Raw genomic sequence first — 144,179 nt, forward strand, 5'->3', positions numbered from 1 at the left:
CTTTAGTTCGTTGCGGCTACGACAACCAGCTCATGTATAGCCATAACTGATTAATTCTATATTTGCATGTACTTTGTCATATGATTCGTTCAAATCGTGCGGTTCCTCATCACTCTGCTCAAAATTAACGTAGCCGTTTCTCTAGGTATCTAATTAGGTGAAGTATCCTGTTTTCTGATGTAACGCTCACTGCAGAAGTTGTCTAAGCTAGATTTGATCCAGTGGTCACAATAGAGATTTGGACCGAAGCGAGTCGCCATTCCATTGGTGTAACCTGCCCTAAAGGGCGAGTGATGTCAACGATTTCAAAGCATGCCTTAGGTGCTTCAATTCTTTTGCCGGAACTGTACAACTCCATTACAAAGCAAGAGTGTCTGGTTATTTTTTGGCTATTGTGAAATCGCGCCATTAATTACCTGGTAGGGTACATCACCAATTTCCCTGTAGACGCCAAAGTGCACCGCCGTATATAATATGGTGCGAATACGCCTCAGAACATTAGTTGTAGCACTAAATAATCATATACTAAAAACAAAGCATAAATCTGTTCGTAAACCTGATATGAATAGAAAATTTACAAAAGAATAGAAATGGGTCGAAGCGCAAGCGGCAGGCATTCCATATCAGTTACTGGAAGCTTAGTGCTGCAGTTGAAAAGTGCAGAATCATTGCATTTTGCCGGCGCTAACATATGGGGCCGAAAAGGGAAGGTTGACAAAGAAGATCTAAAACAAATTAGGGACCTTGGAAGAAGTGATAGAATGAAACGTCTAAGGCACAAATTTGATAGGAATAGAGTGACTTGAAACAAAGAGCAAACGGTGACAGCCGAGATTCCCTTTGACATTAAGGGGAAGGGGGGAAATGGAGCGGGGTAGGCAAGTAGTATGTAGTGTAGGGAAATGCTGCACAATTGACGTTACAGAATTGGTCCAAGGGAAGGGAAGCGCCCCAGAGGACAGCAAAAATTAGGTGAGGCGATTAAATTCGGAAATTTGCAGGCCCAAGTTGGGACACGTAAGCGCAAGACAGAGGAAATTGGAGATCACTGGGAGCGGCCTTCGTACTACAGCGTACATAAAAATGACCATGCGATAATGATTTATACTTCCAAGAGGAGCCAAGGTTATTTTCGGCTTCTCTTGTGGCGTTAGGATACCTCGCCCCCGATTTAAAATACGGTCTACCCAGATAAAAAAAAGTACACAAAACGCTGGTTTAGAGCTTCAAAAAAACAAAATTTACTGAGCGAATAAAGCTTTTCATGCAAACAAAGTACAATTGACCTGTTATATAATGCAGCTTGTTCAATATTTCGCCGATACATGTCTTGCATTTTGGTGCATGCTGGCAATGTAAAGAAGTGCACGAAGGTCTGGTGTTGTCTCAAACACGTTAGTTTCTGCAATTACTGATAAATGAGGTTTGCGTAGATGGTTTTGCTTATATGTCATTCCGCCTTGTCAATAGGTGGCTTTGAGGTGCAATTGCCAAGCACGCAAACCTGAAAATAAAAAAAAGAGTTCGTAAATACTTCAAGATGTTTTGTCCTATTGCCTTTACTATTCATGACAGAAAAACAATATAACATGCTATAGAACATGGCATGTAATGTTGACTGCAAGACTGAGCGCACATATAAGACACCCTGAACACACGAGGACAAGTTACAATCAATTGTTTGTTCCAGCCAATGCACTGTCGATTCATAAGCTCTCTGGAGAGGCACTTCTTCAAGCGAAAGTACGAAGCCCCATCCATTACAAATCTCGCACGTGTCAGGTTCAGTCCTGCTGAAAATCAAGCACTGTCTCTACGAAACAATTGACGCCTGGCGTACTGGGATACTGAATTGCTTTTTTTGTAATGAAAGCTTCGTAAGCCAACCATTCCGTATTATTTTTGCATCTGCCAATAATATTTTTTCTCGTGAAACCAAGCCCCGTATTCAGACTGTGGCTTAATATCTCCTGCAGAAGGTGAGGAAGAAAGCTGGAAGGGACAGCGCTGAACTCCAGTGACCAATGGAGAGACCTTCGGTTATGACTTACCTGCACAAGACGTCACACAACCTCAAGAACATCGCAAACAGGCATCACACCTATACGTTGTTCTCGTCCCCAAAGAATTTCTAAACGCGATTATGACAGCAAACGAGCTTGCCAAACGAGTCATGAATGGCCCTTCGTTAACTGCTTGCTGAGGAATATATATTCAGTTCCCATGACGCGTGGGAGCGCTCATATCTGCCAGATTGAATGGTGGCGTTTATGTCCGACTTAAGAAGCATCCTCTAAAATCTTATAGCAAGGAGGACCAGTTTTCGCATTTGCTCGTCCATATCGCGGAGTTTGGGTGGAAGGCGAGGTTATGTGAGACAAAAAAAAAATTGACAGATTTGCAACTAGTATCACTCGGTGTAATGGTATGCACAATGTTGAGCTTGATTTTCTGAAAGATTTCATCTCAAACGCGCAAAACCTATAATTGATACGGAGTGGCACTTTCGCTTGACGAACTTGCTTGGCCCATGCACGCGATGAAGCTCATAAATTGGTAGTGTGTTGTAAGGAATAAACAGTTGACAGCAGCGCTTGTCCCCGTTCGTTGCACGTATGTTTGTTTAATCTATGAGGTCTTACTTTCGCAGTCATTATGTCAGACTAACTAGCCCACCAGTTTCTCATTCTGACTACTTATCATAACCATCCAGATACTAAGTGACAAAGCTAATATTTAATGCAGTTGTCCAAACACTTTATGGGGAAATTCAGGTCGGAGATTGCTTTTGCCTTATTTGCATTTAAATTTTTCTATGCAACGATTTGTACGTCACATGTACAAGATCTCGGGGAGGCGTGTGGCGATAACATTTACATCTATGTTAGCATTACCTTCGCTGTTTGTCATCGTCAATTTTGGTTGCACACACATTGTGGCACGACATCAGCTACATGGGCCATTGTCGGTACATGTAGCCACGTACGTTTATTTCGGCTTGCAGCGAAGCTGGCGTCGCTTCGAAGTGAGCGGCGTCACTCGGCGTGTTCCAATCATAGACGCGCCTCAAACATACTGCGGCGCAAGGTATAAATACGGGACCACACTTGCGCTAGCTCAGTCCGACGAACGCCGTAGGCGCGCTTGCTGTTTTCGCCGTCACCGATTTCTTCGCTCGATTTAAGGCACAAGTTCGCCCAATGAACTCTCTTTAAATTTACCGCCGACGGAGTGTCGTTTTCTGTGTGCCTGCAAGCCAGCCAGCTCGCGGTCTCCTACGCGGCAATATATTAAAGTAGAGCTCACTAGCATGGCGCGCATCACATAGAGACACACGCAGTTAACGGGCTCAGGCTACAACAAGCACCAGTTTTATACCGATCCCACATGGGCATTTGTCTACAGACGTGAACTTTGATTAATCTATAGATAGTCCATAGAGTGTCTATAGACTCATTTTATAGAGTAGTGTATAAAATGTGTAAGGCCATAAGTTCATAGACTGGTCTATACGAATAGGCTATAGAGACTTGTCCATAGGCATGTCATAGACGCCGTGATAGCATGGCAAAACACGAAAAAAACGCACACGCTATACAAAGAGTAAACAAAACTAAACAAAAAAGACACCGGAAAAATAAAACAAAACAATACAGAGTGTTCAAGACAGACCATAAATGTCGTTACACGCAAAATAACCCATGTGAAAATGCAAAAGAGGAAGCACGGAAAGCACGATCACTAAAACAGCATACTATGTTACCAAATATTTAGGCGTAACGGAGTCTCCCGATTGATACAATTGAAGGAAAAGTTATAGGGCGTGACTCAGGCACATATTTCGGCTTTGGGTGAGTTTAACAGCCTGCCTCGTCAGCCTCTAACTAAGTCCACGCCCTGATAGCTGTTACCAAAGGAGCATGTGCCGGGGGCCCACCCAGACCTGTGCTGGCGAAGTTGCAGAAATATACCGACCGGAGTTCTATAGCTGACTGCAGGACAGAGGTCAGTATAGCCGGACTACCTCTGTAATCCTAGTGATTTGTGCTTTCTAGGGTAAACCAATTTCTTCTGGAGGGATCGACGGCTAGGTTTTCGAAGATCCTGGAATCAGATATTTCATCTGCGTGTTTTTGTGTTTCGGTTTTTTTTTTCCTGCGTCTATTCGTTTTACACCGAAACGCCACATCCACGAAGGAGAGTGAGGTCACTTCGCTGCACCTATAACCTCCGTTCAGTGTTGGTTTGTTAGGTAACACAAGTAAGAAATATTTGTGTTCAGCAACTGCGACAGGAAAGTTGCAGAGCCAATGTATGTAGTTCGTTTGTGGTACACCCGCGAGGTCGTGTACATAGATCGCGATTACATATGTTTTGAGCACAATTATGTTGTACATTTGTATCTTTAGGCACTTCCAAAAAAATGTGCCAAATGAACCTGGCTTGTGTCGTCTGTGCAGTTTATTAAGTTACCTGTACGAGTGTGTGTATAATGCGAGACAAATGTAAATGCGAAATTTCTTATGCGATAGTGGCGACCCTCGTAATAATGTAAAGGTTGACTCACCTTTTTGTTGCCGCAATGCACGCCATCGACGGCAGCGATAAGCATGTTATCTCCTTTACGGTTAATGTAGCACTTCACGATGCACCGACTCATGTTGTACGCCTAAACAAATAAATGAGAACACGTGACAATTACCCATGAAGGACAACTCTTCAAAAACAAAATCTATAGGGTGTGTACGGATAGGGTGGCCCCGCAAAGGCTAGCCAAGCTCATTACCGAAAGAAATGAATAAATACAACGCAGTGCAATAACCAATTTTACATCCTGCGGCGCTCAATTGTGTGGGCTCTGATTACCAAACGTCGTGCGTATAATAGTACAATCATGCAGTGTAATTTTTTTTCTTTTAACATCTTGGCTAACGAAATAGGAAAAATTATAAATAATTCTGAAAAAAAAACGTCCCGTAGAGCATGGAATTGTTCGTTACCTATGTGCTATTTGTAAACTTCTTTGGCCTCAATTCGTTGCTTACTGAATTTGAGAAATGGTTATCTACTCCGTCGTAGCACACTGTAATTGTGTTTATTTAAAAAGTGTTCCTAACGCAATCGTACGAGTCTTCAGAACGTAAACTAGAATCAGCTCACTGTTTCTTAGAGCCGCTCATGCTACATTCTATAGCTCTTTATTGCTTGGAATAGAGTGCTTTCTGCACTTTAAAAACATTGCTACAAGAAGTAATCGAAATTACTTCCATGTAACTGCCAGGTTTGGCTAAGTTGACGTGGGAATATTACCCGCACCGCCCCCAGACCAATGTTGCTCTACGAACATTTAACGCATTTAACACATGTCAGTGCACTCTGCAAACATGCCGAATATCGGCAGCATAGGAAAAATGACAAAAAAATACTTTTTGTGTTTGAGTGATGCCAACGCAAAAAAAAAGAATCATTTGGTGTCGGCATGCTTGGCAGCATTGCTTCCCCACATGCTATGGGAATATAAACCGAGATTCAATACTGTGACTCTCTCGTCGAGATGGCGCGCCGCCTTGCGCAGCTTCCACCTCGACGTCCAGCTCTGGGCTACCCGGCAAGCCTGCGAGGCGGCGAAGAGGCAAGAGCTCGACGTTCCCACGTGCGAGGCCTAGGCTCCGCCAAGTAAACTGCTGGTTTCAATAAAAGGCTGTTCCTCCTTATCCTCAGTTGTTCTTCGTACCCACTACCAACCAAAAACACACCACTGCATCATGTGAAGCATTGGTGACTGCGATGGTCTGCGAGCTGCAACTTTTCTCATAGCTAGGCCAAACGGAAAGCCACCCAGCGCTCCCGTGTACACCATTTTCATCGGCCAAAGAGGAATGTACTGACAACCAGCGTGCTCCAAGCCTTTCCTCCTTCCTCGCTTGTAGAAACTGGTGCAGTGCGTCTCCAATGAGTGGCGATCGGCGAACTTGTGTGTTTCGTTACATTATTTTAGTGCCCTAGTGTCCACACAGCCTCTGCAGTACACACAAGATGTTTCACGTGGCCAACTTCGATGGCCTCCGTGATACAGGTAATGTTGTCAGTTTAGCGTTTTTAGGTATATTGAGCGACTCTTGAGGTCTGCAGCGCAAAAAATGTTCATGTTTAGCGACTTGCGACGCCTTCTAGTGACATGATTACACAATGTGGCGGCATTTTATCACTTTCAAAGTTGAGAACATTCATTTCAAAAGCGATTTCGCGAATGGACTTTTTAGTTCAACATCTACACTTTCAAGCACCTACCTGTATGATTACCACGCTTACGGTGCCTCACCACATTGATTCAACGCCAACTCCACTGAGGGAGCGAGTGTTCTTTAGTTTAATAATTAACCTTTACCAACAAGATGGCACCACGTTTCCAACATTTCGCTGAAAGACCATATAGTTTCGCTTTTGTAATTCCACTTTTCGGCGAGAGCTGCAATGGAGCTTTCATGCACATGATTGCTAGCTGTACAGAATGCCGAAAATGAAATGCATCCAGCAATTCAGAGACTGTGTCCGAAGGACGCGCGTTTATGTGACTGCGTCTTGTAAATTGGCGCAAAGTAAAATTTGGCAGCGTGAGCTTGTATCCAAGCGCTACAGACTGCGAAAACACACAAGAAGCACCAAAGTGCTGCAACACCTGCTCGTTGAAGCAGTCGCACATCTTGTTTACATGAGGCTACGGCACATCGTCTGGGGCAGCTGAAGGTAGAGCGACGCTCTTTATAGTTGAACGTTGCAGTATTTCTGCGGCTGATCATCCGTGACATCTGATAAAGCGATTGTATTGCCCAAGTCCTAGAGGAGGCGACTATAAAATGTAGCACACGAAAATACGGTCGCAGTCAGCCCCTCAGAATGTGCGGTACCCGCATATTAAAGTGGTTCTGGAAGAATATTTTGCACTGATACAGTTCAGGATAAGTATAATGAGTCTAGTAGCATGATCCTGACAAAGCACCCGACAACGTTTTAATTTATAGCAGCACAATTACCGGGTAAATTTGTGACGAGCTTTCTTTCGCATTGAGTGCTAGAGGTATCAGTGCAGCAAACAAGAACGCTCTCAAGGGAGACTTGAGGCTTAAGCTGTGGGAATCGCGAAGGAATCGACATGGGCAATGAAAATTTAATGACCACAATGTATGATGGCATGTACCGAAAACTCAAAGCAGAAATCTCGAACCTGGTTCTAATTTCCGGCGTAATTCATTACAGCTAGTAGTATCTGCAACTTAGGCGGGCGAATGTCCTTGCACTCTCCAGTAGCTGATTAATGAAACATAATACTAGTTTTCTAGTTCACCTGCTCCTCAGCTCGCTGAAAAGAATTTACGTAGCACTCTGGGCGAGGGTGACGACCCACAGCAAACTTCGTGGCCTTGCTGTATACCATGGCATGCTATATCTACAATTCTCGATCAGTGATCTGAACAAAATACCAACTTTAGGCTTGCAAGGTGAGCTGAAAGCTGCTACAAAGTGGCTGTTCTATATGCAATGCATACAAACGTTGTAAACAAGGCCTGTCCTTCTTTTAAGTTTCGGCTCCCGTATATGCAAGCAGTGAAAAAGCCTTAGGAGGAGAAACGTGCTGGCCGGACAAAACTTCGTCAAGGCTCGAGCATTTCCCTGCTGCACTGATACGGAACTTTGCGTAACTTCTTCCGCCATTTCTATCTAGATGTGAGTGCTCGCAATCTGCGTCTAAAGGATAACGTAGCATCCCCCGATGTACTTGGCGACGTTAACGAAAAAGTGCGCGAAAAAGACGTAGATGAGAAAGAAAGATGACAAACATGGGCGCTACTCGCAACTAACAGTTTAATTCAAAGAAATAGAATACGCAGAAAACAATGAAAGCAGAGCAACCACCCTCTCTAATGTGCGCAACAAAATGAAAGCAAAACACAGGTGGCAACAGGAAACCTGGCTAAACAAGATTCTTAATGTCTGTCATTTCAACTGCATGTGAGACATCACTTCAGAAATTAAAACTGGGGAGGAAGTGCCTGACCAAATATGAGACGAAAGAAGTGTATATGTAATTCCAACCCGATAAACTTTCACATAACTTGAAAAGAGCTCGCAAGTCAACACAGCGTCAATCTAGTTTTTTCAACGCCTTGTATTGTCAGCAATGTGTAACCTTCAGAACAAATCACATTCAATGTCATCCGGATCACCGGACCAATTACACCGTATCCACGTCAGATGTTGAGAATGAGAAGCCCTCAGATTGTGGATGCGTTTACGTGGGAAAAACTGGATATTGCTTCACCGGTAGTGCTAGAGGTAACAATAGCGGCTTTAGGAAATGAAACGATAGTCAAGTGGCTGAACTCTACTAATAGTAAACGGAGCATGCACACCCATGTTTGCCGGCACTACTTTATTGAGGAACGAAAACACCGAAAACAATCACCGCACAAGTACCCTCTACAGATGGTTAACCAGCGAAGCTGAAAGTTGCGGCCCCGATGGTTAATTAAACGACGGATTTTGTAGGGTGTGGAATGATCGGTACGCAGTTGCTGATGGCGCTCGGCTGCGAGAGCCTGGTATTGTGCCCCGATGCAGCATCGTCACGGCGAAGACGAGCTCGTTCCGGTTCTGGTCGCAGCTTTGCCGATCGAAAGCTTCCTGCTCCTCAAGAGTACGCATGACGTGTGGCCTACCCATTTCGGAGCCGGAGAGAAACTGCTGTGCACGCGTTCGGCTGTGACGGTGGGCAACGACGTCACTATTGGCGCAACCAATGTCACGCCTTTCTCGTTCTCTTCTTTATTTTTCGCGCATGTGTATAGGATTGCGCCAAGGTTGTTTTCGGCGTAGAGGCGACAGAAGGGCGGACAGACGAATTGGCTAGCCATATACAGCTTCTCTTTAAAAGAGAACGAGAAATAGTTGAAGGTCATTTTGTAAAGAATCCTCATCTTTAGCGCGTTTTAATTAAAAATGCCAACTTATTTAGGAAGTCCAAATGCGCACAAATTCTCAACAACGTTTCTTCTACGGATATGGTGACTGTGGAATATGTCTGAAATCTACAAATAGCGTGGGTCAATATGTCACACTTTAGCGTATCCTTTGCTTTTCCTATATTGCTAACTCTTTTATCTAGCTTTTCTGTAGCCGTTAGAAAGAAAGAGTGAACCTGAAGCGTGAGAAAGTTTATAAATTATTTTGTGTAATCAGGCTATAATCAACGTCATTGTATTAACAACGTATAGACTGTGACACCGATCAGTAGCTCATCCCTATTAGGGTAACAATAGCGGTGCACCTCACACAATCATTTTTTAGAAGTTAAAGCTAAGACAACACTGTAATAGTTTAAATTTGATATTGTTACTAAATGAAAGTGACTCACCTTATCTGCTTCTACATAGTTGTAATTTCTGTAAACCAGTTTACAGTACGTTTGACGACTTGAAACCTCCCCAGGAAGCTTGTTTGAATGGATTCCTATTTTTAAGGCGTTTTTCACGCTTAAACATCTATATGCGGGGCGACTGAAAAAAAACGTTTAACTCACAAATATACCCATCATGTGATGTTTGGAAAAATCATACTTGTAAATATTCATCACTTCTCGCTGACAGCAGGGCGAAAATTTGTACATATATGGGTTGATGAACTTATAGCTCATCATGTAGCCTTCTTCATATGGGCAGTCTGCCGATCCAATGTGTCCACTAGGCCACGAACTGGCAGAGTCTCCGTCGTGTGCGCACCCAAGACTGGAAATAGAAAGGTGAATAAAAACACGATACGTTATTTCACGAAGCAATCTGTTATGAGCAATAAAATTTGAGGGAGCCTAGATTAAAACATTTATTGGGTGCTGTCCATCGCTTTTAGGCAACATTTTAATGGCCAACTCAAGCGTAATCGCTTGAGCATGTAGTTTGATTTGCATATTCATTTTCATTTTCTGACATTCCATTCCATGCCTCTAGTGTAGGACAGCAGAACTGGTGCTTTTTTCGTTATAAGTTGTGTATCCTTCCCGTCTTAATTGATTTGTTTTTAATTTACCGTGTTCTAGTGTTTTACACATTCCTCATTATTGCACCCTATGTGACGTATATTATTATGCATTGACAATATTTTTCTATAATCTCTAGGCCCAAAGAACACGTACATTTGAGCGTCTAGCGAATTTTCGGAATGTTGGTGTACTTTCCATCTGGTAGGCAGAACCGCGGTTAAAGATGCATTGCAAGAAAAATGCTGCAAATGGAAAGCAGTGACGCCGAGCGGCTCTAGGGAGACACCTATGGAATACTAGCACTGGAAGAATGGCAGTATGAACGCACAAACAATGAAAGAGCTATCTTTCCACTCCACTCCAAATGTGCTGTGAAAAGCAGCTCCCTCTTTTGCTGTTCTTTAAAAGGCCCTTATACCAGACCCATAGCAAATTTAGGTAATACGCTCGAAGTTATTACGTGTCCTCTAGGGCGCGTTCTGCCGCAAAAATTGTTGAAGTCGGCTCATTAATAGCCGAGATAGAAATATTTCAGTGCCGTGAACCCATGAGTTCGCGGCACTGAAATATTTCTATCTTCAGCAGGCGGGCTCCACTGCATAGCGAGACTCCCCGTCGACTCGCCTCGTCTAGGCTTCGCAACCGAAATTCCTTCCATGCGTTCTCCCAAGCCGGACCGCCAGGATCGTGTGACACATACATGACGTGCCCCGCCTTCAGTTTTCTTTCCTCGCTTTGCTTTTTTTTTTCGGCGCAGCGCACTTCCGCTGGCGGCGTTGCGGGCGAGCTATTCTCTCGTTCGCGCAGCGCACCATTTTACGCGCTGTGCAGAGGGAATAAACTTTATTGTACGAAGTAACTCCGTGGGGTTAATCTCGGGTGGAGCCTTCTTATAGAGCCCCGCTGACCGTTGCGGCTCGCCGTGCACCAGGACATATGATTTGCGGTATAATCCAGTGCTACAGGAAAACTGAGACAGAACAAGCGGATCCCAGAGCAAAATCACGTGCCGGAGCACGGTAGAAAATGGCATAGTTTCGGTATCTGTGCACGTGACCGCATGACCATGGGAACAAGCAGACGAAGCGGAAGCACATATCTCTTGCTTCGGTGCGAAGTAAAGCAAAAAACACGCAGACATTTCGTTTGTGTGTTTTACTATTTCTCTAAACTTCAATTCGTCAATTCAGGCAACAGATCACACAAATAACAGTCGAATTGACGGGTCACGAATAATTGTCGAAGTGACGGTTCACCATGAGCGACGTCACATTGCGGACTCGAGTACGGAGGCGCCGGGACGCGAGCACGTCATCCTCCGACTTTGAGTGCAGCGGCCGCGGGGAGAAAGAAAAATGACTTTTGGTTTAAATTTCACATCCTTCCGCGGCGCGTAGTGATGTAATAGTCTGCAGACAGGATCGTTATGCAATGTATGCTCTGCGCTTGTCAGTTTAATATTGCCAGACCGGGCGAGGAATCCTTTAAGAGGACGTACAACAAGAGCTTCACAAACCAAGTGTGGCGCATAAATGTCTACAACTGCTGCCCGAATAAAACAACTTTCGCCCATCCCTGACACCAGTATGAATCGACTCAGGCATGTCTGTGGATATGTAGCTCAAAGGAGACCGGGCTGGTGCCTGAGCAAACGCATAACATGTGTGCTGACAACATCTGTGCGTTCTTATGCTTGAAGTAATTCCGAGGGGGACGTTTCCTACACTTCTGCGGCATCTTTATGCATTTATTTTTTAGTTCATGTATCCCAGGCCAGAACACTCAAGCCAGAGGCTACCGAATACAATGAGCCTTGCATTTCGAACAAGAAACTCTTTTTGATAGGATGGTGTGTGCACTGGTCAATCATTCTAGAAAAATAAAGCACCACTCAACATCGTGGCTGTTACCACAGACCATTGTTCGCTATCCTGTACATGAGGCGACGAAATGTCTTCGTACATCTATCATTTCATTTGCCATCACTGTCTCACCATACTAATAGTTGTTATTATGCCATGACTTCCGTTTTAATTTTGCTGTATGACTTCGCAAATTACTGTAGGAGGTGCGCCCAAACCTTTAGATGGTGAGGAAGGTAGAGAAAAAAGCTGAGCATCTACGTAAGACCATCAGCATCAGTAATTTCTTTACACTACATATTGGCGTGTGTGGACTGCTGAAGTGTCCAATTTCAATGTGTCATTACATTTGGTTTCGTTGTCAGTCATGTTGTAAGACCCCTGGTATGGTTTCCTATAGAATCTGTAATTTGTCTTCGCTTTTCCTAATGTTGAAGCATTCCCCCTTACCAGGACGTTGTCGAAGACTGCTTAGAATTGTTGTCTTAGTAAATGTTCTTCATTTCTACGCGTAGAGACAGCCGCGGTGTCCTGCTTCTAAATATTTATTTTTCTTTATACCTCATTTTTAAATTTGCGGCTCATTTCGCGCTTAAGACGACTGGAACGATTAAAAGAAATGTATTGTATCAACCGCCATCATGTCTTGGTTTCATTGGCGGTTTGCTGCTGATAACGGGGTAGCATGTTCTATTCATACACGCTGTATTCGGGTACTGACGGGAGTAGAACAGCATAAGCTCTTGTTACGTGCTTTGCTTATCTATTTTACAACTCGAAGTGGTTGAAATTATTCGAGAGCCTCCCCGAAAATGCCTGCTATAGCCGGCTGTCTGCAATAAAACGTAAAGCCTGCAATTGATGATAAAGGCCCGAAAAGTGAACGCCTTTGCTAGTAGTGCCCAGGAAAAGCCAAAATGCCCAGTGCTCACTAACAACCGAGATAACCGTTCGAAATACGAGGTGCACTGCTACTTCACTCGCCTAAAGGACACTGTAGATAAATGAAAACACAGATCGCTATTGAGGGCCCATGGTTGAACCCGTATATTTACGACTGAAACTTTATCCACATATTTAACATTCACGACTTATCTTTTCTCACACATCCAATTCCGTTGGCACTATAACTTGTACTTGCAGAAGATGTGCAGCCTCTACAAGGCGTTAACCATATACTTGCGCAAGGTTTCGTAAGTAAAATGGCTATATTTTTAACATAGCTTCTGGAAAAGCAAGAGATGGGTTGGTTCCAAATACTTAAAAGGATGATATATGCTGATATAAGGAAGGCATTGTCTTCAGACTCGTGTTAGTTTATTCCACCTTCTAGTTCGGGAGATATTGCATCTATACTTGTGAAATAAACTGACTAAATAGCTTCAGGATGGACTGTATCTTTGATATTGTTACGGGAAGGAAGAAGCGTTCGTCTATTTACAGGTAGCTTTTAATGGCTGAGCCAACAAGCGTAGAGCATCGATCCTGCTAAAACACTTCTTCGTCGTCTCCAAGACCACCATCAGCGTCGTCTTCTTTCCACATTACCGACTGTGACATCACCCCCGTCGGAAAAAGCACCTGATTGGTGCGGCTCATCGGTCGAAGAAAGGTAAGGTTTGAGACGGCTGACGTGGATGATGTCAGAGAGGGGTGAAGGCACCGTGGCATTCAGCGGAGACACTTCATATGTGACAGGGGTCACCTGGCGAAGGATGCGGTAAGGGCCATAGTATCGCGAGAGGAATTTCTCGGAAAGACCAACATGCCGAGCTGGATACCATACTAGCACTAGAGAGCCTGGTTCGTAGTTCACGTCGTGATGGCGCTTGTCGTAACGGTACTTCTGGCGTGTCTGGGAAGCAGACAGACGAATGCGGTGTTACGTTTCGCCTACGACGCGCGGTATAGCCGGCGCGGATTCAAGGGACGCCGGGGCTTCGTTCAAAGCAGCGGACATTTTGGCCCGTTCGGAGCGGCCGCGACGCATCCCCGCCGAGCGCGTCCCGTCATGTTCAGTGCCACGTGTTTTTGTGTGTGCGTGTGTGTGTGGTGCCCACGCTTGTCAAAGCGCGGCAGCCGGGGAGAGGAACTCTCCAAGTGTGAAGCGAGGAGGTCTGACCGGCGCCGGCCCAGCTGATGCGTCACTACACTCGTCTCTACATGTCTCTCAGTCCGTCCGTGCCTCGCTGTCACGTAGTCTCATCTCGTGACCTTCCTTCTTGCCCGCGACGCCAAGAGTATAAAAGCAGCTGCCCCCGGACGCCGAGAGAGAGGCTCCGATTTCTTCTGTTGAGTAACGTGCTCTCCCGTCTCTCCACTTCGGTCGACCTGACCGGCCGCTCTTTTGCGATGCTAGAATAAACAAGTTGTTCTGTTAGCAGTCGACTCATGCTTTGCCAGGACCTTCGGATGCTTCCAGTGGTGCCCCAGGCCGCCAGGCCAACGCTACCCTTGGGGCTTGCGACCCAGTTGCAATAACGGGCGTCAGCACTGAGGTTCCAACAGCGGGCAATCTGGCGTGCTTGGGTCGCTGTGGCTAGTACATACCGAGTGTACTCTGTCGGCGAGTCGAGCGTGGTCGAGAGGAGTGTCTCGAAAGGGAAAGTCGGCTCACGGCGGAAGAGGAGATAGAATGGTGAATAGCCAGCTGTGTCGTGGCGCGAGGAATTGTAGGCGAACGTGACAAATGGTAGAGCAATGTCCCAGTCGCGATGATCGGAGGAAACATACATTTCGAGCATGTCCGTTATTGTGCGGTTCAGGCGTTCGGTACGACCGTTAGTTTGAGGATGGTAAGCGGTAGTAAGTTTATGTTTAGTAGCACAGGATCGAAGTAGGTCGTCTGTGACTTTGGCAAGAAAGTATCTGCCACGATCGGTGAGAAGTTGACGAGGTGCACCGTGGTGCAAGATAACGTCGTGAAGCAAGAAATCAGCGACGTCTGTAGCGTAGCTGGTCGGTAGGGCTCTAGTAATGGCATAGCGAGTTGTATAGTCCGTAACGACGGCAATCCACCTATTTCCATCCTTGGATATAGGGAATGGTCCAAAGAGATCAAGCCCAACGCGAAAAAAAGGGTCGGCCGGTATATCCAAAGGCTGCAGCAGTCCGGCAGGAGGCACAGCTGGTCTTTTTCGGCGTTGACATGACTCACAGGCAGCAACATAGCGCCGGACGGTGTGGTTGAGACGCGGCCAGAAAAACCGTCGCCGAATTTGGTCATAGGTCCGCGTGACGTCAAGGTGTCCAGCGGTGGGAACGTCGTGCAGTTGCTGCAGTACAATCCTTTGCAGATGAGACGGAATGACGGTTATGAGCTCGGGCCCATCGGGGTGCATGTTGCGGCGATACAGGATACCATTTTGTAGCACGAACATGTGAAGGGATGGGTCAGACAGAGCAGAGAGCAGGCGTTCGATAATGGGGCGTAACGACTAGTCGCGTCGTTGTTCAGCGCCAATATCTTGCAAGGCTGAGAGGGAAAGAACGCAGATCTGTGCGACATCCACTAAACCGTCCTGTACATCGACGGGATGACGAGACAGGCAGTCGGCGTCCTGATGTAGACGACCCGACTTGTAGACCACAGTGTAGGTGTATTCTTGCAGCCGTAGGGCCCAGCGACCTAGGCGGCCGGTGGGATCCTTGAGGGAGGAAAGCCAACAAAGGGCGTGGTGGTCGGTTGTAACTGTAAATGGTCGTCCATATATGTAGGGTCGGAACTTGCCCACCGCCCAAATGAGGGCGAGGCACTCGCGCTCAGTAATCGAGTAATTGCGCTCGGCGGGAGAGAGGAGGTGACTGGCGTAGGCGATAACGCGGTCGTGCCCACATTGGCGTTGAGCTAAAACTGCGCCGATTCCGTAGCCACTGGCGTGAGTGCGGATTTCTGTCGGAGCGGAGGGGTCAAAATGGGCGAGTACAGGAGGTGTAGTAAGCAGCGTGATGAGCTGCGAGAAAGCAGATGCTTATTCAGAGCCCCAATAGAAAGGAACGTCTTTCTTCAGGAGGTCAGTCAGGGGACGGGCAACATGGCCGAAATTTTCCACAAACCTGCGGAAGTAGGAGCAAAGGCCCATAAAGCTGCAATCATCTTTGGCACAAGTTGGTACAGGGAAATTCTGCACAGCATGAACTTTAGCGGGGTCGGGGCGAATGCCTGACGAATCGACAAGGTGTCCGAGCATAGTTATTTGGCAGTGACCGAAGTGGCACTTGGACGAGTTGAGCTGTAAGCCAGCGGTGCGAAAAACAGAAAGAACAGATGAAAGTCTTTCAAGATGAGTCGCAAAAGTTGAAGAGAATACGATGACGTCATCCAAGTAGCACAAACAGATGGACCATTTCAAACCACGCAAGAGCATGTCCATCATCCGTTCAAAGGTCGCCGGGGCATTGCACAAACCAAATGGCATTACTCGGAACTGATATAGGCCGTCTAGTGTGACGAATGCGGTCTTTTCACGGTCCATGTCATCCACGGCAATTTGCCAATATCCAGAGCGAAGGTCTATAGATGAAAAATAAGTGGCACCGTGGAGACAATCCAGAGCATCGTCAATGCGGGGAAGTGGATACACATCTTTCTTGGTGATCGTGTTTAGATGATGATAGTCACCGCAGAATCGCCAGCTGTTATCCTTCTTTTTGACGGGAACAACACGGGACGCCCATGGACTGGAACAGTGTTCAATAATCCCTTTGGCAAGCATCTTGTCAACCTCGCTCTGGATAACTTGTCGTTCAGAGGGCGACACCCGGTATGGGCGTCTGCGAACAGGTGCTGCATCGCCGGTATTTATCCGATGCGTCACGACCGTAGTTTGACGCAAAGGGCGATCTTTCAGATCGAAAATGTCGGAGTAGGACTCGAGGAGGCCACGGAGCTGTGCGGCTTGTTGGGTGGAGAGGTCCGGTGCAATCACCTTTGTAAAGTCATCGGTCGGGGCTGATGCAGAAGGTGCAGAATGAGCAGTGGTCGAAGACGGCGCAACAGATAGAGCGGAAATGTGGCACTCGTGCGTTGGTGACAACGTGGCAAGAGACATGCCTCGAGGAACTACTTGCGGGCACTGTCCGAAATTTAGGATCGGAAGACATGTCTGATTGTCCGCAACAGAAACGATGGTGTGTGGGAAGGAGACATTGTGAGAAAGCAGGACTGACGTCGCGGGAGTGAGGACATAGTCTCCATCAGGTACAGGTGGGCTGGCTAAAACAGGGATGAAGGTTGCTGCAAGAGATGGCAGGCGTATAAAATCCGCGGAACAAAGCTGAGCTGGAGCTTGAGCAGGAAGGTCAATGGGAACAGGTAGGGGTAAGTCAAGTTGTACGACACCGGCGGAACAGTCAATCAGAGCAGAATGGGCGGACAAAAAGTCGAGTCCGAGGATCACATTGTGAGGGCAACGTTCAAGCACACTAAACAAAACGGACGTGTGACGACCGGCGACACTGACACGAGCAGTACACATTCCAAGCACAGCTAGAGTTCCACCATCGGCGACCTGGAGCAGTCGAGTCGGAGCAGAAGTAAGTACCTTTTTCAAGCGCGTTCGAAGCTCCGCACTCATGATGGAAATTTGGGCTCCAGTGTCGATGAGTGCTGTAACGGGCAAACCATCCACGTCCACGTCGAGATGGTTCCGATTAGTAGGCAGGGTCAGCAGAGGAATTTCAGGCCGGTGTTCTAGAGCAGCGTCACCTCCAGGAGCTGCCCCAGTTAGTTTCCCGTCGGAGAGCGGCGACGGTAAGCTGGGGATGGAGAGCGACTCAGCTGGGGCGAACGGGAGCGTTGACTATGTGGTGATGGCGATCGGCTGGTCGCGGTGGCTCGAACGTTGTCAGGTGCGTCTTCAACCTCGGTGGAGAGTGATGGCGGGCGAGGATTTAGTGGGGAGCTGCGGTAGGCGGGAAAGCTTGGTCGTGAGTGGGCTGGCTAGGAACTTCGACAGTGGCGAGAGATGTGGCCCACACGTCCACAGTAAAACAGATGGGTCTATCGTCATGGGTGCGCCATTCGGCCGGGTTGCGATAGCTCGGATATGGACTGTATTGGCTCCGGCGAACAGGGGTAGTGGCAGCAGACGAAGCAAAGTCAGGACGGCTGGCGGAGCAGATGGATGGAAGACCTACATTCGCAAGTTCTTGGCGAATGACCGACTGAATGAGTGACACAAGCGGCCGGGAATCGGCAAAGCACTGCGTCACAGGCGTGGCAGGAGACGCTGCTTCGATTTCTCGCCGAACGATACGGACGACGTTCTCGGAGGAGGTGGGCTCACGCGGTGGACAAATGTCTTCGCACGTCGACGAAGCTGCGGTATTAGGTAGACGCGTAAACTGTTGAACTATGCGGCGACTCTTCGCGTCTTCAAAGCGGCGACATTCGTTAATGATTTCATTGACCGTTGTGATGTTCTTATAAACAAGCAGCTTAAACGCGTCGTCCGCGATGCCCTTTAAGACGTGGCTGACCTTGTCTGCCTCTGCCATATTGTTATCTACTTCGCGGCAAAGAGCGAGGACGTCCTGGATATAGGCCACGTACGATTCAGTGGACGTCTGTACACGGGTCCCAAGGTCCTTCTTTGCAGCACGTTGGCGGCCGACGGGTTTGCCGAACAAATCCCTAAGCTTCTGCTTGCACTGGTCCCAACTCGTAATCTCTTCTTCATGTGTTTCGAACCAGACCCGTGCTGTTTTCTTGAGGTAGAATATTACATTAGTCAGCATAAGCGTGTTATCCCACCTGTTGTGTGCGCTGACCCGTTCATAATTCTGTAACCAGTCATCGACGTCAACGTTGTCAATCCCGGAAAACATGCCAGGGTCGCGAGGCTGGGCCAGGATGACCGTCGGGGGCGACGACGGGGCCGCGGTTGAACTGTCTCCTTCGGAAGACATGGCGGCCAGGTTACGTCCGCTGCGGAACTCCGTCTTGCTCGATTACCCCGCACGTCCACCAATGATGTTACGGGAAGGAAGAAGCGTTCGTCTATTTACAGGTAGCTTTTAATGGCTGAGCCAACAAGCGTAGAGCATCGATCCTGCTAAAACACTTCTTCGTCGTCTCCAAGACCACCATCAGCATCGTCTTCTTTCCACATTACCGACTGTGCCAATATGAAAACATTGAACAGCAGCATTTTTATAATTACAATGAATAACCGCGATGCTTTTGAAATATTGCTGTGACTATGTTTGTGATCATGACCAGTGCTTAGATAGAGTACTCTTGCATCTCATTTTAGCTACATCAAATATCTGCACTTATACAGGAGAAGAGGACAGGCTTGGTTAGACGTTTGCAGGAAACCGATTTCTCACTATAGAAACACCTATAGCAGTTTGTTATTTCTTTATTTACTTAGGTACCCATTAGCATGCCTTCAAAGCAAGAACGAGCTACAGAAGGGAGGGGTTAAAAAAACAATGCATCATAGTCTATAATACATACATTATTCTTCAACCACATATTTAAATACCGAGACGCTGTGACTGGTGATGAGGGACGTCGGCCGATTCCGTTTTTTGCAGTCTTCATGATGAATGAACGGGAATACAAATTTTTGTGTCAAAAAAGGGACGTGAGCATTATGGTGACGGTTAGCGCAACACGGCCGATGAGTTGGCTCACTAAAAAGTTAATTTTTAAGCTGTGCCTAATGAAAAATATTGCGGAGCATGTATAAACGGGACGTTTTCCTCCGCAATGAAAGGTCGGAAAGCTTAAAGTGAGTTTCATTGATGATATGCTGGAAAAATTGGAATTATATGATAAAATGAAACGCGTACTACCATCTTGCGCCGAGTCCACTTCATTAATAAGAAATTCTTCACTAGCATCCCACAAAGGTGGTCCATGTTGAAGTTTAGACCTTAAAATTTCCTATTTATTGTTAATCTAAGAGATGACGGTGTCCTTAAAAAGCTGTGGCGTAACAAACCTGTCGCGCGATTAGCAAATAATAATATCGCATGTTGACCTCATTTTGCCCAGACAGCTAGATTAGCACTTATATTAGGTCCCCGACACTTTTAAGAAATTACTTTATCTAACACGGAACCCACAATGTTATAAAAAGGAGGGTTACAAGTTGCCCATTTTCTGAATATTCTCACTACTTTAGAAATTTCAGCATTCAAATGCATTTGGCATACTTTGTACCAGTTAGTGATAGTGGTAAGATCGGACATAAGTGCTGTAATATCAACTGCGGAAAATATAGCGTGATAAAAGACGCACTCCTCAGCATACAGCCTAATAGATGATGGAACTAAATTTCTCATGTCGGTAATGAAAAATTAAAAACAGAAGAGGACCGAATACAGAACCCTTCAACCGCCCCCCCCCCCCCCCTGATTTAGCTGCACATGAAAGATACTCAAAATTGCTAGCTGTCACAAATTGCGTATTGGTAAAAACAAGATTTGAATCAATTAATTCCCTATTTGTTATTTTCCTGCATTCAAACATAGCATTGCATGAGAGAGCAGAAGAAATCCCTTCCGAAAATCTGAGAATATAGAAATGCTGAAACATCCCTTGTCAAGAAAAGCGAAGAGTTCACCAGTAAAACAAATTAGTTGCGTTTCACATGAAGCTTATCTATGAAGTCCATGCTGTTTAGCTGCAGAACATTAAAATCAATTTCAGGAAGTCAACTAAACTGGAGTAGATTCTACCTCCTTAAAGCTGGCAGGGGGATACTTTTCGGTTTTACAGGTCGAACGTTAAGAGAAGAAAGAGTTTCAACGTTCTTTCTCACCTGTGCGCGAGTTCATGTGCGAAGACGAATACGCCGTAATAACTGCCGACTCTTTCTTCGGCCATCCCCACTTTCCACTTGGTACAAGCTCCAGCGATATAGGCGAAGCCTGAGTTCGAAGAAAGATTATGACGTAGAAAGGAATTATGACGTAGAAGAAGTGCAGCGTTCATTCATGAGATACCACAAAATAAAAGAAACATTCGTGGAAATGTAGCAGCTGGAAAAAATTTAACCACACTGAGAAATACGAATAAAACAGGTTATACTACAGTCACGAGTCATCAATTGTGCATGGAACGGATACCTGATCTCGGCATATCATGTCATATAGATGCACTTGTCCGTTGTAGGCTGCGCGACGAAACGATGACATTTAAACTTATGCGGTCTGAACTATATTTCAGAAATTACCGGATACGGGGGGGCGGGGGGGGGGGGTGTGCTTGAGAATTAAATTTGTTGGCAGACCGGCGCGTGGAACTACTGCCATCTGCTTGCAGAGAAGGCACCAAGTATCTTAATAAGTGGCCTAAACCTTTTCTCTTGATCGCCGCAACCTTATCCTTGATGTCAACCTAAGGGCCATGAAAAGCTGCGCAATAATGTGAAATACTACGGGAGGGCTGCGACAGTATAGGACTATTGCGAGAACAGCGCAGAAGTCCACGTGCTCCTAAGAGATCAGAGGGCGAAAACAGACCTTATTAGCTATTTCATCGTATAGCGACTCTGACAACCGTTGTAATACTTATCTAACAAAAAACATTTGTTTTATGATGTTTGGCCCGATATTACCGAAATGTCTGATTTAAAATACATATATCAAGCATTTATGAGCTTGGCTTACTGCACCGCTGCGGGAAAATACGTTCGTAATTTCTTGGCCCTAGACACCAAAGAAACATAACCCTAGTAAACAAAGTATTGGCTTCCTGTACTATGCACGTTTCAAAACGTTGCAGTCTCTTACTAAAGTAAAATTATGATAAAATTTATGGTTCTAAAAAGAACTACTAGAAAGACACTTGGATGAAAATGCAAAAGACTTGCCTCCAACGCTATGCTTCAACACATCGTTATCCCAGTAAGACATGTTCTTTCTGAAATGTAACAGGTGAAGTAATGAGGTAATGATAACTCGTCAGAAGCCATCAAACTAATTTTATTCACTCGCTAAGAAAAATAAATTAGCGCTTACACAGACTATAACTTGGATAAACCGACCTAATATAAGGTACTTGTATAAACAAGCATCCAATTCGTGGCTGGCTGAAGCTCTTGGTGTCACGAGCTGAAATTAGCGATTATCATAATCCACACAGACTCAAACACAACTAGCATAACCATCAGCGTTAACTTTCGTAGCGAGGGCATGATTAGAACGAAACGATCGAAACATTCACGACGTAATTGGCCAGTTGGCTGAAGTGATCTAGGGATGACCTGGCATTGCACACGAGCAATATGAGGATGCTCAATGGGAGGTGTTTCAGGCACAGCACGCGTAAGATGTTCTGATGTAATGTAGGTGAATTGTCTTAGACAAGTTGCTCGAGATAACTCAGGGATCGTGAAAGATCGCGGTCACCCAGTTTTTGACTTGAAACAAATTTAAAGAGGCTCACAGATCTAACTTGCCAAAACCGATGTAACGACATGATATAGCATTATCGCCTACATCTTTTGAACGATTCCACTCACACACGTTAAACGTTCATATCGTTGATAAGACAACGTAAATACCACAACTTAATCATGCGTGTGCTGCGTCCGCAGATACCGCCTTTGTGGCGCCACGCGCAACGAAATCGTGTGCGAAACCTAGCCGTGCGCCCAGGGTTGAGGGAGGCGCAGCTCAGAAGTACGTTTGTTTGGCCTAGCAGAAGCGGTCTGGTTTGAGAAGCTGCGATGCTGCAAGAAACGGGTTAGAACTTAACGGGCCGGCCAGCTTGCGACACTAGGCAAATCAAATGACATGGGTTTTGTCCCACTCGGAGCGGAGCATCTTTGATGAAAACTTGAGTTATTTAGTATGGGCCGTTGTTCACTAAACCCATTTGACGTGAACTTGGGTCTCTGCATGCGTGCCACTGGGCTCGCACCAGTATTCAATGAGGCTATTTCACAACAGTTTAAGTCAGTGAGTATTTTTGGCTGGGAATCTGCAAATCTTCAATCAATAGAAAGTATAGGAAACTAATCAGGTGCAGGGGGAATCAAACCAAGTGAAATATATTTGCGTTTTATGCCTAACTCTATATATACACACGCTTACTTCTAGGCATGGCCGGCACATCACACAGCGTGTCCAGAGGAATGCGCTGCAAAGAACTCTGTTGTACATACACCAAAAACATGGCGTGTCGCTGTGGCGGCAACAGGATGTACCGCTACTTCAATGCTAATCCCATTAACTTCGCTATTCATGGTGAGATTGATTCTGTGGGATTTTTTTTTAATTTCTCCGAAACCGCTTGTAACTTTTACTTGCTGCAGATGTTGATTTTCTTCTGACTCCTATTTTGTGCACTAAGATGTAGCTTAATTACACAGATTTATCATGTCTAAAAGGCGCAAAGCAATTATCGTTCGAACGAGTGCATTCATTTTGCTTATCGTTGTTCTCGTGCTCCACAGCCACGTTTCGACAACAGTCATCGAGTATTGTAATGCAGTAATGGACGACAAGGGCGTGCCAGGTGGAAAGTTTTGCTTTCTCACGCCGCCCATGTAGCAAGCCGTCTTTTTCAGAATCTTTCTTTATATTTGAAGAATTCATACCAGCAATTATTTAAAAGTAAATTTTTTTACGGTTGTTTCAGCACCGAGGTCGCCCTTAATACGCGTTGCAATACCGAGCGTTCCACACCAACGGCCAGCAAAAATCCCCCTAAACCTTGTCAAGCAAAGCAGCCTGAAGCAACGCCACGCGCAATTCAAAGCAGCTCGCGAATCGCGTGTGCTCACTATATCTACGTCATGCCTCTTTCCACGAGCAGGTTAGTCTATCACCCAATAATCTGAAAAGCCCTCTTTCCAAGATACGATAATTCACCACATTTGGCGCCGACCAGGCCTTCCATCCGTCATGTGTGCGGCCCCCTTCTAACGCGTTACACGCGTAGTAGAGCTGGCCGTAAGCTGTCTCCTCCCCACATAATGTCACAGTGCAAGAATCCTCTTAACCATGACGATGTACACATTGGGGAGTGGGGCCGCATCGCCGAAGGACCGGAGCCAGACTCTGTGGCTGCGCTTTGTGCCCCACATGAGCCACATCCATGAAACTAATGCAGCCACCACAAATTCACTACCGGGTATCACCACCGCCAAAAGTGGACACGACTCGGATATTGTCGAATATATTAACACCATGTTATGTTCTTTTTGGAATCCAAGCCAAATCTGCCTCCCAAAGTTAGTGGCAGTATATGCAGATTGAGATGACTCGTATCTGTACTGCATCAATACGAGAGGATGGCCCTTAGACAACGTTGGGACCGAAGTATATATATATATATATATATATATTGTAACCAACAGTTACAACAGCCGTTTCTAGGAAAACTGATTTATTCCGGGCGAACCTGTGCCCGTCAAAAGAACCCGACTGAATACTCAACAGCAACCACAAAACGTTCCTCGAGCTACGCTCCTTCGAACGTCGTTCTCTTCTTTTTGTCGCCTCCTGTCGCGTACCCGTCCGATTCTCGCGCACGAGCCGCCGGTCTGTCAGCACCGGCCCAGCGTTGCCTTGCGGTGCTTTTCTTGACGCTTGCGGTGTGGCGGCTCTTTTAAACGCAGTTAGGATGTGGCGGTCGTCTTGTGTTCTCGCAATGCTGGCGGCATTAGCCCCCTCCGAAGAAGCATCGTCCCGATGCGTAGAAAAGGCCTATAGAGAAGCGAACTGCTTGAAAAGGGCAGTGGTCAGGGGATGGCTGGTGCTAGGCTTGATAGTACGTGTAAATTCCGGTTGTCAATGCCTTTCATGGTAAGGCTTCATTCGTACTACGTGTACGACCTCTGGGCGAATCCTGCGTCGTGTGGAGCAGACTTGGCCTTCAGGAGTTACCTCGTAATTTACGGGACTTAGCCGGCGAAGTACTCTGTAGGGGCCAAAGTAACGGCGCAGTAGCTTCTCCGAGAGACCGGGCGTACGTATTGGCGTCCATACCCACACTTTGTCTCCAGGGTTGTACTGTACCTCTCTTCGCCCTAGGTTGTACCGGTTTGCGTCGACGTTTTGCTGTTGTATGATACGGTGCCTTGCCAACTGCCGTGCTTCTTCTGCCCTTTCTACATACTCACTAGCGTTAGGGTCGTCTTCACTGCTGTTGTTTACAGGTAACATCGCGTCTAGTGTCGTTGTTACTGTCCGACCGTAAACAAGTTCAAATGGCGTGAAATGTGTCGTCTCTTGTACTGCAGTATTATACGCAAAGGTAGCATATGGTAGAATACTGTCCCATGTCCGATGCTCGATGTCCACGTACATTGAGATCATGTCAGCGAGCATTCTATTGAGCCGTTCAGTCAGGCCGTTTGTTTGCGGATGGTACGCTGTGGTTTTTCTATGAGCAGTATGTGTTAGTTTCATAACAGACTGCATCAAACGGGCAACAAAAGCTGTTCCTTTGTCTGTTATGAGTACTTTAGGTGCGCCATGTCGTAACACTATGTGTGTGACAAAAAAGTGAGCCACTTCAATGGCGGTTCCTTTTGTAAGAGAAGAGGTCTCAGCATACCGGGTCAGATAATCGGTTGCTACCACAATCCACCGCTTTCCTGAGGTTGAAACGGGAAATGGTCCATGTAAATCCACTCCTATTTGTTCAAATGGCGCTGTTGGTGGCTGTATCGGCTGCAGAAAACCTGCTGCTTTGAGTGGCGGTGTTTTTCGTCTTTGGCAATATCGGCACGATTTGACATAGTGCTGCACTGAATTCATCAACTTCGGCCAGTAATATTTCTGGCGGATTCTCGCCAGAGTCCTACTAACGCCCAAGTGGCCAGCTGCAGGATCATCATGGCAAGCTTCTAAGATCTCAGCTCGCAGCGATGATGGTACGAGAAGTAGAAACGTCTCACCACTGTGCTCGAAGTTTTGTTTGTAGAGGACGTTGTTCCGGAGGACATACGAACCCAATCCGCGAACGAAAACTCGAGGCACTTTCACTTGTAGACCCTCCAGGTACTCGATGAGCAGGAGTAATTCCGGATTAGTACGCTGATGATGAGCCATTTCCGTTGTATTCACAGCCCCAAGAAATGGGAAATCTTGCTCGTATTCAGGTGACGTAGCCTCGATTGGTGCGCGTGATAAGCAGTCAGCATCATTGTGCTTGCGACCGGACTTGTAAATGACCGTGATGTCATACTCCTGTAGACGTAAACTCCATCGAGCGAGTCTTCCAGAAGGTTCCTTGAGGTTCGCCAGCCAGCACAATGAGTGATGGTCGCTGATGGCTCGAAACGGTCTGCCATATAAGTATGGCCGGAACTTACTGATGGCCCATATAACCGCCAGGCATTCCTTTTCTGTAGCTGAGTAATTTGTCTCGGCTTTCGATAAGGTACGGCTTGCGTACGCAATGACTTTTTCTTCTCCATTCTGCCACTGAATAAGTATGGCACCGAGACCAACGTTACTCGCGTCGGTGTGGATGTCCGTTTCGGCATTTTCATCAAAATGGGCAAGTATAGGAGGACTCTGCAAACGCCGTCGTAGTTCAGAGAAGGCGTCTTCTTGTTCTTTCTCCCACACAAAAGGGACATCTTCTTTTGTCAGCCGCGTGAGTGGTTCGGCAATTTTAGAAAAATTTTCTACGAAACGCCTGTAGTAGGCACACAGTCCCAGGAAACGTCTAATAGCTTTTTTGTCTCTTGGCTTCGGAAACAGTTCTACTGCAGTGATCTTCTCAGGATCGGGGCGGGCGCCTTCGGCACTGACAATGTGTCCGAGAAAGCGGAGCTCACGAAAGCCGAAGTGGCATTTTTCGGGTTTTATGGTCAATCCCGCCGTGCGAATAGCATCGAGAACTGCTCTGAGTCGCTGCACGTGCTGCTCAAATGTAGTGGAGAAGACCACCACATCATCAAGGTAGACGAGGCACGACTGCCATTTCAGTCCGGAGAGAACAGTGTCCATCATCCGCTGGAATGTGGCTGGCGCAGAACACAGACCAAATGGAAGCACCTTAAACTCGTATAAACCATCCGGTGTCACAAACGCTGTTTTTTCGCAATCTAGCTCGTCCACTTCAATCTGCCAGTACCCGCTTTTGAGATCCAGAGAAGAGAAGAAGTAAGCATTGCGTAGTTTGTCCAAGGTGTCGTCGATGCGGGGGAGTGGATAAACATCCCGCTTCGTGACGAGGTTGAGTTTCCTGTAGTCAACACAAAATCGTAGGGTGTTATCCTTATTTTTGACTAGGACTACTGGAGATGCCCACGGACTATTGGATGGCTGTATTACATCGTCCTTGAGCATTTCTTGTACTTGACTTCTTATCGCTTCTCTTTCCTTTGGAGCTACTCGGTACGGGTGTTGGCGAACTGGTCTTGCAGGTTCTTCGACCACAATGCGGTGTTTTGCGACGGGAGTACGACGGACTTTCGATGAAGTCGAAAAGCATTCTGCAAACTCTGTGACCAAGTTCACAATCTCATCTCTTTGTAGTGATGACAGCTCTCGGTCGATGTCGATAGAAGTAAGGACACTGTCTAAAGTGGCAGAAGCTGGTGATGCTGCATCGAGGGTGGACACATCCGCAAATTGTGCATAGTCCTGAAGAGACGCTATGGCTGTTCCCTTCGCCACTTGTGCCTCATTGCCAAAGTTAGTCAAAAGGACGTCCGCATATCCGTTACGCAGGTGAAATAGGCCTCTTGCCACGCATATTTGCTTTTCCAGTAGCAGCCCGATATTTCCGTCTGCTAGACCCTCATAGTCACGAAATACGTCGCTCCTTACAACGACAGTCATACTGCACCGTGCCGGCACCGTCACGTCTTCATCCACAATACGGAGAGAGGAAATATGTGGCTGTTCTGTATCAGAAATGGTAACAGCATTTTCTGTGGAAAACAACACGCGTGATTCTTGCAAGTCGATAATTGCGCCATTCGTTCGCAAAAAGTCCATGCCCAGTATCAGATCACGGGAACACTCAGGGAGAACAATAAAGCTGCTGACGTATGTAAAGCCTCGAATTCCGACTCTTGCTGTGCACATTCCTACGGGGTCGACTAAGTGTCCCCCCGCTGTACGTATTAGAGATCCGGTCCAATGGGTCAATACCTTTTTTCAATTTTCTGGCGAGTCCACTGCTAATAACTGAAAAGTCCGCACCAGTGTCTATCAACGCAGTCACTTCGAAGTCGTCGATGATGACGCGCAACTCGGAAGTAACGGCGTCATCACTGCACTTGTCCGTCGTTTCGTCACTGCCGTCGTCTTGTCGGATTGGCGATGGAGGGCCTTCAGTGTTCCGGGTGTCAGCGGCCTTGCCTCCACAGGTCGCTGGCTCTAGTTTTCCCGTCGCGGACTTTGGGAGCGACGCCTCGGTGAAATGGAAGCGGGACGCGGACTGGGCGACCTATAACGCATAGGCGCTGCTGATCGAGGTTCGTGTTGCTGGGGGTTCCGAACAGTTTGGCGCGTAGATAAAAATGCCTCAATCTCATAAGGGCGCTCACCGTTTCGAGGGCAAGGCGCATTCATAGAGAAGCCACGCAGTCCTACTCGGCGATACTGGCATTCCCGGTATAGGTGACCAGCCTCTCCACAGTGGTAGCAGAGGGGACGCCGGTCTGCAGTGCGCCATACATCACTTTTACGTGGGCTTCCTTCTGGCAAGGGCTGCACATTGCGAGGGAGTACCTGGGGTATTGTGGCCGTTCGTCCAAAGTCGGCGCGTCCTAGGTCCTGACGTAAAGCTTGGGCGTACGACATCCGCGGCTGACGCTCTGGCTGTGCGTGGGGCCGTACCTGAGGCTCTGGCTCACAAATTACTTGCCGGACTTCTTCGCGTATGACGTCAGCAAGTGAGAACACCGTAGGAGGGCTTTGGGCCAGCTGCAGTTTCTGCAGCTCTTCCCTGACGACGGACCTCACCATTTCGCGTAGGACGTCCATGTTGTTGGGGAGCGCTCCTGGCCCAACGTCAAATGATGCGACGCATACATCTCTGTTGTACTGCCTCGCACGCTGCTGCAGCGTCTTCTCCATCGTCGTCGCCTCTGATCGAAATTCGGCTACAGTGCGGGGCGGATTACGAACCAGGCCGGCAAAGAGTTCCTGTTTCACACCGCGCATTAGGTGCCGCAATTTCTTGTCCTCAGCCATGTTTGGGTCGGCTCGGCGGAAGAGGTGGGTCATGTCTTCAATGTACATGGTCACACTTTCATTGTTCCGCTGGTTCCTCGCCTGAAGAGCGGCTTCTGCCCTCTCTCTGCGGTCCGTGCTCGGGTACGTAGCTAACAGTTCTCGTCGGAAGTCGTTCCATGATGATAACGACGCTTCGTGGTTTTGAAACCACGTGCGTGCAGATTCCTCTAGCGCGAAGTACACATACCGCAGTTTCTTTGTCTCGTCCCAACCATTACACCTGGCGACACGCTCGAAGTTTTCGAGCCAGTCCTCGGCATCCTCGAATATGTCTCCGTGAAAAGATTCTGGCGTCCGAGGTGAGTCAACGACGACGTGAGGAGGGATTACTTGGGTAGCCATCGCACTGGTACCTAGGCTGACTGCCGCCGCTTCCCTTGGTGAATCGGCGAGAGGACCAAACTCGGGGGCCTCACCTCGTATGCGGCGGCTCGTGCGTTGGTGGAAACTTCGGGGATCCGGGCTACCTTCCCTGGCGTGTGTGGGGCTTGGAATAATACCCCGCACCTCCACCAGATATGTAACCAACAGTTACAACAGCCGTTTCTAGGAAAACTGATTTATTCTGGGCGAACCTGTGCCCGTCAAAAGAACCCGACTGAATACTCAACAGCAACCACAAAACGTTCCTCGAGCTACGCTCCTTCGAACGTCGTTCTCTTCTTTTTGTCGCCTCCTGTCGCGTGCCCGTCCGATTCTCGCGCACGAGCCGCCGGTCTGTCAGCACCGGCCCAGCGTTGCCTTGCGGTGCTTTTCTTGACGCTTGCGGTGTGGCGGCTCTTTTAAACGCAGTTAGGATGTGGCGGTCGTCTTGTGTTCTCGCAATGCTGGCGGCAATATATATATATATATATATATATATATATATATATATATATATATATATATATATATACACATATATATATATATATATATATATATATACAACAGCATTGCGTCATTGCATAAGAACTCCCTGTGTTCTGCGTAAGCCAGTCTCCCATTATGTGTTGTAGAGTAACATGTAGAATGCTGTCCAACGATGTTGCCTTAGTGCCGAAGGTTTGAGAGCTTAAGATGCGGGCACAAGGTACTTAATGTTCTGCTTCAAGAAAAATTCTTATCGGTTGATAGAGACGCCCTATGGTGAAAAGTAAGAGGTGTGGAAAATGGCCCTACCAGTAAACAATTCCTGGTTTAACTGAAATATATCAGTGTTCTCAAAAAGGTAATGCTCGCTTCTTTTAATGACATGCCAATGCTTGCTGTTCATTTCCTAGAGGTACCGAATCTAAGGTATTTGGGGTAGTTAGAGGACAAGCAAACCTGGCACACAGGTGGGATTGAGAGGATGAAGAAGACATCTGAAAGTCACAGAAAAGCTGATTCCTTTGTGGCTCCCTAGGTCACCGTGCCCTTAATTGCCATGTAAGTTGGAATCGCATCCGTGTATGACCATGATTTGGAAGAAACACCAATGTGATTTTTCAGAAAAATTACAAAGGCAGAGATTGCTAGGAGGGAAAGGCTGGTGTCTTCTAATGTATGTAAGAATATGTCAGTTTCAGAGCTCAATACGACTCACAAAAGAGTGTCTCTGCTTATGCGCGAAAGCTGAATCACAGCCTTAGGCGAAGATTAAGTAAGAACAGCGAGTTAAAAAGAGCATAATACGTTCAGTAATCTATGATGCCAAATGTTTTGATCACAGACAATACAATCACTGTTTATAGTAGAAGTAAAGAAAATTGTTAACACGCCTTCAGACTTTAGGACCCTAGGTATTTACCTTCCTTTACGCATTACTCAAGTACCAGCGAAACGATGACTTTCTGCCTTACGCTATAAACAAAATTTGCTGTATACGAATACTAGAAGGAAACTGGAACACTCTGCAGTATAAACTAGCAGGCCAACTATTCTGTTAAAGCAAGTCTTTCCTCTACAGTTACAAATTTATATAGTATACTATGTAGATTTTCAACATTAGAGGAAACACTTGCTCTGTCGTGAACTAAACCACTGCGACAGAGACTTGAGTCTGTATGAGGAGACTTTGTGCGAGCTTCCAAAAGGTGAGATGCACAAGAAGTTCTGTTATTTATTACCAGTGGTCATGAACACCTTTTCGCAATTAGAGCCCAACAAGTTCTACCGGTAGTGCTGGATAGCTGTATTGATTATACTAAGCCATCTCTAGCCTCTCAGTGTAAACTGGCTGAAGTAGCGGTCGGCGGCTGATGCCTTATTCACCTCGGTACACAAACATGTTAAATGGCGGCACGCCTGTCACCACCTTTGCTGCGCAGTGTGCACAGTTTTCGCTGTAAATTATATACCAATAATTGATTATAGTTACTCAAATAGCACATAAGCACATGTTGAGCGTGCACTTTAGATGCGTACATTTTGTCAATCATGCATTTTGAGTTCAGTGCTGAATGGTAGAGTAAGAAGAAGATTGAAAGTGTCATTGGGAAGTGTCCCCAGTAAATATATGTAGTATGCAGTCATGTCATACATACCCTGTAAGCAGGAATACAATGTCAGAATGTTCAAAGTAACTTTTCTGTGCAACATAGTCCTTGAATTTGTCTATTGTTGGTCCATAATTAATATTTTTTGTCGCTTTGTAACCAGATATTTCCACCATGTAAGCAGACTCGTCAGAAAGCTGAAACAAAAGAAAACCCACGTCTTCATAACGACGCAAGCTCAGCGCCATATACATAAACGAGGACCATCAGAAATATTAGACAGGACTGACACAGATGAATGCATGAATGGGTGAGGTTAGCGGTTTTCCGCTAGTCCGAGTTCCTCAGAAAATACAGCTGAATATCTATGTTGGGCGCGCAAGTGATTTCTGCCTTCTCTGATATTTACATTCATTATAATTGATAGTGTGCTAATAGGAGAAATGCTCTGAATATTTAGTAAATAAGAGAATGCGACCAGCACTTGCTTTATTGCGATTGTAGTAGTGTGACTAAATTCACAGGAGTTTAAGTTCAGCCTGTTTTCTCGCTCCCCTAGAAAGAGAACATTGAGCTTGAACATTGAGCGAAATGAGCTTTTCATGCAACTAGGCATCGTCTAAATAAGCAAGCATAGCTAACCAGCTAAACGTACCGCATTGCGGCGCACAGATACACTAATGTTTTGCCAGGGGGATTATCAGAAATGATAGGCCGCTTCTATTTGACACAACCAGAACGAAATTAAAAGGAGCAAATAAATGAACAGAATTTCGCGCTACCTCACAAACTATTTATTCCAGAGCCGCTCAGGTACCCGGTGTTATCAGCTGCCATTCGTTAATATTTTTGCAGCTCCGCATCTGGAATTGTATGTCTAGATGTGAAGACCATATGCTGCTGATATCGTCGTCACACACAACCCTTATCGGGTGCGGAACTTTCCTCTGGCCCTTTATGGACTTGAGTCTTGTGAGGCTCAGAATGCTTGGCAAGACATTGCCCTGTTCGGATATCGAGAAGGGCTGTGCCTGAGAAGCGCAGTCAAAATGTCAAAAAAAATTTAGGAGAACAGGTGGCAAAGAGCACCAGCATTTCTGCTTGATGCTCTTTGTCTGATCAATATGTTGAAACAAGTGGGAACCACATGGCGTGTGCTGGCTTTGTCCTTGGGCCCGCACAAGTTTCAAATTGAAATCGGTGTGACAAGCCACTTAAGTAAACGAGACGGCTACAAGATATAAAACGGAAACCATTGTTTTGCACGTGCAATTGCATGTTGGGATTAAAATCACAACTGGCCAAATCAGGCACCATGATATGTTGGTTGGGTCAAGTGGAACTTGCATGGGCATGTGGCATGCAAATTCAGTGGTGATGATGAGCCACAATGAAGCGGAGTATATTGTTACTCAGCAGAAGGCCCTAGCCGACAGTCAGTCCTCGGCGGATAAATCTCCCGGCCACCTCGAGCCCGCCGCGCATGTTGTTTGCCACGCGCCCGCTTCGCTTCCTAGGCAATGGCCTGTCCCAGCCAGCCGCCGTTCTCCTCATCTTTCTCGATGTCGACGCTGTTACAGACAAAAGGAATGCCTGTTCGCCACGTGAAGGGTCAGGCATACCGGTGCTCTAGCGAAAAGCAAATGATAGAGTAGTTCTTAAAAGCATGTTATTCTGATTTCTAAAAAATCACAGGCGATTACGATGCTCCCTAAAGCAAAATTTGAACGCAGCTGTTTACTTGTTTCTGTTTCTCGATGTACTCACTTGAGCGTGGGTGTCACGTGGGTACAATTCACAGCCTCTGCTGCAGACGAACCTCTGCTCACGCAGCGCTGTGTTTCAATATAATGTATCGATGGGCAGGTTCGACACATGCAAGCGGTGAACAGAGGACAGTGCACCACCCTGGAGTAATGTCGTGGCAGTCGCCGACGTAGAGCCCGTGTTGCGCCGTACTACTTTTTTTTTCTCACTATTTCGCCATACCCCCCTCCACCGCTTTGCCCCTGATGGTTCCGCTGCACCACGGTCTCCGCATCGCTCCTCGCGTTCGCTATCGCTCTCTTTCATCAACCACTGCGCCCCGCTTACGCTATTTCATTGTTAGCTGTGCTCGTTTGCTCGGTTACGTCGAGGGATGTCGACGAGTGACGCCAACGCTCAACGCAGGGACGGGTTCCTCAGAGATGTGCTCTAAACATAAAGAAAAATGAAGCTGCGGGAAGCACGCAGCATGCCGTCCGCTATGAAATCGTCACGCATACTTAAGCAGTGTTTCAATCTGAAAGCTACAGATTAATTTATTTAAAGCTAAGTGGTCATTTGAACCAGTGCGTTTGTATTCTACTTATTTGCCCAATAGTGGGCAACGCTCTGAACATTTTGAGAAGTGCTTGATAGTCTTTTCACGCTTTTACATTTTTCTTCATATGGCTCTTTTTCAGGAAAGGTCTGATTGCATAATACTTTTACTGCGCAAAAATAAAATGCAATGAGTATGTCATGGATTTCGCAAACTTCTTTGCCCTGCAATGTAACAATAGTTTGTTATCCTGTCTGTACATGTTTGCTACTCTTCTCCCGTCCCCGTGCCATTTGTACCAAGAGTACTGAGATTGACTACGGGAGAGGAAATCAAACATTTAATAGCACTTGTTCTCTTTATAAGAAATACGTGTAGGGTTAGCTTCAAGCTTCCTACTGCGGCTACGACTATATGACACAATAGGATGACTTACAGACACCCAACTTCAGTAATAGCTCGGTTCGCTCATTCATATTTTGGTTTCTAGGCAAGAGTCCTGCATAATTTGCATGTGTAACCTACCTAGCCTAAAACGCGTTCCGGGGATGTCACTGGAATGCTAGCATGGGACGTTCTTAACATGTGGTATATATTCTGTTCTGCAGAGATCTCCTATATATTAGCTAATCAGAGGCCCTAAAAAATAAAACTATTCCAATGTGTTTGTATTCCAATTTCCTGACGTCAAATATACGTAACGGATGATGCAAACAGCGGGTGGTGACTCGCAGCGTTGCCTGAACAGCCCAATTAAACGCTGTCCTCCTTTATAGGAGGTCACTTTTGTTTGCTTTGAAAACAAATTACATTGCCCGTGTTGAGCGATTTTTTTATCTAATTGGCTCAGTGGGTGAAAAAAGTGATACCGGTGTCTGCGATGGGACCGCTTAGCCTTACTTAGCTTGCGGGGGCTTGTCAAAAATTGCGGCGGCGTGCCACGACAGATAAATATGCCACTAAAACTAATCCTGAGCAAAGAAGAGTTCGCAGAACGATATGTGGTATACATGCCGAAAGGCTTCGATAACGTTATATGGTCACGCAAAAAGTTTTGTCATATGCAAATAAATCCATGATCTTTGGCATGTGAGAGTAGCCAGTGTCTGAGCTATCGGCGGCAGCCATCTTCTATACCTTTCGGAACGGGGGAGTCTCCGGCTATTCAGAAGTAACTTCAGTTTTTTTTTTAGCAAATGAAAGCACCTCTGACGCGTACACGTCACTTTGACGCAATGAACTTTCACAGTTTTCTGCCGTCGAGCGACAGACAGGTGTGTGGGTTAAGCCTGGAACATTTTGACCATAGGGAGAGGGCTAATGGCGAAGAGGCGTCGAATCATAAATAATTATTTAGCTTTTGTTTGGTCGAATCAAGTATAATCAGCGTGAAATTAGTGTTTTCAGTGTTTCCACGTTATCGGTGTTTCAATCATAATCGGCAAACACATAATCAGTGGTTTCTTGACGTCGCGTAACAGACAGGCGAAGTGGGGGTGGTCCAAAAGAGTTTTTGATCAATTGCGCAGGGCCGATTGCAGAATTGGAATAGAACAGTTTGGAATAGCTTTCCTTTATAGCACCCCTGCTCTAGCTTCACAGATACCCAACGAAATCTAGACTGCTTTAAAAAGGGAATGCTTAGTTACGAAGACGAAATTTGAAGACAGCTTCATTCGCAGGAAGCATTTCCAGTGAATGAGTGCAGTGTGGGCGATACTAGTATATTACATATATAATTATATTTTCAATGAAATACTAAGATTGCTTCAAATATAAATGATATATTTCAATGAATTCCTGTCGCATAAGTACATTATCCAAACCTAGACGGGATGCAAAGTGCGTAATTGCTTCTACCCATCTAGCATTCGCCTTGTGCTCCCCCTCTCTGAGAAAGCTAAAGATTTGAAGGATGAGAAATTACGGAACTAATAGGTTCTGATAGCAAGATGGTAGCCATAACAAAGGTGGTAGTGACATAAGCATCCAAGAACGATATAAAACGTTACCGTTGTGGTCACAGTGATTCCAACAATGGTCAGTTGGACCCTTGGTTGGACCATACTTCGGTAGCGTAGATTGGCCTGTAAGAAGAGAAGAACGTCTTCTGGAGATCAGTTATTACTCAGCTACTCAATACATCGCGACAGTACTACGAAAAAAAGAAATCAATAGCTGTTAAGATGACCAACAGAATAAGCATACTTTACTAAAAAATTCGCCAGCACGTTACACTAATGTAATATCTCAGGTCGAAAGCCGGCTGCACACTGGCTAATGCGTCGACTCGCATCGTGAGCTTGCTGCTTTCGCAGTTCGGATTCTTCAGATCGCTTTTGAGGCTTAGCCGCGGCTTCGCACGCTTGTATAGAGCAGTCAGGCTCGCGCCAACAACGTTTCTCCTCAGCATTAGTTTGTATGTTTTAGAGTGGGAAGTTAAACGTATGCTGTTTTGTGTGTTGTATGGGTGAATTCAATAAATGGATCCAATCTTACACCGTGCACTTCACTTTGCTGAGTGCTTTTTGTAGCCTCAGCTTTAAGGGGGATTGAGCCATTGCTTACGGGCGTAATAACCATAAATAAGGTTAAGTGTGTGTACTTTTTTGTGTGTACCACTCGACTAGACGCGGTACTTCTGCATTTGTATGCGTGATTTGAATGAATTGATACACTGTATGCTTAACTTTGATGAGCGCTTATAGCTTTTGTGTTACGAGAGGGGTGAGCCGTTGCATAATTAGGTTGCTGACGGGGGGAGTGGTAGGTTCCTTTGCTGATTATGATAGCTTTCGCACGATTAGACCAGACGAAGCGTTTTTATTTCAAGGCCATCGGTGGCACGAGTCACTTAAGCCTTCCACCTATCGCGACCCTGTGAAAGTAGATATCCAGCGAAGCTGTGGCAAAATGACCACTACAAATGCTCAGGGCGACATCTATTGCTTAATTTATGGTTGGGATGCTTACCTTGAGCTTGTTCTTTATTCAAACGCATACTCTTCTGTGCGTTGTGCGGATGATTTCAACGGATGTATGCATTGTTCTTTTCACTTTAGCTTAGCGTTTGTAGCCCCTGTCCCATTGAGGCGTCAGTGATTGCATTTTATATTCAAAATTTTTATGTGCACTCTATGCCGCCGTTGTAGGAATGTGCTACCGCTATTATCATCAGCAATGGCTTAAGCGTCGTCATCTTTTTCCACGTCTGACTAATTAGCGCACCTCGGTGCAACCGCGGGAACGTGCTCGTGCCACAGGTCCCGCCTTCGTCGCATTCGTCATATGCTTCCACAGCTGGCTCTGTTTCCAATCGTCATTCCAGCGTAGAATATCAATTGTCTTAGACGTCGTAAGGATGAGCCCGCGTTTGCGAGTGCATGAGCCGTTGCCTAAGGGGGTATGAACCATCCGATATTTTATGTGATGGACAGATTTAATTTCGAAGCAATTTCATTTTGAAGGATCGCAAGTGGCAGTGCAAGCCGGATTCTGCTTACCCCGCCACAAAGCAAACTCGAAGCATCGAACGCAAGCGACAGCGACAGTCTGCTGCCGTACTGTCAGTAACGTCGTTCTTTCTGCCGTAGCCGAACGTGTGTATAACACCATTAGAAAGAGAAAGACATCAATTGTCAAACCAATTCAACCATTCGTCAAAACAATTGCAGCACACGATTCTCCAGTGGAGGTCCTTGCGCCAAATATACGGAGCTTTAGATTAGTAGTTCCGCACATTCCATTCCAGCTACAACTATGGGAAGACCACGAGTAGTGCGTACTCCTTCGGAAAAAGCTGCCTACCACGAGCGTGAGCGAGAGTTGGCTCGTGAACGGGATCGTCGCCGTAGGGCCTCCCTCACGCGCAATAAAAAAGAGAAAGCACTGGGAGAACCACAAAAAGAAGCACTCCTAAAGCATGTTCACCACGCGAAGCATGTACAAGCAAAAATGAGGAGAAACAATGGTGAAGCAAAAGATTTAAGTACATTTTGCTTGCGAAGTTTGACTTGCATTGTATAACACTCGGTAGAACTAAGACAGCTTCGCTGTTCAACCGCGTTCACGGGCTGGAAGTGGCGGTAATAGTTCCTCATTTACGGGGGTATGAAACATTGCTGATGATGATAGGTACATGTATTGAGCTTGTTCTGTTTCAAAACGTACGCTGTTCGGTACGTTGTATGCGTGATCCTGATGAACGCATGTACTGTTCGTTTAACTTTGTTGATTGCTTGTAGCTTCTGCAATACGAGTAGGATGAGCCATTGCATTTTTGCTTACATCCTAGGGATAAGCCAGTGCTGGTAGGGATTACTTCTGCTCATGGACGGACATGAAAAGTGCCGACCACAAAGAGCCCAATATCTTCGCTGTAAAAAAAGGCCTCTGTAAGCGTTTAGCTAATATTGTATTGTGTCATTGTACTTACTACATGCCAGTCCATTCATTGTAAGGCCACAACAGCTGAACTTCTATTACCATACACTGCCACGAATTATGTTTCTTCAGTAGACCTGAATTATCTGCTGCACACATTGCAAGACCTGCCTAATTCCAGCTCTTGCTAATCTCCGTTAACTTGGCAGCGGCATGGGTTTATCGAATTTTATTCACCGGCAACTTGTTGCCATTGCGCTGCGTGATTAGCTTTCCGTGCCGCCAACAGCCTCGCGCCTGGTTAACTTAAAGTAATTCTGTAAAGTATTTTTATTACAAATTTGTCGTGAAAGAAAGGACGATAGCGTAAAGGGAAGGACTTTGATATAATTATTCAATTGCGTAATCAGACATGAACTCAACGACGCAAATATAGCTTGTATATTTATGGGGTATTGTAGGTAAAAAAAACGCATACGAGATAAAAGAGTACTGTGAAATGAGATTGCATTAAAGTATACTGTATCATATGTACGCAAGAATGAGGAGCATATTTGTGGGCTAATCTCACATTGACAGCGCTAGAATAAAGTATGCTGGTGCAACCTTTTCCGAAAGACGAAGGAATCAGCTTTGTTGCTCATATCTTTAGGAAGGCAATTAAAAGGCGAATGGCATGTTGCAGTGCGGAGGTATTCTTCAGAAATGCTTGACCGAGCACGATAAGCCTGAAGTTTATAATTGTGAAGCGAGCTTATTGGCGACATCGTGGTAAATCTTGTGGGAGTACGTTATAAATCTCCGGTATCGGAAGCAAGGCGACCAGGATGTATTATATTATTTACAGAAAAGTCAAAATTTGGTATTTTTATGTGCCCCCGTAGGACGTCTCACCTAAGTTCTATTCAAGTAGTGTTCAATATTTAGCATAGTATAAATTCCACATTCGGTAATTCAAAATCCAATTCCGCTAATTCGATCATTCAAAATAAAGTAATCATTATGAATGGCGATCAAACCAACTGCGTCAGAAAAAAATATAAGGCTAACACTAGTTGCTCGATAAGGATAAGCCTTATATGTTTCAAGGTTCTGGTTTCTTTAGGACAGTTAATATGAGTCTGAACTTCAACTTACAACGCAAACACCAAAGGCGGACCACAAAAGGAAGATACTACCAACACTGGCGCGGTCTAACCTGGCTAATCACAGCTCCTGCTAATCTCCACTAACATATCACCTGCACGGGATTTATAGAATTCTATTCCCTTGCAACTCGTTGTCGTTCCACTGCGTCATTATGTACCCATTATTTACCAGAATTATGTACCAACTAGGCGCAAATGAAGTTTTACTGAAGTTCATATGAGTGTTGGTGAGAGATTATAGGTATAAAAATTACTGTTTTTTTATATAGGGGAGAAATGTTTTTGAATTTCAAACTAAGTATTAGAAATCCACGAACCATAGTCTTAAAGAGAAAATGTGCTTTTGAAGTTGCAATGCACATTGGGACTGTGGTCTACGCCGATTCATTCTAATGCATCAGTAAACACCTAGTGTTGAGTTAAAACTGCAAAACTAGAGTTTATTACAAGCAAAGACAAGGTCCCTGTGCAAGCAAACAGTCAGGAAGAGAAAGTAAATTGTTCCCTTTCGAAGCTGTGTTACCGAAAAAGAAACTAAGAAACTAGTAGTTTGTTATTAGCGGCTCTAACACGAAAGTTAAAAAAGAACCAGGCTAAGGACGGGTGAGTAGGAATTATAGCATTGACTGACTTCCCGGGTTGTGACGAAGCAGAGACATTATGAATGATGTGAGGTGTTCAGCAAAGGAAATTGGTTTGATGTTATTGAGGGGCAAGGTCGCTCTCTAATATGATATTATGATTAAAAAATGTAAAATTAGTCACAAGAAGCTAAAGTTGTCACTCTAAGACATAAAAGTTATATAATTTAAAGCCTTTGTACACACTTACTGCATATTATAAATAAAACACGCTGTGTTGTATGCGATACACTATAAAGTTCGTAGATTTTAATCAATTCCTTCATAATATCTCAAGGGTATTTAGACTGAGGAGCGGTATTTACCGTCAACGGTGCTAATTACATATAGTTAATTATTTCAAGAATTACACACAAATATTCTGCAACACGGTACTACCTCAGTTTCCTTAACAAATTTTATGGGCAAATCAGTTTAATTCGACCGTGTGTAATAGTTCAAAATAAATGCTCTGAAAAACGCTTAATACGTTCCTACAGGCAACAACTCATGAAACGTCTTGCGGAATTCAGTAGGCTCACGTAATGTCGCATTTATTTTTGAAATAATATTACATGGACACGAATAACTACATTGAGAAAAAGCTTCCAGGTTGAATTCATGCCTGAATGCATACAACATGATCGAGTATGGGTTCGTCTTGTATATCATCGCCGAGATCAATTAGGCAATCTCTCGATGTGAACGAAGTTGTATTATTCTCCTTTATGTCGGAAGAAATATAGCACTACTTTGCTGTCATATTGGGATTTGTGAAAAAGTGACACTGTGTAAAAAAGAGTTTTCAATTAATTAGTAAGCAGCTATCACTCACTTCGGATTGTTGAGTTTCTTGTAAAGTTGTTGAAAGATTAAATGCATTCCACACGAATTCATTATTGAAATTTACCACAATCATTAGGCGAATTAGGTTTCTATAGTTTGACTTGACGAAGCTCACTCTGTCATTTTATAAAAACTATTTGTAAAGCTATCAGCATAGGTTGCAACTTCATCGCTCCAGTTCGGTTTCCCTGAGGAATATTTCGCCAGCCGCAAGCACCAGAAACAAGCTGTCTAGGAAGAACACAAATAAAACTAATCAACAAAAGAATGAAACAATAAAACTCAGAAAAGCCATCAAATAGACCTTTTGCAATTGGCATGCAAATTGATTTAGCACACAGCTCGTGCATACATGACTCCTGCGTTGGCCCGCTACAGTGTTTGTAACTAGACGCCATCTTTATACACGTTGTAAAACTTGCATAAAGAATTGCTGTAGTCTCCTTAGATTAAAAATGCGGATGGCATTACGGACTGGATTCATTTATACCTGTTGGCACATGCAACAGACCATTCTATGCAGATTCGAAAGCAAGAACCACTTAGGCAATGTTTGTGAACTTTTTATCAACATATTTGCCAGTGGCTCCAGCGAAAACGTGGTTTGTTCAACAGGTGACGAGGATGAGATACGGGGGTATTGTGCTAATAAGGTGATCCCGTTTGGGACGTCACAGAAATGGAAAGCAGAGGTCAGCGAGAATAAATGGCGCAGCCAATGTTAATCCTAGTACGCGACGTGCACATGACGGCATAATTGAAGACATAGAACTAATATCACTCATGGGCATCATGAGTGGAGTGACAAAGGTTGTTGTATAGTGCTATCGATGTGCAAGGACAGAAGCAAGCCAATGTTCTTGCTGTTGTCAATCGCGAAATGTGCGTGTTTACAAGCAACTTTTCCAGCTCGAGAGAAGCCATCTTCTAAAACGCATGAACAACTTCTGGAATTGTTTTAACCGCAAGTTGAATAAAGATCCCAGTAGTCTGTTTAGAGGTAAGAACTTCCCAACAGGAAGCAGCATGAAAACAATATCATCGCGGACTATGTCGCCTATATTACATGCACGGGCTGGGTCTTAAACACAGCGAGACCAACCTGGTAGGTGACGACAAACGTCCTGCCGACTACAAAGGCCGCATTATTCTGGCGAGGGAACAACCACCTATTAAAATTTTCTTAAATTTGTATTCAGTACATAATATAGCGGATCCATTGAACTTAATACCTAGGTTTTTGAATATAGCATGCTCTAGTAGAACACAGGGACGCAGGTTTGGGGAAGAGCCGAAGTGCCGGAAAATAATTGCATCTGCATAAGTAATTCCTTCAACCTCCAACATTCTATCACCACCTACTAACCTAATTCATTTAGTACCTATATTTCTACGTACCGAATTAGCCATAACGGCGATGTACCGGGCAATTCTTTTCTCTCTAAACTTCAAGCCCAAGCAAATTTCGTAGTCAACCACAACATGTACTTCTGGACGTATGAATACAGGTATACGAAGTCCTGTAAGAAGATAAATGTCATTAGTCCAGACGCTTGTTCTAATAAAGCAAATGATGCTCACAATATGCACTCACGTCATGAAATGCAAGTGGCTTGCAATATGCCATAAGAGAAAGCCATGAAAGAAAACTGATATACCTGACCACAGAATTTCCTTGTTTAAGAAGTCTCAGTTTAGCACAGAATGTAATTTTTTTGTCTGATCTGTATCCCTGTTATCTATTTATATGAAGAATGATCCTTGGTCCATTGTTATGGCATCAGAAAGATCGCTACCGCAAAAAGTATGTAGACATCCTGTGTTCTTAGAAAAAGGCGCGTAATGTAACAAGGCACCTAATTTGTGCGTAGAGTGAATATGTGTTTTTATTTCTGTAAATACACTGCATAGTAATACTTGCTTTCTAACTCAGTCACACTTTATTTTAGTGAATTTTACTGTTTAATTTAGGATTCATAATGGGTTCTGGATTTCATTTCAACCATATCGAATTAGGATTATTTAGGCATATTTGACAAAGAAGGTAAAAAAAAGAAACGCAAAATGTCTACAGAGTACGCTTCCAATAACGCGCGGAAAAGAACCATCGATAATGCATGACTCTAAAGTATGCAAAGAAGCCATGGAATGTTTCATCGAAGGAAATTCTAGATCTACATTGCAATGCATGCATATACAATGAACTGACCATACAATGTGGCAAGTAACACTCATATGCATTTCTGAACTGGTTTGCGGAAAAACTGCTCACCGGTGTAGAAAATCAATCTTGATTCAGGCTCTGCTCTTGCGCTGATGTTGGGAACTCCTTTGATTGTAAAAATAGGTGTCATACAGTTTGATTAAGATCATGCATTTGTTGATTAGCTTAGCTTGCACCATTGTGTCCCTTCAATGTGTACAAGCTTCATTCAATGGACATAGTTTAGTTTGTAACTAATAGCTTTCTTACAAGAAATGTTTAACTAAGAAAGGAAGTATACAGCACTACTTCTCGAAGAATAACAGTTGTAATAACTGTTCATATGAGTACAAAGAAGCATTAAGAATTCCCAAGTAAAAACATTAATTTATCAATCACTAGTTTTAGAATTGAACCAATTTCTTTTATTTTAGAGGCGCTCCTGTGATAAAATATTTCCGAAATGCACGATTCAACCAAAAATTATAGTTATTTGAGGAAACCCCGCCTTCTGGCTACTCTTTTGCACATTACGCGTAGTTATTTAAATGTACATCGTATGTCACACTTTTGTGATTCCAAGCGTAAATCATCGCACCGTGTATAAATTCCGATCTTTATGCACACATGACGTTATTACCATAGTCCGGGTGTGGGGAGCCATCTCCATTTTGGGGAGAGACCTCGTACAGCTGGTGAGCGAGCTGACCACCTTCGGACCTCTCCATTCCTTCCACAGGTTTTATCCGCAAATTGCCTCCGAGGACACCCTCCTGAATTAACGGGAAAAAAGAATGTGCATTCAAATTGAACTCATTTAATTGCACGGAAATAGTTCATAAAGCTGTCGAAAGTACAATGGTAATATTACGTTAATCTGTAGTAGCTCGTGTTCGCGCGCATGAGTATTACTAGCTGAGGGTTGTACTACAATTTGTTAGCGGTTTGCTCTATTGCTGGTCTGCAAACCATGTCGCTGTGATGTGGGGTTCGCAGTACTCTGCTATGTTTTAGGCTGTATGCTTCTTCTCGATACTGTTAGCATTTCAAAACGTGGCTTCCTCCGTCTGTATGTCCATCCGTTTCGCAACGCTCTTGTCCTGCTACTGCCTCTATCATAGGTAAACACTATCTCTACATTCTAAATTCAGCTTAATAAAGTACTTGTAATAATGATTATACTAAATGTTTATTTTAGTCCACAGAATACAATAAAGCCGAGGATAGTTGGATAAAATATATATGTATTTTTTGTGATTTGAAGGGCTACCGTCCCTCATTAATCAGGCACGTGAAGCTTCAGCATAACAAATTTGAAGAGGTCAAACCACTTACCTAATTTAAGAAAAAAGACAACTATAATTAGAGTGATGTCAACCTTATGCGGCAGCCGAATATAACAAACACAAATAATAACATGTACTTAACCTTATACAACTCAATAACAACAAAGAAGAAAGGGAGTGAAATAAAGCCAAGGAGAAATCATTTGTCGTGTTTGAAAGAAATGTAGAAATAATAAGTTAAAGGAAAGAAAGCCTTAAAGATGTCACGCATCCCCCGCTCTAGCCATGAGTGGTGCATGCTAACAGACACATGGCTAATTTTTGCACACAAGCACAAATACCAAAAAAAGTGGCCGCGACAATTTCGCCATGGTAGCTTCATTATTGAAGCACAACCTGCGCTCATTGGAAGATCTGGGTTGAGTTCCCCACTTACGGCAAGTTATCTTTTCGTGCGCGTTCATTTCTCTTCACCATATAATTTCCACGCGTTAAACAAAAACTAAAAAATAACATCTTATGTGTTTTACCTGGCGTTGATGTGTTTTACTTCGTACGATTGTATTAGCAAATCCGTTTAATTGGCGACGCCAGGCAATAAGCTCGCGTAATATGGGTAGTGGCTAATGAACCAGCACTCGTTTAAGTGTTCCACACACAAATAGATACTATCAATGTGTCAGGTACAAGAAAATGAAAGTTTAGCGTCCAGCCGGCGGTGTTGCCGCCTTGGTTTTCTCTTTATGCACAATTGGTTTTGTTCCTACAAGATTACAGGTTATTTCCAAGAAATCCCCGCCAAAGCACTCCGTACAAGTGGTTAACCAGGGAAGCTAATAGGCGCAGCCCCGGTGCGTGTCACTGGGTTAATACTCACTGTTCATTAAACGACCGCTTCAATAGGCCATCGAATTTTCGGTACACAGTTACTGCTTGTGCTCGGCTGCACGAGCCTGTTCTTGTGCCCTTGCTGCAGCTTCGGCGTCGCGTACACGAGCTCGTTGCCGGTACTGCTCGCGGCGCTGCTGATCGAAACCTTCCTGCTCTTCAGAATTACGTACGACACGTGGCCTACCGCTTTTGGAGCCGGATAGAAACTGCAGCGCGTGGGTTCTGCTGCGATGGAGATATATGGCGCCCCTGTACGGGCGCTGGCTATCGCGCGCCTCTGGTTATCATATTTATTTTCGCGCATGGACATGGGGTTGCGCCGGAGGATTTTGCAGCATAGTGGTGACAGATGGACGGACGGACGAATGAATGAATCGGCCGCCCATCTACAGCTTTGCTGTAAAAGCACGAGACGTGGTTGGCGACGCAGTAGTATAACTGCTGCCAAACTACGTTTGGTCAGTGCCAGTCTACAGGCTTTTATGTTGTGATGTTGTTAGGATCGTCACGTTGCAAAGTGTGTGACGCGAGGAAGATGGAGGAGACGGTGCATGATGAGCAAACACACAATTATATTAGACGGCACGTGAACACGAAAAAAATATCTTAAACTAGCCCCACACATACACGGTTGTTCGTAAACAAGACAAATATAGTCTCACGAGGTTGCGGTAGAAGTACGGACTGTGGTGAGGCGTAGAGTTCTTGAAGTGGAACACTCGCTCGTCGACTGATGACCGGCGTGGTGGTAGAGCAGACGCAGCGGCACGGGGCAGGAAAAGGTGGACGGCCCACAGCTCTGTGGACGCGAACAGGCCACTCTGGAGTCTCGAGCAGGCCCCAGGCGCTCGTTTTGATGACGGACGCCTGGTCACCCGAACCACGCGCGTAGAAGTGGGTTCGAGGCTGCAGCAGGCCGTTCCGGGGTCTCGTGCGAGGCAACGACCTGAGGCGTTCCCAGTCCCAAAGACGGACGCCTGGTCAGGTGAACCTCGCCAGGAGATGTCGGTTCCGAAGGCCCGGTGGCCCTAGTCGCGCCGGCGTTCGAACGATCTCCGTTGCGCGAGCCCCTTCTCATGCGCTGCACGAGCCTCCCTCGTTCTTTCTTTTTCTCTTCTTGAGGACCGCCGCAATGTCGTCTGCTCTTGCGCTCGGTCCTTTTTGTGTACTTCTTCACATATGTGTACCCTACTGCTAGTATCGAGTAATGTCTATAAGATACGTACAATGCTTATGGCATCCTCTTCAGACAAATCCACAGACGCCATCTGTTCTTCATCATGGTAAAGATATTTCTCCAATTCAGCCCCTTTCGTCTGTAGGAGAAAGTTAAAAAAAACTGTTTCAATAGTGCACAAGTTATTCATCTGAATGGTAATGAAGCAATTAGTCTATGAACTTGCACATCGTCAAAGAAAGCCATCATCCAATAAATAATAAATACTCCGGGAAAGATGTGCACCAAGATGGCGTCAAAATTAGTAGAAAAAATGTGCTATGATTAGGAAGTGTGGAAAGGTCATCAAGCCCTGCATTGCATTAAAACTAACTTAATGAACAGTAAATGACATTTTTTGAACTCCTTCCCTAATTGAAGACGTAGTCAATTCTATTCAAGCAGCAGTAGTAGTGCAGATGCATAGACTAAAATAAAATTATTTCATAAATACAAACAACAAATACAGCTTCTTTATTGAGACATCCATCAATCTAAGAGCAAGGCGTTAAAAAAATAATGCACGCACAGGCGAAAGTCTGCGAATAGAGATCATGACACTCCAATGTGGACGCATTTATTTCATATGTTATTGGCATATTCCTGAATAAGTATAACAGTGTTCGGTACCCTTCATGATCTGAAATTGTCAAAAATATCTCAAAAGTGAAGTAAAGACAATGTACTTACGCTTCTCATATAGCAAACGCATCATACATTGAGTTGGCAGCAGTGTGGATTGGTGAGATTGGCCTCGGGTGGGGCAATATATACTTTAATTTTCGTGCTGTTTAAAAGCTTTGTATACTCTGCCTCAAGAAATTGGGACGGACATGACACGACTAGGTGAAAATAATTATTACTGGGTCCGAGGTGGTCTCACAAATGACATCCCAGAAGCAGAATGCTCCCGAAATTCTGCACACTATAGACATTTCCCTAATGAAAGAAAGCAACAAAATTCCAATAAAGAAAGGCGTCAGGCAGGGAGATATGATCTCTCCAATGCTATTGACAGCGTGTTTACAAGAGGTATTCAGAGACCTGGATTGGGAAGAATTGGGCATAAGGGTTAATGGTGTATACCTTAGTAACTTGAGATTCCCTGATGATATTGCCTTGCTTAGTACCTCAGGGGACCAACTGCAATGCATGCTCACTGACCTGGAGAAGCAAAGCCGAAGGGTGGGTCTATAAATTAATTTTTAGAAAACTAAAGTAATGGTAAACAGTCTCGGAAGAGAACAGCGGTTTACGATAGGTAGCGAGGCACTGGAAATGGTAAGGAAATACATCTACTTAGGGCAGGTAGTGACGGCGGATCCGGATAATGAGATCGAAATAATCACAAGAATAAGAATAGGCTGGGGTGCGTTTGGCAGGCATTCTCACATCATGAGCAGCAGGTTGCCATTATCGCTCAAGAGAAAAGTGTGTAACAGCTGTGTCTTACCAGTACTCACCTACGGGGCAGAAACCTGGAGGCTTACGAAAAGGGTTCTGCTTAAATTGAGGACGACGCAACGAGCTATGGAAAGAAGATTGATGGGAGTAACGTTAAGGGATAAGAAAAGAGCTGATTGGGTGAGGGAACAAACGCGAGTTAATGACATCTTAGTTGAAATCAAGAAAAACAAATGGGCATTGGCAGGACATTTAATGAGGAGGGAAGATAACCGGTGGTCATTAAGGGTTACGGACTGGATTCCAATGGATGGGAAGCGTAGCAGGGGGCGGCAGAAAGTAAAGTGGGCGGATGAGGTTAAGACGTTTGCAGGGAAGACATGGCCACAATTAGTACATGACCGGGGTTGTTGGAGAAGCATGGGAGAGGCCTTTCCCCTGCAGCGGGCGTAACCAGGCTGATGATGGTGTTGATGATCTAGGGTGTGTGGGGAGGTGTAATGGTTCGTAGACTTTTAGAAATGTGGTTGTTTGCTAGAAATCAGGGGTACAATCAGGACTCGATGGCTACCAAAAGTCAGTGGGACGCCTCGCATTGGGCACTCATAGGAAGACTACAAATGAAGGTGTGCAGGGCGATATCGGCTGGGCAAGTTTTGAATTGAGGGAAGCTCACAGTAAAATTGATTATGAAGAACGACTGAGGGCTATGGAAGAAACGAAATGGCGTGGGAGAGCGTTGAGGTATTTTTACGGGAAAAACTATAATTTACACTGGAGGAAAAAAACTTTGAAATTTACCAGCAAGTATGGCGCTTGTAGAGTGAGCAACACAGCGAGAAAGTGCGCCAAGCGGAAAGTCAGAGGGGCTGAAATGTTCTCACGGGTGGCGGCAATGGAAAAGAAAGCTGCCATGAGTAACTGCTTACGAAGAAGAAAGGAAGTCAGGAAAGAAACAATTTAGGCTTGCTCAAACGGAAGCTCATTACTTTTGGTAGCGAGATAAGGATGCCTTAGAACATGAACCTATAGAGCGAGATATAAGAAGGAAGAAGAAGCATGTGATGCGGGCGGTAGAGCTAGGGAAACGGTGGAGCGTGTTTTACTAGTCTATTAAGATATGTGCCCAGCGGTTGATTTAGGCACCACTGGTCTGCTTGAAACCTTGGGTTAATTGAGAGCAGGGGAAGGCAACATGTCCGCAATAGAGTTTGGCAAGAGGCGATTGGAAGATTGGTGGAAGAGAAGTATGGAAACGGACAAAAACGGAGACGTACAAAAAGAAAGTTCACAATGAGAAGTGAGAAAATTTGGCTATGGGAATTCATCGTGTGTTTTTTTCTTCTTTCACCTAGGTAGGACATGCGACAGTATAATAACAAGTGCTTGCTGGCGCAATCCACTGCTCCATTCCAAAGGGGACGCTCAAAACATCCATCCCTCAATCTATCTATCCATCCATGCGGCTGCTCCCGCACTCTACGCAACAGTGAACGGCAATGTAGTGGATAGTGTTCCATCTTCAATTTCAACACGTCTTCAATTTTTCACTATCATTGTGCTTATTTTGAATGTTGGGTGAGCTCCAACGCTCAAAAAAGTATTGTCTAGCGCAATGTGCGGGCTTCATACCAGACATAAGAGAGCAGTATCAAACAAGTCAACTTGCTGCTAAAAATGACTCATTGCAAAATATTTTCAACACTATTGTATTTTACAGTTTTTAATAAAAATGCGTTGTGTGTCATCATTCAGAATCTCAGAAACTAGCTAATTATTTATTATCAAATCACTGAAATTGCTGAAAATAAATCAGACCTAAGCTCAAGCATTTTGCCCATCCTCGTGCCATAGCCTGAACCTCTTCAGCACGTCGCGAAGAAGCACAGCCACAGCCTGCACATAGCTTTACACAGCAAGGTTTGTTGAACCAGATTATGGCTAAAGGAGTAAGCATCTCCAGAATTGTTCATATATCTGGCTGAGTACACAAGAAATTTAGAGAATGACAGGTACCAGCTTCATCGGAGCTAGTATTGTTGTTCTTGTACCGGAAAAGCTCACCAGCTAGGTATAACTTGGCGTTGTGACCTTCATTAATCGACCATGCATAAAAAAATGAGGACCCTAGCGGTTCATTAGAACCTGTTTTAGAGCGCAGCTCTCCTTACCCCCTTATTCAGAAATGCATCATAACTTGAATCCCATGCTCGACTTAATATAAGTGATGCCGGTCGCGCACGCGCTCACGACGCTGGTTTCGTTTCCTATGGCTCGTTCACGACCGGCGCCCAATAAATCAATAAATCAAGCGCGGGGTCCAGCTCAATATGCATTTCTGAATGCGCGGATGAGGCATCCGTTCATGCTTTGAACTTCGGCGTCCGTCGGCGTCCCTCAGCGTAACCGAGCGAACGAGCGCAATGAAGGATGAAAGAGTGAAAAGGAAGCCCAGCGGGGGATGACAAACAGCGATAGCGATGAGAGCTTGAGAAGGAAAGCGGAGGAGGGTACACCGGAGCCATAATGCTGAAAGCGTAAGAGGGTGTTGCCAGAGCTTCGCAAGAAAATCGTAGTGCCGCGCAAGACGTGTTCCGTGGCTACGATCGCAAAGAAAGAGCGCAAAATAAGAGCGCGTCACCTGTTCACCGACTATGCAATCGACAAAAGATGCCGTCAGCGCGTTTACCGATGCCGTATGTGGAAGCAAAGCGCTGCATGAGTGGAGGTCTGTCTGCGGGGGCTGCTGTGAACCATGCCCACGCGTACTCAATGCCCACGCATACTCAATTGAGGGTACTCAATACACACTTCGTCTCGTTTGAAATGTGCCGAACGAAACAGATTGTCCGCAGCAGCCAATATATGGCGAAACGAAAACACGTGTATGGCTGCGCTACAAATTCGCAGTAGGGAGTAGTATCTTATTTGTCGGTGAATTGTTTTTGAGTTGTATGAATGGAGAGATGTCTTCATATTTTTACGTATCAAAATGTTTTGGTAAAAGCGTACAATAAACTTGTATAGCCCAGTTACAGGAAACATATCGTTACATTCTTATGGAAACGGAATCATCTCGTTTCAAAAAATAATTTAAGAGAAGCTGCATATTTCTGTCGATGGTAATGTGATGAGAACTGATGCAAGCTAGCGGCACGACGAGTGGGCATCTCCGAAACAAATAATGTATATATATAAATATAATAATAATATTAATAATATAAGTAATAATGATGCATGTGCGGCAGCTAGGCTCAATTCTTTCAGTTCTCTGTTGTCATACTGTGACATCTAGCGTTGAAGACGCGATGTGCTCGTGCTGCTAGTGTATGAATATACCACGTGTCCCACGTAAATTGAGCCAAACATTTACAATAAGTAAATGCCACGCAGATGGAGAGAACCGATGTGTTGTTGATTGCCTTATCTTCGAGATATTCAGAATATTCCTTCTATTCTACCTAATTACATATATATATTTAATTATTTATCGAACTTCTCTAATATATGAACATAGAAAGTGTCAGTAAGAAAATCGCAAAGCAACATGAAAAACTCTCGACACCGCTTCTTGCTGAATACGCGATATATGTAGACAAGCCCGCGAATACACAAAAAAAATTACACGTGACAGGCCGCCGCTCAGGGCTCTTAGCACGCTTAACTGGTTCTCTCTAGTGCTTGAAAAAATATATTCCGCTCCATATGGCATCAGACTAGTGCCTAGGAACGCCCTATGAAAGGGAGTGCAAGTGTCGGTCTAATGTGGCAAGCGATAAGGCAGAACAAAAAAAATTTAACAAAATTGAGTCGAAGCCTGCTCACGTGGTATGCAATGGGTACCCCGTCCCGAGTACTGTGAATCAGAAGTTCTTCTGAAAAGACAGAACTCTTCCGCAGTGTAAGTGTTATATCATCGGATATTTTAACAATTTTTACATCATCTTCAGATCGACTTTCCAACATTCTTGGGTAAACAATTGTAGTTGCTGAAATAAAAACAAATATTTGTCATTCAATACACTTAAATTTCGAAAATCAACGCCTGTTTGTCTGTTGTAAGTGAGCAGTCTAAATAGGGCTAAAACTTTTGGTGACTGGAAAATGTGGAATTTCAGGGATACTAGTAAAACCTCAACGAAAACTAAAATAACAATCTAATTCATGAAATCACTGTATCAATAGATAATGTTCTACGGCTACGGGACCTGTAATACACCTCTTAACACTGTCGCTCTTCCAGTGCTCCCCGACATTACCCTTACTAAGAAGATGCTCATAATCTTTTACTCAACAATAACAACAGAACCTCGTGGTCCAGAGGATATTCCCAACACTTTCCTAAAGTGATACCTTCAGTGGAACGCTTGTTACCTAACAATTACATTCAGAAAGTCACTTTCTGCATCTACAGTCCCGTGTGGTTGGTAGAATGCTAACGTCGTCCCACGCCTTAAATGAGGTAAAAAAACAATTAATTCTAATTACAGGCCGATTTGTTTGTTATTTACTACTTGCGAGTTACTTGAGTACATTTTATCACACACATATTGCTAATAACTTAACAAGCAATGACGTTACCTCATCATAGCAGCATAGCTTACAGCCCTGTTTCTCGACAGTCACACAAGTCACTAAGCTTTCACATGATATTTCTACGCTGCTAAATAGTATTGGTCAACTGGACGGCATATCTATAGACTACGCCATAGCGTTCGAATTGGTCTGTCATAGAAAACTTCTTAAGTTTCTCGACGTTATTAAGTATCGCAGTTGGGGAAGGCAGAAGGTTAGGTGTTGCAACGAAATTAGCAAAATTGTGCGTGCTAGTTTGAATCGGTTGGCGCAGTACAGGGGTAATTCGAGAACGCGGGGAGAGGCCTTCGTCCTGCAGCGTACCTAAAAGATGATGATGGTGATGATGACGATGATGATGAATCATTTGGATTGCTGATCATGTCTGCTGAGTGTTCTTGCTGAATGTTTCCTGGCAACTAACAGCTAATTGAACGAAGGCACTGTCGATGACTTTCATGATCAACATGCTCGAACTTGTCGATTAGGTTGTTGTAGGGCGAGTAACGTCGCACATGTAGATAAGCTGAACTACCTGTCGGTAACATTTCCCCGTAACATGAAGTGGCTGAAACACATAGACCGCAGCTAGTTGAGGGCATTTCTTGAACGGTCACATCTAAGATAACGGTTAAAAGACACTAATAAAGATTGCAAACTACCTGCGCACAAAACATGAATCAGGCAAGTTTTGAAATATGCACCAGTTTTCTGACCACCATTATCTTTTTGTGACCTCTAATTGCAATCTGAGCAAAAGAAAGCGGTAGTATTCGTAACAGGTATTACCATCACTTTTCACCTTCATTTCATGCCCATGGGTTCTCGTTTGAGACAGTTGCGCACAGATGCACGTGCAAACGCCTTGTCACCTTGCATAAGGTAAAGAACGGGCCATCGGTTATTGCGCCGACGCTTTCATCTGTGAAGTGCCCTGTCCGTACAACTTGAAGCACTAACTAACATAAACTTGTCGCACTCGAAACGGTTGCGCAGGTGTAATTTCAATTTCTTTCTATCATTAGTCGAATTCTCGAATAGCTCTGAGGGCTACTTTCGACAATAACCCCCAGCTCACTTTGCGAAAAAAATTCCTCGTTTTATATGTCATTCCTTCTAAGACCTCCTTGGTTGCTCCATATTTTATTTATTTATTTATTTATTGTAAGGAAGATGACGAACGTGCGCGCAGTCAGCAGCATCGGCAGCATCAAGCGCGCAGCAGAAGCTTGTGCTCGGGGACTGTGCTCGGTGCATCGTAGAACCGGCGGTCGCTGCGAACCCGAATAAACCTCCTTTATAAGTGGTGGAGGTGGGGGTAACGTTCCACTCTACCATCCGGGAACTCCGTTCTCGGACGCTACCCTCTGCCATGCCGGACGCCGACCAGCAGACTCTTCCATTGCCACCCGTCCCTTGCGCTGGCACCATTCGCCAGCGGGAGCCTCCCATCTTCAGCGGAACCGACGACAACGACGTTGAAGAGTGGCTGTCGTCCTACGAACGGGTGAGCGTTCACAACAAATGGAATGACTCGGACAAGCTGGCCTACGTCTCATTCTACCTCGCGGGCGTGGCCAGTCTCTGGTTCCGAAATCATGAAAGGGATATCCGAACGTGGTCGGCGCTCAAGACGTCCATTACAGAAGTATTTGACCGACCCGCCGTCAGGAAACTCCGAGCCGAGCAGCGTTTGCGTACACGCGTACAGGACACAGGTGAGACATTCACCAGCTATATAGAAGACGTTCTCGATTTGTGCAGGCGCGTGAACGCTGCCATGACGGAAGCGGAAAAGATCAAGCATGTCATGAAGGGAATCGACGATGACGCGTTCCAAATGCTTCTTCCCAAGGACCCGCGCACTGTTGGCGACGTCATCAGCTTGTGCCAGAGCTATGATGAATTGCGTAAGCAGCGAGCTCTGACAAGGCGACATTCCACGCCAAATGCGGCATCACTCTGCAGCCTTACCACCGGCCCAGAACAAGCCTCCTTGATAACGCAAATCAAGGATTTTGTCCGCGAAGAAGACGCACGACAGCTATCTCTGGTGTCCGTCACTCCGGAGTCTGCCAGTAACGTGATCCATGAAGAGGTCGCGGAAGCGCTGCCGGCTGTTCACCAGCAGGATGTCGTGACTACACCAGTCACTTATGCTACGGTTGCTGCAATGGCCCCTCGCAGTGTGCCGTGCGTCGCTTCCCGCAGCCTGTGCACCGCCCTCCCCCTCCCGGCCCCCGGACCACCACTGCCGTCGCTAACCCGCGGCGTACGCCGGACAATCGCCCTATATTCTTCGCATGTCGGTATCCCGGTCATGTCGCAAGGTTCTGCCGCCGCCGGTCTCAGGCGTTCGACGACGATCGCCGAGCGCCCTATGTGCCGCCTGATGCAAATGCGCCTTACGAACTCTTCGGCCCATCACCAGCTCGCTCCCCGACTGATCGCCGTCCTCGCTTCGAACGCCTACGGTCCCCCTCCCCACGTCGTCGATCGCTTTCCCCTATGCGTCGACGACCCGTTTCTAACGAAGAGGGAAACTAGACGACGGAGTTCCTGAGGCAAGAACTGCGCAAGTGTCGACATGCCGAAGTCCTCCTCCTTTACCTGCCAATGTCATTGATGTGTTTATCGAAGATGTCGCTACAGTCGCCTTAGTTGATACCGGTGCCGCTATTTCAGTTATGGATGCCAGGTTTTGCCGTTCGCTTCGCAAAGTGACGACGTTTCTGTCTGGATTGTCGCTCCGAACTGCGAGTGCTCAACCCATTCGCCCTACCGCTGCTTGTACTGCCCGTGTGATCATACAGGACGTTTTGTACACGATTGAATTCATAGTTCTTTCATCGTGCTCCCACGCCGTTATTCTAGGGTGGGATTTTCTCTCACGCCACAATGCCATCATCAATTGCGCTCGGGTTGAGATTGAACTTTTCCACCTTGGTGACCTGGCCTCAGTCGATGCTCATCCTGCCGCTAAAATTCTCGTGAGAGAAGACACCTGTATCCCCCCGTGCTCGTCAGCATTCGTACCAGTCTTCTGTAGTACTATATCCGATGGGACGGTCTTCTTCATGCCCTCTAATCAGTTTGTTACCCAAAAAGCGCTTCCTTTGCCCTTTGCAGCTCTTGACCTTGCCGCCGGTGTGAGCACGATGCCCATTTACAACCATCTTTCATCGCCGCTATCACTGCTCCGCCGCGAATGCCTTGGTTACGTCGAGTCGGTCGATTCCACACGAATTGTCTCCGTCCTCGACGAAGTGTCTTCTACTGCCGCCCATGAACTGAGTGCCCTCTCCGTACCAGACTCAACATCGACTGGTGTGTTCAGCCCATTCATCGCCGAAGATTTGACGCCTTCGCAGCGATCTCAACTTGTGGCAATCCTTCAGCACTTCCGCCTTTCTTTCGACGTTGCGCAAACCTCCCTTGGCCGTGCATCGACAGTCAAGCATTACATCGACACTGGCACTCACTCACGCCTACGACAAAGACCATATCGCGTGTCCGCTACGGAACGTCGCGTCATTGCAGACCAGGTCGATCACATGCTCCGTCGAGGCGTCGTTCAACCTTCCCAAAGCCCATGGGGCTCTCCCGTGGTCCTCGTCACAAAGAAAGACGGTTCCATCCGCTTCTGTGTTGACTTTCGACGGCTGAATAAGATCACGCTGAAGGACGTCTACCCATTACCACGCATCGATGATGCTCTGGACTGTTTGCAGGGAGCCGAGTTCTTTTCTTCGCTGGATTTGCGGTCAGGCTACTGGCAGGTTCCGATGGCAGAGGCCGATCGCCCGAAAACTGCCTTTGTTACACCAGACAGCTTGTATGAATTCACCATCATGCCTTTCGGACTTTGCAACGCGCCTGCTACATTCGAAAGAATGATGGATAATGTTCTGCGAGGCCTCAAATGGAAAATATGTCTTGGCTATCGTGACGACATTGTAGTGTTCGCCCCTGATTTCCCAACCCACCTGCTCCGCCTCCAGCACGTACTCACTTGCTTGACCAACACCGGTTTGCAACTTAACTTGAAGAAGTGTCGATTTGCTGTTCGTCAGCTAACAATTTTAGGCCATGTCGTGTCAAAGGAGGGCATTCGCTCGGATCCTGAGAAGCTACGTGCTGTTACTGCGTTCCCAAAACCTGCTACTATGAAAGAGCTACGCAGTTTTATCGGCCTCTGCTCTTACTTCCGGCGATTCGTTCGAAACTTTGCGTCAATTATATCGCCTCTCACGTAGCTCCTTGGTGGCGCCCGAGATATCTCATCATGGTCTCCAGAGTGTGACGACGCCTTCACAACCTTGCACCGTCTTCTCACGACGCCACCCATTCTTCGCCATTTTGACCCACAAGCGCGAACCGAAATCCATACCGATGCAAGCGGTGTAGGCCTTGGCGCTGTGTTGGCACAGCGTCAACCTGGACACCCCGAATACGTCGTCGCATACGCGAGTCGCACGTTAACCAAGGCGGAGACCAATTATAGCGTTACCGAAAAGGAGTGTTTGGCCATTGTGTGGGCGCTTGGCAAGTTTCGCCCATATTTATGCGGCCGATCTTTTGACGTAGTGACCGACCACCACGCACTATGTTGGCTATCGACGCTCAAAGATCCATCAGGCCGCCTATCCCGCTGGGCATTGCGAATTCAAGAATACGACATACGCGTGGTGTACCGTTCCGAGCGAAAGCACTCCGACGCAGACGCGCTATCCCGATCACCGCTTCCCCCGAAGGCCAGTCAAGACTACCCCTACGAGTGCACATTATCCTCTCTGGATGTTGACACTATCGCTGCTGCACAGCGTAATGATCCCTGGAGTGCATCTCTGCTCGACCTTCTGTCGGATACGTCGAAAGTTCAAGCGTCACGCACGCTTCGGCGCCAAGTGCCTCATTTTGCGATTCGCGACCAGCAACTATATCGCCGCAACTATTCCCCAGATGGACGCACCTGGTTACTCGTCATTCCGCGAATCTTGCGATCAGAGCTCTGCTCCTCGTTCCACGTCGACCCTCAGTGTGGCCATGTGGGAGTCTTCAAGATCTACGAAAGACTTCGACACCGCTATTACTGGCGCGGAATGTATAATTTCGTTCGAAAGTTCGTCCGCTCTTGTCATGAGTGCCAACGCCGGAAAGCGCCACCGCACAACTCCGCCGGTGAACTCCAGCCTTTACAATGCCCATCCCGACCCATTGATCGCGTGGGCATAGATCTCTACGGGCCACTTCCGTTGACTCCTGCCGGCAACAGGTGGATAATCGTTGCGGTAGACCACTTAACCCGTTATTCGGAGACTGCTGCTCTACCAAATGCTACAGCGCAGGAGGTCGCCAATTTCCTACTGCGCCGATTTCTCCTTCGTCATGGAGGTCCACGTGAACTTTTAAGCGATAGAGGCCGTGCCTTCTTATCTGAAGTCATCGAACAACTGCTTGCTGAATGCGCTATCGTTCATCGTAAATGCACTGCTTATCACCCACAGACTAACGGTACAACGGAACGCTTTAATCGAACTCTTGGTGACATGCTCGCCATGTATGTCTGACCTGATCACTCTAATTGGGACCTAGTTCTTCCGTTCGTCACCTACGCCTACAACACCGCGACTCAGGCCACTACCGGATTCTCACCCTTTTACCTTCTTTACGGCCGTCATCCTTCGCACACCATCGACACCATTCTGCCCTACCGGCCGGACCCATCCGAATGCCTGCCGATCTCGGAAGCCGCCAGACAAGCAGAGAAATGTCGCCAGCTTGCCCGCCGATTCACCTCGGACGACCAGCACCGCCAAAAAGCCGTTCACGATGGCCAGAACTCGACTCCCACTTTCCTCCCAGGCGCTCTCGTCTGGTTGTTAGTGCCACACCGCACGCCTGGGCTCGCTTCAAAGCTCCTTCCGAAGTACGACGGTCCATACCGCGTTCTCGAGAGAACATCAACCGTTAATTTCCTGGTTGAGCCGCTAACGCCACCGTCCGACATGCGACGTCGTAACCGCGAAGTCGTTCACGTTCAGCGTCTCAAGCCGTACTACAATTCTACCGTCCTTCTAGAAAACTAAGTCGCCAGGATGGCTCCTTTATTTCCGCGGGGCCATTGTAAGGAAGATGACGAACGTGCGCGCAGTCAGCAGCATCGGCAGCATCAAGCGCGCAGCAGAAGCTCGTGCTCGGGGACTGTGCTCGGTGCATCGTAGAAACGGCGGTCGCTGCGAACCCGAATAAACCACCTTTATATTATTTATTTATTTATTTATTATACCCACATGGCCAAAGGCATTACAGAGGGTAGTGGGTAATATAGGATACAAGCACAATAAATATAATGCAGTGAATTTTGTTAAAACACAAATTCAACATTCTCCAAAATAAACAAACGTTGTTAATGCATCGCCAAATAATTCATTATCTTCAATGGCAGCGATATTGCGATGGAGGCGGTTCCCTTCGACAGATGTCCGGTGAAGGTAAGACTGAAAAAAAGCTTTAGTATTGCATTTTATGATGCCAACCTTGTGCCGATGATCAATGCGATGGGAGATGTATTCCGCTGGTGAAAAAAAATCGTCGTGTAGCGTGACGTGACGATATACTTTGTGGAATAGAGTTAGGCGACTCATTTTCCGGCGAGATTTTAAAGGCGGGAGAGAAAGGTTAGTTTTCATTACTCTGATACTTGCGGTACGGTTGTAATTTGAAAAAAAAATGAGGTAACGGTGTTATTTTGGTTAAGTTCGAGAGACGTTACAAGATTTCCATGCGCAGGGTCCCATATAGATGACGCGTACTCAAGTTTAGGTCGTATTGTTGCTTCATAAAATAGGACATTTAAGGACTATGGAGCTGCAGAGAAGTTGGACGTAAATATCCTAACATGCGATTAGCATTATTAGTCACGTATTCAGTATGGCCATCCCATGTAAAGTTTCGTGTTATGTGTACGCCTGGTATATATATGATGCGAGGGAATCAAGAGTAATGTCATTACGACAATATTAAGTGGAAGTTCTAAAGAAACGATAAGCGCGCATGAATGTACAGTTGTTAATATTTAGTTCCATTTTCTACGTCTTGCACCAGTTAGAGTCGAATTTATTTATATATTTATTTCTGGGTACTGTTAGCCGAAAGGCCTATACAAGGGTGCAGAAATCATTAAGTAAGCTTCAAATTCAAAAATCGCTGAAAACGCGAGCGCTACAGAAATCAAACCTGGAAATACCACTGCTTAAATATGCAATTTTTTCACAAGAATATCCCCATGTGTATAAGTGAGCGTTGTATGACAAGCACCGAACACTACCAGAAACAACCATACCCTACAGAATAAAATTTTGCGCATCGCGCAAAGAGACTTCAATAGCCCGTAGAATCATTTCAATCATGTCATGTTACACACGCTGCCTATCACTTCACAAGGAAGCTAATAATGTGTGAGGATGGTCACATAGAAAAATAATAGGCCAGTACAGAGTTTTCAAACTGTTCTAGAGAATCAATTATCGTTATGCTATGCGGTAGCGCATTCCAATCTTCAATCGTGTTGGAAACAGGGAGTACATAAATGACTCAACCTCTGCAGGTAAGGACATATATTGGTCCTCGTGACCAGACCTAATGCACCGTGATATCCGTGACGTTCTGTTTTGTAAGTACCTTTGAGTGTCGAAATTGAAACGGTTATGTTTCATTGCATAAGTGAACGTTAGTCTAGCCACTTTTTGCCGCAATGAAAGCTCGGACGCGTTTAGTTGAGTGAGCAATCCGTGTACACATATTTTGAGATAATAAACCTTGCAGCACGTCCTCTGTATTTTTTCAATTTATTTTCCTTATTTTTCTTATATGGATCCCATATGATGATAGCATATTCTATCACGGGATGTACCAATACCAGATATGCAGTTAGTTTAACGTTTCAGGAAGCAAGTTTAAGCCTACGTCTTAGTGACCAAAGTTTAACCTCGGCGGCGTTACACAAATTAGTGATGTGTTTGTTCCAAGATTAGTCATCTGATATGGAAAAACCTAAATACTTGAAGTGGCTAACTTGTCCTATTGGTGCGCTGTCTAACTTGTAATTGGAACGTATTACATTACTTGTTTTTCTATTTATTCGTGCATTAGCACTTTTTTCGGTATTTATTTTCATTTTCCATCGCTTGCACCAATTGGTGATTGTTTATAGTGCTGAACCTAATTTTAATTGGTCCTCATGAGATGAAATTTTAGAGTATATTAAGGGACACCTGATGTATTATTAGGGACACCTGAGGTTACATTTAAAATGTTTGATTTGTTTCCTTTCACTTCCACATATTGCGAACTGTTGTAAGGTATGAACTAATCCACTCAACTATTTTGAGATCAACTCTGAGGTTATGTAGTTTACCAATCAAATCCGAGTGCGAAACGTGGTCAAAAGCTTTTGATAAATCTAGGCAACTTCCGTCCCCCTGACTTCTTCCATTAATTACCGGAGCAAAATCGTCTACTCTTTCTGCAAGCTGGACGATAGTAGACAATCGGCTCCTAAATCCATGCTCGTTAGAAATAAATATGTTGGAGCATTCGATATAGCTAAACGAGCTTTTTGACAGCATATGCCTGACCATCCTGCAGCAAGTACATGCAATTGAAATGGGTCTAATTTTTGAACTCTATGTTTGTCCCCAGTTTTATGAACTGGCATGACTCGCGCCGTTAACCAAACATTCGGTAAATTGTGCTGTTCAAGAGGCGCACCGAAAATTATCAGCAAATAATTGGTGAGCCATTCAGCATATCGTCTGAAAAATTTGTTAAGGATGCCATCCGAACCAGGAGACTTTTTCGTGTCTATACCTAAAGAAGTGAAAGTATACCTTCTAGAGTTAAGATAGTGTCTGGCATGTCTGAACGAGCATTAGTCATTTTCTCTCTAATTTGTACAGGCAATAATAGGAGAGAGTCAAACACGAAACAGAAAAATTCGTTGTATCTATCAGCAATTTGTGCAAAGTTTGTAATTATACATTCAGCGCTGGTAACATACTTCACATTTTTATGTGATGGAGCAAGGAGACGCCTAAAACACTGTGGTGAATCTTTCATAAACCATGATAAAATGTGTGGGAATTGTAATGTTATTGCACAGTAGATAATTTTTCCTTTAGTATTATTGAAATATCTTGAATCCTATTATGATCTTTGCTCTTAATTTTTCCTCTACATTTTAACTTACGCTTTAACGCAATGATTTTTTGGTTCACCCAAGGATTTCGCTTTTTCTCTTTTGTTATCTTCATTGAAACATAGTCATGTATACAGTAATTGACAATACGTTTAAGCTGACGCCACAAGATATTTATCTCAACTGCTCCATCAAACGTGTCCAGTGCCATTAAGATCGGTTTGGAGAGTAACAATATCGCTGAGGTTGCTTATTTCTCGAAAAATTTCAGTCATTAGCGAAAAGGTGGATGGCAGAATATACGATGGACGGAGGATCAATAATACAAATTAAAAATAGGTCTGGTCCGAATACGGATCCTTGTGGTACACCAGATAGCACGTTAGTAAGCGGTGAAGTTCTGCCGCAAGTAAAAACATTCTTTCAGTGGTTTAGACGGGAAGATTGAATCCATATAAAGAGATGTACATCGAGATTAAGATTACTTAATTCATAAAGCAACAATTGATGGCAAACTTTATCAAATACTTTCGAGAAGTCTAGAAAGATGTAACCGGTGCAAGATTACTTGTCAAGAGCGCAATGTAATTTATTGGTGAATGACAGTAACAGTGTTTCGCCAGAACATGGGTGACGAAAACCATGTTCTGCAGAAGGAAAAAAAAAGAGTTGTCATTATGAAAGGTGGCGATGTTTTTAAAAATTATGTTCTAGTGATTTGGTGCATGTGCTGGTGAGTGAGATGGGGCGATAAGTTTAAGGCGAATGGTTATTATCGGATTTGTAAAGTGGTATCACCTTTCCAATTTTCCAGTCGTTAGGGAGACTTGTTGAATCGAGCGACTGCTGAAAAATTTTGCAAGCATAATTGAGCTATAAGCGCAAGGACTTTGTAGCTATAATTGAGCTATAAGCGCAAGGAATTTATAACTAATTCCATTAGACGCAGTAGATGAATCGTGTTTTAAAGACTCGGTTAATTTAGCAACGCCAGCAGCATCAATTTTTATTTGTGACCTAATGGAAAATCCGTGGTGCGGCATATGGGGAAGTTGAACAGTCATGCTCGAGGAAAAGCATTCAGTGAATGTTCTATTCAGTACGGTAGCACAAAGCTTATTTGGGTTTATGTTGCAGGAGGTGTCTTGCATTGTAATTAAAGGGTCGTGTGCAGGGTGTATAACTCGTCATAACTTTTTAACATTTGTTTTCGAAATATATGGTAAAGTAGAAGACAAAAAGTTGTTCTAGTAAGTTTCAAGGTTTTCACGTATGTATCGGAAGCAGTCTTGCTTGTCGACCATTGCTCAATAGAAAGTTAGGGCTTGGCAATACGGTACAAATGTTTATTTTTGTTAGATTGTGGCCTTATGTATGATTTGTACCAGGGTGCATGAGGGTTAGAAGTGACGACCAGCTTGGGAATATATTTGTCTGATAGCTGGTGTAGAACCGTTTTGAGCAGTGGCCACTTTGATTTGCCTGAGCGAGTTCACTTCAATGAGTGTACCTTTGAATATGCACTTTTTTAGGTGCAATATTGTTTTTATTACCTACACAATATTTACCACGCTTTTCTTTTTGCTTGCGCACTCATGCAGTTTCATGTGTGTTAAGTTTTCTTCACTACTTTTACCAGCAACTTCTTTACGGACCAATGCGAGGTCTCGCAATGAAAAGGTAGTATAATGAAAAAAAATACGATCAGGCTAATGTTAAATGCATAAACAACCTGAAGACACTTCGTATTTCTGGCCACTAGTGGCCTATTTGAACTAAATGTGATACCCTACGGCATTTAAAATGGTCCCGCTATCTTCGAAGGATATATGGGCCCAAGATTATGTGTTTAAAGTAGGAAATATGTATGTGTTATCGTTGTGTCGCTGGCGCAGTTAGTTGTACGCTTGATGAAAATAAGAGCTACCTTAACCTCACTCTCCACTGCTTCAAAAAGCAGGCTATACCCTGAATTTAAAGAAAAACAATCTGTTTGCCATTCGTTAACATTCGTTTTAGGCCACTTAGAAGAGCAGGGTGGCCTTAAGCATGACCGTGAGCTCCGTCTGACCACTGAACTTTTCTCTGTCATTTATGATCACTTTTACGACATTTGTGCCCTAGATATGTCACATCGTTTCCACATTGACATAATAAGTTCAGCGAAAAGATCATGCCTTCGAACGGACGACGTCGTGCGACACATCCTTCTCTCAACTAAAGTTTTCCCTGGCATCAGAACTCCTCTTGCGATATTGATCTTGCGCAGCTGATATTAAAACTGATATCAGAATCTGCATAGGACTTGTGCTTCTACAACATTACTTTAACGAAAAACATGTCGTAACACAAGCGCCTCGCTGTCTGAGCAAGTCTTAGTGCAGTTATATTCTAACTAAGCAGCTGCTTTCGCCGTTCAGAAATTTTGCTGTTACCTTCCCGGAAAGGCATCTACTACGGTCATCATCATCATCATCATCATCATCATCATCATAATAATAATAATAATCATCATCAGCCTGGTTACGCCCACTGCAGGGCAAAGGCCTCTCCCATACTTCTCCAACAATCCCGGTCATGTACTAATTGTGGCCATGCCGTGCCTGCAAACTTCTTAATCTCATCCGCCCACCTAACTTTCTGCCGCCCCCTGCTACGCTTCCCTTCCCTTGGGATCCAGTCCGTAACCCTTAATGACCACCGGTTATCTTCCCTCCTCATTACATGTCCTGCTCATGCCCATTTCTTTTTCTTGATTTCAACTAAGATGTCATTAACTCGCGTTCGTTCCCTCACCCAATCACCTCTTTTCTTATCCCTTAACGTTACACCTATCATTCTTCTTTCCATAGCTCGTTGCGTCGTCCTCAATTTGAGTAGAACCCTTTTCGTAAGCCTCCAGGTTTCTGCCCCGTAGGTGAGTACTGGTAAGACACAGCTATTATATGCTTTTCTCTTGAGGGATAATGGCAACCTGCTGTTCATGATCTGAGAATGCCTGCCAAATACTCCCCAGCCGATTCTTATTCTTCTGATTATTTCCTTCTCATGATCCGGATCCGCCGTCACTACCTGCCCTAAGTAGATGTATTCCCTTACGACTTCCAGTGCCTCGCTGCCTATTGTAAATTGCTGTTCTCTACCGAGACTGTTAAGCGTTACTTTAGTTTTCTGCAGATTAATTTTTAGATCCACTCTTCTGCTTTGCCTCTCCAGGTCAGCGAGCATGCATTGCAATCGGTCCCCTGAGTTACTAAGCAAGGCAATATCATCCGCGAATCGCAAGTTACTAAGGTATTCTCCATTAACTTTTATCCCCAATTCTTCCCAATCCAGGTCTCTGAATACCTCCTGTAAGCACGCTGTGAATAGCATTGGAGATATCGTATTTCCCTGCCTGACGCCTTTCTTTATTGGGATTTTGTTGCTTGCTTTATGGAGGACTACGGTGGCTGCGGAGCCGCTATAGATATCTTTCAGAATTTTTACATACGGCTCGTCTACACCCTGATTCCGTAATGCCTCCATGACTGCTGAGGTTTCGACAGAATCGAACGCTTTCTCGTAATCAATGAAAGCTATATATAAGGGTTGGTTATATTCCGCACATTTCTCTATCGCCTGATTCATAGTGTGAATATGATCTATTGTTGAGTAGCCTTTACGGAATCCTGCCTGGTCCTTTGCTTGACAGAAGTCTAAGGTGCTCCTGTTTCTATTTGCGATTACCTTCGCAAATAGTTTGTAGGCAATGGACAGTAAGCTGATCGGTCTATAATTTTTCAAGTCTTTGGCGTCCCCTTTCTTATGGATTAGGATTATGTTAGCGTTCTTCCATGATTCCGGTACGCTCGAGGTCATGAGGCATTGCGTATACAGGGTGGCCAGTTTCTCTTGAACAATCTGTCCACCATCCTTCAACAAATCTGCTGTTACCTGATCCTCCCCAGCTGCCGTCCCCCTTTGCGTATCTCCCAAGGCTTTCTTTACTTCTTCCCGGGTTACCTTTGGGATTTCAAATTCGTCTAGACTATTTTCTCTTCTATTATCGTCGTGGGTGCCACTGGTACTGTATAAATCTCTATAGAACTCCTCAGCCACTTGAACTATCTCATCCATATTAGTAATGATATTGCCGGCTTTGTCTCTTAACGCATACATCTTATTCTTGCCAATTCCTAGTTTCTTCTTCACTACTTTTAGGCGTCTTTGTCCGCAGGCGTCAGCGTCTTTGTCCACAGGCGCAGCGTATCAACGAGTGTCTTAATACGGTCGCTGTTGCGAGAGAAGAATGTGGAACTGCTCGCCTTACCACCAACACCACCGATACCACTAGTACTGATAGCACATGGAGTACCGAGACTACCAGTACCAGACCTATTTTGGGATCGGCGCAGATTTTGGGCTACATGGTCTTTGCGATCAGCCTACGAAAGAGACTAACAACACACTGCGCAAATTTACTTGCTCAGCTATAGCGCCACGCGAGACGGAAAAGCCGGGCTAACTTACCAAGAATGTACCAAGAATGTTGTTACCAAGAACAGCACCATAGCGCACTACTCAGCATGTCGTGCTCTCCAGCACCACTACCTCGGTAGGCGCCGCTCGTGTTATTTTGCATGCCTAATGCCATTGCATCTCGAGACAAATATGTAACATCAGTTTGTGGAATAGTGCAAGGTTCCAGCAGATTTACAGAAACGAAAAAATGTCATCCGACTAAGTGTTGTAGAAAGTTGAATATAGGAAACGCGTGTCTGTTTCTCAGAAAGAAGGCATCGCAGTTGAAGAGGAATTCGCGTTTCTTGTCAGCTTTTTTCAGTTGGTCCATAGACCATACCCGTTGTCAACGCATTTCTGTGACGTTTGCTCTCCCACTGTGCTAACCAGGATGCTAGCACACTGCATATCGAGAGCGAAATAATCGCAACTCAAAGCATTTGGACTCTGAAGTTGGTAAATTTGTTCTGCCAAATCCCCCAAAGTTGCGAAATATTTATGATAGAGAAAAATTGCCAAGCGCCTCTCTGCAGTACGGAGGTATGAAAGAAACCTAAACGGTTTATTAATTTATTTATTAGGGATGGGCTTTCCCAGTTGAAGAAAATTTGATTTTTGTTAGGGTAATCCAGCGCAGGACCAATGGCTTTCCGGAGCAGTAGGGAGGAATAAATTTGGGTGGATGAAAATGTTTAATTTTAATATTTCGAGATGAAATGCAAGAAAAGGACACAATCACTGATTATGTTGGTTGAACTATGCAAGTCCCTAAGATGTTCGGAGTTCAGTGTCCCCGGAAGCGTGAATATGTCAAGAATCCGTGGGGTCAGTTGCGCGAGACGTAGTGTTCTGGCGACATGTGCGCGACCACCCCATCCCAGAAGTAGCGCTATTTCCACTGTGGCATAAGTGTGGGCAGTAGTTAACGCGCTCACGTGAAAATCGCAGTGAAAAATGCCAGTCAGCCATAACAACGGATTTCACTGACCGTTTCACGTAGACGACGAAGTATGTCACGCTGCCACCCCTCTGCGTCTCCTGCAGCCGTCGCTCGTATGTGGCTTCACCGGCGAGCGACAGAGTTGCGCGACATGAACTCCCATCGCGTCGCTTGTCGTCGTCACGTGCACATTGCTTCAATAGGGTTTATGCTTCAGATATGGAGAAAATACAAGCTAGGGAACGTGACAAATCGCAGTTGCAACTGCGTGATGAGTGGCACCTGAAACTACTGATTTGAAAGCGTTTGTTGTTTTATATCACCCCAAAAAAACTTTACTATAACCTAGAATAAATTTTCAAGTATCTCAATGGCGCCGTGTCACCGTGAAAAACCCATCCGGCCAAGCAAACGACAGGGTGTGAAAGCGCTATGCCCCTTAACGAAGCTCTCATACAGTGCCATTGCCATTCATGCATCTAGGTGTTCTGTCAATATCTGTGTACTTTGAGCAAAACTTTTCTGCAAAGAGCGAAACAACAGCGTGCTGTAGCACGAATAATTGGGGCAAAAACAAAATTAGGCATAGGTGGACGCACATATACCTAGTATCGAAAACAACTAGGCGGTCATGGAGGTGATCCATGATCACGTGTTTCGTCTCACTGCTCATTCAAACCCAGGTGTCAACGCATAATAATTCCCCGCTCATATGACGCTAGCGCAATAGACGGCTGAAGTTCAATGACGCACGTTACACAACGCAACTGTCCATGAAGCCCTGTTTTCACGGGTACTCATTAATTTCAGGAGTGCTTAACCAAAGCGAAGCGTTTCGCGGCTTCATGGTCACAAGGCAGTGCTTGAAAATCTGAAATTTGACACAAACATTAACTACGTTGCGCTGATTATCAAATTGTTTCATTGCGAAATATTGTAAAACAGCACAACTGACGTAGCTCGGGAAGAAATGGAAATATGGCTACAAATAACAAACTGGGTGCAGTTTTAAGGTACTGCTTACCTGTTTTTGCGTGAACAACCGCACACATGACGACAAGGCAAAATGCACTTCGGATCATGATGACTTTAGGCAAGCAAATGCATGCTGCGGAATATTGACGTGTGTTTTATAGGACATCTTGAGTGTAGCATGAGTACATATGAAGCCTCCTTGTGAAAAGAAGGAAAATACCACCGGGATTCTAGGGTTTAAACTTCATCTTAACATAAAATAGTAAAAAGGAATGTCCTACAGATCGCGATATTATACAAGGCCTTTCTTAGTATGGAAGTGCGAAAAATACATACGCTGATATATCGACGAATGTCACCACGAATCGACGAATGTCACGCATCGATGAAATCAACTAGAAAAAGAAAACGTACTAAAAGGTGATTTTTATGACAAAGGAAACCTGGGTAAATACGGATGGCCAAGGAGAAAGACATTTTGAAAAAAAATAAAGCGTTGTTCCTCCTCCTGGTGAACAACGCTACAAAGGAAAGCAATACGCGCATCTCATGAAAAAATCTTGACAGTTGAATAATAAATAATCTCCTCGTTCAGGGATAAAACACGGGAGCCACCTCTTTCTCTGAGAGCTGCTCTACTATTTTAGCTTACCCTTACACTCTGGGTCGAGGTCAGATGTTTCAACACTTTAAACACAGTGACTTTAATTAGATTATTACAAATAAGCTTTAATGCGTTAGCATACTTTGGGTACTCAAGCATTTTTCGCTGGCTAGCTATCCATCTTGTGTCTACGCGTGTTTGTACGTATGTTTGTACCTTACATTTTTCCCACCTACCTGGGTCACTGGATATTCCATGGTTGAATGGGTATCGCATCGGGCTACTGCGCTGAAGAAAGAAGCTTCGAAACTAACCGCTGGACCAACTTGGGTCACTGAGTATGTGTCAATGTGTGTATATACGTGCTGCTCCTTAACGAATCTGTTTCACGCCCACATAAGTAACTTCGATGCGGGACTCGGTAGCTACCACTGCTCGAAGAAACCCTTTGTCGCCGACTTAGAGCCCCACGTAAGTACCACTCGGTCTGAGCATGTCTTCAATAAACCCATTTCACGCCACCTTGGATTACTAAGCATATGCGAGAAGGTGTGTGCCGCTCTTCAATGAAAGTCTTTGTCACCAACTTGGCCAACCATATGTGTGCCACTGGAAATGACCTGCTCCGCACCGACGAAAACAATCAGCAGAACTCTTCTCTCGATGATTATAGATGATCATGCATTAACTTTGGATCAATATAGCAATACAACGTATTTACACGCTCAAAGCGAGTTGTGTACGAAGCGTGTATTGCAGCAGCACTCCTTTCTTGCGGGTCTCTAAGAACAATCAGCGCTATCTACCACCACTACCACGAAGCCTGCACGTGACCTACTGAAATCATTGGGTGCCGGCGCAGGCGAACACTGGAAAAGCATCGTATCGCAACCAGACTCCTGTATCGCATTTCTTTATGATCGCTGCGCCGTCTAGTGACTGCCGAGAAGTCCTTGCGTAGCCACCTAGAGGAGAAGGATAGGATAGTGTGCGAATACTCTTCTGTGTGGATAACAACTTTTGAGCAGCCAAACTTGTCGGTTTCTCCTGCGCCAATCTATTTAACTGAAATACAAACATCCAAGTGTCCATGAGGCGCCGTGTATTAGATCAGGAGGCTGATGTGAAAAAGCACCCTGCGATCTAATACATAGAACGTGATATGATTCCAGCCTTTCATTGCTCCAAACTGCTAGCACACTATTCAGTGTAAAGGTGACTACACCAAACAGCATAATAAATAACATCACGGCAGTTTTGCGTGTTTGCCAGGAGCTTTATTATTCCCCTTTTCGAAACCGTCACATTTTTAGTAAAGCAGTGAAAATGCTCAGTTACGGTAACTAAGAATGTATAGATAGGGGCCATGTATTTAGTGATGCTTAGGTTGCGTTGGCGGAATGGAAGATGGGCCTGGAGACGAAAATTTCCGAGTAGTTTACACCCAGGCACACGCACGAATGCAATGCACGCACAACGAACATCCCCCACTTGGCTCCAGCTTTATTTCCCTTTTCTGTATCATTTCCACGCTTCAAATAAAAGTACAAGAAATTTCTCATAAGCATACCTTGCCTTGCTTAGCGTTTGGCGTCATATGAATGAGACTAACAAAAATGTTCCACGCGGGTCCCATTCGGCTCGTTCAGATATATATTGCGAGACAGCTGTTAAGCCCCAACGGTTTATTGCGCAGGACGCGTGCTGAAGACGATGACGCTGGCCATGATGATGAATATATATAGATGAAGAAGATGAAGGGGTAATATAATACCCCCACAATTTCCCCGCGCGTTGAAAGGTTTCAAAAGCGAAACATGCACAATCTCTGTGGCACGGCAGCGGCCGTCCAAAGGTGGAAAAACTGGAGTGACACGATAATTAACTGGCGAAGTCTGTTCCCGAACAATGTAGGGCCCGATAAAACGGGAGTGAAATTTCTCGCACAATGCAGGAGCACGAACTTCGGTCCACAGTAACACTGCGTCTCCAGGGTGGAAGGAAACGACACGGTGAGCTGCATCATAGCAAATTTTGCGGTCTTGTTGACTGGCGTCGGTGTTGAGGCGGGCACGTTGGCGACACCGAACAACGCGCGAAACGAACTGCTCACACACTGATGTGGACGAAGGCACGGTGACAACGAAAAAAGAAACGTCGAAGGTAGTTATGGGTTGGCGACCATACACAAGAAAAAAGGGCGAGTACCTCGTACTGCGTTGGACGGCCGTGTTGTATGCGAAAGTGACTAATGGTAGAATGACATCCCAATTGGTGTGGTCAGGGTTGGTGTACATTGATATCATGTCGGATAGCGTGCGATGAAAGCGCTTTGTGAGACCATTTGTTTGACGGTGGTAATAATAATATTTGGGGTTTTACGTGCCAAAACCACTTTCTGATTATGAGGCACGCCGCAGTGGAGGACTCCGGAAATTTTGACCACCTGGGGTTCTTTTAACGTGCACCTAAATCTAAGCACACGGGTGTTTTCGCATTTCGCCCCCATCGAAATGCGGCCGCCGTGGCCGGGATTCGATCCCGCGACCTCGTGCTCAGCAGCCCAATTGACGGTGGTAGCTGTAAGTCGTTTTATGGATGGTATTGCACGCACGGAGAACATCGTCGAGATGTTTAGAGAGAAAGGTCCTGCCGCGGTCACTCAAAAGGACACGTGGGGTCCCATGCCGTAAAAAGATGGCTTCCAAGAAGAAAGCTGCAACCTCCTCTGCGGATCCCGAAGTAAGTGCGACTGTTACAGCGTACCGTGTCAAGTGGTCTACAGCTGTGACGATCCATCGTTTACCGCCACTGGTTAACGCTAGCGGTCCAGAGAGGTCGATACCAACGATTGCGAAAGGAGCTTCAGGACACGGGACAAGTTGGAGCAGTCCAGCCGGAAGTGAGGTCATTCGTTTACGGTGTTGGCAGAGCGAACAGGAAGCCACGTATTTCGCTACGCTGGTTGCAAATCCCGGCCAAGAGAAGCGGCTGCGAATTCGCTCGTAGGTTTTAAGGAAACCAAAGTGACCGGCACTGGGATCGTCGTGAAATGTCTCCAATATCTGCACCCGAAGTGATCGGGGAGCGACAGAAACCCAACGGTGTTCTTTGGAATGAAACACGTACCGGTTTAATATCGAATTGTCGATCTTGAAGTTCTTCAACTGCCGACGGAGCCGAACGTTGGGTGTGCGAGATGATCCGCGAATACGTTCCATAACGGCGTGGCAGTAGGAGTCATTACGGTGGCTAGAGGCAAACGTATGAGAGTGGCCGGATGGGAGCTGGTCGAGAGCTGCGAGCGAAGGGAATCGAGGCGACGCGCCCTGCAGTTTCCTCACGGAAGGTGGTAAGCAAGCAGCGTTTGAAGACGGTGGTAAGGGAAATGAGAGAGAGCATCGGCTTCCTGGTGTTTCTTTCCAGACTTGTAGGTGACGTTGAAGTTGTATTCTTGTAAACGGAGTATCCAACGGCCGAGATGTCCCGTCAAATTCATTAGCGTCGCCAACCAGCACAAGGCGTGGTGATCAGTGATCAGTAACGACCGTAAAGTGGCTGCCGTGCAGATAAGGCCGAAATTTTTGGACGGACCAAACAACGGCGAGACACTCTTGCTCGGTTATCGTATAATTTTTTCTGCAGCTGTTAGCGTGCGACTTGCGTATGCAACTACACGTTCTTCAGAACTTTGCTGATGTTGCAGAAGAACAGCGCTGATACTGTGTCCGCTGGCGTCAGTATTGTTACGATGAGTTGCGAAGATATGGTTTTAACTACAGGAGATGGACGATGGTCGTAGCGTGATCGCAGCGCAGCCCGGCCTCTCGAACTCCTCGTTCTCTTCGTCTTCTCTTTCTTCTCTTCTTGTCCGTGCCTTTCGTATCTGTTACATTTCCCCGCAAGCAGACGAAGCCCATGGGGCGAGTCAGGAAGGACAAGGAGGGTAGAAAGGCTTCAGGCGAGCAATATGAGTCAGCTGAGTTCTGCTTGATCGCCGACCATTGCACAGTTGGCGAGCTATGACGTAAGTAAGTTCGCTCAGCCGGTCCACAACTACATATGGGCCTGAATATTGTGACAAGAGCTTTTGTCACAATCCACGCTTGCGTTGCCGTGTCCAAAGAAGGACTAAGTCATCTTTTTGCAGCGATTCTTGTACGTGACGGTCGTCGTATCGCTCTTTCGAACGACTTTGTGAGGCCAGAGTACGAAGACGAGCTATTCGACGGGCTTCTTCGGCGAGACACAAAGTCTCCGATACAGAATCATCACTGTGCAGAACAAAGGGCAAGAAAGTGTCCAGAGGGCTTCGCGGTAACCTTGCATACAGGAGATAAAATGGGCTATAGTTTGTGGTTTCGTGCTTCGCCGTGTTGTACGCATAGGTGATGAAAGGCAGCACGTCGTCCCATTTCTTATGATTGGAGGAGACGTACATGGCAAGCATGTTAGTCAGCGTTCTGTTTGTCCTTTCAACGAGGCCATTGGTCTGTGGATGATACGGCGTGGAATGATGAAACTGTGAAGTGCACAAACGAAGTAACTCTTCAATGGCATCAGCCGTGAACTGGCGACCACGGTCGCTGATGACGACACGGGGTGGACCATGACGAAGGACCACGGAACGGAGCAGAAACACTACCACGCAAGCAGCAGGGGAAGACGGTATGGCTGCAGTTTCTGCATACCGTGTAAGATGGTCTACGCAGACAATTATCCAGCAGTTCTTGTTATTGGATAACGGGAATGGACCCAAAAGATCAATGCCTACTTGCTCGAACGGCGTACTGGGCGGTGTCAATGGCCGAAATTAACCCGGGGCTGCGGTTGTCGGTCGCTTGTGGCGTTGGCACGTTTCACAACTAGCGACATAGTGCTTGGTTGTTTCGTACATCTTGGGCCAGTAAAAGCGCTCCTGCGTGCGGTGCAGCGTTCGTACGAAGCCGAAATTGCCGGATGTCACATCGTCATGCGTGGCGCGTAGAACGTCGGAGCGGAGACTCCCGGGGCAACAAGCAGAAAACGCGCTCCATGCCTGTAGTAATTAGTTTTGTACAGCAATTTATCACGGACACTAAAGCGACCGCTGCCTTTAGAAGTACGGGCGGCGGAAAAAAGCGGATCAAAGGTAACATCATCCCGTTGTTCTCGCTCAAAATCTGCCGCTTCAGGGAACGTAGGAGTAACAGCAGCGAGACAGTCGTCAAAATTCTCAGCATCGCAGTCGGTAGTCTCAAGAGGGCGTCAGCGTGACGACGGCCACTCTTGTACGATACCACAAAGTCGTATTCCTGGAGGCGCAGCGCCCAACGTGCGAGGCGACCAGAGGGATCACGCAAACCGACCAGCCAGCATAAAGAATGATGGTCAGTGATAATCTTGAATGGTCTACCGTAAAGATAACATCGAAACTTTTGTACGGCGAAAACGGCTGCCAGGCATTCCTGTTCCGTAACCGTATAATTGCGTTCAGATTTGCTCAGACAATGGCTGGCATATGCGACAACATGTTCTGCGCCACGGTGACGTTGTACAAGCACCGCTCCTATCCCGATTCCACTAGCATCAGTGTGAACTTCAGTTGGGCAAGATGGATCGAAGTGACGCAAGAGGGGTGCTGATGTTAGTATAAACTTCAGTTGAGAGAATGGTGCGTCACACTCTGATGTCCAATGGAAGGATGCATTTTGTCGCAAAATACTTGTCAATGGGTAAACGATGTCGGCAAACCGGGGAACAAAACGACGAAAATACGAACATAGGCCGATGAATGAGCGGAGTTCTCGAGCTGACTGTGGTGGCTTGAAGGAGCTCACTGCTTCAATCTTACGAGGATCGGGTCTGACGCCATCCTTGTCGACTAATTGTCCCAGGACCAGTGTTTGACGTTCGCCGAACCGACACTTTTTTGAGTTTAGGACCAGTCCAGCTTTCTCAATGGAGTCGAGAACGAGGCTGAGGCGTTCGTTGTGTTCCTAAAACGTGCGGCCAAAGATTACAACATCATCGAGGTAACACATGCATATCTCCCACTTTAGACCACGTAGTACTGTGACCATGAATCTTTCAAAGGTGGCAGGAGCATTGCAAAGGCCAAAAGGCATAACATTAAATTCGAATAGGCCGTCTGGAGTCACGAAAACGGTCTTTTCCTTGTCGGCAGGGTCCATAGGTATTTGCCAATACCCCGATCGCAAATCAAGTGTTGAGAAGTAATCCATCCTTCTTCGTGACTGCGTTTAGATGTCTGTAGTCCACGCAGAATCTCCAGGAGCCATCTTTTTTTCGCACCAGGATTACAGGGGCTGCCCATGGACTACACGACTCTTGAACGACACCTTTGTTCATCATCTCCTTGACTTGCTCTGCAATAACTTTGCGCTCGGACGTTGATACTCGGTAGGGCTTCCTGCGGATGGGGTGTGCTGAGCCGGTATCTATTCTGTGACGAGCGCGGGACGACAGTAAATGAAGGGGTGCATCTCCATGCGTGAAGTCGAATGGAGCCTCATGTCTGGCAAGGACCTGTACCAGTGCTTGCCGTTCCGATGTGCCGAGAGCCTTGCTGATCATGCCGAGCATTAGCTCTCCAGAATGGCGATTATCGCAAGGAGAGCAAGCTGTAGAAACGTCCGTAGTTAGTGCCGCTATTGAGCTACATGCGGTTTTATCGAAGAGAGCGATTTTCATACCGCGAGGAAGGACAACCGGCGTGGCGGAACAGTTCAGCGCCCACAATGTGGCGATTCCCTTCGTGATGCATATGACAGAGCAGTGCACAGGTATATCCTTTTTTAGCACCGTTTATGCGGAGAGGCCTAACTACAAGGTCAACACAATCAGCATCCACAGTAGTTGCAGAAACACGAACGGGCGTTAGGCACCACGATGGTGCAATCACTTCATCAAGAACACTGACTGTGTCTGTGTCCTTGTCTTCACCACCCGAGCTTTGTTCGGACTGTGCTGATATAAATAACTTGTTGAATGACAGTTCGCCACAACCACAGTCCACGGAAGTGCCACACTGTTCAAGAAAATCTATACCATGAATAACATCGTGCGAACAACGAGAAAGAACAATGAATTCCGACACAAACATTTTCCCCAGCCAACAAAACACTCACAGCACAAACACCAAGGGGTTGAAGCCACTCGCCGTCTACTCCACGAAAGGTAATACCGTCGTTCCAAGAAAACATAACTTTGTGGCCTAGACGGTTTTTGAAAGCGAGGCTCATCAGAGACACAGTCGCCCCAGTATCAACTAACGCCATGGTCGGTATTCCGTCAATCGAGACATTCACTTTGTTTTTGAACATCACAACAGGCAGACGTATTTCTTGCAAAGACCGTCCGGCGACCACACCTCCATTGGCCGCGGATGCTAGTTTCCCGGCGGCGGTGACGAAGAACAGCGCCGAGGGGACGGAGAGCGACGGGGACGGCTACTTGGTGGCGTCAAACTCCGCTCAGAACCTGGCGAATCACTGCGTCCGGTCGCGTGTGAGAAGTGGTCCATTGGAAGGGAATCGGTCGTCCGCAAGTCATATGACGTACGGGTTCTGGGTGGCGAGAACATCGGTGGTGTCCTTCGTGATTGACGGCCGTGGCGACAATACCGAGCTATATGGCCTGTGGAACCGCAGTTGTAGCACACGGGAGGGTCGCGGTTCACAGCATCTTCCTCGAAACGAATGCTAGGCTGCTGCCGGCGGCGAGAAAGTTCGTTGTCATGTGGATAACGTGTCTCTGCTGCTCGCTGAAATCTGTTATATCGTTCATAAGTCGCGTCGTGGTAGTAGGGTCGGTGCTGTTCTTGTCGCGGCCTGACAGAAGTCACAGGGCCTCGGGGGTGAAAACGCGGCTGCTCTAGTTGTGGCCGAGCGTCATAGGTAGGGCCTCTGTCGTAGAGACGTGGCTGCTGTCGGGGCGCGAGTTCATAATCCTCAGTGCCTCTCGCCGCAGGATACGGGGAGAAGGATGCTACATTAGGCTCGAAATCTGGTGATAGGCGGAAGCTATGAGTGCCTGGATGCGTTACTTGCGCGTGCAGGCTTAGCTCTTCCCCAACTATTTGTCGGATCATTGATGCCAGATCGAGGGGCTGGTTGGTGTCCACGCTAGCAACTGTCGTCACATTGGCTAGCCTTCCAAACTTCGGCGTGATGCGCCTTGTCTTCAGTTGCTCGAAAGTACGACAGTGCCGAATGGTGTCAGCGACGGAAGCCAGGTTGTCTTTTGCGATGAGGAAGTTATAAACATCCTCGGCAATTCCTTTTAGGATGTGCCCGACTTTGTCTTCCTCGGACATTCCAGAGTCCAACATCCTACACAGTTTTATTACTGCCTCCATGTAGGTCGTGCAGGTTTCGCCTGGCACGTGTGCACGTTACAGTAGCGTCTGTTCTGCCCTTTTCTTTTTCGTCGCGGTGCCGCCGAATCGTTCTTTGATTTACGAAACAAACCTTCCCCATGTCGTGAACGTTTCCTCGTGGTTGTCGAACCACAACAACGCAGTATCCGTTAGAAAGAACACGACGTTCAAAAGCTGAGAAGCGCTGTTCCACTTGTTAGCGGCACTCACCCGGTTATAATGGATGAGCCATTCCTCGACGTCTTCGACGGATCTTCCGGCGAAGGGACGGGCATCTCTCAGTTGTAGAATGGAACTGGTCGGCGCAGCAGTTGGAATGGGCCGTTGTTCGTCTGCGTCGTGGGACATATTCAACTCCGGTGGATTCGGTGGGGGTCCAGCAAGGCGACGGCTCCGTCGAAGAACTTCTGATTCAGCCTCCGTCTTCGGATTTCGATTACCCAGCACCTCCAAAACAACCGTTACGATGAGTTGCGAAGATATGGTTTTATCTACAGGAGATGGACGATGGTCGTAGCATGATCGCAGCGCAGCCCGGCCTCTCAAACTCCTCGTTCTCTTCGTCTTCTCTTTCTTCTCTTCTTGTCCGTGCGTTTCGTATCTGTTACAGTATGTAGATGAGTGGATGCGGTGTTGTCGAAATGACAAAGTACAGGTTCGGACGTGAGGGCACGCTCGATGGCGTCAAAAGCAGTTTGGCATTCGTCCGATCATATGTAGGGAGCTCCAGAAGGAAGGAGTTGATGGAGTGGCGCGGCAATGGCGACAAAGTTACGTATAAAGCGCCGGAAATAGGAAGCTAGACCAAGGAAGCTACGCAAGTCTTTGGCGCGTTGAGGCCTGTGAAAGCGGAGGACCGCGGTAATCTTGTCGGGGTCGGTTCGAAGGCCCTCCTTGCTGACAAGGTGTCTGAGCACTTTGATTGTTTTACTTCCAAAGTGGCAGTTTTTTGTATTCAGCTGAAAGCCAGCAGGTGAGAGGCATGTCAGGACTTTGTCGAGGCGCTGCAAGTGCTGGTGGAAGGTCGACGAAAATATGGTGATGTCGTCAAAGTAGCATAAGCAAGTCTTCCACTTTAGGCCCCGTAGTGCGGTGTCAGTCATCCGGTCAAATGTGGCGGGGGCATTACACAGGCCGAAAGGCATTACGTTAAATTTGTAAAGTCCATCGGGTGTGTCAAAGGTGGTTTTCTCCTTGTCTGCTTCGTGCATGGGCATCTGCAACTATCCGGAGCGTAGATCAAGGCTGGAGAAACACTCCGCGCCTTGCGATGAATCTAACGCATTATCGATTCGGGGCAGTGGATATACATCTTTTGGCCCCTCTGGAGCCAAAACACTTTGTAAAGAACTCGCTAAAATTAGGAATTTTATCAATCTGAAGAATAATGAGCTAGAGGCTATGAAAGCGGAAAGCTCAGGTCTGACCGCTAAGGGCACATGTCCAAGAATTCAGGGCGTCGATAAGCTGCGCCATCTGTTGGCAGAGGCTGCTGTGCGACTGCTTCACTACATGGTAAACGACCTTCAGTAACATACTATAGGGCAGCGATTCAATTTTCGCTAAATCACTTCATATATGAAATCTCAGGATTTTTACCACATTATGCACGAAGTGTTGTTTTATTGCAATAATATTCCTCGGTTATACATCCACATTTTGCGCCACTAAGAACATTATAGCTGAGTGTTTAGAATTTTATAAAAGAATGCGCTTAAACCGCGTGAAACACTGATGTGACATCTCGGTACCTCAATCTTCGTGCCTGTGAAGTTTACCTTACTTCAGTAAAGTTTCTGAGTTTAGGCACTCACTTTCGTCGAAGGACGTTGCAGTGAAACCACCATGTAGGAGCACGGGGACTTGGTAATGGTCTCGGATTCCCCAAAATACCCATAAATGGCGAAGCTTTTAAGTGTGGAGTATATTTTGGGAAACCAAAGGCAGTTTAACATCTATCTATCTATCTATCTATCTATCTATCTATCTATCTATCTATCTATCTATCTATCTATCTATCTATCTATCTATCTATCTATCTATCTATCTATCTATCTATCTATCTATCTATCTATCTATCTATCTATCTATCTATCTATCTATCTATCTATCTATCTATCTATCTATCTATCTATCTATCTATCTATCTATCTATCTATCTATCTATCTATCTATCTATCTGCCGCTTTTGTCTTGGTATTCTCGCGGTTCTTTCGTTAACTTAATACACACATTTGCAAGGCATGAGTGAATCACGAACTTTAACGATAAGGCCACAGGAATACTGTAACTTGGTGCCATCATGATGCCATGGTGTTCGTTTCGTTACTTTGCTGTATATCACAATATGCATGACGTGACGTGCGTGTATGATAAATGCATGGCAGTTCACTACCTTATGGTTCGTAACATCCGTGTCTTTTATCACGGGATGAGAATGCTCAAATGACATGATGCATACGTGGTGAAGCCGCTGTGGTCGGTTCACATACATGGTACATACAAGAATGCGCAAGCATGGATTGCAAGAATGCGCTTATGAATGGCATGTCGTCACGTCATTGTCATGATATATCTCATTACAAGCATCATACCTATGTCATGTTCCTAGCATGAATAACGTAAATGACAAGGCGTCATTAGCTTGTATGTTTACCTGGGATATTAGTATGTGCATGACATGAAAAATGTCATATGCCATGACTTGTACCGCATTTCCCCGTATAAAACCAAGACTGCGTGGCTATATTTCGGCTAATGTTCGCTGACAGTCGGCTAGTGCTTCCTAGTACTTGCTAACGTTGCCTAACTTTTGGCTTGCACTAGATAAGGTTGGCTAACTGCCAATGAGCATTGGGTCATTATTATCATCATCATCAGCCTGGTTACGCCCACTGAAAGGCAAAGGCCTCTCCCAGAAGATCAAATTACCTTAAGCTCGGCATTAAATAGTATACATGACTGGTGCTCAAAATGTAAAATGAAAATAAATCACAGCAAAACGTCATTTATAAGAATAACAAACAAAATAAAAGATATTCTTTCATTTGAATACGAAATTGAAGGACACAAATTACAGAAAGTAAGCTACTTCAAGTATCTAATAATATTATATGGGGTTTTACGTGCCAAAACCACTTTCTGATTATGAGGCACGCCGTAGTGGGGGACTCCGGAAATTTTGACCACCTGGGGTTCTTTAACGTGCACCTAAATCTAAGTACACGGGTGTTTTCGCATTTCGCCCCCACCAAAATGCGGCCGCCGTGGCCGGGATTCGATCCCGCGACCTCGTGCTCAGCAGCCTAACACCATAGCCACTGAGCAACCACGGCGGGTACTTCAAGTATCTAGGCATAACGATAAGTGAAAATTTAAATTGGGATAGGCACATCCATAGCTTATGTAGTGCAGCCGAGAGAAAAATGTGGACTTTATGCCGGAAACTAGGGAAGGCAACCACGACAGCAAAACTAACCACGTATTTGACACTTGCAAGACCAACTTTGAAATATGGCTGTATCGTGTGGGACCCCTACAAAAAAAAAACAGATAGCAAGGATTGAAAAAGTACAAAGAAGGGCAGCTAGATTTATTCTGTCTAGATATAATTCCACGGATTCAGTCTCGGGGATGTTGTCAGAACTTAAATTACCCCAACTACTAGAGCGGCGAAGAGTTGCTAGACTTAACTTCCTGTATCTTTTGCGGGGTAACTTCTTAACATAAACACCGGACTGTACATAACGAAGCGCTCGCCCCGAACATTAAGAAACAGCAACAACGAACAACTTACAACTCTCCAAGCTCGGATCAGCACATTCAAACATTCATTCTTCCCACGACCAATTGAAGAATGGAACTCGTTGCCGCAGCACATAACACAACCAGACTCTGTCAGTTTGTTTGAAAAATCAATGCTCCTTTACCTTGAACTACCAAATTAACCACGACAGCTCGTTTGTAGCAAATTTCACCTACTTGGAAATATGAATGTTGCTGGGTGTGCTTCTACTACCGCATTTTTACTTTGTGCTGAACCGCAGGTTGTGCGCACTAAATTTAATTTGTATTTGCATGTCTGCAAGGCTGTTATTGCCAATGCATTTAGTGCATTGCAACAATTATTTGCCACCCTGTAACGGCCCAAAAATTGGCAAACAGTACTGTTAATGAAAGGAATATATATATATATATATATATATATATATATATATATATATATATATATATATATATATATATATATATATATATATATATAAATATATATATATATATATATATATATAAGAGAGACCGATTTATCTAAATAAGCATGACGGACTTCAAAATTGCTTTCTAAGTTACTGCAGTCAGCACGCGGTGATAATGAACGAGGGACGATCTTGACCATGTAAAGCTAACTGATCATGAAGCAAAGAAAAGCACAGGGAAAATTTGCTTCGTTTAAAATTGAAAGGCAGAAAATAAGAGGGGGGGGGGGGGGGCTAAATTGAATAAGACAGGAAGAGTGAACGTGCTGTGGCTGGGAGCTCAATCAACAACCTTTGCGTTAGCCACACGTTGTATTGCCAATTCTGCTCAGGTGAAGGTCAACTATCCTGAATTTCTATTGGGTATTCCTGTTCGACGAAATCTACTGCTGGAAGTGTTAGTGAGAGACACTTAGCGACATGGTGGACGGATCGGAAAATTAATTTTTCTTGATGGCACTTTTTCTTGATTTGGTGGCATACGAGGACTTTTCTCGACCCGCCTGCCCTCCTAATTTCACATGCTATGTGACGCCCTTGGGCAAAAAAAAAATGTATTTCACATCTGCCTGTCATAGTGCTGATTGGTGCTGACAAACATTCCCAGGGCTAGATCTAGTAAAACACAAATACCTAAGACGGTGGATTAATAGCCGCCGGTGTAGCACACTAGTGCAAGACACGAGTAATGCGCATATTAGGGGATTGATCCTTTATCGGCGCTAATTATGTTTTCAACCAATTGATTTCCCTTTCGTTTATTGTTTATGATATTTCAGTTTCAGCACCAACTAATTTCATTTATGCTTTCTTTGCCTTCATTGTCGAATGGCTTTATAAGGTCATGGTTAACAAAAATTCGACACAACCCAAGTAACGATGACCATATACGGTAATGCGTTTAGCACTGAATCAATGCAGCGACACATGTATAGCTGCGAGTGATGCACGAGGCATGTAATCTAGCGGCTTTGCTCTTGCAAGCTTCCTTAAGAGCACTTGCCGTCATCTAGCGCAGCCACCGTGAAGACTGAGCGCCTCCTCCAAAATGGATGGCGTGCCTGTGCGTTCGAATGCCGAGCAAAGCATCATGCGGCAACTGGGCTCCTCTCTTGCACTTCTTTCTGAAGTCGCTGCACGCTATTGTGACGGTGCCGTGAAGTCCAAGCGTTGCATCTCTGACGAAAAGCATGACACTCCGGAGTCTACAAACGCTGAAAAGTATTGCCATGCTTTTTGCACAGCCCATGGCACATACTCAATCACCCAAGCTGCGGAACGTTTTATTAAAGAGTGGCACGTACTAAGCGCATTCATGGTGCAGTTATTTAAGGCACTGGCATGAAAGATGTTCATTGAAATCGGCTAATACACAGTGCATTTGTGGCCCGGCCTGATAAAGCGTGCGGGTGCGTCCCTTGAGAAACCGTTACGTGGGTTCAATGCCACACCGCATCGAATGAAGTTAAGCATCATTTTCACCATTGTAGAGCGGAACATTCCCAGTGGCACATACCTATTTACCCAAGTTGGCGCGAAAGACGTTCATTGAAGAACGGCACGCACCTTCTGGCAAATACCGAGTGCTCCTAATCGGCATCAGGGAGTTTCATTGAACCTGCCCAGTGCCGCATCTGCCGTGACTGTCGTCGGCTGGACATAAGCTTGTTAAAGGGTGGCACATTTGAACACACAGCCACTTGCTCACGAAACTACGACGCTTTGTTTCGAACTCTGTTTCCTCATCCTGGCTCCTCAGCGCGCTACCCATTCGTCCATGGAATCTGCAGTGACCCAGGTAAGCGGAACAATAACTATACAAACATAGATAGATAGATAGATAGATAGATAGATAGATAGATAGATAGATAGATAGATAGATAGATAGATAGATAGATAGATAGATAGATAGATAGATAGATAGATAGATAGATAGATAGATAGATAGATAGATAGATAGATAGATAGATAGATAGATAGAATAACATGCCAAATTCAACAGAATAGAAAGGCTTGCTTTGAGGTTTATATTTACCAAGTTCTGCCATTCATGCTCCACTTCAGCTTTGTGTAAACTCGCATACATTCCTTAACACGAGCCTGGAAGTTCTTATGAAGGATTGAAGTATTTTTTTTTTTTCAAATGATACATCAACAGATTAGAATCGGTCGCACACACTATCGTCAAATTAAACTTATTGATAATTGCCGACATTGCCACAGTACGTTCAATACACCCGCCCTTGCCCGTAATTATTGCTTTAATTATCGTGTAACCGCTGCAGAGTGAAACAAGTTTCCAGACGTTGTAACAAGCTCACCTTCTTCAGACATTTTCCTGGACAAAATGAACGACTCACTAAGCTCTTGACCTTACTTCGTTATTCGTTTTCCCGTGTTTCCATTTTTCATGTGCATGTTGAACCTTTTGTTTCTCAGTTTTTTTTTGTTCTGTATTCCTCAGAAAGTGGTTTTCTTTTCTGTACAAACATCGAGTGTTGGTAAAACTTTCACTCTATTTTCACCCTTGTAATAACCCTACAACGGGACTGACAGTATCAGGGTGGATAGATAGACCGACCGACCGACCGACCGATCGATCGATCGATCGATAGATAGATAGATAGATAGATAGATAGATAGATAGATAGATAGATAGATAGATAGATAGATAGATAGATAGATAGATAGATAGATAGATAGATAGATAGATAGATAGATAGATAGATAGATAGATAGATAGATAGATAGATAGATAGATAGATAGATAGATAGATAGATAGATAGATAGATAGATAGGCAAGTACGTGAAGTAGCCTAAGAACGCTAGCGCATTAAAAGCGAGGCCATACGTTTCCCTGTATTGACTGTTCATTCATAGCAAGGATATCGCATCTGGCAGCCTTGAGGTCATTTGGTAGCACACTAGTTTTTTTAAGCCACCTGCCTGCGTTCATAAATTTCATTGTTGCGTAATGCCATCGAGCCAAAAAAATATGTTCCACATCCACCCGCGATAGTTCTGAGTGGCGCTGACTAACGCTTCCCGGGCTAGATATACGGAACACAATAGCCAAGATAGTGGCCGGATTAATAGCCGCTGGCGTAGCACAATTGCAAGCAGAATGTGGAGGTTGAGGTTCGGCTCTCATCGGCAGCAAATTATCTTTTTGCCCACTTTCATTGGCCTTTCTCTTCATTATGTTCCACATTAAAATTTCAAGCTCACCTAGTTTGTCCCATAATTTTTTACTTAATTGTCTGCTGGTTTCTGGACACGCGGCGCCATCTAGGGGCGCTGCCAACAAATATACGAGGGAAGTCCGAGACGAGAAACGTGGCGCTCAAGTTCCTGTGAACGCTTAGAATTCTGCCTTAGCAGGTTGCTGTCGTTCTCAAGCAAATCCACACGTGGCTCACTTTTTGTTTTGTTTTTATAGCTGAGCTTTTGCTGTAGACTGCGTTCGCTGGGGGGCGTATATTTTCTAGTATTGGGAAGTAACAAAGGTCCTTTCTCGTTAATAGCAGTAATAAAAGGCGAATATCGGTTCTGCATCAACTCTGAAATAAATTAGTATTTGCGCTGAGTTCGAAGCGCGACCCAGAGATGGAAATGAGCACGCACGGAGTCACAAAATTAATTTCAGGTATGGTAATATATTTTTTCCTTATAGTGAAATGTTGTCTCCAAGTAAGTGCGGGGGCAATCATGTTTGTTTATATGGCTTCTCTATTGCCCTTTTACACAGATGTGTGTACTGAGCTGGAGAAGTCAATGTGGCCTTTAAAGGTGCGCACATGTGGGACCTCTGTAAGCATTTCCTACAAGGCACTATGGTGTACTTCCCTTTATTTATCGCACACATCTTGAGAAGGTTCTCAATTGAAGAGCACAGACTTTATACACGTATGTGTGGATGAGTGACCAACATCTGCTTTTCTGGAGCCCTACTAGAGAGCACTGCCGACAGGAGAGCACTGCCGTACGCGCAAGTATAGTTGCTTGTATTAGCAAAAACAAAAAGCCCAAGCTTCAACTATCGGAGAGAACAAGTGATTTCGTGGTAATAAATGCTGAATATTGCAATACGTTGGGAAAGCAAGCTACATTGCGCAAGTTCAAGAAGAGCTACGTACAACAAAAGAAAACTGTGCCGCTATGGAATAAAGACGGAGAATGAATGTCATAATATGGCACTCAATAAACCAGAAAACAACCTGCAAATAGAATACTGAACTTTCAGCCATTCTTTTCCATCAAGACCCACAAGCAGGACCAGCCGTGCAGAAGAATAGCTGAACACAAGGAAAGCTGACGACGCGACCTGGTTAAATATTTCCAAGCCTGCCTTTCGGTGCTATTGGTAGACGATCCGTTCCAAATGATTAACTCCGAGGAAGCCGTCGGCTTCCTAAAAACATCTTCGCCAATGCAATGTTTTTCCATGTGCGTCACAGAACTGCATTATAACATCGTCAAGGAAGCTGAAATCAGGACAGCTGGAAAATGCCTCAACTTATACGGATGAGCAAGGTTTCAAGACATTTTCGAATGTTCTGTGCACAATTTTTGTACCAGTTGAGACCGTACACTCTCAAAACTAGAGAAGGTATCGCTAGAGTGAAGCAGCCCATTTACTCTTCAAAGCGTTGACATTTCAGAGTTAGTGCGGAAAGTAATTTGTGGATTTTCATATTAAATCTCTATTTGCTCTGACCAACATCCGAAATGTTAAATCAATTTCCGAGCAATTTGATCCCAATCAGAAATTAAAACACATTACTGCACGAACAAGTCAGTACCAAAACTATCCTCTAGTGCTTTCAGTTTACCAAAGGAATTCAGTACCAGGAAACGTATTCACACTACCAGAGTCATTGACTTTCCCACTAAGCACTTATTTTCGATAACCAGTTGAATTAGCACGTGTGGTGGCACGTGTACACATGCAGGCAACAACCCATTTCACTCGATGGCCACGGAAACTCACGGTTAAAATGCGGGCATTAAGAGAAACGGCAGCAACCGTGTAGACTTATAGCTCAGCTTGTCTACGGGTTAATGGTCCCAGCGGTCGAGCCGAGACGGAAGCAGAGCGCCGAACGAATGTAAGAGCTTTAGCGCAGCGATCCGTCGTTCAGTTGAGTGGAGCGCCTTGCTATAGCACCTGTAGAACAAGGTAGGACTTACTATGAAAAGATCACTACGGTTGCTTCAAGTACTCGATCGCGGTCATCTACTTAATATCGTCGAAAAAACGCCTCGTTGCTGAAACCTCTCGCAGGACACAGAGGCCCTCTTTAGGGATGAAAAGCGACCGAGGCTTTCTCGTCTGCAGACGAGCTAGCGCCGCATTTGAAGACGACGCCGACGACATGTCACTGTTCGTGCCGTCATGCTTGTTCCGAAAAAAAAAAACGTTGGTGCACTGCGCGGGCTACGCTGGAAAGACGAGACCAGAGAGAGAGAAGCCCGCTTCGTAAACACGCTGGCCGCCCCAGCGTAACGACCACGCACACTGGCGTCTTCACTAGACCTCAGAGCCCGCTGGCTCCTAAACCCGGTGAAGCATAACTCTCTAGAGCCGCAATCGCATTTACTGCTACCACTCGTTTCTGCGCGAAGCGTCGAGTACAGTTCGCACAAGAAGTTCACGGCCACCTAGTCTGTGTACGAACTTCAGATCGCTTTAAAGATAACGACAGCCTGGCTGCACCATAGGCAACCACCGCCGACGAAGAACCCCCCCCCCCCCCTTCCCCACCTCAGCGCTCTTGCCAGGTATAGAAGACGGCACGCTTCCATGCTTCCAACATTCTTATCTTGTGCGTGTTAATTTGAGCAGCCATGCTTCAGGGCACACCCTCGCACACTTTCACTCGAACCCAAAGCGTACGCCACGCCGCCGCGATGTTATCGCATTTGTAATTATACGACGACTGCCATGTCGCCGACGATGACGCAAATTCGCCTGGAGTGTTCATATATTTACTATCACAATAAACAAACAGCTAACGTATTTTGAAAAGTGGAAATGATGTTTCAGACGACAACTGTTTGAACAATCATTCTTTTTTATGGAGCTGATTATCTTCCGTTTGTTCAGTTTCGTTACAAAAGTTATAATTTTGCTTTCAACTAGCTCTTACAGTCGAGACCTTAGGCGCCCCTTACCGCGGCAAGCGTCGGCGTCGTCTCTCGGCGTCTTAAAGCCGAGCGAACGAGCACAGCGAAGCATGAAAGACCGCACTGGAGTGCGGATGAAACACGGCGATAGCGAAGAGACAGGAGGAGGAAGGCGGAAGCGAGTATAACGCGTCGTCAGAGTATAACGCGTCGTCTGTTCTCCGATGACACAACCAATACCATATATAAAACCACAGCGCTGCATAAGCGATGGCTGCTGTGGATCGCTCCAGACGTCACCCACGCTCTGCCTATCGCGATCATTTAATCAGCGAGGCAGTCGCAACGCACTACGCTCCTTTCGAAATGTGCAGCACAAGACAGATTTTCTGCACCATGGAATATATCGCGAAATGAAAATACCTACAGAGCTGCGCTGAAATTTCCCGTTAGGGAGTATCGTAACCGTCAATATTTTCTCCTCTTTTTGCACTGAACTTGCATAATTCTCAATTTTTTCGAGTGTGTCATGCAATGTATAAAAGCTGAAGTGGCCTTCTTTAGTACAACTTGATGCTTTTATTGATTGTTAGGCGTACTTCTGTTATGTTGTCTATGACCTATAATGCAAGAAATGGTTGTTGTTGCCATCCCGTCCATTAGCGCTTTTATTCTATATAACTAAGTAAATAAAATAAATAAAATCGCTCGATCACTGATATTCTAAAAATGTTTTCTGTCTCTAACCTCAAAACCATAGGAAAGATGGCTTTCATTTTGCCAAATAGCATCTATTCCCGTAAACATCGAAGAAATAGCGATTTGAATGCTTCATAACTGTCTTGGTGATGGTCCATAATTGGTGGTATGGTTACGCGCAAGCAGTATTCATAATGAATGCTAGTGCGTTAAGTAAAAGCGTGCTGTTATTTTATACTTGTGCCAATAGGAGTAATAAGTTTTATTTATCAAATGCGTCAAAGACATCTTCCTCATAACCCGCCGTGGTTGCTCAGTGGCTATGGTGTTGGGCTGCTGAGCACAAGGTCGCGGGATCGAATCCCGGCCGCGGCGGCCGCATTTCGATGGGGGGCGAAATGCGAAAACACCCGTGTACTTAGATTTAGGTGCACGTTACAGAACCCCAGGTGGTGAAAATTTCCGGAGACCCTCACTACGGCGCGCCTCATAATCAGAAAGTGGTTTTGGCACGTAAAACCCCATAATCAATCAATCAATCAATCAATCAATCAATCAATCAATCAATCAATCAATCAATCAATCAATCAATCAATCAATCATCTTCCTCATAAGAACATTTCTGCAGGCCCCATGTCGCTGTGATTGTTGGCAATAATGCGAGTAACTATAAATAAATATAGCGACACGCCGTATAGCATGCGCATGTATACGACGTAGCAATCTCGCTGCCCACAACTACACGCATCGATGGCACGACACCGTATTTCTTGCTGAAATCACTGCACCGCAACTGAAAGTCCAGAGTATGCCTAGTGTCCTCACTGTGGTCTCATCGTAATGGCCCTTCGTCAGGTGGCCACCCTAGATGTCGAGGTGTCTGCCGTCAACGGGACTCTCTCTAGTCCGTGGAATTCGCCAAGAATGGCGACATACCAGTTTCATACTTGCAGTGCCGAGTTTGGGAACATGCCCAGTGGCCCATAATCAGTGTTGCGACCGGGGGTCCTAAGATGTGTGGCATCCTTTCAGCGTGGAGGAGTAAGAAAACGTTGTGCTGGGTCCGATATACAAGATGTTTAAAACACAGGCGTTTATATTACCTTGGGCACATGCGTTTTAGAAGAATTACACAAGTTCATGAACAAGTTCCAGCAGTCCATCTCCCCACCAATCATCCGTACCAATTTTAACCTCTCCGTTGTTATTCTGTAGTCGTCTTCCCGCAATCTGGCGCCAGAAGACGGATGACATCACGTCTCACCAATCCGGATGAAGCTAGCCTACCTCCTAGCGCATCAGTCTGCACGAACAGGGCAGGACTGAGAAGCACACTGACACCGTCTCCGGCCCGGACGCATCAAGTTGAGCGGATGAAAGGTGATGAGAAGGAATGTCTCATTCCGGCAGAGCCGCTCCTGCTTGAACACTTCACGACAGAACAGAGTTGAAGGCCATGGATCGCCATGGTCGGGAATTGCTCCAACGTGGTCGTCGGGCCGTTCACCATTATCGCGTTTTCCGTCAACAACCATTTCCGTAGACCAGGCCGCAGCCAGGAGCAACTTGCCTATTCGAACACACAGCTAATTACTCACATTGGCTGCTCGGCGAGTTCGCAGGCAGCACGCACTGAGTGGCCCAATCTAACTTAATTATTGGGTTTTGCTTACCAAAACAACTTTCCGATCATGAGGCACACCGTAGGGGGGAATTTCTGGAATCGGTACTTCGTGGGCATATTGGCTCTGTTTGGTTGTGATCTTTGAGGCGTTTGATGCCTGAATTTACATATAGTTATCTTTTTCATTGCAACAACTTCTGGGCATTCGACGGTTAACGTGCACCTAAATCTAAGTACACGGGTGTTTTCTTATATCACCCCCATTGAAATGCGGCCGCCGTGACCGGGATTGGATCCTGCGACCCCGTGCTTAGCAGCACCGTGCCATAGCCACTAAGTATCAATGGCGGGTTATGGCCCAATCTAGTAGACTTCTTTGGTAATTGGTAAGTGGAAGAGGTTAAATATACACCACAGACAGGGTAAGCTTCTTTAAGAAATGCCTATTGCGGTAAATAAGGTCGAGTACTGTAATCACGCACTCCAGTATGACTGGAGAAGGAAACAAATCTAAACACAGATACAAGCTACTGCAGCTTGTTCGAACAGAACGTCTGTAATCGTATGACTCATGTGAAGTTTTCAAATTCGATGTCACTTTTTAAGATTTATGGACATCAAATAAACAGTTTATTTTTTTCAATGTCTTCCTTGACTTCACATAAGTGAGACCAAATCTGCAACATGACAGGAGAGCGTTCGATGTTGTTAGCTATATTTATTTCTCACAAAATGAAGAGGTACGCTGTTCTTGAGTTTAACACCCTGGAGCATTCTCAACCTTTTCACGGCAAAGTATTTCAGTTCCGTATTTTTTGCAGGTTGTCTCGATCGTTGATTGGTTGTTATAGTGCTGCAAAATATGCCAACATGTCAGGTAAAATCACGCATTTTAATAAAATGTGGTGCCTGGTTCTTTGGATCAATCATGCAGGTTTAACAAGCGCACACCTTAGTAGGGACAAGCACATTGACAAAAGACACGCACTAACTTTAAGTTACAACACACGTGAATTCAGAATGAAGATATGCGCAGATCGTACCGCACATATGAGGCCATGAACGTCTTTGCGATATTGTGGTGTAATAATGCAGTGAAATCACAAGAATACTTAAAGACATATTTGTTCGTAGCAATTCAGATCTTCGCACATATACGGCTTTCTATCAATAATGCTATTTAGATTACAGTCAATGGCTGCGAAAATAGTATTAGAAACATGCCTGCTAACTCTTCTGAAATCTTCTTAATGTTACTGATTTGCGTTCGTTCTAAGGCTTTGCGAACATTGTGTCATGTTTTACGCAAAATAATTTCTGTTCTTGAAGCAAACTTTGCAGGTGCTAATGAATGGAGTTATGAAGTATTGCGAAGCATACATGAGAAAATGAAATTATCTGGTGCTTGCATGGCTTTGTTGAGGCAGTGAAACACGCGGTATACTTGTCGGGTGTATTTCTTTGCAAGTTGCACTGGCTCTCGTCTAAAGTCTGCACACATAAACTTGGAGCTAAACATTTGGACAGAATTAGCTGTCTGGTGGGTGACGATGAGCAAAACGAGAACAAAGTGAACGCAGGAGCCAACGTTTCGACAAGTTGACTTGTCTTCTTCACGGCTACTTGTTGAAACGTTGGCTCCTGCTTTCATCTTGCTCTCATTTTGCTCATCGTCTTGAATTTCCATCTCCCGCCTTCCCCGTGGCTTTCCTGTCTGGTTGGGAAATTCATTAGGACTTTGAGAATGACTCAAATGCAATAATTAAATTTTATTAGTCCGACGTTTCCGTGCCGATGCGGCTCCTACAGGGGGTATTCTTCGGGGGTTAGAACTTTGAGAGTGACTGCAACCAAATGAGTGAATTTTATTAAGATTTCGTTTCGGAGCTCATTCTGCTCCTTCTTCAGGAGGCATTCTTCACTTATTTGGTTTAAGGTCGTTCCTCAAGTCCTAATTGCCCGGTATATGTATCAGCATAGCTCTTCGGTTATGTGCTTCTCTATAATTCCTAATGTAGGCGCAAGCGGCAACAGCGAACTGGATAAAAACGTCACTGTCATCTAAATAAAATGTGATGTACGTCAGTCTATCCTTTCTGCTGCTTGTACGCTACGTCTCGTCTTATAAAGCTTAGTCGTATGCGAATGTTCTCGCTTTTTTATTTAGTGATGGAGGAAACATGGCACTGGCACCCTCTTCCGAAAGTGTCTTAGAAAGCACTAAAAAACACATGAATTGATATTAATGAAATTTCGCTTCATGCAGGGTTGTTTGTTTTAGAACGGGGGTGTTTGCCTAGCAGCACTAATTGTAGCTATCGAGCGGAACACTGAAAGTCAGCCGTTGCTATGACAAAGCGCGCAAGCAAGCACTTCTCGTCGTCTTTCACCAGCACCGTGCCCAGTTCCATCAGTACAGTCGCTTTCCACCGAAAGAGTATCTATCCTAGCTACGTAAGGACAGCAGATCACAGGGGGGTCATGATACTGTTTGAGCTGGGAGAGGTGGACAATTTCCTGACAACGACAACGCCGGTCGGAAGACGCTTCCATCGGACCGATGAGGTAGATTACCGTGGATATTTGTTTCTGTACGCGATAGGGACCGTAGTACGTGGAAAGTAGCTTGGAGGAATGATCTGGAGGAGTAAAGAGCACCCACAAGCAGACCAGCGAGCCGGAAGCAAAGCACGTAGCCGTAGTAGGTGCATCGTGGCGATGCTTTTGGTAGCTCTGGTCCTGCAATATAAAGGGACAAGCGAGCTGGTGACATTCTTCGGCATATGCAGCCGCTCGGGAATAGTCGACGACTCGCAAACATCTGGCCGGTATGATATAATCAAGTTCATATTGCATGAAGGTTCGTTTCCGTAAAGGACAAAAAGGGAGAACCCTGTGGTGCTTTGCGCGGCAGTATTGTAAGCGTAGGTGACGAGGGGGGGGGGGCGGCCGAATGCGAACCCAATTCGGACGGTCACATGAACCATACCTGGCCAGCAAGTCGACTAGGAAGCACTTAAAACGCTCTGTCACCCCATTAGTTTGAGGATGAAATACCATGGTAGTGCGGTGAAGGGTGCGACACTTCTTTAGGAATGCTGAAATGATGTGGCAGAGGAAAACGCGACTGCGCTAAATCAGTATTTATCGAGGTGCTCCATGGCGTAAAATCAGGTTTTGATGGATAAAACAGAAGACGTCTTCTGCTGAGGCAGATGATAGGGCTTAAGTTTCAGCATACCACGTGAGGTTGTCGACAGCAACAATAACCCCGTGGGGGCCTCTTGGAGTGTTGGGAAGCGGACCGTATAGCTGAATGCCGACCGCGTGGTAGAACGCTCGCGTGGGGCACGGAAAATGTTGCAAGGGGTCGGTGGTATGCTGAGGTGGCATCTTGCATAATTAGTACATGGAGCTTGACCCAAGAAATGGCTGAACGAAACAGTACATTTCGCGTAAGTAATACAGCAGCTGGAGGCGAGCTTATGTCTTCAATACACCAGCGTTGCCCCTTGTGGATCGTTGCGCAATGTGGCACAGATGTGCGAGCAGAGCTGTCGGAGAATAACAAGCAATGACTTGTGGCTGCTGGAGTTGTAGTTGTACCGATACGGCAAGTTATCGCGAATGACAAAGTGCCCGGCTTGGCGAATGAGCGTTCAACAGATCGCGCTGGCGCTGGGCTATACAGGGAGACTAGAAGTGAAGGGATCCATGGGTCATTGCGCTGCTCTGATGGCATGCGGTAAATGTTGGGGGCGAATGCACCGCAGTTGGATATAGACGAGTTAACCGGACGAGAAGGTAGAAAGGACTAGGATAGAGGGTCAGCATGTGAATGGTTTTGGCCTGAGTGATAAAAAACACGGATGTGGTATCCTTGTAGGCGCAATGCCCAACGGGCGAGCCAACAAGATGGGCCTTTTAGTGAAGTTAACTAGCATAGGGCATGATGGTCGGTGACGATGTCAAATGGACGCCCTTACACTAAAGGACAAAAGTTTTGATGGCTTACAAATGGCAGGGAATTCTTTCTCAGTAACCGATGAGTTCGCCTCGGCTTTGGTAAGGCTGCGGCTGGCATTCGTGACAACGTATTCTTTGAAATCATCTTAGCATTGTGCAAGAACAGCGCCGAGCCTAACACCGCTAGCACCTCTGTGGATCTCATTTGGAGCAGAGGGATCGAACTATCGCAGCACAGGAGGCGTTATTTGTCTAGGGCGACGACAGCTGACGCAGAGCCTTAAGGAGCAATTCTTTTTTTAACGACGACCACTAGAATGCCCAGGAACTGGTAGATGGCCGGATGATGCCACGCTCAAGCATCTAATCAACCTGCTGGTCGATGATCCGGCGTTCAGAGGCCAACACTTGGTACGGAAACTGGCGCAGTGGTGTTCTTGTTGACCCGTATCGATACGGTGAAAACCTGTGGAATCCTCGACCCAGGGATGGTTGGTCAATGTCAAATAAGGCACGAAGACACTGGCGGAGCCTGATAATTTCTATGTGCTGAGCAGCTGTGAGTTCTGAATCGACAGCACGAGCGAAGACTTCTACAGGGGCATCGGTGGCCGCGGCAGAAGTCACGGCCCAAATTGGAAGTGATGTCGTATCACCCAACATGGTAGGTTGAGCTATGATACAATTAAAATAAACACTAATTCATCTGACGCGATTCAGAAGTAGGAATGATGTCTGGGGTGCAATAACGTAAAAGTATTCCAAATTTTTCTATTCCAATTCCGAAATGAGCCCTCCGCGATTGGTCAAACACTTTTTTGGACCGCACCCCTTCTCCTGTCTGTTACGCGACGTCACGGAAACCGCGATATCTCCCCATCTGATATGACGTATACACAACACTTATGCACGATTTGAATGAACAAAAGAAAAGCAGTTATTTCGGATTCGACGTCCTTTTCGCTATTCGCCCTCGGCTATTGGTCCAAAGGTTCCGGGCTGCACCCACTTCCCCTGCCTTTCACGCGACGTCACAAAACGGCAAGAACTCACCGCGCCAAAGTGATGTGTACGCTTTAAAGATATATTAATATGCCGAAGAAAACTGAATTTTCTTCTGAATAGCCGCAGGCTGTCCCATTGCGAAAGCAATAAAAGATGGCTGCCGCCGATCGCTCAGGAACTGGCTACTCGCACGTGCCGGAGAGCGTAGGTTTATTTGCGTACAATATTTTTCATTTCATTTATTATACCCCTCAGGGCCAAGGGCATTACAGAGGGGGAGTGGTAAATACAAAAAAAGGACAAAGACAGTTGGTTACATGAGCGTTTAAATGGCACCTGTATATACAATATTAGCTAAGGCTTCACCGAACTGTTCATAATTAATAAGGCCTACAACTTCGACGGGAAGATGGTTCCAGTCACGCGAGGTTCGCGGCAGAAATGATTGTGAAAAACTTTTAGTGTTGCATGACAAAATACCCACTTTGTACTGATGATCAATGCGACGGGATACATAAATTGGATGGGGTATGAGGTGATCTCGTAGAGTATGGTGATGGTACAACTTGTGGAAGAGGGCAATACGAGACACTTTTCTGCGAGATGCCAGCGATGGGAGGCAAAGATTAGATTTCATGTTAGTTATACTCGCAGTGCGGTTGTAGTTAGCAAGAATAAAACGTACAGAGTTATTTTGAACCATCTCGAGGTCAGTGATTAGGTTTTCATGAGCAGGGTCCCATACCGGAGTCGCGTATTCGAGTTTGGGTCGTATTAATGTTTTATATAACAAAAGTTTCAAATTAGTAGGTACGTTGAAAAAGTTGCGACGTAGGTAGCCAAGCATGCGATTAGCGTTTTTGATTATGTTTTCAGTATGAAGAGACCAGTTTAGCTTAGAAGTGATGTAAACACCAAGATATTTATATGAAGAAACTGATTCCAACGACATGTTGTTAATGTAGTATGATGGTATTGCAGATGTTTTCCGAGAAACACGCATGACTTTGCATTTGTTAATATTTAGCTCCATTAACCATTTATTGCACCAGTTTCCTATCGTGGTAAGGTCTGACTGAAGTAATTCAATATCGTTAGCATTGGTAATTTCTCTGAAGATGACGCAATCATCAGCGAATAGATGGATATGGGAGTTGATAAGCGAGGGAAGATCATTAATGTAAATTAGGAACAGTAGGGGTCCAAGGACGGAACCCTGTGGAACACCTGAACGGACCTCTGTAAAATCGGAGTTAATGTCGTTAGCACAAACAAATTGTGAGCGGTTGAGCAGAAAACACTCAATCCATTTCAAAAGGTTACCGTCTATGTTAAGTTCTTTTAGTTTATGAAGTAATAGTTTGTGACACACCTTGTCGAATGCTTTTGAAAAATCCAAGAATATACAATCAGCTAGTGATGATTTGTCAAGAATATGATGTAGTGCATGTGTAAATGATATTAATTGGGTTTCACAGGAGTAAGATTTCCGAAAACCATGCTGTGCTGACGTAAAAAATGAGTTCAATTCAAGGAAATTAACCAGGTTAGTAAAAATAATATGTTCGAGCATTTTACAGCATGTACTGGTGAGAGAAATGGGACGATAATTATTAGGGGATGCTTTGCTGCCGGATTTATACACTGGAATCACTTTGCCTATTTTCCACTCATTAGGTAGCCTACAATGGTCAAGGGATTGCTGGAAAAGTTTGGATAGTATGATGGAAGAATAATATGAAGTGTTTTTTTAAGAATTTCGACTTAATACAGTCGTATCCGGGAGCAGAATGAATGCTTAGTCCATCAATAAGCTTAACGACACCGGATGGAGCAATAATTATGGAGGGCATGGTAACATAGTTACGGTGCTGTGTACTTGGCATATGTGTGCTGGATGTGGCTGTAAAATTTTCTGAAAATGTATGGTTTAGTATGGTGGCAGAAAGGTCGGCGGGAATTGGAACACCGGAAGAGTCTGTTAAGGCAAGGCTGTTGTCAGTCGAAGGAATAATTGCACGCCAAAATTTTTTAACATTAGTAGTAAGCATTGAAGGGAGAACCTGCGATACGAAGTGCTTTTTGGCGTTTTTGAGCGCTTGCACATATGTGTTTGACGCCGCAGTATACGATGCCCAGCGATCAATTGTGGGTGAAAGCTTTGCAATGCGGTAGAGACGCTTCTTTTTATTTGATAAACGCTTGATGTAATTATTGTACCAGGGAGAGTTTGTGTGAGTTGTAATGGTGCGATGAGGAATGTACTGTTCAGTTAGATGGTTGACCATAGATGTGAACATGTTCCAATTAGTTTGTACACTACGGTGTTCAAAGCCATTAAGGAAAACGCCAATAAACGAAGATAGTGCATTATTTATGGCCTGATAATTTGCTCTGTAGTAGTCTCGTATTATTTTTTTCTTCTTTTTAGTTTTCGGACGGTCTAGTTTAATATCGAACTGTAGAAGTAAGTGGTCGCTAATTCCTGGTAGGTACGTTACAGGCGATACTATATCGGGTTGATTAGTAAAGACTAAATCTAGTGTATTCTCCGTGGAAGCTGTTATTCTAGTTGCCTGAACGCAGATCTGCACGAGTGAGAATACTGAACACACATCTAAAAAGTCACGAGCTTGAGGTGTGAGTGGGGATATTATAGGGGGGTCGGTATTCCATGTGATGTTTGGTAGATTAAAATCGCCAAGTAGGAACAGCGGTGATGAAGGAAACCGTGTTGCGACGGTGTTAACATCGTCATAAAGTTCGTTACTAAAGCTTGGTGAAGACGAAGGTGGACGGAAGCATACCCCTATTACAACTGTTTGATGATTAAGTGTTGAAGCGGTATGAGCCTTGGAATAGAAGATGAAGAAGCGCAGGAGTCTGGGTTCAGGAGAAGAGAAGAAGGAAGTGAGAATAAAAGGTAGACAAGATGGACGCCAGTTCCACAGCAATGCTTTACGTTTACTGTGTCCTTTAAGTAGGAACGCTACATTATTTTGGCGCAGCCGACAGCGAACTCCAACATGTGGGTGAGATTTTTCCTTGAGGAGACCTCCGCGGACAAGATCATCTTTTCGAGATACCAAGCTGAAGATGAACCAGCGGTGGAACTACCTCGCGAACTCAACTCGGCAGAACTCATGAACCTGGTTTTAGAGAAGGCTTCCATGGACCCCGATGAACTACGTCGGAAGGGTGCTGTGAACGTGAACTTGCCTCTGGTGATCTTCGACGAATTAGTTCTTCAACCGATGCGTCGGAAGGACTCTGGATCACAGTCGTCGACGGAAGAGGTGAGCCTCGTTTTGAAAGCACTTCGTCTACAACAAGAACAGATTTCGCAACAAAACCAGCTGGTGACATCGCTTATAAGCTCTTTAAACGCTGAGAAGCCAGTGACTAAATTTGTAGAACCTGATGCATTCGACGGCATGTCATCAAGTCCAGAAGGTTGGCTTGAATTCTATGAATATGCCGCTGGAAAGAACAACTGGCACTCTAATGAGGACAAGATTACTAACATGCGTAGTTACTTAAGCGGTGTTGCACGGAAGTGGTATGATTTGCACATTATTGAAGAGGCTGGCAACTCTTGGAATCAGTGGAAAGAAAAATTCTTGACGACATTCCGAAGCAACCCAGTGCAAAGGTGGGACGCCGCGCTTAATTTCAAATTCAAGCAAGGCTCCCTCGTAGAGTATTTCTTTGACAAATGCCGCCTTTTAAAGCTGGCCGAGCCTATGCTTCCTCCGTCTGCCGTAGTAGCACTAATAATGCACGGACTGCACGCGCAAGTCCTGAAGCAAGTGCAACTACGGTCACCTAAAACTATGGACGGGCTCCTGGAGTGCCTTCACGACATATCATTTACTTCAGAAGAAAATATAAACGCTAGCTCAAGCGGTCACTTCACACGGTCCGGCACGGATTGGTCAAGCCGTAATCAGCGAGAACCGCGCCGCCTTGCAGGCGGCACAGAGAGCTTGGGTTGGCGCGCTCCCAGAGGTCGGGTGCATAACATCGACAGCGACCCTGTTCCCCTACTTTCGGACGCTGAAGAGGCTCCGACGACAAAAAACTGATAAACAAGGGTGATCAGTCCGACCCGATGACCACAACTGAGACTGTTTATTTAATTTGCTCTAGCCTACTTCACATCCCTGTGAAAGTGGGAAACAGACACATGATGGCTTTGGTTGACAGCGGTGCTTCTGTGTCTATAATAAATGCCAAGCTGGTAGATGCAAGTCACCTGCATAGTGGAAGAGTACTACGGGTGCAAGGCTACGATGGAAAAGTGACAATGCATAATCAGTGGGCCTCAGTAAACATCGAGTTCCAAGGTCATGAAATAGCGAGTGAAGTACTGGTGATTGAGGGGGTGACGTATGACTTTCTGCTATCCAGACCAGATATAAAGAAACTAAAAATCAACGTATACTGGGACGATGCGGTTTTAGTGGAAGGACTATCAAGGCAAGAGACAGCCGGATAGAAAGGATAACCTGCGAGTTGTCAATTGCGCGGAGGATATTGCAACGACCTATCCTGAACTAGTATGCATAGGAAGCTATCCACCGGCGATGACGTCACACAAGGTGCCTTTCGAACTCACCGACAAGACCGTCATCCGAAAATCACCTTACAACATGTCAAGAGAGCGCAAGATATGGTTGAAGAAGGAATTGCAGGAGATGCTAGACGCCAATATAATCCGGCCTTCGGTGTCACCCTTCGCCTCTCCCTTAACTATTGCGCCGAAAGAAGATGGAACTTGCAGATTGTGCACAGATTACAGGGTTCTCAACCGACAGACAGAACTTATACCATTTCCCATGCCGAAGATAGACACGATTATAGATGAGACAGGTGGTTGCCGATGTTTTTCACGTATTGACTTGTGCAAAGGTTTCTGGCAGATCCCGCTAACCGAAGAAACAAAAATGTACACTGCTTTTATCACGCCCTTCGACCTGTACGAGTATAACCGGCTTCCCTTCGGCTGGAAAAACTCACCAGCATGGTTCCAGAAGATTATGAACGAAGTCCTGAAGCCTTTCCTAGGTGTCTTTTGTAACGTGTACATAGACGATATTATCGTCTTCTCCAAAACAGAGACGGAGCATCAGGCACACCTGTCCCAGGTATTAAATGCCTTGAGCTTGGCACACCTCAAGGTTAATTTTAAGAAAAGTGCGTTCTTTCAAAGAAAAGTGGTGTTTCTTGGAAGAGTCTTTGATGGGACTACCAAAAGCACGAAACAAGAGTCCGTCGAGAGGATATCCCAACTGGTAAAACCATATGACGTACACTCATTGCGTGTATTTTTGGGATTAGCAGGACATTTCAGGCCCTTCATAAAAGACTTTGCCATCAAAACAAGATGCCTCACGCGCCTAACACAGAAAGAAGTTCCATTTGAGTGGAATGAGGAATGTGAGAGAGTCTACCGTGATCTGGTGCACAGAATATCTGCTGACCCTATTCTACGCATACCAGATTTCACTTTACCCTTTGAACTGAATACCGACGCCTCACACTATGGGACAGGTGCAGTCTTGTACCAGAAACGTCCAGAAGCATCCGGCCGAGAAAAGCGACACGTAGTAGGTTACTACAGCTACACCCTCAAGCCACCTGAAGTCAACTACACCACTACTGAAAAGGAAGCTCTTGCAGTCCTCAAAGCAATTCAGTACTTCCGTACGTACCTAGAAGGTGCGAAGTTTACTTTGTTCACCGATCACCAAGCCCTCACTCATCTCTTGAATATGACCCACCCTAAGGGACGTATCGCCAGATGGGTGAACTATTTGCAGCAGTTCGATTTCACCATCTCCCACAGACCTGGACCCCTTTTGACTGATGCAGATGCATTGTCTAGACTGATGATACAGGCCAACAACGAACAATCGGCAGAAATCAATGAAATTAAATTGTGGGAAGGCACTGAACAATTGATTTTTAGGGAAGGTCGCTATCAAGTCCCGCCAACGCTGGTTTCCAGTGTGCTTTATCTGTACCACGATAGCCCAGAATCTGGAGGACACGACGGATTTTGGCGCACCTACAACAAGCTAGTCAAGAGATTTACGTGGCCTCACATGAAAGACGACGTCAATCGATACGTTCGTTCATGCCACATTTGTCAAATCAACAAAGTGAAATATAAGCAGCCTACGGACGCCATGATAATACCTTGCCACTCAAACGTGCCTTTTGAAGTTATACACCTGGATTTCGCCGAGCTAAATAAGAAACGAGAAGGAGTCCGAAAAACGCAAGCTTTTCTTCTGGCCATAGATGAATGCACCAGGATGGTCGCGGCACGGGCAGGAAAAGAAGATGCGAATAGTGCCATCGCCCTTCTCGAACGGGATATGTTTACGACAACCAAGACAATTGTATGTGACAACGGTCCAGCGTTCAAGAGCGAAAAGCTAGCAAGATGGGCTCGAGACCATAATATATCAATCCAGTTCTGTGCGCCATACCATCCCGCAGCGAATGGGCTTGCAGAGCGTGCTATACGAGATGTTAAACAATACATCAGGATGTACGATAGTTTCCCTGGTGGTTGGAAATGCTCTTTAGAAGCAGCTGTAAGACATCACAATCGCTCCTACACCAGCGGCTTGGGATGCAGCCCGCAATTCGCTTCTTCAGGAGAAACCCCTATTCTTCAGGCGGACCGTGAACTTGGGCTGTTAGAAAATCTCCAGATCGTCGAGGAAAGGAAACAGAAATCGCAGGAGGAGAGGTACCGTAAACGAATGAAAAAAAATTTTGACAAGAGACATTGCTCAGATATTCCAGACATTCAAGTCACTGACCTCATTCTAGTTAGGAAAGGAGTAAGAGAATCCAATGCCAAATTTTATGGTCCTTACTTTGCGACAAAGACGGCCACTCAGAAAGGAATATTGAAGACTGTGTGGTACATTGGCGAACGTGGCTCAGTTGAATGTGCTTCGATTGGAAACGTTTTCAAGTATTACCCCAGGAGGGGTTAGCAAAAGAAACCTGGAAGGGTGAAGCGGTATGAGCCTTGGAATAGAAGATGAAGAAGCGCAGGAGTCTGGGTTCAGCAGAAAAGAAGAAGGAAGTGAGAATAAAAGGTAGACAAGATGGACGCCAGTTCCACAGCAATGCTTTACGTTTACTGTGTCCTTTAAGTAGGAACGCTACAAGTGTTATTGCTGACCATACTAATTCTAGTTCAGTCTGCACGTGTATACAAGATGATGGTATATCATTGGAAATTGCGAGAAGCACACCGCCGCCTCTCTGCTTGCTACGATCACAGCGATAGAATGAGAAGCGGTGAGCATTGACGAATATATCAGCGTCGCAGACATGCGCAGAGAGCCATGTTTTCGGTTAGCGCGATTATTTTAGCAGAACATGTATCGATTGCTGATGTGAGTGAGTTGTACTTGTTAAGGACGCTTCTGATATTAGTAAAAAGAAGCGATACTGAAGCCGAAGATGTCTGGCCACTAGCCCTCACTCGTCCCTAGGAAGTATTAGCAGAGATAGTAGCAGAGGGCGAGCTGGCGTGTGCGCTTTTCGTATCAGTGGAAATGACAGTGGCAGTGATAGGGTCGTACATGTAAGATTTCTTGTTCATAATTAACTTGTTGTGGCGCAACTTATGGGTTGGGGATCCAGGTTGGATTTTCGCAAAGTCGAGCAACTTTTTTCGTGCTAGACGTGTTGCGACCGAGTAATCTTCACTAATGGTGACCTTACTTTCCTTCAGGCTGTTGCGTTTGGCGAGTATTAGGTCTTTAGTTTTGAAGTTCAAAAATTTTGCAATGATAGGGCGACACTTGTTAGGTGCGAATCTTTCTAAACGGTGTGCGCGTTGAATTTCGTGAGGGGAAAGGGGGTCAGTTAGGCACGCACTAAGGATAGAAGTCAGTTTTTCCTCAGTGGCCTGCCAGGTTTCATCGGAATCTGGGATGCCATAGAAAATTAAATTGTTACGCCGTGACCGGTCGTCAAGATCATCCTGCCGTGATTGCAAGGTGGTGGCCAGTGCAGAAAGTTCGTCTGTTTGAGTGTGAATGGCGGCAATATCCTGGCTGAGTTCATCTAACCTTTTATAATTTTCCTCTAGCTCATCTAAACGGTTTTGAATCGCTGCGTTTTGGTTTCAATTGATTTCTGTCCGGTTTTAATAGCTTCAACGTCAGCTGCCAATTCCGTTTGTGTTTTAGAACTATGCAGCGAACGGGTGTGTACGTCCTTTAGCAAGTGAAAAATAACTTTCATCTGTTCAGGGGGGTCCGTAGGTAAAGATTCAATGTCTAAAAAGGCTTCCGAGCGTGTGGTTTTGGGCCCAGGGTTGCTCTCAACATCACCCGCGCGCAACAATAAAAGGGTCATAGAGAAACATTCACAACAAATTTCGCTCAACACTTGTGGACACGGGAACAGTAATAAGCAGACGTTATTGCTCTTTTTAGCATACAAGGGAAGGTTTGTACGCACCTGCATAGCAAACGGAAAGCAGTTCAGCGCTCGGTCAAGGCTACTGTCCCCGTGTCCACTGAAGCAGCTGTTGCAGGGCCGGGTTCTTAAGTACTGGGCCGAGGATGGTGTTGCTGTCGATCCGAAGGTTGCTTTAAGGTCGAGATGTACCGGGCAGAATGAGTCGACGAAGGGTGCGAAAGCAAGATGCGATGAAGGCACCTTGTCAATCGCGCAGGCGTAGCGATGATCCATGGTTACGGGTGACGGAAGCTGGCATATCAGGTCACATGACGGGGCCGATAGCCAGGGCATGAGGAACGAAAGCAGGGCCTGCATAGCAAACGGAAAGCAGTTCAGCGCTCTGTCAAGGCTACTGTCCCCGTGTCCACTCTAACCATATAATCTTTTGCGTGGCCGCGTAGCCTTCTTTAGCACTTTCGGCACGTTTACAACGTCGCTCTGCCAACTCTTCTTTGATGAGGATCCGTCTTAGCAGCAATCTTAAATTTCCGTTGTTTGCCGCCACGATTTTAGACCAGCCACCTCTAGCCAAGTAAGGATAAGGAAAAGCGGACCAATCGCAGACGCAGCCATCACCCTCTTCATCCGGGTATTGATTTTCAGTGCAGTGGTTCGGCCCCATCGAACCCTCTCTACTTGAGCGGGCTCCTCGCCTCTTGTCAGCCAATTAGATACGAGAAACCGCTCAATGTAGGCAATATTATTCGTTTTTCAAGCAAAAAAAAGTGACCCCCTTTGAACGAGGACAGCGTTTGATCGGTCTGTCCAGACAACCCTGCGAGAGACCACCCGATGCCTGCGTGCAATTTGCACGTCAGGAGATTGGAATAAAAACACATTGGAATAGTTTTACGGTATAGGGCCCGTTATCTCAATATTTATGTGCTTATAATACTTTTACTTTGAACAGTAATAGAAAACTTTGCGACATCAAAAAAAAATTGGAGTCTACCAGATGAAACTTATGACTGAGTGATTCTTGCTGATGAAGCACAGTTTCATCTAACCTCAACTAAAATCGGAATAGTCTGATCTCAATAAGGGCGGTGCTTGCAGTCTCGCTTATCTAAAATACATCCTGCGATTTATTGCTCACGCGTTTGTCATATTTCTCGAGTCTGAAACTGGCAACATCTTTACTGAACATGCCATAAACACAGGCAAAGCTTTAAAACTGCAATCAACAGTCGCAGATCCTCGAAATTTCTTTTCCCAGTCATTAGCATTCTTGCAATACTCTTGCCATGAAAGCAGGTCCCACGTTTCTGAAGGCGCAGTTATATACTATATCCGGCAAAAGTATTCAGAAGCTAGCTAAACTGCAGTGACGGTCGCACTGTAGCGATATTCCTTTTATTCCAGCATATAGGGCCTGCTTGAAAGTATAATTACACAGTGTCCTTTTTTAAAAACAGCATGCAGACGACAGAAAAAATCCGCGTTTTCCATGCCACATGGCACATGAGATGGCAACATGTCGTGTGTTTATATTGGCAGTGACTGGTCCTCGGCACATATATACGGAAAACGCGAAACTTTTTCTGACTTTTCTACCCTTGCCGTGGAACAATGCAGGCAAAACTTCGAATTGTTTCCTTATTTGCCAAGAGCAGACCTTTAAGCAGCAAGTTCATTTCTAAATAATAGAAAATCAGCGACGATTTACCTGGAACTGCAAGAGAAATGCGTTAGCATTTCGTCGCTCATCTTTGAGCTCCCGGTTCCATGATTTAAACCGCGTGCACTCTATTGCAAACTGCCGGTGAGGAGCTCACCATACACACATGCTGCCCCTTCAATCGCTTGCTCCCTTTCTTCTCTCGTATATATATATACATATATATATATATATATATATATATATATATATATATATATATATATATATATATATATATAGTGTTGCAGTAATATATTAGTAATGTCTGCCTTTTCTAACCTACCAGCTCAAGCCTTTTATCTTTGGCCACTTTTGCTATGCCCCTAGGCACCGGCACCATGACCAAAGCGTTATTTTCTGAGTTAGCGATGACGACACGCTAAAGCTTGTTTGATGCATAACCACACACGACGTCAAAATGTGGATTTCTCTCGGATAAATGTACTGTTTCGATTTATGAACTCTAATGTGGTATGTTGTGAACTCGCGACAACAGACCTGAAGACGTCAACGCATTGCAGCCATAACTCAAGTGCATGGACTGAAAGATCTTGTTTGGCCTTAACTGTACGCGTCCCAATAAATGTGAGCAAATTTAATCAGAAATAAATTGTACCAATGTACCAACGCAGATCATTATTGCTTTTTAGCTGTTGTGCAGTAACAAAAGGAAAATCAACTTACCATACAACGGGTTCCTTCTTTGTGATAGCCAAACTCTACTCTGTCTTGAGTCTCATTGAAGCAAAGATATGTGCATCCCAGCTGCGGACGCTCATTTGCTTTCTAAAGTAAACAAAAATGAACAAGCATCTTGTCAGTGAAATTGCAGTGCAACTGTAGGACACCAACAATTCAACCTGCAGTGTTGTTGCGCATAGTTAGGATGGACAGAGCACGTTTATATCGGCAGCGAAAAAAAATAGAAATCATAAATGGCATAAATTGACAAAACGAATGCGTGTATATTCACTTATTCTTGCAGTACTTTACCCTTCACATTGTTTCTCTTTCCGTTGAATCTATTATCCATGCAAATATTGGTCAAAATACGAGAGACTGAAAAAGAGAGCGAATATAGGCCGCCTAATGTGTAGTCGAACCCAACACATTCATATTTAGGTGAACACAAAGCCACCATATTAGCACCCAAAATTCATACGCTAGATACATTCGTGGCTGAGGCTGTGTACTTCTTTTTTAATTACAGCCAATCATTCTCTTAGATGCAATACTTCCCAACATTATCTCTGCGGTCTCCAGGCCATGACAAACCAACCAATATTGGGCGAGTCACGATAACCCTCTCTAAAGATTGATAATCGGAAATCCCATGTCCTCACCGAAAAGGCGAAATCGCAAAAGAATCTGGACACGTCATGATAGCAACGCGCTCATTTATTATAACTGCTGGAACAGGGCGGTTCCCTCACTGCCTTCACATATGTACGGACTTAGCTTTCTTCACTGCTTGCGAAGAGCAGAAAACAGCGGCTACATTTCGGCCGTTCCAAATCTTTCTTTGCTTCTCGATGCAGATGGTATCGATGTGCCTCACCGGCGAGCCACCAACACAGCCTGATGCGTCATCAGACCGTTGGTGCCTGGCGCCCCTGCGCAGCCCAGTGCTACAGCCAGAACAATGTTGCCCGGCCACATCAAAGGAAAACCCTTGGAACGTCACCTCACTTTCCATGGATTTAGCATCGCCATCGACCCTGACATCATCGCGTCAGCTGCCTTTAAAGACCGGGCTCTCATCATTCTCCTTCAGTGGGCCGGAAAGGACGGCTACAATGCGGACGTTTCGAATCTTTCTTTACTTCTCTATGTAAGTCAGTCCTAGCGCTGCTTTGCGACGGAAACGCTCTAGCAATACTAGCTTGCTGCTCCTTCCAGTTTGCAGGGACAACATGGCCTCAATTAGAACATGACCGGGGTCGTTGGAGAAGTATGGGAAAGACATTTGCCCTGCAGTGTGCGTAGCCAGGCTGCTGCTGCTGCTGCTGCTGATGATGATGATGTCTTCTGCATATTCTTTTTCAACCCCACTCTTACAGTCTCTATGCTAAATTCCTCAGTCATTTGTTGTAGCTCGTCCCCAGTGTTGCTGAACAGGAGTATCTCACCGGCAAATCGATAGTTGCTGAGATATTCATCGTTGGTCCTCAATCCTACGCCTTCCCAGTTTAGTAGCTTCAATTGTTCTTTCAATCACGCAGTGAATAGCATTGGAGAGATTGTTTCTCCTTGTCTGATACCTTTATTTAAAGGTATCTTCTACTTTTTTGCGCTCTGTAGATATTTTCCAGGATAGTTAAGTACACTTCCTGTACTCCTCGATTACGTAATGGCTCTATGACTATGAGTACCTCTACGGAATCAAATCCCTTTTCGTAATCTATAAAAGCGTTATAGAGAAGCTGATTGTATTCTTCAGATTTCTCGATTGCCTGATTAATGATACAGATGTGATCCATTGTAGAGAATCCCTTCCTGATGCCAGCCTGTTCCCTTGGTTTACTAAAGTCCATTGTTGCCCTTATTCTATTGGACATTATTTTGGCAAATATTGTATATAATACTGGGAGTAAGCTGATGGGCCTATAAATTTTTAAATCTTTAACGTCTCCCTTTTTGTGGATTAGTATAATGTTAGCATTCTGCAAGGTTTCAGGGACCCTTGCAGTCGACAGACACTTCGTATGAAGAGCCGCCAGTTTTCCAAGCATTATGTCTCGTCCATCTTTGATTAAATCGACTCTTATTGCATCTACTCCTGCCGCTCTTCCTCGTTTCACGTCTTGCAGGACCCTTCAGGCCTCACCGCTAGTTATGAAAGGAGTTTCGGTATCCTGTTCATTACTGCTTGTAATTGAGGTATCCTGATTCCTGTGGGTACTGTACAGGTCAGTATAAAATTCTTCCGCTGTTTTTGCTATATTGTTGAGATTAATTATTGTACTACCCTGCTTATATTTTAGTGCACACATCTTGGTTCGTCTTATGTCAAGTTTATTTCTGACTGATTTCAGGCTGCGTCCATCTTTTACTGCTTCGTCAGTCTTTCTTACGTTGTAGCTTCGAATATCCATTATTTTCGCCTTGCTGATCAGTTTTGACAGTTCCGCTAATTCTTTCTTATCTCTTGAGTTGGACACTTTCATTTTTCGTCGTTTCTTTATCAGGTCATTTGTTACTTGGGAGAGCGTGCCTACTGGTTGCCTTCGTGCCTTGCCTTCCACTTCAATTGCTGCCTCTAAAGCCAACCAAGTTACGGTTTCATTCATTGCTTTATGTCATCATTATCTCTCTGTTCTAAGGCTACATATTTGTTTGAAAACGCCAGCCTGAATTTGTCTGCTTTTACCCTTACTGCCTCAAGGTTAAATTGTTTCTTCTTGACCAAGTTTGTTCTTTCTCTCTTAAATTGAGGTGAATCTTAGCCCCACTAACCTATGATCAGTGCACTTTACCCTGCCTATCACTTCTACTTCCTGCACTTTGCTGCCATGAGTAGAAATATGAAGTCAATTTCATTTCTTGTTGCACCATTAGGGATTTTCCAGGTCCACTTTCTGTTGCTACGCTTTTTGAAAACTGTGTTCACTATTCAAAGCTTATTCCTTTCTGCGAATTCTACCAGCATCTCATCTCTAGCGTTCCTAGAATCGACGCCGTAGTTGTCAATTGCTTTCTCCCCAGCCTGATTTTTCCCCACTTTTGCATTGAAGTCGCCGATTATTAGACTATACGGAGTTTGCATTTTTGTCTTCGCTAATTGAACATCTTCATAAAACTGATCTACTTCCTCATCATCGTGACTGGATGGTGGAGCGTAGACTTGCACTTCCTTTATTCTATACCTCTTATAAGGTGGATTACGACTACAGCTACCCTCTTAATAATGCTGTAGAATTTGTAAATGTCACCCGCTATTTCCTTATGAGCTAGGAATCCTACCCCAAATGCTTCTTATCTAGGAGACGTCTATAGAAGAGGACATGCCCGTTATTCAGCAATGCAAAAGCGTCACCAGTTCTTCTAACCTCAGTAATGCCGATGATATCCCAAACGATGTCTGACAATTCCTCAAAGAGTCCTGCTAAGCTAGCCTCACTCGAGAGGTTTGGGCGTTAAACGTTGCAAATGTCAGTTTCCATTGGTGGAAACTGACATTCTTTGCACCCTCTGGTCTTGGAACACTGATGTTAGCACACTGGCCCTAGATTACATAATTTATTCGTTCGTCATCATAAATTAGGGAGTCACCTTGCCTGCGACACATTAGATGACTCCATAAACTTAATTTTCTAGACCGGCGCTCTTCGTAGTTTTTCTAAGAAAGCAAAAGTAATTCGTGTTTTTAAGAACGTTGAGAAACATGTCTTATCTAATTACGGTTATTATTCTATTATTCAAGTCATTAGTAAATTTATAGATCTTTTGGGAGTGCGTTTAAGAAATTAGAAAAATCAGTTGAATATATTAACTACCCTTCAATCCATATGAGCAACAAGCCTGACCATTTTTTATTTGGGAAGTTTTAATAAATGCTATTGATCCTGGATATGTAGTCCCTTCTATACTTTTTATTTCAGTAGGTCTATCATGGCCCTCCATTAAAATTTGGAAAGTCGTATTTACTGAACAGGCAACAAATATTTAGCTGTGGGGGCTGTTCTCACATTAAGGCATTTAAGCAATGCGTGTCTCAGGGCAGTATTCTAGGTGCACTGGTCTTTAGGATCTGTGTTAATGACGTGCCTAAGCCATAAGTAGATATTCATGTCGTTTTACATGCTGATGTCTTTGCTGTAACAACATCTGATTCTTGCTTTACTTCTTTAACTCTGAAACTAAATACTGTTTTAATACAAAGTTGTCGCTGGTTTTCTGCTAATGAATTGTACCTTAACCCAAACTAAGTACATTGTTTTCAGATCCCTACAGAGCCACATACCTAACACTAAATGTTTACCTGTTGGATCTCATCATATCACTATCGCTGAGTCTGTAGCATTTTACTTGCACAAATACGTATCAACCTTCAGGTTCACAGCCACATTCGTCACTTCAAATGCAAGACTGCATTTGCTATCAGAGCACTCAGCAAAACACGACCATATTTTTCTGAACACACTACCTGGTCATTGCATTTTGCCTTTACACATAGCCGAATTCACTGTGGGATGGATACTTGGGAAAGCGCGTACAAATGTCACATTTTACCGGTTCAGCTCACTCAAATGCGAGCAATTCGCATGATCCCTAGGACTTCGAACTACACGTGTGTAGACTATTTCCGCCGTGATAGCCAGATTATTTCAGTGGATCAAATATTTTGTTTTAACTTGCTTATTCTTTTCTGTAACTTAGTAAGAAACCAGTTAAAATATATCTGTTATACTTAACATGCTTAAATATAGTAATGCTGCGAGATTTGCTATAAAAACATTTTACTCCCAGACCTCACATTATTTATAGAAAAATGATTTAAGCATATACAACAATAAAAGAATAGACTAATTTATCTAACTATAAATTTATCGTCATTGGCATCTTCAAAATCTTTACTTAAACGATATATATTGCAGTACATTGAGCGATTTTTATTTATAATCCCTTTTATTGTGTAGCGTGGATTCAGGAACGGCATGTCAACCACTACTCAACTAAGTACGACGGTTCATGACTTTCTCAGAATACTGGATAACTCGGGGCAGATCGATGCTATTTTTCTGCTTATGGCGATAGCTTTTGACAAGGTACCGCATTCAAAGCTTCTTTAGAAATTGCAGTTGATTGGTTTGCCGCTGTATCTTGTAGAATGGGTCAGAGCATACTTAAGTGGTAGAACGCAGTCTCTTGATGTGAATGGCGCCCTTTCTGAATCGCTTGTTGTTACTTCCTGTGTTCCTCAAGGTAATGTGTTAGGACCTTTGCTGTTTTAATATATATAAATGATTTAGTAAATATAATTCCACGATCAGTGTCAATAAGAATGTTCGCAGAAGCCTGCGTTGTAATTAAAGAAATAGCATCACTAGAAGACCATCAATTGCTCCAAGAATCTTTGCTTAAAATATGTCACTGGTGTGAAGAACAGAATATGGATTTAAACATGGATAAGAGTGTGCTTTCCCGAGTTACGCGAAACAGAAATGTTAGCTGTTACCAATATTGCCTCCACAATGGCCACATGGGCGAGGTCTCACAGTATAAATATCTAGGAATATATCTTGACAACCGATTAACCTGGGGCACTCATATCTCTGAGATCTTTTCAACTGCATTCTCGAAGCTCTGTTTCTTGAGACAAAAATTAAAACACACTCCTTGCCATATTAAGCTCTTGGCTTGTAAAACTTTAATTAGGCCCAAACTTGAATACTCCTCCGTAATTTGGGACCCTCACAATAAGAAAGACATCTATCAATTAGAGGTAGTTCAGAGAAAGGCAGTAGGTTTCATTTTTCATAAATACAGAAAGTCAGACTCGCCAACACAGCTTATGAAGGACAATAATATCCTGTTGCTTAGTACACGTAGAAAACTGAACCGCATTTCTTTCCATCATAAAATTTTGTCACGAAAGCTTAGCATTGCTCCCCCCCCTCATTCCTCAGGCACTGCACTACTCGAACGACCCGCCATTATAGGGAACATTCATTACAGCCCATATTAGCTAAAACAAACTCACTTTAGGCACAGTTTCTTCCCTCAAACAATAGCTGATTATAACGCGCTTCCTAAATCGGTTTTTCGCTCTCCTGACGTGGAACAGGCCTTTCAAAATTTGTTTCTTCACTGAAAGGAGACAAATTTCTTGTGAGAAATTTCAATGTTCATTGCTTTCGTTTCAGCTCTGTCAGCTTTAAATTATTTATTCTGTTGTATGTCACATGCAATGTAATTTTTTCCAATTTTTTCTACATGTACGTGCTGTTATGATTTGCGTGTTCATGCCCCTCTGGCTTAGGCCAATCGGCCTGCAGTATTGTGAAATAAATAAATAAATAAGGTATTGTGTTTTCAATCTGCACTCTTATATGTAAAATTTGTTACTTGCATCTTTACTTCAGAATTATAATTCTGTTCGAATTTATCTTTTTATTCATTTGCATTCTATAATAGCAGTTATGCTGCTTCTAATGTATTAACTCTGTGTTTTTTGTTGAGGGTACCAGTGCAGCCTTTAACTTTGGGTGCCCTCCAGTGTAATATACAACCTGTATCTTCTGTTTTTAACGAATCCCCCGTTATTGAAAATTAAAATGGTCCTTCTAAAGTAGACGTGCGCCTGTAATCTTCAAGGGTGCATCGGTGGTTCGACCATGAAGACGCATAGGCAGATTATGTTACATTTGCACGCAAAATTCAGCACCATAAGGTTCAAGACGCCATACTGGACGATACCTTTCATTGCCTTTTATCATTGTGAAAAAGAGCGGACTAATAAATGATCGACAAAAATACGTTTCGCAGCAAATTTTGGCAAGAAATTCCTGCGCGCATGGGAGGCGAACAAAAGCTTTTATTTGTGCCTTCCCTTTATTAAAGCTACTTTTTTCCACATACGCGCTTACACAAAATACACGCGCTCACTCACGCGTGCGCGCATACATATATATATATATATATATATATATATATATATATATATATATATATATATATATATATATATATATATATATGTTTGTGTGTGTTTGCGTGTGTGTGTGTGTGCGCGTGCGTGTGTGACAGTTTTGGTACAACACGTGTTTTTACCAGTAGTATGAAATCAACACATGCTGCACGTAGACATGGTTTATGAGCTATGGGGGCATGTGATACGCGCAAAAGAAAATGGTTTTTTTACTCAACCTAACTTTGCCAATACGCTATGTTTATGTTAGACATTTGAAAACATGCGCATTCGATAACCACGTTATTTTGTAGCTGATTCCTAAAGAGAAGTTTGTGTTTCAATATAATAAACAAATTTCACTTTCGGCACGCTGATTCTGCATGCAAAGGTGACAGTCGCCTACAGTGTGACCACCGTTCCCCATAAACCATGTCGTACCCGTAGAGACTTGCCGGTCCAAACGCCGTGTGAAGCTGACTGCGACTTTGTTCGTGGTCTTGGCTGACCAAATCAGTGCTCGCTGGCTCTTTCCCCCGCGAAAGCAACGTCTTATGTGGCATCCTTCCATCTGTTGATATTCCTGCTTATGAATGCAAATGTAACGCATTCGACGTCGCATTTCATAACGCGTAACTAGCAACAACCGCTATAAGTGCATATAAAAATGAAATTACTTTTGAATGTTCTTTCTTTATTGATCAAATAACAATAGAATCATGTCATCAGCATTTTAACAATTTTCTGAATGGTTATCAAAATATTGCACTCCGAAGTGCATAAGCAGCTGTAACATTAACCCTTGCTGAGATACAATAGCATTTTCACCACGTCTACTTAAGCTACAGAGAGTTCAAATTTGAAGGCCCTGTAAGTACAACAGGATACCCAAACAATCCGTCAACACACACACACGCACAAACACACACTAATTTGCGACTTTTATATCTTACCTTCTGCGGAGGCAACACTCCTGCGCATCCATGTGGTACGTTGGGTAGAGTACACATGCCATCTTGACACTTTCCTCCTCTATTGGCGTATTCTCCGTCGTATCCAACGGCCACCATCTAAAGCGGTGCCACAGAAAAAATTTACAATAATGTATCGTATGGTGTTATGCATTCCGACGGTGCATAACCGGCTATGAGGGACGTCGTATTAGAAAAATTCCGCTTAATTTCGTCAACCTTGGTGTCCTAACATGCACAAATTGCAACGTACATGAGCGTAGCTCCATTAAGCACTTACCGGAATGCAAACGCCGAGGACGGGATTGAGCCTGCAACTTTGTGTGCAGCAGTGGAGTGCTTCATCAAGCATACTCAATATTTTTTGGTATCGAAGTATGATATTCATTTGCAGTAGGAGACATATGCACACCATTTCACTTCAATCACCCACATTTGTCAAAAGTCAACGAAGCTTCAACAAGTTGTTGACATTTCGCCTAAATCAAGGACATTCCAGCAGCTAGGATGGAGGCCCAGTATCCCTTAGCACCCGATGCGCCGGGGTCTCTCAATGGCTATAACATTCCGCTGCTGGACGCGAGGTCTACGTGTAATGGTTCGTGAATGTCACGGTCACATACCAATGGTTCAGAAAGCAACCCCTAAGGTGCTCGTAAAACAATTTAAGGTGTTTGTACTTTATCAAACACTTCTTTGCGGTGGCAATGCGTCGCTTAACGTAGATTTCATGGAAAAGCCTAACCACATATTTATGCCTCCTTGTTATCAAGCATACAAGAAAATAATAAATACAATATATAATTACCCTATATTTTCAATCTACTCAACAGTCTTATTCCTTTGTAGGAGCTCGAATCCGCCCTATACATGCCTGTGATCCTCTCCTGTCACGTCACAGGAGCCAGAGCCTTGCCGTACTTGAGAGAGAGCAACTTCACAACCTCTTCAAAAGAAGCGAAGGTTTATGACATCAATCACACGTTTTTGCTTAGCTCCCTGGCATATCTGAAGTCGAGATGCGTTCCTATAAAATAATTCATTGATTTGTTCATGCTGTCTGAAATACCAGTATTGTATCCTAAATATGACGCTGCAGAACATCCACAACATCTTGTACAGTCGTCATCATAAATAAGCCGCCCACGCACACGCACATACACCTAAATTATTACTGCTTATATACATGAAGAGGTAAAGGTATCGATGGGAAAGCTATCCCGATATGACGTGATACCACTGAGGTAGAATCCTGCCCTAAGCATAAGGAGCCAGATATTTTAAAATTATTTAGTGATGCATTAAGTGAATAACCACAGCCCTTTTCGCTACCGCTCGCTCTGAATCGCAAATGATATGGTCGTTCCTTCTTCTTTATTTGCGCGACGAATCAGACACAGAAACAAACAGATGCAGAGGGTCACCGGCTCTTATATGAAGATTGAGCGGGGTTAGGGTGTCCTGAATGCTGCGCTGACACAAGTTGCTGAGGCTGTTTAATGGCAGTCATATTTTGCAGCTTTGTGACAGGAGAGTCCCGTAAGTATCGAACCATGCAAGTTAAACGGGAAACAACAACGTGGTCAACAGACACAGGGACATCTAAAAAACATTTTTTTTTGTGTGCGCGGTTTATACCATGCAATTAGAAATCTTTGAGAACGTCACAAAGCAAGTTCACCCAGAAAACGTCACACGCACTACGTGAAGCTAGCAAAAGTCCTGGGAAGTGCAGCTTACCACCGATGGGGTATAGCGCCGATTGTACACGTTCCTCGGCCGTATAAAAATATGCGCACTAAACACGGCCTCTCAACCGCAGCCGCTCTGTGGTGCGGCCACAAAAATCAGTGTCTCTAACTTGTAATTGTCTGCATTCCGATCACACATCTATTTGACGGGTAAAACTATATGCACATGATGTCAGATAAATTTACTGAATAATTGGAAATGTTTTAATGGTAAATGCAATGTGAACGGTGATCTAGTGTCACTAACACAGCTACTCAAGTTGGTCCGAAGGGTAAATTTGAACCCATATTCTTTAGCACAGCAGCCGTTGATGTTAACTCATGTGATCCAGGTTTGCGTGAAAAAAGCATACATACACTAATATGTACATACATACATACACACACACACACACATACATACATACATACATACATACATACATACATACATACATACATACATACATACATACATACATACATACATACATACATACATACATACATACATACATACATACATACATTCCACAAACGGACAGCTTGGTGTCATCAGCTACCACCAACTTTGAATGGAGATGGCATGAATATCCGTCCTTCTATCGCATCGCCTAACCACCCTGCCGCCTGTTCAGCCATCCAGCGACAATCGCAGCGCATTGGTTGCTTTAACATTACCAGGCATGAAGGCATGTAGCTGAAAAGAGCTACATTATATGAACTCCAATAAAGATCATTTTGCGAACAAAGGTTAAATTCGAGTGCCAATTTCTTTTTATCTTGACAGGAGAAGATGACAGGGCAGTATCTACAATTCGACAAAAATCTGCACTGCGGTACCCTTAGATCTGCATACCCGTTAAACCAAATGCAGTAGTGCTTCTAGGAGCAGGGCATTTTAGGCACTACCCAAACAAACTAGGATACAAGGAAAATAATATCCTTCACGGATGACTGTGCAGCAGGCACTTTTAAGCAACAGGACATAGAGAAATGCAACCTCAGCAGGACGCAGCCACGCTGAGCACTACAAACAAAAGCAGTTCACGTTCACGTAACATGTTCGCGTCGCAGATTTGCACGGATACAAAATATATCATACATGCATCCTTCTCGTACAACACAGGTGCAATACATCGTTCATTAGTCGAACAGAAAGTGCGTATTCTTATATGTATTGCAAATAGATGACCATGATGCTGCAGAAATGCACATACATACTTTGCAATGCATGCCGTTTGGATACATTCCTAGTTTACCACCCTGCAGAATACAGGTGCAGTTATTAACGTATGTCGGCTGAAAGAGAGAGAAAATAAGACGTTAGAATAAAAAAACTACAAGCATTACTGACTTTTTTTAATGTTTTCACCAATGAGTGTTTTCATTGTTTCGCATATGAGTGTTTTAATGTTTTCTCCTCTACGTCCGTAATTTCTCACTCGAGAAGGTACTTTTACAATGTGCAGAAGAAATATCTTCATAAGAGTAGCCCATAAGGGCGAGTCGGTGCACATACTAACAGGAATAAACAGCACAGCCATTGCAGAGACCACAGGACCGAAAGAAACCCAAAATTGCTTAATGAATTAGCGCTCATGTGTGTGTCTTCCCATCCTACAGTATGCGTAAAACTTGCGCTGTTTGTTTACATCCAGGCATGTTCGCCTAGTAGCACTCCCAAATTTTCCGACAAGATGGGCACGCCTCCTTTACACAGACTATACATTGTATGTCAAAGTACATTGCGCTGTGCTCGGGCGCGCAATATGTTTTCGGTGCTCAGTCTTACGAAAACTGTTTAACAGATTGCTTCTGCTAAGGATATATCAAAGGAGACCTTTACTGCCGAAATACGTTATTAATTTTGTGTGATCGGCCTTCGTTTTTTTCTTACCTCTGAATGAATCATTCAAGAAAGTGACGTTAATGAAATAGGTCATATCGTCCTCTTTTTCATAAGTTCTGAACCGTTTGAATGAGGAGAACTACTTTGTTACGGATGAGCCATCTGTACAAATAAATATATTATAAAGGAGATTTATTGACGTTCGTAACGACATCCGGTTCTAGGATGCACCGAGCACGGTACCCTAGCTCGAACCTTTGCCGCGCGCTTGATGCTGCGCTCACGTTTTTTTTTCTTTTTTTTTTACAATGGCCACGCAGAAGTAAAGGAGCCATCCTGGCGACTTTGTTTTCTGGAAGCGCGGTAGAATGATGATAGGGCTTGAGACGCTGAACGTAAACGACTTCGCGGTTAGGACGTCTCATGTAGGATGGTGGCGTTTGCGACTCAACCAGGTAATTAACTGGTGATGTTCTCTCGAAGACGCAGTATTGCCCGTCGTACTATGGAAGGAGTTTTGAAATGAGCCCAGGCATGCGGTGTGGCAATAAGAACCACACGAGGATGCCCGGAAGAAACGTGCGAAGTCGTGGTCTGGGCGTCGTGAACCGCTTTTTGGCGGTTCTGGTCGTCAGCGGGTAATCGGCGGGCCAGCTGGCGACATTCTTCGACGTGTCTGGTGGCTTCTGAGATCGGCAGGCATTCGGATGGGTCCGGCCGGTAGGGCAGAATGGTGTCAATTGTGTGCGAAAGATGACGGCCATAAAGAACGTAACAAGGTGAGAATTCGGTAGTGGCCTGAGTCGCGATGTTGAAAGCGTAGGTGACAAACAGGAGAACTAGGTCCCAATTAGAGGGATCAGGTGCAACATACATGGCAAGCATTACACCAAGAGTTCGAATAATGCATGTTGTGGTACCGTTAATTTGTGGGTGATAAGTAGTGCATTTACGATGAGCAATGGCGCATTCAGCAAGCAGTTGTTCGATGACTTCAGATAAGAAGGCGCGACCTCTGTCGCTTAAAAGTTGGCGTGGACCTCCATGACTAAGGAGGAAACGGCGTCGTACGAGATTGGCTACCTTCTACACTATAGCATTTGGCAGAGCAGCGGTCTCCGCATAACGTGTTAAGGCGTCCACCGCAACGATTGTCCACCTGTTGCCTGTTGGAGTCAACGGAAATGGCCCATAGAGATCTATGCCCACGTGATAAAAGAGTCGGGATGGTCATTGTAAAGGCTGGAGTTCACCGGCGGAGTTGTGCGGTGGCGTTTGGGTACATTGCCACTCGTGACAAGAGCGGACGAAGTTTCGGGTGAAATTGCACATTCCCCGCCAGTAATAGCGGTGTCAAAGTCTTTCGTAGGTCTTGAAGACTCCCACGTAGCCACACTGAGCGTGGCCGTGAAAGGAGCAGCAGAGCTCTGATCGCAAGATTCTCGGATTGACGAGTAACCAGGTGCGTCCCTCTGGGGCATAGTTGCGTCAATAAATCAGCTTCTCTCGAATGACACTGGAACTTTCGATGTATCCGAGAGAAGGTCGAACAGAAATGGCAGTCGAAAGATCATTACGCTGTGCAGCAGCGATAGTGTGAAAGTCCAGAGAGGACGATGTGCACCAGCAGGAGGAGTCGTGACTGACTTTCCCGGGGAAGCGGCGATCGGGATAGCGCGTCAGCGTCAGAGTGCTTTCACCTGGAACGGTACACCACGCGGATGTCATGTTCTTGAATAGCCGGCCCTCTGCGTGTTCTTGCGTAGACAACCAACATATTCGTGGTGGTCACTCATTACGTCTATAGATCGGCCGTATAAGAATGGGCGAAACTTGCCAAACGCATACACAATAGATAAACACTCCTCTCCTGTTACGCTGTAATTGGTCTCCACGTTTGTTAACGTGCGACTCGTGTATGCGATGACGTATTCTCTGTTTCCAGGTTGACGCTGTGCCAACACAGCACAAAGACCTACACAGCTTACATCGGTATGGGTTTCGGTTGGCTCTGGAGGGCCAAAATGGCGAAGAACGGGTGGCGTCGTGAGAAGGCGGCGCAAAGTTGTGAAGGCGGTGTCACACTCTGGCGACCAAGATCAGAGATCTCTACCGCCACCAAGGAGCTGCGTGAGTGACGATATAATGGACGCATAGTTTCGAACGAATCGCCAGAAGTAAGAGCAGAGGCCGATGAAACTGCGTAGCTCTTTCATAGTGATAGGTTTTGGAGACGCAGTAACAGCACGTAGCATGTTGAGATGCGGGCGAATGCCCTCCTTTGACACGACATGACTTCAAGTTGTGAGCTGACAAACAGCAAATCGACACTTCTTCAGGTTAAGTTGCAACCCGGCGTGATCAAGCAAATGCGTACGTGCTGGAGGCGAAGCCGGTGCGTTGCGAAATCAGGAGCGAACACCACAATGTCGTCCAGATAGCAAAAGACAGATTTTTCCATTTGATGCCACGCAGAACAGTATCCACAATTCTTTCGAACGTAGAAAGTGCGTTGCAAAGTCAGAAAGGCATGACGGTGAATTCATATAAGCCATCAGTTGTGACAAAGGCACTTTTTGGGCGGTCAGCCTCTGCCAACACAACCTGCCAGTAGCCTGACCACAAATTCAGCGTAGAGAAGAACTCGGCTTCCTGCAAACAGTCCAGAGCATCACTCATGCGTGGTAATGTGTAGACCTGCTTTAGCGTGATCTTGTTCAAATGTCGAAGATCAACACAGAAGCGGATGGAACCGTCTTTCTTTGTGACGAGTATCACAGGGGAGGCCCACGGGCTCTGTGAAGGTTGAATGACGCCTCGACGGAGCATGTCATCGACCTGGTCTGCAATGACGCAACGTTTCGCAGCGGACACGCGATATGGTCTTTGTCGCAGCGGTGAGGGAGAGCCAGTGTCGATGTGATGCTCGACTGTGGAGGCAGAGCCAAGAGATGTTTGCGCAAATTTGAAAGAAGGGTGGAAGTGTTGATGGATTGTGAGAGGTCGAGAACGCTGCGAATGTGTCAGACCTTCGGAGACGAATGGTCTGAACACACCAGTCCATGTTGAATCGAGGATGGAGAGGGCACTCAGTTCATGGACGGGAGATGAAGGCGCTTCGTCGAGGACAGCGACAATTTGTGTTGAATCGACCGACTCGACGTAAGCAAGGCATTCGCGGCGAAGCAGTGATAACGGCGATGAAAGATGATTGTAAATTGGCATCGTGCTCACACCGGCGGCAAGGTCAAGTGCTGCAAAGGGCAAAGGAAGGCTAACAAAGGGATGAGAGGGCATGATGAAGACCATCCGATCAGATGTAGTACTACACAAGACTGGTACGAATGGTAAAGAGCACAGGGGAATGCAGGTGTCTACTTTCTCGACAATTTTAGCGGCAGTATGAGCATCGACAGATGCCAGGTCACCAAGGCGGGAAAGTCCAATCTCAGCCCGAGTGCAATTGATGATGGCATTGTTTCGTGAGGGAAATCCCATTATAGAATAATGGCGTGGGAGCATGATAAAAGAAATATGAACTCCATCGTGTATAAAACGACCTGTATGGTCACACGGGCTGTGCAAGCAGTGGTAGGGCAAATGATTTGAGCACCCGCCGTTCGAAGCGACAATCCAGACAGAGGCATCGCCATTTTGCGGAGCGAGTGGACAACGTGGAATCCATAACTGAAATAGCGGCACCGGTTACGGTGAGGGCGACTGTAGCAGCATCTTCGATAAACACGTCAATGACATTGGCAGGTAAAGGAGGAGGACGTCAGCATGTCGACACTTGCGCAGTTCTGCCTCGGGAACTGCGTCATATAGTTTCCATTTTTGTTATAGAGACGGGTCGTCGAGGCATAGGGGAAAGTGATTGGTGACTTGGGGAGCGTGACTGGAGGCGTTCGATGCGAGAACGGCGATCAGTCTCGGAGCGAACTGGTGATTGTTCGAAAGATCGGTTGGTCCAATGCGCATTTGGATTAGGCAACACATAGGGCGCTCGTCGATCGTCATCGAGCACCTGCGATCGGCGGTGGCAGCATAAGAAGGCTGGCATTATCACGTTCATCGACGACAATATGTTGCGCATACAATGCCGAAGATTGCCGTCGATGGAACGACAAATGCGGCAGGATGACAACTTCACAACAATGGGGTGATGTTACTGAAGGGAAGACAATGATAAAACGACAGCCTGACAACGAAGACATGAGGACGATGGTGTGACGACGATGGTACATTGACTGCAGAATAACTAGTATCGGACGACAAAGCTAGAATGACGACGACGCAATGACCACGATAGCATCGCGACCGGGGTCAGATGGCTAGTGGCCCATGCTACAAGACAACTGGGACCACTGCATCATAGCAGCAGGCTAACGAGAACAGTATGACGAAAGTCAGATTACGGAGAAGGAATGACGGCACTCGAACGATCAAGACGCAGTAACAATGGTTAGAAGCAATGCATGACCGCTGTATTAGGACCATGCAATGACCACGATCATCCATGCAATGACCACGATCACATCGCCACCATGAGCCCATACCTAGTGGCGCAACCAATATACAATTTGGGCTATTGTGTGCGGGTAGAAGGACTGACGACAACAGCATTACGACATTAACGTCACGAACTCGAATGAAGACCGTCGAAGGACTACGATGGCATCGCAACCAGCAGCCTATACATGGTGGCCTGAGCTAGTAATTAACTTCGGCAATTTAGTCGGCGTAATACGACGGACAGACAAACATACAGACAAACTCAAAGCAACTAAGATAGGCAAAAAAATGCTCTTCATATTAAAAATTAAAAATTAAAGGCCGGGACGGTGAGGTGGCCAATAGAGCTGCTACTACTGCGCCACCACCACAGCTGAACACAGTGCTTCCCCAGACCTTAAAATAATCACTCTTTAAAGGTGTTAGTGCCTGGTTGGCCTTGAGCACCTCACGGGAATTCTGCTCTACACTCTAAAAACAGTTGCACCCTTTGGGGTGTATATTTGTCCCACAACAATAATCGTCATCTGTCTTGCCCGCGTTTCCTTTCTTTAACGTGGCGAGCCCGGTACTTCCCAGTCACGAACGGCATGCGCGTTATCAGTGTGACGCAGCGTTCTCGACAGGAAAGTAGCGAGCGCCGAGTTTTCAAGAAAGGAAACGCAAACAAGGCAGATGACGATTATTGTTGTGGGACAGATATACACCCCAAAGGGTGCAAACTGTTTTTAGAGTGTAGCTTTTCGCCCTACACCATATACATCATCTACAATCACTTCTAAACGCCTCTTTTTTATAATATCAAGCCCTCCGCCGTGCAGGCGCTAAATTTCATCGAACTGTGCTACAGTTCGTACCAATTTCAGAATGTTTACTCGGCATTCCACGCAACACATTTGCTGACGGAAAGAGTGCGTGTATGATAAGCAGCTCTGTGCATTTTGTAACTACTGCATTCTTAGGGTAGTAGGAAGCTCCACGGAATGTAGTTGCGGAAAGGATTTAGCCTTATCGTTCCGCCGTGCCTTGAAGACGACAAAAAACGGAAGACACTTTGTCGAGACTAAGCGGTGAAATGACGGAAACCTCACGCCATTGCCAATGGCGTTTTGTTGCATCGGATACACCACGGAGGCACACAGCTCGTACACTTTTATGTGAATGTTTGTTTATTTGTTAAATGTCTGCAACGCCATTCTGGACGAACTGTCTCTTAAAGTAGTTTTGTGGCCGCCTGGAACTGTTGCAGCGCCCTTTGTGGATCAGGAGGAGACACGTCTTTCATGGTGGTGTCAGAGTGTAGTTGGCCATCGTAATCATCCACTTCGCTCGATTGATTTGTACTTGCTGGGCTTGCCGCAGCAAGATGGCGTTCACGGTGCTTCCGAGCTTCATTTGCCTTGGTACCCGGAGCTGCAGCAAGTCGCTTCAACCGCATTGCCTCTCTTTCGTTGGCCCGTCGCATCCCTGAACTCTGTGGTTTGGGACACGCCACGCCGCCCTGATGCATGCGACGTATACGCTCAGGCTCACTTGAGTGCCGCTTGCCTTCAGCGGCGGCCGCGCGTCGCCTGTTGGGAGACACTGGTTTGGCGAGACGGGGCATCCTTCCCACACGACACCGCAAAGTAAAGTGCCACCACCGCCACACTACACCTAAACAGACGGTCGCCACACACGCCTCGCGGCAGTGACGTCAAGTCACACAGCGCCCAATCGGGAGGCCACCTCAAGCGCCTGACGATAGTGACGTTAGGGCGCACCATCGAACACACGGCCCCCACGCGTGTCCATGTGGCTAGTCATCCCGTGCGTCGCCGAACCACCCCGACACCCGCACTTGATGACAGTGACTCCATGCACGTGACCCAATCAGGAGGCGCACACCTGTGCCCAGCGACCGTGACGTCACGACACAGAGGAGACCAACCAGGAGGCCGGAAACTGTGACAGTTTCTGCTAACGGCAGAAGACCTTGACAATGAGCCATTAAAGGCTTCCGTCTTAATATGGATTGTTTGTGAGTACGTCCACCGCAGCTTCTGACTCTTCGAATAAAGAATCCCACAGACTAGCATGGACCGACCATAGGTGAGGCTTCTTGCAGTGTTTCTTTGTTTTACCGTTGCAATGTCGAGTACAAATATAAGTGTCAATGTAAACAAAACAATTAAAGAGGAGGGATAAGAACCCCCCGGTAACAGACGAGAGACCAGATGAAACTGACGACGAGACTAACTTGCCAGCTGACAGGTCTAGCGGACTAACTACAACGTACCAACACGCGCAGTTCCCCACTTTGCCAAGAACAATATTTTTTTGTCACCCAATCAACCTTCGCAACCTATGACATAATTTCGGGCACAAAAACATTTTGATTTATGCTTCATGAACTGTGTTTTCTGTTACTTACTATATATGCACCATTCACATATATATCATATTTCCATTCGCATCTTTGTTCTGGAAATGGTGGTGATGGAAATCGCTGGTCAACTTGCTGGTTGCAGAACGCTGTAAATAAAGATACAAAAAATAATCGAGTTACGGGTACATGGTTACACCCTCAAAAATCAAGCTAGTACAATATAAACACACGACGTTTGAATAAATCAACTCTTTAGCTAAATAATTTAAACTTTGGTAAACTAAAATCGCTAAACCATTGCGTCATTTGAATGGAACAGTTTTGAAATTGCTCCTTTTGCTATTCGGTAGTGGAACGTAAATTTTTCACTTACCGGAGGCAGAGTTCTGGCATCTCAGCCTAAACGGAAGCTCAACTGACGAGGTGAACGTTCAGAAATCAAATTTTTTGTGGGAATTTTATATTATGTTTTTAGAAACATTTATGATCAGTATCCTCGAATTTTTTTGCAAAGTGGGTTTTTATTTGCACGGCCAATCCTAAAAACGTGGCATTGACGAAAGCAAGCGACAAAATTATATTGGAAACCATCACAATTAGGTAAAAATACTTCACACAATATCACAGAAACTTCTCTTGTTGTTATAAGTAATGTTAAAGGAGGACCATAATTTCATACACCCTTCACGCTCTGATGAATATTCCGGAATCTGCCATCATAATAACATATTATTTGAGCACTAAGTCGAGCAGATGGCACAATGTATTTTTTTGTTTTGTTATGTCAGCACTGTCTCTTAGAAACTGAAACTATTCGAACATTTCATTCAAATAGCCACTATGAGCGCCTACACTATACCTGCACAAAATTTATAATAAAACGAGCCAGGTCAACTAAATTAGTTTTTAAAGCTGCAATGGGGGTTTGTCGTGTCCGCCGCGCGTCCAGACAAAACACCTTGCTGTAGCGTGTTAAATAGTGGCACTGTCTCAGGTGCCTCCGTTTCCTACTCTTAAGAATGCTTGTTGCTGATAATTGTCAATGAGCTTTTTATACCTGCAACACCACCTTTATTGCCTGAGGTGATTAAAGTGACTATGAAACTAAAGAAGTGCCGGAATATTTTGCAAAAGGCCACGCTAAAGTGTCGAACCATCTAGCACACTCATTTACTACTCTATCAACACCAAGTAACCGAACTTCCAGCGGTTATTACTGCTCTAAATTGCCTGGAAATGAACGTTCCGAATACAGCTTCTATCATTCTGATGCTGGAACGCAGCGAACTTTTCTTCAAGTTGACAGAGGACTGAGATTTAGAGCATGCGTTGAGCCTAATTTCGTCAACTGCATCAAAGTTATTATGATGGTCAATGTAGAAATTCGCCATCACACGTAAAAGAATGTGTCCATTGGTGGCATTTTCAGAAGGTTTTCTGTTTCTGTTCGTTGAAAACTGTCACTGGTGAGTGCTTTAAAAACGATATGATTAATCTTAGGATACTTTAAACATTTTACCTTCTCTGTGTACCTATTTACGGCCGTCTCTAACTGTATTTCCGTCAAATGGAGTCACTGGGTAGTTAACAGTGTAATCGGTAGAAAAACGGGCCGCTGTGCTCACTGCACTGGGTTTGAAAGCAGATGTTCGACCAACTTGGGTCAACGGATATGCGGGGCCCTGCAACAAAACTACTTCATGGGAACTTGCTGATCAGTAAGTGGCACCAGGTATGTGCCACCTCTTCAGAGGCAACAAAATACTCTTGAAAGTTTCTGAGGTGCTGGGGAGAATCGAATGCGTGTCATATATCTTGAGATAATCTTGTCTAAATATGTATCTACAAATGCGCTAGGCGCGGAATTTGCTGTGGCGTCGCTACATGGCGCAGCGTGTCCAGCGGAAAGTGCAACAGAGGAGGCCGGCTGCATACACGCCTTATAAATGACGCTGGAAGATTGTTGCGTGGATTCTTTGGTTCGTTGCTAGTCGATTAAGTCGACGTTTATTGTGGGTTGGGTTCTGTCGGGATTTTTACTAGCATCCCAGCATTCGTACACTTGACGGTCCTCGCACAGTACCAGCCCTCTACTGGTTTCGGCAAAAAAAGTTGTGAATGTTATCATGGGGTACCTTTACTTCAAGTATAAAAAATGGGGAGATCAGTCTCATTAAGGTTAAGCACGCCGCCATTTTGTCTGTTGCTCTAAAAACTAGCTGCTACATTCCTCATGCCATATTTTTTCACCTCATTCGTGAAAACGTATGTCATGATTTCCGGGATTTTAAATCGAGCTGATTGTCGCTTGCTCCAGAAAGCGAGAAAAAAGTGTGGAACGGTAAATTTGAAACGCGGTCGTTGCGGGTATCTTCAGTGTATTGATGGTGCAATGTGCAGGCTGCTGCATGTACTCCTACAGAACAGTGAAGAGATCATGTTGCCAAGGTCGGCTACTAAGAAAGGGGCGGTTGTGTTTCATGTTGAAGCGCATTGCTTATTGTAATTGAGGGGCAAGGAGAATGCACCATGCGCATTTATTTTAAAAATAAAATGAGTTTCTTCCTCTTACGGTATTTGTCTGCACTCACTATTTCCACGACGCCACTGCACTAGTCTTACCCTTGGAAAGTGAAATGTTCCTTCGCTGCGGAAGGATGTTGCTTTGCCCGCGGCAGAAAAGATGTTCCACATCCACCCTCAAGGTTTGTGAGTGATGGCACTGGCTAACACTCCCATGGTTCTACTAGGAAACATAAGTGCCCAATAAAAGTGGATGAAAACGGCGCCGCGGTAGCTCAATTGGTATAGCATCGCACACGTTTAGCGAAGGTTGTGGGTTCGTTCCCCACCTGGGGCAAGTTGTTATTTCTTCCACTTTGATTTTCACTATTTTATCGTTTCCTTACTTCATTTATTAAGCACAAGTCATTTCCCCTATTTGGTCTTTGGTGTTAGTGTTTGTTGGCTCCTTATATAATATGATTGTGCGCCATAACGTAGTTTAAAACTTAATTATTGATTTTGTAATATTTCATTGTGCATTTCATTTTTTTTGCACGTAATGTCCGCTTCTTCGAGGAAACCAGCTCATGCACTACAATTGTGCTGTCTTTGAAAGTGTTCGCTGAAACACCCCGCATGCTTATCAGCAGCAGCATTGCCAACATCTGCCGGGTAATTTGCCAATGTATCATGCCAATCTAGTATTAATCGACAGCGTTCATCTGTCACATTTTGTCAGGTATAGCTTCGAGTGGCCGCTTTTCTAGGCTTACACGTTTGTATCGCTCATGTATAGCAGGTACTACCACCACCATGGCCATGTGAGGCGCTGGTGCCGTGAATTGAGAGTTAAATACTCCAACATAGAGTTCGATTTTTGCTTTTACAAATGAGAATCTCTTTTGACCACGCACTTCATGTGGAGGTTCTGGGTCCCTCATTGACCACCACCAACTTCTGTTTTCCTTCTGTATTAACTTCCCCTTTCTTAACCATTGCTGCATTTCAAGGGAGAACCTGGTTCATTTCTGTATTACTCCCTTGTGTGTTGACTAAGAAAAATTGGGTTCATTTGTTTGCCAGATTTTATCATTCTAGATTTCGCATATGTCACTACGAATGGGACATTTCCAACCATGCATATTGTACATTATCCGCTAGTGGAAATAGTTGCAACATATTGACAAACCTACGCACTTACCTAATAGGAAAGATGAGCCCAATAAAAGTGCCGGTAATATCATGATGGCCAATAGTCTGAAAATTATTACATTTCCTTATAACACAGCTATAATAGTGGTTTCGCAGTGCCGGTGCAAATGTGCACAATCACGGTGTTAGCAAACGGAATGTGCTAAGTCATTCTTTAACCCATTAGGGACCGGTTTCTTTTTTTTTCTTGCTATCTTGAAATAAATCTAATATATTAACTTACCTTTATACTAATAATTCACGTGCAAAAAATTATTACTCTTGCCTAATTAGTTTTCGAAATATAGCCCGTGACCATATGGTCACACTGGGCCCTTACGCTACAGCAAAATACGCGAAGTTAAAAATATTTATTTCAAGCCATAAAACATCACGAAAAACATACATAGCGAATAGTCGAGCGCTTATTTAGTGTGATATGGCTTAAGTCATGGAATACACATGCCGACATCATACTTTGTGAATTGTGTGCGTACCACGCTGTTGCAATTATCTCATGCACACCTCCACGTCTTGCCATTAGGTATTGGTGCAACAAAGAGGGCCACTTGGTCATACCGCGTACCATTCAGGACATCACCAGTCTTTGGTATTCTGCGTTGACCAGGTCGTCTAGGCTTATTGTCCTATCGCATCAGGTAGCTTTGTGCAATTTGCTTGCGGAATTCCACCTGCGTGACGTTGAACCCTGTGCTACGAATTAGGGCCCAAGCGTTGCTGATAGATACATCACAAAGTCAAGTGAAAATAGGCCACCACAAGTTTTTGCCGCGGATTGCAATCCTATAGGCACCTACATTTGCATCCATCTGGTCTGTACCTCCTATAAAACGTGTGCTGAGCAGCAGTGTTTTGATGGGCCACCTTGATTCACTTCCTCTCAACACGAGAGCAGCTGTCTGCAGATGACATTGGCTCTACGCCGTGAATGGTGCTTACGATCGTTACTACAGAATTGTCCATCCAGCGGACAACAATAATCCCATTGTCGCTCAGCACGGGCTCTTCGTGCCCGCTAGGTTGGCGCTTGATGAATTGTGGTCGAGCGATAGGGCACTCTTTGGGAACACGGTTCTGCTTCCGTGTGCCCGTGCCTTCGTAGCCCTGTGCCTTGAGATGCCTGAGTAGCTGCATGCTTGTGAATAAATTATCAAAATAGAAAAAGAAAGGAAAGTCATGCGTCTCTGCTGCGAGTTCTTCCACCATTTGAAGAAGTGGCGCCGCTGCTTTTCCGAAGTCGTTTTCATATATTTATTATGTTCCGGGATCCCCTGCTTGCCTTGATACACTTTGAAGTTTACAAGGTATCTGTTCTTGCCATTTAGGCACCATACTTTATTCCCGAAGTGGACAGGCTTTCCGCGCATTTATATCGAGCCTCTGGTGGCTCGATATGAATCACTGACACTTCGTCATCTTCCTCTCCGACTATCTTCGCTATTTCTTCCAATATCAACCTATTCACAGAATAAAATAAGAAATAACCAGTGCGAGAACGCGCCAGCAGCCGTGCAAGAGATGAGAATGCAGTTTTAAAAAAAATAAAAAGTTAGGTAGCCTAAAGGCCCAGCGTGACCATATGGCAACGCGTAAGATAACACGCTCGTTCATGGACAAATATAACATTAGTCTTACACAAATACTCATCGAAGGTCACGCATTCAAAGAACAATACGGAGGTAAGGATATCTGACTATTGCCCAAAGAAGTAGTGAAAAAAAAAAACACGCTTACCCCTTGGAGCAATGTATGGCAACGCTACTCCCAGAGCAACACTTATTCCCGCCTTTGCGAGGGGCTCCCACAAAACGACTGACAGCTGCTGCCACTTGGTATCCATAAAGGGAACTCTAATCTGTCAAACTGCACGTCAAAGGCCATTTTGGTGCCATTTTGTTAATGTAAATAATTGAAATCCACTGTGCAGGCTACCGTGACCATATGGTCACGCTAGTCCTTAATGGGTTAAATGTCGCATTCGCATATGGCTAGAATTCCTGTGATAAATTCATCCCTTTGATTTACGTAGTGGGTATTCTCATGTACCTCAAAAGGTGTAGAACTATATTCGCGGACAACATTCTGTGGCTATGAATGGAAAGCAACGGGCGCGAGGCTACTGCACAAGTGATACCACGCCAAGCAGTCTGACAGCGTTTGACAGTATTTTTTTTTCTTGTTGTTGCTCCGAACAGACACTGAACCGACACAGCTTTTACGTGCAACTGTTTAGCGTTTCCCCCACAAGCGGATGGGAAAAGCCACCAAATAAGTACAGTTTTACGCTCAGTGTTGTGTTCTGTGTTGTTTATCGGTTGCTAATAAGGTGTTTAAATTTGTCTTCCACAGCTTAAAATGACGGGGATTAAAATGCGGGACTCTTTCAGAAGCGCTCTCACTTCTGCTCGCTTTAGCTCCGTAGCTTTCTTTTCGCAACCAACGAAAGTTGTGCGGCGAGTACAGAAACGCTCGCACAACCTGTAGTGTACCGGTTTTGCTGAATACCATATGCTAAGATAAAGAATTGGTTACCTGGTAAAAATTATTTATTAAACATTTTGCAACACTGTGGTTGCCTGCTTTGTCCGCAAAGCGGGAATATTTAGTCACTCTACCCCATATCATCTGTATATTTTTAATTAATGCCTTGAAACGTGGCGCGTTCGTAGCAATGGCGTTTCCAGTGTCAAATACATTGACCTGAAAATACTACATTTTCCCTCTAGCGCCTTCGAGTACAGAGGACACCACAGTCTCAACATTAATCCGAGCTTTATTAAGACGTGCTACCAGTAGAAAATTGGCTAGATGAACTGTTACGACTTTCAGATATACCCCATGGATAACGTGCATCGTCTCAACCTTGCGGAGGGCGGAAAAAAATTATGAGCGAAATTCCACATTGCGTCCATAAATTATTATTGAAGCAGGTTAGCAGACGACACAGATGTGACAGAATTTTAATAAGGTTAGGAACTCAATTTCCGTGATTTCTATATACATTCGCATGGACGATGGCACCACCACCCTGAGGGGCCGGAGGAAACTAGACTCCCCTAACGCTTCCACAGGACCGTCCCACAAAAGAGTGGAAAGAAAGCAACGTAGATACCCTAGTGCTGCGAAAGCCGACAAAGAGAGGGTCATGCGAACGCAGACGTGGCCGATGCCCGCCAAAGTGTAGTATCTGTTCTTATCAGCCTAATATCTGCTAGGGGTGTTATTTGGACCCAAGATATTAAACAGATTTTCAAAGTTTGGCGGAGTGCATGAAGGCCGCTTCACCTGCATCGCAGATCGGCCTGCCATTCGACTATCTTCGGGATTGGCCCACCGTTTTTGCACACACACACACAAAAAAATGCACGAATGCGTAGCCGTAAACAGCTTCGCTGTAAAAGGTTCGTAGCACGACTAACAGCAGCCTTTCAATACCGATAGCATGTTTAGTTAACATTGCTGAGCTTTCTATAATGGCTGCAGTAAGTACAGGAATATCTATTTTGATTTCGTTTATGCCTTATTTGTAGCGACATATTTTTGGCGCCGAATGATGCTAGCCTCAGCAAAGGTAGCGTCTGCGTTGAGTGAAAATATTGCAAATTGAACGGGAAAAGGCGGACCAAGCCAGGAACTGCCACCTCATAGCGTCCTTGTCAGTGAGTTCATTCATGATCTAAGTATTGCTCTACACGTGTGCAACAACGTTACGTCTCCAGGTGTAAGCTTGTTCTAAGCATCTCTACATGCAAAATCTGTGTTTTTTCAAGGAGGAATGTATAAATGAGCTTCATATATATATATATATATATATATATATATATATATATATATATATATATATATATATATATATATATATATATATATATATATATAGAGAGAGAGAGAGAGAGAGAGAGGGAGGGAGGGAGGGAGAGATATTGTAAAGGGGTGTATTTAATCATTCATCTGGTAGTGTCAAGCGTAACCGAGAAGTCATATGCCGCAGAGCAGGAACCGCTGCATGGCCGAGTGGCTCTCTCTCTTGTGCCAAGCGCTGGCAATCCGGTTGGCTCTTTGGTTGCACTGCAATCTTCTAATAGACGATCTGGCTCGCCTTGTCCGTGTGCTCTTCTTCCTTAGAATTGCATATTATTGTTTCAGGCGGTGAACCTGAACAACATCCCGACCATGGCGGTGTCTGTCAGATGTCTGTGTAAGAGGCTCTATGAAATAGCTAACCGGAAAAGGTTCATTCGACGATACGTTATGGTCTGTCATACTTCGAGAGAAGGCATGGTGCAAGGCACGGACAGCAAGTGTGCCAGGCGCGAAGCTCGGATTGGTAGTGTCGCCATCACGACTGCATTTTCGTCATTGTTGATCGTCGGAGGTGAAATTTCGGGCCAACTGACGGAAGATCTCGCCCTCTCTGGAAACGGCTGAAACGGGAGCACATTCTCACACGTCTGGTTGATAAGGTAAAACCGTATCGATGGCATGAGGAGAATCAGGAGCGTATAGGAGAAATTACAGCGCAAATTTTGTAGTACTTCGTGTAGCCATATTATAAGCCTGCGTGACAAACGGGACAATTATGTCCCAACTTGTGTGATCACATGAAACGTACATGGCTATCATGCCAGTAATGGTTCGAATGAAACGCGCCCTAAGGCCATTATTTTGAGGATGGTATGGTGTGCTTGCTCGGTGAACAACGCGGCATTGAGCTAACAGTCTTTCAGCTACCTGAGTCAAAAAGCACGACCTTTATCGCTCAGCCATTCCCGAGGTGGGCCACGGCGATGAATGAAAAGATGGAGCACGCAGGATGCAACTTAACTGGAAGTGGCTGCAGGTAGAGCGGTGGTTGCGGCATACCATGTAAGGTAATCAACTGTTACAGTAATCCATCCTTTGTCAGCAGATGTTAGCGCTAGTGGTCCGTACCAGCCATTTTCCACAGGGCAAAAGTCAGGAGCAGGCCACGGAAACGGCTGTCATGGACCGTGGGCCAGATGAGGCGCGGACTTGCGGCGTTGACATTGCGGGCACGAGCACAATAACTTTTTTAACATAGCTAAACAATCCTCGCCATCACTAAAGATGGCGCAGGCGCTCATATGTCTTGAAGACGCCTGCATGTGCCTATCACGTATCGGTGCGGAAAGACGCGCACATATCGGAACGCAAAGTTCTCGGGATAAAAAGTGGCTACTTGCGATCATCGCACTAGTAGTTGCGGCGAAACAAGAGGTCCCGGACGGCGAAATGAGCAGCTTGGCCATGCAGGGAATGGAAGATGGGAGATGCAGGCGAGCCAGAAAGGGTATGCGAAAGAGAGGCCAACCAGGTATCCTTGTGCTGTTCTGATGCGAAGGTATCGATGTAGACGGAAGACACAGCCTCAAAGTTGGGGAGAGAGGAAGTGTCGGCTGGCAGCGGAGAGCGTGACAGAGCGCAGGCGTCAGTCTGCCTGCGGCCGGAGCGGTAGAATACGTGTATATTGTAGTCTTTATTGCAAAGAGCCCGGCGGGCAAGGTGTCCAGTTATTTTTTCTAAGAGAGGATTACCTACAAAGGGTGTGATGGTCAGTTACCAAGTTGAATGCCCGGTCGCATGAATAAGAGTGAAACTTTCCGACTTCTGAAACAATAGCCAGACATTCTTTTTCCTTGACGCTATAATTGCCTTTCGCTTTGGGCAATGCACGACTGGCGGAAGCAACGACGTACTCGGAGTATCGAGGTTTGCGCCGCGCATGAACAGCGCCAATGCCAGTACAGCTGGCTTCGGTAGGCACTTCAGTTCGGGCGGTGGGGTCGTAGTGTCGCAGTATAGGCGGAGCCGTGAAAAGACGGCGTAAGGTTACGAACGTGGTGCAGCATGTAGGAGACAAGGGGGATAGGTCGTTGGCACCACATAAGAGTTGCATCAGAGGTGATACAATCGAGGCAAAGTTGCGAGCAAAACCTCAGGAGTAAGAACAGAGGTAGATGAAGGCGCGGAGTTCTTTGAGTGTCTTAGGTTTTGGAAACTTAGCCACAGCCCAAAGTTTTTGTCGGTCGGAAGAGATTCCGTCATGGCATACCATGTGACCTAGAATCATCCAACTGCGCCCGGCGAACTGAGACTTTTTCACGTTCAGTCGCAGGGCTGCATTGGTAAAGGGCATTAACACTTGCTTAAGATTTGATTTGAAATGGGGGGCGTACACCACGATGTTGTCGAGGTTGCATAAATGCGTGCTCCATTTTAGACCGCACAAGATATTTCCATCATTCGTTCAAACGTTCGAGACGCATTGCATAGTCCAAATGGCATCACGTTAAATTTGTATATACCGTTTGGGGTTATGAATGCGGTGTTGAGGCAATCAAGTGGTAACATCGGGACCTGCCTGTAGCCCAAGCGTAAATCCAACGAAGAGAAGAATTCAGCATGATTCCGAGGTGAGGTCAGGTGCAATCATCTTCGCGAAGTCATCCGTTAGTGAACCAGAGCTGTGAGCTCCAATTGGGGATAGGAAACCGCTTTCGGCTTTCCGACTTTCAATGTCAAATTCTGAAGTATTAAAAACGCTGTCCAAGAACATGCCAGCTGGAAGCACTTGAGAGGAGAGGCTGAAATGCAGAAGCGGAACAACGACGCCGTTATTAGAAATCGTCACTAGCGTATGTGTGAGAGTAATGTTCCGGTTAAAAAGCATGTCGATGATGGGGCTAAGCACATATTCACCGTCAGGTATCTGGGGCTGTGTGGTCAAAGCGATGCAAGTGACTGCCTCAGGTAACTAACGCATATCTTGAAACGAGCACAAGTGCGGTAGGGCGGTGCTCGGAGCATCGCTGATTTGAGGCAGTTCCAACTGAAGAACGCCGATTTTGCCATCCATGAGAGCGGAATGGTAGGATAAAAACACCGATCCAAGGACAACGTCGCGAGGGCAGCTGTTGATCAGAGCAGAGGGAACAGGAGTAGGGCGGCCGGCTATACTTAAACGCGCAGTACACATTCTAAGAACAACCAGCACGCCGATTTCGGCCACACGAAGCAATCGGGCAGCTGTTGGGGCGAAGATCTTCTTTAAACGGCTTCGTAGGCTGTGTCGTTTCGGTTTTTATTGCGGTTCCCCGAAAAGAGTTCACTTCCGCTACAAATTACTTATCGCAGAAACGTGGGCTCCAGTGTCGTCGAGTGCGTGGGCAGGTACGCCGTCTATTTTAACGTCAATTACACTTCTCTTTGTGGGTACAGACAGAGGATTTGCTGCAGTACTATACAATGCAGCACCACCTCCGAGGGCTGAATTTGTTAGTTTTCCGAAAGGGTGCTGCCAAAAGCCACAGGGGGCGAAAGGCGACATGGCTGCGGCGAATGGCAAGATAGGCGACGTGTTTCCGGTGAATGAGACTGGATTCCGCGCGGCGATAGTGAGCGACCGTGGCGCGTGTTCATGGCAGAGTTGTCGGCTGTGTTAGACTCGTCGGTGGGCAAAATATGGCGGACATTACGATTAAAACGGCTCAGGTTCATCAGAGTGCGAGCTGTGGAGGGCCACGAGTTGCGACAGTATCGGGCAACATGACCAGGGCACGGCAGGTGAAACATGTCGGCTGGTCGTCCGCAGTTTTGCATTCAGTCGGGTTGCGATAATGCGGAGAGAAGCGTCAGGGTGGATCGAAAATTGTAGAAGGGCGTTCGTTGACTCTGGGACTGGCGACAGCACACACATTGCAATTGGCTGTTCAGATGACCTTCAACTAGTTCGCTCGAACAATGCAAGGGTGCCACATTCTATCCCGGCTAGGATACAAAACACCAAGAGAACCACAACAGGAAAACCGCACACTTCTTCCGCTTAGCATTGTCAACAAAATTCACGTGGCCCCAATTCCCCGGAATATGCACCCTGACCATCATAAAGGTCGACGAAAGGCAAGAGCACAAGCCCTGGCTCGCCTATTTGGTGATGACACATCAAACACTCCAGTCCTATACACCGACGTTGCCCGCTACCCACGGAAACGTGCCTCATGTCTAGTCGTACTAGATAGTGCAGACATTCTGAGAGCTTCGGCCACGCTCAACACTGTGGACAGTGGCACGGCGGAAGAGGCTGCTATTGCCCTAGATATCGTACACTCTTCCACCATGCCGGCGCCGAATGGACCTATCACAGTGGTCACTGATTCTCAGACCGCCTGCAGGACTTTGGCACAAGCGAGGGTGACACCCTACACACACCGCATTCTTACATCATTACACCCCACAGCGTTACACAGGGTGCGTATCGTCTCGACGCCGGGACACACCTCTCTCCATGGTAATGAACGCGCTAATGCGGTAGCCCGAGAGCTCGCTAACCGGGTGCCATTGGAAGAGCTGTCCAACCCAGACGATGCACCGACAGAACCACTGAACTGCACTGAGACTCTACAATATTAAAGAGATACCAGGAGACACTTTCCTGCACCACATAATTCCCTTAATCGAGAAGATGCCGTTGCGTGGCGACAGCTTCAAACTAATTCATTTCCCTGCCTCTTTTATCTTCACCTCTTCCACCCCACGCAATATCCCTCATACTGTCCCTATTGTGGAGCAAGGCCAAACAATATATCATTGCACCTGGGAGTGCGCACATCCTCCGGGCTACTCCCCTATTCCTTCACCTTCACCTTCCTCCTGGGAGACTGCGCTCACCAGCTCAGACCCGCAAGAGCAGCGACGGCTGATCCGGCGGGCACGAGGAGTGGCGTGGGCCAATGGGGCCCTGAACTAAGGGCTCCACCCTCCGAGGAAGTCACCCAATCTGATGACAAATAAATGTTTTCTCTCTCTCTCTCTCTCTGGCGACAGCACAGACAGAATGTAGGCCCATGTTTTTAAGCTCCTGGTGAACTATGGCTTGTACGAGGGCAACTGAAAAAGGGGTAGCATCAGGACTAAGAGAACAGAAAGCTGCGGGTGCCATGGCGTCCTGTTCCTGTCAAACTATTCGCACCAGGTCCTTTGATGGTGACGCATGCTGCTGTGTTGGCTGATCCTCACACGTCGACGTTGCGGCAGTATTGGGAAGTCTGGCGAATGGTTGCAAGACGCGTGGCTTTTGGCCTACTCGAACTGTCGGCACACTTTAATGGTAGCATCAACTGTAGAGCAGCTTTTGCACATGAGCAGATTAAAGGCGTCGTCCGCAATGCTTTTAAGCCCGTGCCCGACCTTTCTGGCTTCTGTCATGTCGTAATCAACTTTACGACAGAGTACCAGCACGTCCTAGATGTACGAGACATAGGACTCCGTGGGAGATTGGGCATGGAAGGTGAGTTCCTGCATTGCGGCAATTTTACGGCCGTCTGGGTTGACCAACAAGTCTGTCAACTTGTCTTTGCATTGGTCCCAGCAGGTTAGCTCCTGTTCGTGATTTTCGTACCACACCTTTGCCGTGCCTCTTAAATAGAACCACAGGTTAGATAGCATAAGCGTAGGGTCCTATACGTTGATTCCACTCACGCGTTCGTACATAGTTACCCATTCTTCAACGTCGGCGCCATAGATCCCGCAGAACATTGCAGGATCCTTGGGCTGCACAACCACAACCGAAGGTGACAGTGATGCTGCTGGCGACAGTGACATTTGAGGCGGCAACGACGTTGATGCTGCGTGCTCACCGTCAACAATAATGCGGATGGTGATGCGACGTCTACTGCGGAGCTCCGTTTCGAGCTGTGGTACCCGGCACCCCGTATATGTTACGGGGCTGGTGGGAGTCTAGAAAGACTGCATTTACATTATATATACAAGATGAGTCAGAGTAGCTAAGATGGATGACCACCAACAGCACGCAGCAGCCAGCGTTTCGAGATTTTCTTTCTCTTTCTTCTTTCATCCTTCCGTAACAATACAGACCGTATATGCGGTTTTAGCGATAAATTGCGTATTCACGCGCTTTCGATGGCTGAAACTCAATCAGCGCCAAATTGAGCCCGTGGCTGTGACCTAATTACGAACATCACCATGCAAAAACTGCTATAAAAAAACCGGTGCGCGAACTTAAATACCTGCACGTCATATGTGCGTTTTCCAAATACCATCAAGATTGGGCATTTCACAGTGTCATACGGCCATTATCAGCAGCTGTATATCAATGTTCTGTCAGAACTCGCCATTACAACAAGAGTGTTGTTTCTTGCAGCACAGACAACTTATTTGTATAGTGCAGCAAAACTTTGGCATTTGTGCCCTTGTTCAAAGGTGTATGAATATTTACTGGACCCTCCTATTGTTATTTTTATGTGTCGTTTGAGGCTTTCATCACGCTTCTCCAATAATATCGTTCCACTAGAAAAAGCGCCTTGTTTATGTCTTTTGAAAGTAAGAAATTGTGGATGAGAAACATGCAGGAGAGTTCAAATTTAGTGAAAATCTAGCATTTCAACAGATCCCTAGCGTTATTTTATGCCGTTGCCCAAGAATAACTCTGAAAGCCATCGGGATCAAATTTAGTGAAGATGCGGGAACACTGTTACAAATTCATATGACAGGTACTGTGCGTGAGAATGAAATATCTGAGTGGTATGCTCTGATTAAGCATCCAGCTTCTTGAAAAAGTTATACGTAACCCGTAGCTTACAGTTGGTGTGAATTGCGGTGAAACACGAATAATTGAGGCGAATTAGGAGAGTTGCAAATGAGTATTGAACCTTCGTGTTTCTCGTATTTTCGTGCCTCGTAGGATGTTTGTGTTGGTGTTGACGATGCAATACTTCTGCTGGACCGTCCCTTGTACCCCGTCCCACGCACAGATGCATCACTCAAGATTCAAAACAAGAACTGCTGCAACGTAAAATTCGGCAACTATCTAGAAGCAGTTACTGTCGTTGCTTGCATCAATAAGAATTACAGACTGTGCACGATCCTGAGCGAAATGTTTACGCCGATAGAAAACTATTCAATGTATACCGTGACTATATATGCTTACCGATATTTGGCGATCGTTTTCTGCCAACCTTAAAGGAAATTATGCTCGTGCACCTACAAGCCACGTAATTTAAGGTGTGTTTCCCGAGGCCAGCGGCCTGCTCCCATTCTCGCACCTGACCTTTGCCTTTTTTCAACGACCTTCCAGGTTCCTATGTGCTAAAAGCGCCTTCGAGAATATCGCGCCTCCCTGACGCACTGAAAACTATAAAAACTTTTTTCACATATAGAATATGAGCGATCGCCATTTCCCCGGTTTCGTGATCTCTTTACCTAGCATTTCTAATGACCTTATATAACTCCGACGCACAAAGGCCAAAGCACTCCGAGGAACTGCATTTTTTCTTGTCCGGTTTTATTTTCTTCCTCTCTGTCTCTTCCACTTGCGCGCATCTCGAAGCTTTACCAAACACGTCTATGCGTAGCCGGCATGTTTATGTGCTTGCGGGAACAAAATGTGCAAGATCCTTAGGTTAGGAATATTGACTTCTTCTTAACAATCATAATGCATATTTTCGGGAAAAACACAATGACGAAGTGCGAATAAATTTGTTTGCAAGATTTCGATGGCAGCTGCAAGTGCCATCAAGGCGGATGACAAAAAGGGACCCGACATGCGTTCATTGTGTCATTGAGTGTCACGAATGCGAAATTGCGATGCTTAGTTCCTACATAAAAATAATAGTGTTCGAATGATTCTACATAGCGAAATCATTAAGTATTCAGAACGCAGTCATCCCGAAAACAGTACGACCACCCCGAATTCGCCATGGAGGTAACGCACCATTACTACACCGCCAAAATGTTTCCATAGAAGGCCCTGTCACCAAGTGGCAGTTGCGAATAACGGCAATATTTGTGTTGGGTTTGCATTTTTTTAAACGTCACATTCATTTTTTTACTAGCCTGTACTTTTGCAGCACTATGTAAACGTGTAACGAAGCATATAAGAGATAAATGAGAGCAATGTGTTATGTTGGTTCGTTCACACACGTATTTTTTTTTTTCGATAGACTATTTCCATTTCAGTTTATATGTTCTTAGTGCTCAGGTAAAGTAAATAAAAACGGCCAGAAGAAATGCCTACTCATGCGGGCGCTGCGCTATAGAAAGGCTTTATCTGCTGATCATACTTTTTATGCGAAGCATATTACGAGAGCACAACCCAGCTCCTCAGGCGCGGCGGTGTCGCCTTGAAACCACGTGACACCGTGACGTCACGACAGAGGAGAAGTGGCTTTGGCTCAACTCTTGCAAGATGGGCTGGGTGGGAATCGAACCAGGGTCTCCGGAGTGTGAGATGGAGACGCTACCACTGAGCCACGAGTACGATGCTTCAAAGCGGTACAAAAGCGCCTCTAGTGAATGCGGTGTTGCCTTAGAAACGAGCTGTTTCTAAGGCTCAGGCGTGCGTCGCTTGCTCAGGCACACATTTCGTTGCCGCGCCGAACGCTGCGTTGCTCGACGCTCACCGCGTCCAATGCGGGGCGTCCAAGGCGAAGCAGAGTAACGCATGAGTTGTTTCTTCGTCTAGCCGAACCAAATATAGCCAAGCAACAGCAGTTCACCAAGCTAAACAGTGGTTCAACAACTAAAATAAAGGCTAGTATGCTTCGCATCCTGGGCTTAACCTTACCTAAGCCACAGCCATTTTTTTTTGGCATCACCTTAGAATCCTGGTGGCGAGTATTATTTTCCTATCGTGCATGAGCTATTCAAGTTCTCTGGGACATTTATCACTCTAGCATTTTCTGTATGTCCGCCTAATCTTTTCTGCCTTCCTTAGAGTCTTTATATCTAACTTGGTGTTTACAACGACGATGTCATCGATGTAGAACATCTATCGAGTCTGACTGCCGAAACATGCGCCTGGTAATTTTGCCAAAAATCGCTGGGGTACAAGTAAACATTGTAATGCTTGCTTGAAGCTCGAGAAGCACTAATAAATTAATAAATCTGCACCGCTTCCCCCTCTACTTCATAAAAACGTATTTCATAGTTTACGGACCTTAAAGTAAGTGTGAGAAGCAAAGGGTGTTATTTAATGGCATTTAGGAAATCTTCCAAGATTAGCAGGGGAAGGTAGTCGACCACTAACATTTTCCTAGGCTCATTTACGTCAGACTAACGGTAGCTGCTGCCGTCTTTCCTGTGAGGAAAAAAAAAAGATGTGCGCTGAGTTCTGTTGATTCCTTGCATGACGTTCACAGTCTGCAAAAGACTGATTTCATCGTTCACCACCGAGCAGTTGTCTTGCTTAACCTCCAATTTATGCACGGATGATATTGGCACGTGTACGTATATTTGACGGGCGACCACGTTTCACCGCGTAACAAATGCTATCGCACAGCGTGGGACGCGCCTGCATGTATCCTAAGTTTCTGGGAAGTTATCGATGCTTCTATCCGCTATCTGTTGTCGCCGAACCTTGTGTTATCTGATGTCATCGCGTGACGCGAATGATGTAGAACTTTGTGGAAGGCACGCGGGTGCCAACGATTAGTCTGGAACGTTCGATGACTGCTGTATAAAAGCCGACGCGCTAGACCCGCTGATCAGATTTTCGATGATCGCCGACCGTGTTCACCGCTCTCGTTGTGCATTGATTGTTGCCTGTTTTGTGGGCACAGGTTCGCCCAATAAAAGCTAGTTTTGCCTTTAACAGTATTGCTACTGTGTTCTTTGGCGTCATGACAACGTGACATCTGGTGGAGGTGCTTTTCGTCTATGTAACGGACGCCCCCGACAAGCCATGATCCAAGCCCGGACCGTAAAGAGAGCACCAACGTAGTCACGGACTATCGAACAAGCCGTCGTCTACATCAGCTGCCTCCGGAGCACGGACTTCTACTTGAGAAGACCAAGAAGACTGTGGACAAGACAACCACAATGGCTGCCCCAGCGTCACCCATTGTACTTCAACAACCCAGAGAACCCCCTACCTTCCATGGAGCTGCGTCGGAGGATCCTGAAACCTGGCTTGAAACCTTCGAAAGGATATCGACCTTCAATAACTGGACTTCTGATGATAAGCTACGACACGTGTACTTCTTGTTGGAAGATACCGCGAGGACTTCGTTCGAGAACCGGGAGTCCACCCTAGCAACATGGGACCTGTTCCGAAGTAACTTCCTGAGGGCGTTCACGAGCGTTGTCCGAAAAGAAAGGGCCGAAGTTCTGCTGGAAACCCGAGGCCAACTACCCAGTGAAATCATCGCCATCTTCAGAGAAGAGATGATCCGTCTTTTCCGGCAAGCCCACCCGGACATGTCCGAAGAGAAAAAAGTGCGTTTCTTGATGCGAGGCGTCAAGCGAGAACTTTTCGCCCGACTCATCCGAAACCCACCGAAGACCGTAGCTGAGTTCCTGACAGAGGGTACGAAGATTCAGAAAACGTTCAAAATGCGCACTAGGCAATATAATCGTCATATGCTCACGCCTCAATGCGCCATCCAAGCGCTGGGTGCCGTTGATCCCCAAGAGACCATAAGGGCCATTGTGCTCGAAGAACTCCGCAAGGTCTTGGCTTCGTCGCAGCCTCAAGTAGCCTCGATCGCTGACATCGTGAAAAATGAGGTTCAGCGATCGCTGGGAGCTCCTGAGGTGCAACCTCAATTACCGCAGCCCCAGCCAGAAGCGATGACCTACGCCGCCATCGCACGGCGTCAAGGTCCCCCTCCGCGACCGCGCCAGGGCCCTGTCACGCCGCAGTTCCGTCGTCCGCCGCCGCCGCCGGCAGCACGACCACCCGTCGCCCAGCACACCTACGCGAGGAAGAATGACCTTTGGCGCGCCCCCGACCACCGCCCGCTCTGCTACAACCGCGGCGAAGCCGGCCCCGTCTACCGACGATGCCCATACCGTGAGAAGGAACTGCGAGGTTTCGCCGTCAATGCGCAGCGCCTGAGGGAAGGTCTACGCCCTCGTGATATCGCCGACTACCTCGCCGCTACTCAGTGGAGCCCTCGACGACCATCCCGTTCCCTGTCACCAGGCCGCTACCTGTCGCCGCAGCGCCGTCCATACACTGGCCCAGCCTGAGGCCGACCCATGAGTCCATATCCGGAAAACAAAAAGCAGCAACCGATGGAGATGCGGTTGCTATTCGTGGAACTGACGAAGATCCTCCGCCACCTACGAAAACTACGAAGAGACTGCCTCGACGGCATAACAACAACACGCCTCCATCTAGACGGAGACTGAAGGCAAAGAATACGCCGACGAAAGACCACCTGACGACGCCACGTATCAGCCACAGGTCAACGCGACGCAGGCATGATCCGACGCCAAGGCCTAACTCTAACGCAAGACAAAGAACTACCGACCTCGACGTGCTTCTCGACGGCCACGCAGTCACCACCTTAGTAGACACAGGAGCCGATTACTCCATCATGAGTGGACCCATCGCAGCCCAGTTGAAGAAAGTTAAGACTGGATGGGAAGGGCGGTTAATTCGGACCGCTGGAGGACAACTTATCACGCCGACTGGAATCTGCTCGAAACGAATTACCATTCATGACCGGACTTACCCTGCCACCTTCGTTATCCTTCAACAGTGTTCAGGAGACGTCATTCTCGGCATGGACTTCCAGAACCAACACGGCGCAATCATCAACTTGAATTCGAAGCCAATAACACGGTCGGAAGATCAAGCGATACCGCCGGAGAGCCCTCGCAGTCACCACGCCTTGAGTGTGCTCAAGGCGTGGTGACTGCGCCCCCCCCCTCACTTGATATAGAAGTGTTTGATATTTGGCTGACCCTGAAATAAGCGAGAGAAGTGAAGGGTTTCACAGAATGGCCTTCAGCTAATCTTCAGTTCTAGCAGCTGAAGGTTGCCTACAAGTAACGTTTTCCTGGGTACGTTAACGTCAGCCTAAAAGTGGCTGCTGCCGTCTTTCCTTTAAGGGAAAAAAGAGAATTGCACTCAGTTCTGATGATTCTTTGCATGATGCTCATCGGTTGCGCAAGTTCAGCAACATGTATTTGTCTTGCATAACTTTCAATTTATTCACGAATATTACGTTGATCGTGAGCTGAAAGAATTTTGCTGTACCAAAACCAGTTGAAACAAAAGCACTCGCAGGAACTTTTCCCGTATGTGGTTTGTGTTATCCATCAAAAAGTTCGTGCAAACAGGCACGACTATATTCGTGATAGCGGCCAATTGTAATCCCTGTACGTCCCCGGTGGCGTGTATTCCACACTGCATCTAAGCTAAAAAAAGCAATGCCATCAATGCAATGAAGATAATCTCAGCCGGCCCACTATTGTAATTAATGTCAGTACAAGATGACTCGAGCCTATCATTGTTCGTGCTTTAAAAATCAAGGAATGGCACGAAAGCCCTGCTGAGGTACAACATGTGTCTGAACAGGTTACCGAGATGCTCTTTTTCTAATACTAAGAAAACGCTGGCATCAATATTAACTCTGGTGCTATGTGATGGTTCAGGCTTTTCCGGAGCAGCGGGGCGAATTGGTATGCCAGGAAAGGCTGCTCATAATTCTAAATTACTGATTATCGTGGCCACCGTCCCCGAGAAATGACATTTCCTGTTGCATAGCTGCTATAAACTAGGAACGAATTCAGGG

The 144,179-nt window shown here is 45.4% G+C and overlaps 2 protein-coding genes and 1 pseudogene across 2 annotated transcripts; 1 reads left to right on the top strand and 2 right to left on the bottom strand.

The window, feature by feature from the left end:
- Nucleotides 1-1,217: 1,217 nt before the first annotated feature.
- Nucleotides 1,218-68,161, bottom strand: LOC139057581 (venom metalloproteinase antarease TserMP_A-like). The gene is made up of 14 exons (XM_070536067.1): nt 68,064-68,161; nt 51,648-51,811; nt 46,429-46,518; nt 43,666-43,798; nt 43,095-43,151; nt 42,221-42,342; nt 35,838-35,912; nt 31,569-31,717; nt 21,723-21,772; nt 20,670-20,778; nt 9,615-9,782; nt 9,413-9,554; nt 4,568-4,669; nt 1,218-1,504 (listed from the first exon to the last, which is right to left on the bottom strand). Exons 1-14 carry the CDS (start codon nt 68,119-68,121, stop codon nt 1,451-1,453), a joined length of 1,473 nt encoding a protein of 490 aa, XP_070392168.1. The 5' UTR covers nt 68,122-68,161; the 3' UTR covers nt 1,218-1,450.
- Nucleotides 68,162-95,860: 27,699 nt separating this feature from the next.
- LOC139057756 (uncharacterized) lies at nt 95,861-138,604 on the bottom strand. Its single transcript, XM_070536509.1, has 8 exons — nt 138,587-138,604; nt 127,610-127,665; nt 123,949-124,049; nt 116,393-116,470; nt 113,421-113,537; nt 105,522-105,623; nt 103,175-103,486; nt 95,861-95,914 (listed from the first exon to the last, which is right to left on the bottom strand). The coding sequence occupies exons 2-8, from the start codon at nt 127,650-127,652 to the stop codon at nt 95,861-95,863; spliced, it is 807 nt and encodes a 268-aa protein (XP_070392610.1). The 5' UTR covers nt 127,653-127,665; nt 138,587-138,604.
- Nucleotides 130,787-130,959, top strand: LOC139058327 (U2 spliceosomal RNA; annotated as a pseudogene).
- Nucleotides 138,605-144,179: the final 5,575 nt, after the last annotated feature.

The sequence above is a fragment of the Dermacentor albipictus genome, chromosome 3 (genome assembly GCF_038994185.2).
Source record: "Dermacentor albipictus isolate Rhodes 1998 colony chromosome 3, USDA_Dalb.pri_finalv2, whole genome shotgun sequence".
Taxonomy (NCBI): Eukaryota; Metazoa; Arthropoda; class Arachnida; order Ixodida; family Ixodidae; genus Dermacentor; species Dermacentor albipictus.

What these genes read in the sequence shown, in the direction of transcription:
- LOC139057581 (XM_070536067.1), bottom strand. Translation starts at nt 68,121, where the DNA reads ATGATCCGAAGTGCATTTTGCCTTGTCGTCATGTGTGCGGTTGTTCAC. An exon ending in GGTTGTTCACGCAAAAACAG is followed by an intron (nt 51,812 to 68,063) that starts GTAAGCAGTACC and finishes TTTTTATTTCAG; the next exon opens with CAACTACAATTGTTTACCCA. An exon ending in TCGCCGTTATGGCTAATTCG is followed by an intron (nt 35,913 to 42,220) that starts GTACGTAGAAAT and finishes CTCTTCTTACAG; the next exon opens with GCCAATCTACGCTACCGAAG.
- LOC139057756 (XM_070536509.1), bottom strand. Translation starts at nt 127,652, where the DNA reads ATGATATTACCGGCACTTTTATTGGGCTCATCTTTCCTATTAG. An exon ending in AAGAAGGAACCCGTTGTATG is followed by an intron (nt 103,487 to 105,521) that starts GTAAGTTGATTT and finishes TTTGCTATGCAG; the next exon opens with GCCCTGCTTTCGTTCCTCAT. An exon ending in GCTTTCCGTTTGCTATGCAG is followed by an intron (nt 95,915 to 103,174) that starts GTGCGTACAAAC and finishes CCGATTTTACAG; the next exon opens with AGGTCCGTTCAGGTGTTCCA.